We start from the raw sequence: 110,981 nt of genomic DNA, 5'->3' as shown, positions 1-110,981 counted from the left end.
AAATTCACACTATCACAGCTATGTATTTCGATTTGAATAAGACTTTGACAATTTGGTGGTAAAATTGGCATTTCAAACTACATTTTGACGTCTAGCGCTACGTCTGCTACATTTAACTACGTTAACTACATTAAACTACGTTAACTACCTCATTTATGTAGTAGACGTAACAAATGTAGGAAATCAAAAAAAATCCCATTTTTGCCATCTCTGCTCACAAGTCACAATAACCTCATAACTCGAGTTGAACTCGATTTTGTGACTTTTTCGTATTCTAACGAAAACCTCACAGTCACAAGAACCTCATAAGGTCTGGTGAGTTTGATTTTGTGAGGTTTTTCGAATTCTGGGGTACCCTCACAACTTGTGAGCCTCATAAAAATTGTTAAAATTGTGATCTCCTTCAGAGCAGGTCACTACTCACAAATTACTAGAGTTTTGATATTTTTTGTTTCCATAAATATTTTGGGAACAATTTTAAGTTTTGTTTTTATTTTTGATTTAACAAAAATTGAATTAGATTTTGTTTTGTTGCATCTTATTGCAGAAAAAAATCAAAATCAATAACCAATTCCAAGAAGACACCCTAAGCACCTTCAAAGATTTTTGTGGAGTTTCTACATAGGCATCCATCAACAGCAAAAATGACTTCCACATGACCGTAAACTTGCGGTAATAGTTTGTTTTTTTTGGCGTCTTCGTTGGCAATGATATTGTGAGCGACACTCTCGAGGACCAAAACTCTGTTGAAGGTCTACAACTCTAGCATTTGTGTCCAGCGAATAGAGCATATTGAATACATGTCGTGCCTTTCGGGAATTGATTATATTTCCTTGGAAGAATGTATATATCGAAAATATATGAAAAAATAGTAGATTTTTATTTATATTCAAAATGTGTTGTTTTTTCTTATCTGAATTGTTCTGACAAATCAGCTGGCTGTCAAAATAAAAACTCACCTCTTCTTTGGTGAATTTGCTGTGAGGTTTCTTATGAGGTTTTTCGCAGAATACCAAATTGTGACAGCCTCATAAGAAACCTCACAAAAATAACCTCACAAAAAATTGTGACTTGTGAGCATCACAACTCCAGAATAGCCCTGTAGATCCACAAAAATTTTACTCAAAAATTTAGACCAGCAGAAGCTAAAAACTCACACATTCGTTACCAATGGCCATATACAGAATGTACAGAGAAAAAGTCGAACTCACAATTCAAAGATAATTGCTTAACAAAGTACCTATGGTTGCTGTGGCTATAAGGTTTCACTAGAAAATATAAAATGCAGCAAAAGTCAAAACATGTTGCACATAACAAAAGAGACCAAACTTTGTGCATTGCATACATCGCGCTCTTTTCCTCCCATTTACCAAAGAAGAGTTTATTTTTTCAGTAGAAATTAAACTACTATTTGTTAAGGGGTATTCACGATTCGATGCAAATGATCTTGTATAGTTGCAAAAGTGTAACATTTTCTTAAATTTAAACAGCCAAATATACAGACTACAATTTTTTTTTATACTTTTGCACTTTTGCTATACCCTAACCCTATTGCAAAAATAAAATACAATGGTGTAAAATTTGTCTTTTGTAGTTGTTGTAGTAGAAAAATAAAATTTAGCAATTTAACACCTTTTCGTTGCACCGGATCGTGAATAGTCCTATAGATCAGTGCTGCTAAAAACATTCCGGATTTTTTGTCATTTTCATCAAATAAAATTTTATAACACAAAACTGGAACAAAATATTAGGGGTATTCACGATCCGATGCAACTGGTCTTGTATCATTGCAAAAGTGCAAAAGTGTAAAATCTTACAACACTACAACAACAAAATATATCGATTGAAATTTTACAATGGTCTTGCACTTTTGCTATACCCTAACCCTATTGCAAAATAAAAATACAATGGTGTAAATTTTTTTTTGACAGATGGCAGCGCGCCGTCGCGTGTCACCCATGATGAACAGTTCATCTTTTTTATTCTTATTCTTTTTTATTTTGTTTCTTTTGATGTAATTTGTGAAAATAAATTAACCCGAACACAACAAAGATTGAAATTATAAAAAAATTGAAAAAAAAGAAGAAGCGTCGGTGGAAAGACAACTCCGTAAAAAAAAAGAGTGAAGCTTATATAAATCATATCATGGATTCCATTTAATATTTACTATAGATAAGAAGAGGTGCGTTCGCGATCTATTGTAAAAAAATAAAATTTTACACTTTTACTAGGCCTGTTGCACCAGATCGTGAATACCCCTATTGTTTTATGGTGGATTTACATACGTCTGCATTTCCAGATCTGCATTGAAAGGAGACACAGTATTTAAGAACCACAGATGTTGGATAGAGAGAGCAGATGAAAATGCTGAGATCTTCATAAATGCAGATTATGTTCGTCTTCATCAATGCCTCTCCTTCATACGTTCGGAATTCAGGTATATAATCTATCCCCCTTTACTTTTCTGCATGCAGACGTATGTAAATCCAGCATTATTATTTTTCCTAGTACGTTCATATCAGTTAAGCAATTTCAACAGAAAATACTGGGGTCGAACTACGGCATTCGTTGCCGTAGTTCGACCCTGATCACATACAAACATTGAAAAATGAAGTAAAGCCAGAATTTCGGCTGTGAAAAACTAACCGGATTTTTTAATGTTAATGTTCAAAGTTAAGGTATAACTACAATGGCCACTTTTTGAAAAAAAGTCAAAAAGTGAAAATTTTAAAACTCATTTTGTGACAGTTTTTCCGACCACAAAATTAAAAATAATGATGCAGAAAGCTTATTTTTTGGTTTAAAAAACAATTTTTATAGTTTTTTCCAAAAACAAATAGTGCTAGAAAGAAATAAAAAAATTTTACTTTTGTAATTTCCCAATTTTTCACTTTTTAAGTCATATTAGGTGTGTTTTTTTGTTTATCTATATAGATTTTGTGCAAAAAAACGACATCGAGATTTTTGGAATCCGTGTTAAAGTTTGGCAGCACTGAACATTAACTTTGACAACTGTCTGTCAAAAAGTTTGCTTTTGCTTTTTTATTTAAAAAATTAAAATTTATAATAAAACAAAGCTCTAAACAAAATGAGAGAAAAAAAAAAACAAACAAAAAAAATTGTAGAATTGTTCCTGTTTTACCTATGCTTACTTATGATGCCCAAGGAGATGACGAACAGAGATCGCTGCCACACATCGACAATGGTTTCCATTCCAAACTACCACCAGAAATTCTACCACATGGTTTGCCCACTATGAAGGAAGTTGCATCAGCCATAACACCACTTGAACACAAAAAAGAACCTGAAGAGAAAAATAAAGTAAGTGAATTTTTTCTCTCCTCTCTTTACATTAATTTAACATTTGTGCTTTCAGTTAAGGAACTATCGGAAGAACAAAAACAGATGATCATCTTGTCGGGGGACTTTCAAAGGTTTGTTTTACCCGCTGGACGTGTCATCGAAAGGGCTCTATCTGAGAATGTCGACATCTACACCGAATACATTGGAGGTGGTGATAGGAGTCAAACGATGAGAGGACACATGCTAGGTTCTCATTGAATCGAGATTTCCACGAAGACCGATGGTCTAAGAATCGATGCGTCACTTCAATGGATTGGTCAACACATTTTCCTGAACTGGTTGTTGTTTCATATCACAATAATGAGGTTTGCATTTGTATTTTTTTTCTACGATTCTATCTAAAACCCACTAACTTTTTTAAGGAGAGTCACAATGAACCAGATGGTGTTGTAATGGTCTGGAACACAAAATATAAAAAACAAACACCCGAAGATGTATTCCATTGTCAAAGTGCCGTTATGTCAACATGCTTTGCTAAATTCAATCAAAACCTTATACTCGGTGGAACGTATTCCGGTCATATTGTATTATGGAATAATCGAGTGGAAAAGCGCACACCCATCCAGAGGACCAGAGGACACCTCTAAGTGCAACTGCACATACGCATCCAGTGTATTGTTTGCAAATGGTTGGCACACAGAATGCAGACAATGTGTTATCGATCTCATCCGATGGCAAGCTTTGCTCATGGAGTTTGGATATGTTGTCAATGCCGCAAGATACACTGGAATTGCAGCCACGGCAATCGAACCCAATTGCTATCAGTTGCATGTCCTTTCCATCGAATGAGATTAACAATCTGGTTATGGGTAGTGAAGATGGCAATGTTTATTATGGTAAAAGTTTGTTGTGATTTTCCATTTGCTTATAAATAAATTGTTGTTTCTACTCAAGCTTATCGACATGGAATACGTTCGGGTGTGTCTGAAGTCTGTGAGAAACATTTGGGTCCAGTGACGGGAATATCAACTCATCCAAATCAATCTACAACAGATTTTGGTGATTTGTTTCTTACATCGTCCATTGATTGGACAATTAAGTTATGGAGTCTTAAGGTGAAATTTAATATCTACTATAACGACCAATATGTATTACATTTTTTGTATTTACTTGTAGGACACTAAACCATTATATTCATTTGAAGAAAATTCAAATTATGTTATGGTCTTCAATTCATCCCGCCTTGTTGGCTTCTGTCGACGGCAGTGGTCGCCTTGATTTATGGAATACCGAAGTGCCCTCGGCATCGGTGATTGTTTTTTTTTTTTTTGTGTATGTATGATAATGAAAATTAGTAAAAGAGTATTTACTGAGTAGGTACCTACTTATGAAAAAAAAAAAAAAAACATGAAACAAAAATGTTAAATGTTAAATAAATATATAGGTAAATTTTGTCAAAAGCTGAGTAATTCTTTCTTTGAGTATGTTATTTATTTCTAAAAACTAATACAAAGTTATGTGTTGAATTTTTTATGGAAACATTTTGTAAGTCTGATGTAAAAGTGCAGTTCCGAGATTATGCAGTGAGGCGCGCACAAATTTGTTCATTTAATTTTCATATCGGATTGGAAACTTGTCAGATAAATCTTAATGAGAAAAAGCAAAACGGATTACGTTTTAATTTTGCAATTTGCAATTTAATAATAAAATAACTTATTTCTAAGATACATTTAAAATTTTGATGGCACAAAGGGGGTCTAACGTTTAATAATAATGACAAAGTTATAAAATATAAACAAATATAATACATGGATAAACTTAGTTTAAAAAGTCTGCTGTACTCGAGTTGTTCAGACCCGGATGTCCAGTTGTAGGGTTGGTTAAGTTGGGTTGGGAATCCATGTGTTTTGCCTTAATTCCTCCCTCTGCATAACTGTTTAGGAGGGGAAAGCAATTGCGAAGAAGATTCATGCAGATTTTCTCGGGATCTCGATGGGGGCTTTAGACCCATTTGTAGAAGACATGTCCTACAGAAACAAAACGACATCAATGCAGGCAGAGTACATAAGGAATATATTGAACCAAAAAAGGAGAATCAATAAAAATATTACCTGCAACCAATTGGGGAGCTAAATGATGCTCTGAAACAATTACCACTTTCAACATGCCATTTGTTTCCACACTTCACTTATCATGCACATGTCGTCCAAGTTTGAACGCAGTGAAGCGATCTCTTATAAAATGGTTTTTCATCAACGGGAGCTGAAGGATTTTTGGGTGTTGAATGAGCTGCATAATGCAATGTTAGGATTGTCTTGCTTGTTGCTGTCTGCTGTTTGGGATGAAAAGTGTTTCCTGGGGGAATATTTTTCGGGAGGTATGTTTGTATTTGCTTTTCTTCGCAGCGCACATACATGACGTGTATCATTTTAAAAATGTAAGAGACTGTTTCTGTGGTGGGCATTCTAATGAGGCAATTTATTAACAACAAGAGCTTTGTTATCATTTATTCATGTTGATCGTCTAAGAATAGACGTTTTCGCAAACGAGCGGGCTTTTCAAGAGAATTTTACATTACATTTTGGCTGTGAGGGTTGAAGGTACCGACACGATTAAGACCCAAGCGGACAGTACACAGAATTCTTCTTTTGTGAAATAATTCCTAGAAAAAAAGTTAAATACGCTAGCTCATTGTAAGAATAAATTGATTTACTTTCCATCTCCTTTTCAGGTTTTTCTCTTTAATTTTGGGAAAGATATCGCACTCTTGCAAACACGTGAATCCTACAATTATTAAATTTAAAAAAAAAACCAAAGTTTATCGTACAATTTTCATCTTTTTCCAAAAAATATGCTTATACTTACATTGATTTGTGTTGTTTGTTATTCCTAATTGAATTCAATTTTAAATATTAAATTTTTTTTGTCATATATCTGTCAACTGCAGCTGTCGTTTATTGGAATCTGACATTTAATAAGTGTAATGTACCTTGGCAGTACTGTTTTCTATCGAGAGAAAGTAAAATCTGGATAATTATCTGGATTTTTCAAAAATCTATACAGATAAAGTTTTTGTTGTAATTAACACGTAAATTGTTTTCATTTCAAAAATCTCGATGTCGTTTTTTTGCACAAAATCTATATAGATAAACAAAAAAACACACCTATTGTAGTTATGGCTTTAGTTTGGCCAAACGACTTTATCGTTTTACAAAATAACTCTTTGTCGTGACTATCGTTTACTTCAGTATCATTGACTTGCCGCTCGTTTCGTATTACGTAATAGACCTCCAGCTAAATATAAAGACTACAATTTTTTTACACTTTTGCACTTTTACTATACCCTAACCCTATTGCAAAAATAAAATACAATGGTGCAAAATTTGTCTGCACAGTTGTAGTAGTACAAAAATAAAATTTAGCAATTTTACACCTTTTCGTTGCACCGGATCGTGAATACCCCTAATGTTTTGATTTTTTTTTCGACACGAAACCAATAACTGTCCTATAGAGGAAGTAAAAAATTGCAGTTTAAAAGACGACTTCTACACGAAGACGTACACGCACAAGATGCACATAAGAACAAGGGAGAGAGAAAGATCGATTTCTCCTTTCCTCTTATGTGCATCTCGTGCGTCTTCATGTAGAAGCAGACAAAGTAGTCAAATCATAAAGTCAAGTGTGAACGGTTCCCAAGTATACTAGTCAAATATAACTGAATGCATTCATTTTCTTATCACGAAAGTAAAAACACAAAACAAACCGTCAAATTGATAAGAAAAAAAAAATAGCAACTAAATTTTGCATAGAAAAAATTCTGAAAAAAACACTTGACAAAAAAAAAATACTTGAAATAAAAACAAATGAGTACATGAACAAAAAAAAAAACACCTTTGAACTTGGACTTTACAAAGAAAAGCTATACACAAAATAAATCTAAAAATTCTAATTTTAAACAAAATTAAATTTTAAAAGTATTCGACTAGCCGACGACCGACGACGTCACTTAACTTAATAAAGTTATACATACCTACTTACATTTTCTTTCCAACTAATCTATACATACAATTTATAGGTATTAATATACGATAAGGTAAAACAAAAACTACGAAACAAACCTTTGTTGCGAATACAAAAACAACACACAAAAAAAAAGCTTAATCACACTTTACACTTTTGTTAAACTGTTTTTAAATATAATATATAAAAACATTTTATAAACCAAATCTAATTGGGAGACGGGAGACGACGACGACGAACACTTTTTCCCACCGCGCATTCAGTTAGTGTTTTCGTGTCGATTTGGACGGTTCGCTGCACAATTATAAATAATTTTTTATTTGAGAGCTTTATTTAATAATTTATTAAAAACCAACAACAATATGGCAGAGAAAATTTCCGTTTGCATTGTGGGCTCTGGAAACTGGTAAGACACACATTTTCCATTCCAAAATCTGTATTAAATTTACAGAAAAAATGATAACTTGCAATATGCGAATGTCGTCGTCCCCTCTAATCTCGCCATTATATAACACACATGGTTCGCTTCTTTGCAGGGGTTCAGCAATTGCTAAAATTGTTGGAGCTAATGCAGCTAAATTGCCACAATACGATGAAAGAGTTACAATGTTTGTTTATGAGGAAATGATCGATGGCAAAAAATTGACCGAAATCATAAACACTACTCATGAAAATGTTAAATATCTACCTGGACATAAATTGCCACCAAATGTCGTAAGTCTAATTTGTCATTAAATAATAATATTGAATAAGTTTTATTAATATAAACGTGGGAAGCAAAGATGCATTTCTTTCTATATTATTATGCAAAGAAGCTAAGTTGTTGTTGTTGTTTGTGTTTGTGAAGATGCACATCTTTGAAGGGAAAATGAATGGCATTGGCCATCTCATGGTCATTAGAGCATTTTTATTTTATTTTTTTTTTTCTTACGTAAAGGTTATCTAATTCAAGAATAAGTAAAAAAAAGAATCTTTGTTTCTTATATTTGTTTTAATTACATATAAAAAAAAGATACACATTGGTGTATAGCTTCTGTAAGCTGACAGGAAAGTGCAAGGTCAATTGACGATAACAGTGAACTAGGTACATATTGATGATGAGGGGGAAAAAGTTGTGAATAAGGATTCACAATAAAAAAAAAACTTTTCCTTTTGTTTCTATTCTTGTCACTTTTATCAGTAAAAGTAAATGAAATAAAAGCTCTTTTTTATTTTATTTGTACTTTCATATGCAAACTGATAATAAGTTTTTTTTATTGAATTTGTTCTTTGGCCCTTAGTAAAAAAAGATAAGATAAAATTTTGCAATAATTATTTTTCCTCTCAAATGAATTGTTTTTTGTGGCAACTTTTTTTTATTGATTATTTCAGTATTTTTTTGTATGGAAATTGTTTTTTGTTAACAGTGCCAGTTGACATTGACATTGATTTAATTCATATGAACTCCATTTACTGTGCCTCCCCCCTCCCCCTCCATGAAAAAGTGAACAAATTCTGAGAGATGAATATAATACGTACATTAGTAGTTAATATGTATGATTTTTTGGCAACATATTTTTTTCAGGTTAAATAACAATTTCCTTGCAAAAAACATTGCTAACAAATATTTTTTGAAATTATTTTTTTTTTGTTGCTGAAATTACAATTTTTTTTTCTCTCATTTTGGCGATGCTCCAAGTAGACAACAATCATCTCTATACTCTATACAGCGTTATCATACTTAATACTCGTGTTTGTCTACTTGGCCATGAGTTTATTAAGTTTTGTCAATTTTGGTTATCTCTCTTTATTTACTATAAAAAATTGTGTAAATATTTGAAGAATGAAGTATTATTAGGAATTTAAAAATGTTTTGATTAATAAACACAATTAAGATAATAATTCTCTACTATTCATAAATGTTTACACTTTTTTTGAAGTTGGTTATAATGGTTTGAGATGCAACATGTGTAGGTAAATAGATAGTCGATAATTGTATTAACATGTTTGTTAAAAAATGTAGTGTGACAGTAATAATGAGATTAAGTACCTTAACTTTATTGTTAAATCACAACTTTAAAACATAGGTATACAGTAAAAAAAAAAAAAAAAAAAACATCTTAATAATAGGAATTGTGTCTCTAATTTGGTTAACTGACTTCCCGCAAAGAATTTTCATAATTTTTGATTTATTTGAAAGATACAGAAAGTTTACGTAGGTACCTATTAGGATTTTATTTTATTTTTAAGAAATTGCAAAAAATATAGCATTTAAAATTCCGGTTTTTCTCTGATAGAGAATCTTCATAGACTTAACACTTCAAGTTTTTTTGTTGTATGATTAAAAGAAAAGAATAAGAAGAGGTTATTAATTTCATTTTTTTTTTTTATTAAAATAAGAGGAAGTTACGGTAAGATTTTATCTTTTAAAGTACTTATGTAGTACTATAAACTGTTTAGCTAAATTTATTGTACTAATTTATTGTACTAAAGCTAAGAAATTAAAAAAGTAAGAGTATTCTTTGTAGACCGAGAAGTGGAGAAAGATAGTGGATTTGAAATTATTTGGGTTACCAATTAGTTTGATAGAGAGTGGGAGAGATTTCCAAATTTTGACAGCATATATAATAAAATGGGACTAGTTCAAAAAATTGTGGGGAAATTGTACGATATTGATGCTTCTAGCGGATCGATTAGATGATAGCCTGTTTCTTTACTATGATGGGGACATACAATTTAGTAATTATTTATTTATTTAAGAAGAAAAATTTTCTTGTATTAATGTACATCTGCTTAGTACTTCCAAATAAATTTCTGGACAACCTAGACACGTGATCATGTCTGCGTAACCCATGGACTTAAACTGCATCATTTTTAATTTGCGCTTAGAGAGAGAATTATGATCACCTGATCACTATACACGATTGCAGTATAAGATATTATTGGTACAATTAGCGTTATCAGTTTGCGCTGTTGAGGAACATACAAAAAAAATTGTTTCAAGAATTGATCCCTGTGGGATTTCTTGCACAACAAGTGAGTTCTCACCAAAAGAAACAACACTTTGCATTCTGTCGGACAGATAATTAGTTTAATCACTTTTAAGCTGGGTCACCAAATTCATTTTTTTCAATTTCCACTTGAATACATAAATTCTGATTCACTTTATCAAATACCTTTCAGAAAAAGTAGATTGACATGACCCTTTTTATATTCAACTGTTATGTCTTCAAGAAGTTTTACAATATAGCAGTGGAACAACTATAATTTATTTTGAAGCCAGATTACATATAAAAGATTATTTTTAATGAACAAATAATCGGCATTATCACGAATTCCATTCCTATAGAAAATTCGCAACCATTTGACCATTCTTATGCAGTTTTAAATAATGCATACATTTTCCATTGATGCAATGGTACCATTTCATTTGTGCTCTTTCTTGTAAAAAAAAAAACACTCTTTAACTAAATAAATACATAATATAGTATTCCAATACGCAATTGACTTGACGGCGTATTTTTTTAAATTTGAGGTGTTTGAAACTCTTGTATCTACATTTCCGGTTTGTATCAATCAAATTTTAATTGTTTACTTGGCAAGTCTTCAAATAATTCTAAAAATCGGTAATTAAAGGGAAAATTGCCAAGAAAATAATACAAAATTGATTGATAAAAATTTAAGACAAATCCTTTGAACTTGGTACACTTTTATTACACAGTGCTTTAATGCCAGCCTAATTTCAACATAAGATAACTAAGCTCTTTTTTGAATCTAGTTGTGTTTTTTTTTTGTGATAATAATTTTCTGAAGTTCTACAACGCTGTTGCATGTTATCAGATATAAATGCAGTAATGCAGTGTGATGTGTACTGGCTGTAAATATTCATATGTATATTGTTGAGAAGATTGTTTCTTACACAAATGTTTATTTTTGTAACTCAAAAATTACACTGGAAATCGAAAAGACCCCAGAAATTAATGTTTTTTTTTTTTTGTTGATTTTGTTAAGTAGAACAGTCGTTGACCTGCGTAAGCCATAGAAATTTTTGTATTCTAAAGCCAAGCAAAACTTTATTTATCTCTAACGAAAACGATATAAACAGTCTTCTATGAAGTCCGAAGTTTTGATTGAAGATTGTTATAATCTGAATCCAACTGCAAATTATCTATGAGAAGATAACAACAAAAAATATCAAATTCTCTTTACTCGAATACCTACAACTGTACAGAATCACAATGCAAATTACCATCTCTCCCATCACAGGAAGTTATAAATGATCAAAAGTTGAAAAACTTTTTTGTTCAGGAAGAATATTAATATAAAATAACACATGACCTGATTGTTGTTTTGCACATCTGGCTGTATGATATAACATCTCGTTACTAAACCTTTTTTGTCGAAGTCATTTGAAATAAAACAAGGTTAACTCCATCCAAGTATACGATACAAAAAAAAAACTTAAATGTTACAAAAAAACGATGTACCTACTCAAATTAAAAAGAAATATAAAATATATATGACGCTCGCAAAAAAGACAACAAATAAAAACACTAACTCATTCATAATTAAGGCTATTGAACTATTAGACATAAATTGTTGCAAATACTTATTGAAAAGGCTAATTATTATTTAGTTTTACGAACGCAAGTAGTAAAACGTATAATAAAACAAAAATAACTTACCAGCAAACGTCACCATAAAAATTCAATTTATCTGTATTTTTTTTGTCATAATGAAAATATATTTATGTATGTGCAAATTTCTCTCTTCCAGGTAGCCGTTCCTGATATTGTTGAAGCAGCTAAGGTTGCCGATATTCTTATCTTCGTTGTACCACATCAATTTATTCGTAATTTCTGTGCCAGTCTCTTGGGCAAAATTAAGCCAACTGCCGTTGCCATTTCACTCATTAAAGGTTTCGACAAAGCCGAAGGTGGCGGTATTGATTTAATTTCTCATATTATTACCCGACATCTCAAAGTAAGTTTCTATAGAGGCATTTAAATATTATATTTTTTTTTAATCCATTTTTTAAATTAAAGATTCCATGCTCTGTTTTGATGGGAGCCAATTTGGCCAATGAAGTAGCTGAAGAAAACTTCTGTGAAACCACTATTGGCTGCAAGGACATCAAATACGGCAAAATTCTCCGAGATATTTTCCAAGCCGATCATTTTAGGGTTGTTGTTGTTGATGATGTTGACGCTGTTGAAGTTTGCGGAGCACTTAAGGTTTGGAAAATTGATTTTTTACCCAAACAATTTATTTATAATTTTGGCTCGTAGAACATTGTTGCTTGTGGTGCAGGTTTCGTCGATGGATTAGGTCTTGGTGATAACACAAAAGCCGCTGTCATTCGCTTGGGATTAATGGAAATGATTCGATTCGTTGATATTTTCTATCCTGGCAGCAAATTGGCCACCTTCTTTGAAAGTTGTGGTGTAGCTGATTTAATTACTACTTGCTATGGTATACTCTTATATTTCTTCCTATTGAAATGAACTGTGACACATATTTTTGTCTTCTTGGAAACTTAGGAGGACGTAACCGTAAAGTATCAGAGGCTTTTGTAAAGACTGGCAAATCAATCAAAGAACTTGAAGTAGAGATGTTAAATGGACAGAAGTTGCAAGGACCATTTACTGCTGAAGAAGTCAACTACATGTTAAAAGCAAAGAAAATGGAAGAGAAGTATGTTTAAATAATTTCTTTTTAACAGATTTTCCAAAACTAAATAATTTTTTCTTTTTTGCAGATTCCCCCTATTTACTGCTATCCATAGAATTTGCATAGGTGAACTTAAGGCAACACAACTTATCGATTGCATACGTTCCCATCCCGAACACATGTAAGTATGATGCCTAGTAGATCCAGATTAATTTTTGTAGTCCACTCAAATATTTATTGGAATATTCCTTGCCGCCTTTTTTTGTTATAAGTTTCTATACTATTTCAAACAATTTATGTATAATGTATGTATGTATGTTGAAACTGTATGAATATTTCTTTATAATTCAATCTTTTGCATGATTTTACTTTTTATGTAAAGTCTTTTTTTCAAACTTATGTATTACTTTTTACGTAATGTACTGTTTTTATTTGTTATTTTGTTATTTTTTTTCCTCAAAATGCAACTATATCTCAACTAGTTAAAAAAAATGGTAACTATTAGAACAAAAATGTACAATTTTATTAATAATAATAAAACAAAAAACAAACCAAACAAAATCCTTCATGTTATTGAAAGTAATGAAAATATGTTTTTTTTTGCATCTGCTTCATTTTTGTTTCTTTTTTCGTTTGTAAATATGTTATTTCATTTTTGTATTCTTCCTGTTTCAATGCATTGTCTTATACTTTTTCTGTTTCTATTCTTATTTATGCCAACAAATGTTTTTTTTTTTAAAGAAAATTGGTAAAATATAGCGAAAGGTAACAGATTTTGAAAAAACTATACCCCCCAGTTTCAAAGTGAAGTTTAAACTAATCTTGTGGTTCAAAATTCAGTTTAACAATTAATTGAACTGAGTTCAATTTCTAGTGTAAATTAAACGACTGTAGGTATTTTCCGTTTAAACCTTTGGACACACTTCTAGTCTATTTACTAGCCCGCAATATTTTTTTTTATCAGAAAAAAGTATTTATTAAAAAACAAAAGCTTTTGTCTATTCATTTTTTATATTTTTCTTTTACTTCCTAATCAGAATCAAAGAATTTGTATACTTTCAAAAAAAAAAAATAATAACTCCACGTATTGTCAACAACACTTAATATTTCTTTTTGTTTCACCTCGGAAAGAGAAGAGAAAGATAGTTGAAAAACCATATAAAAATTAAATAAGGAAATATAACTAGTTAAACGAAGTTCAACTGATATGAAATTCCTATTTCACTGTGAAACCGGACCAATTAAACCAAACATTTGAACTCAGTTTAAGGTTCAGCTGAATTCCTGTTTAAAACTTTAGTGGGAAAGTGGGGGTGATTATAATCAAAAATATAGGTACATGTGTGCATAGGGGGTAAAGCTACATTAATTATGATACCTAGCAGAATTCTAGCTCATTTGATGAAATTTATAGTTTCTTCATCGCGTTTTTCTATTTCTTTTACAAATCGTATGGGAACGGTTTCAGTTTTACTCTTCAATTTATTATTTAAACTTTATAATCATACTGAAATGGTATATATACATATAAGTAAAGTTGACTGAACTTTTATGTCAAATTCCTTGCCGCCGGGGTACGGTAAGAATAAATTCTCTATCTCTTTCATTTGGAGCAACTCTCTTCTTTAGAGGAAGTTCATCAAAAAGTCCTCTTTAGGTATATAGGACGTATACTTGAAATCTATTATGACCTGGTTTTGTTTAATTAAAGTGTAAAATTTGCAGTTTTATAGGTGAATACAAACAAATTTAAACATAACCAACTTTTTTTTATTAAAAAGAATTTAATGATTCTTATTTCAAATAACAAATATTTAAAAAAATGTTTGTCTAGCAGACGTGAATTGGGCTCACATTCACTACAAGGTGATGTAATTTTTGTATTTGAATCTTTCTAAATTGTATACTATTCAAAAAAGTTTTAACAGAATATCCAAGAAATTGTATTTAACATAAATTTCAAAGTATATATTTGAACTAGACCAATCAAGCTTCAGAAGCTAATACACTACATACTACGCTACCTCACAACAAATAATATACAAATAAATATTTAACCAAGTAACCTACCTCACATTTTTTTGGCTTGCCTATTTGCCATCTTCATTTCTCATTTGAAAAAATTACTTATTAATAGATATAACATATCATGAGTTAATGTATCACATTGTTCGATCGTGATTAATTTTCATATCGTAGGTAGAAGTGATCATGTATTAATCACGATCCAACAATGTGATACATTTTAACTCATGATATATAAAGATATGATGAGTTTCCCTGTGATGATTGGCCTTGCCGCCAATCTTTTAGTTTAAGAACTTTCTTGGTAAGATTATTTCAAGCGACACGTTACAAGTACGTAGTTTAGAAATATATTTACTTAGAAAGGTTGCACTTATTTCCTTAATGAAAAAAAAAAACACAATTACCTTTCATAAATCGATCGTTTTTGTTTTCAGTTGAAGAACTTGGCGCTTAGTATTTGTTTTCTTAGTTTGTATTTCCTTAGTGCAAACCCTTAAGTAAAGAAAACTAATTAAAAGAATGATAAACTTTATTTATAGTATTAAAATGCTTGATAGGCACGTTATCATATTTTATCAATTAAGTAAACATTCATTCTGAATTACGACATAAGTGGTCCTAAGTTTTATTTATTGTTTTATAGTTCAGATATCATTTTATTAGAGTAATTTTAATATTGGATTCATTAAAATTATCTATATTGTTTCTAAAAATCGTTAAAAAAAATTTGTTTATCTAGCCATTAGATCGAAACGTGAAAAGGTGATATTCAAATTACAGCATAAATTATTTCGGATTTATAGAAATAGTTAGTGCACTATGTTATTATTTTTTTTGTTTTTTTTTTTAGATGCGATATCACACCTTTAAAAACAATTGCGTCTAATGCTTTGCAACGAGAAAAGCTTTTAATCATTTTCTAGTGAGAAGCGATTCTTTAGTTTTTCAGGAAAACACGTTTTGATTTTATTGTATCATTAGCAAACTCCTACCCACTCCCACAAACCAGCCATTTCTCTGAATAATAAAGAGAAACCTACAGTGCTGCTAAAAACATTCCGGATTTTTTTTTCACTTTCATCCATTTAAATTTTATTAAGCAAAACTATAAAAAAATATTCTTTAAATATTTCTTTTAAGTCGTTTATATTTCAGTTAAACAATGTCAACACAAAATAATGTAGTTAAAAGTTCGTCTGTGGAAAACTAAACGGTTTTTTTTAATGTTAATGTTTAAAGCAATTTGTCCAGAAATTTTTGTTTAAGAATAAGCTTCCAGTAATTTCTCAAAACTGCACTCATTGAGTAGATTTTTTCCACTCCACCCGTGACAAAAAGATGGCTCCCAAGTTTTCTAAAGGGTTCAAGTCGGATGATTGTGACGGCTATTCTAAACTATTTTTGTGCGAGATTTTAAGAACTTTTTGGCATCATAACCAACTTAAATGCATGTCTTTCTTAATGTTTAACTGAAATAAAAACGACATAGAAAAAATATTAAAAGAATAATTTTGTCCAGTTTTGTGCAATAAAATTTCAATATTGACGAAAATGGCAACAAAATCCGTTATGTTTTTAACAGCACTGTAACTAAAGAATCAGACTCAGCTCAAAGCAAGAGTTTTTCTTTCTTTTCTGGTGAACTTTTTTTAAGGTATGTACATAATCTTAATCGCAATTTTCTAACAAATTGTGGACTTTCGAATAAGTTAAGTATACCCATTCTGATATATGCGTTTAAAAAGCTGGTCTTATTTGTTTTAAAATGCTTAACGCTTAAAAAATATAAGATTATCACATTAAAATTTCTAACTTGGATAAGAGTGCCTCTAAAATTACACCTGACCTATTAAACACTCAAGAATTTTAATGAATTTGATTAACTCCAGTTCAAACTATTTATTACACATCAAAGATTTTGCCGACCTAATAAAAAAATAATCTCAATGACAATTGCACATTTAATAAACAAGAAAATGTAGTTATACAGTATTGTTAGAACTAACTTTAAGATTCTTTATATGCATAACAATTTTTAGCGTAATTACTTTTGCTTAATAATTTTAATTATTTGTTGTCTATTTAATTTTACTTCTCATTTTTATTATGTTTGATCTTAATTTCTTTAATTTTTCAGATATCATCCTATCCAAACTCTTCCTCTGTAACCATATTCCTACCGTCATATATCATCCCTTCCATTCTTTAAATATAAATATCATTTCTTTCTTTCTTATTTGTTATGTAGTGAAATGAAAAAAAAAATCTTAATTTTGTAGGGATCGTTTAAACCCCGCCAAGCTTTAAAAGCAGCTCTTAAACAATATTCATTGAAGCAATAACAACCAGAAGACACGTTTGGAATGTTCAATCAATCAATTAAAAAAAAAACTGCTTAAGAATTTGTGTGCATCTATCTGTGTGCATTCCATATCATTATTTTGTAAATAATGATGTTTCTGTTATAGACTGCCTATTGAAATTTATAAAATTTAATTGTATATAATTTTTTTTTATTATTATAATAATTAATAAAATTTAATATTCATACATTTTTTAAACTAACATGTTGTGTTTTTTCAATCAATCAAATCAATCGAAAAACCATTTCAAATTTTCATTATTCTATAATTTTGTGTGTTTCATGCAAAACTTCTGCTACCTTTCGTTAGGGATTGAGGTATTCAGTTGTTTTTTTTTTAATCCACATACAAAAATTTATACTTGTGTTATTCATTCCTTTTTTCAAAATTTAGACAACTATTAACTTCCAATTGGCCTTAAATCATATAAAACTGAATTTGGAAAACAAAACAAAAATACAAAAAATAAATACATTTATACATTTATGTGACCCCAATTATATGATAAAGCGGATAAACTCAGACGAAATAGGTATGATATTGGTTTTGAATCAAAATTGATTGCCTTGTTTATTTTTTTTTTAAATATGTTTATGTTTTGCTATATAAAATGCACAAAACGACATTGTTAGATTTTTTTTCTCAGTAAATTTATTCACATGCTCATGATATTTAATTTTATTTCGTTTTCCAACAGGCAACAATTGTAATAACAACGTTTTGATTTACAACTTTCAAAAATAGTGTACAGTGAAAAATAAATAAAAAAAAAAAAAAAGATACATAATATTTTCATTAACTTGAGAGTATATAAATATGTAGCAAAATGCGGTGACACAATGATATAAATCTATAGAATCTTACATATCTACGTCTTCGCAGAAAAATGTATAGTGAATCCACCCAACACAAAAAAAAAATAAATAAATGTATTTGTAAATTTTTATTTAAAATGATATTACTCCAACAACAATTTATTGCCAATCATTATATCTTATTTACACTGGAACTGTGATGTATGTTCTTAATTAAAAAAATCCAAATGAATATTTTACCTTCTACCAAGAGTTGTTAATCCCACCACAAAAAAAATTAAAAAAAACAATTGTTAGAATTATTTTATTAGTAAGTAGTAAATTATGTTTTGTTTTTATTTAAACGGAGAACAAAAATTATGAATATACATTTTATAGAAATGCATGTGTGTTTAAGTGTACATAAAATAGTTACAAAAAAGTTCTATATTTAGAACAAATTTCATTGTTCAAAAAGAAGATGTTGATTATTACAAAACAAAGTACAATTTAAAGTGCACATTATGCTTTTGAGAAGAAGTGGGAGTGTTATTGTTGAATAAATAAAATTACACACACTAAATTATTTCTTTTTATTTTCAAGGATTTTGGAGAAATAAGATTTGATTCAAATTCTTTAAGGTTTGTTAGTTTATTCTTATTACAGGTTTAGTTTTATTTTTTAGCGGATTTTTTTGCTGCTCGAAAGCATTTTCATGACAAGTAAGATTTTTTTATTTACGATGAAAGACACCAATTGGCTTTTCTTAAGTATTTATTACGTACGTTTTAAATATTACCTGGATTTATGTATATATATATTAAAACTATATTTTTATTTGTGATACATGTATGTTCAAACAGTAAGTGGTGCCAAAAACTATAGCAAATCTCAAATCTCACAATATTATGGGCTTGACAGTAGCCCATGTAAATAAAGGATTGAGGCATTTACCTTTCGGACTTCATACCGTACAAAGTCAGTCCGATCATTTTAAATTAAATTACGATTCATAAGAAAATAGAACCCCCTTCCATTTTCCTGCAAACTCCAGTCTTCAACGTCGGATGTGAGCGTGGAAAAAACTATAAGAACTAAACTTTGCAAAGAATACTTTAAATTGAACAACTACTCTTTGTACACAATCGCAATTCCACGAATCCGCGTTTTTACAAAAGATAATCGTTGTACGCAATAGAGGCCCCTGATTTGAATCATCAGAAAATTACAAAAATAAATAATTGTACAACTCGATTTTTTTTAAACCCTATTCTTAAATGATTTTGTATCGATTAGTGCGGAATGTGTGATTGATATTACACCAATTATCAATTGTAATCATTTTCCTGATCTGTTTTCTTGATCGCTTTAACCGATCCCTAAACAGCTTTTGTAATACAATGGGCCTTACCAATAATCAAATTTCACAATACCAATATACAATTTAATAGTCACGTTAAAGGCTAGTCTTCGATTAAATTTTATAGTTGACTTTCTCAACCATAAAATTTAACCCAGCGTTAGCCTTTAACCTGACTATTAACTTGTTTCATTGGTTTGATGAAATATATATAATTCAGTTAAATATTAAAGTGAAGGTTTAATTTTGATTATTAGTATTTGATACTTCTGTTGTTAGCAGTACCGATTTCCGCGAAAAATTTTATATGGAAGCGCTTATGTAGCCGTAATATTAAATTGCGTTTTCTATTTGCTTTTGAGATTTTTGTGTAAAAAACTCAGATTTTCCACTACAAATAGAATATGAAATCTAGTTTTGTAATTGTGCACGAAATCTGTGCGTATAAAAAAATAAAACAACAACAAATGTTCAGACAAATGTCAAACAGATCATGAAATCCGAGATTTTTCCACTTTTTCTTGTCTTCACACCCCTTTCAGCTGTCAGATTCACAAATCTGATTCTGAATCTCGTCAATAGAAAACGACATAAAATTTCTAAAACCACATTTTTGGGTCGATTAATTTTTAAGAAATTTTGTTGTTATCTCGTCGGCGTAAAGCAAAATTGTTCTAAGTCCTTAAGAAATCCTATCAAATCAATGGACAGGTTGCATAAACCTAAATTTTCTACATTGATCAACCGTTTTTTTCTCTAATCTTGCATTTACATATGTGGTCTTAAAAAAAGCAATAAAAAAAGAACACGTATACACCAGAGTGCATGGGGACAACGTGCAAATAAAGTGAATTACCTACAACGTTGACCTCTTGCACTCAATAATTGAAAAAAATGTGTATCTTCTTCTAGTCAGCGTTAATAAAACAAATGTTCATACTATGGGCCTTATTTCGCAGATCGCAGAGTAATAAAAAAAAAATTTGAAAAATTGTACCTATCCTACCTACCTACCAGTTTCGGCCCTACAAGTTTTTTTACAGACCGTAGTGTTAAAAGAGATATAAGTGGTAAAAACTTTTATATTTATATTTATATTTCAATAGAAATTTAATTTTTCTTTTAAATTTATTTGTTTGTTTTAGAACATAATTTTAGAATTTATGTAATTAAATAATATTATTTGCATGAATTTACCATTGTGTATGATCCAAAAGTTTATGTTTTAAGATGACCACAAAATACCTCTGTCAAGAATGTTCAAATGAAGAAACACTTGTGAAAAGCTTGTAGATTCCATCAATGAGATCTCCCACTGTTCTAGATTTTGATGTTTTAAATATATTTCCTTGATATTTTGTTTAACGCTCAAGAGTAATAGGCACAATTCTTGTACACATTTCCATATTATTTCCAGCTCTTGGTTTCGTGAGTCCAGTTTAACATCATTGTTGTCTTGTGAACAAATCGGATTATGTTTTATTTGTATTTTCGTTCTTAAGTTACAAGCTATGATCTGGTTAGTAAGTTTAAATATTTGATTTCTTAGTTCATCTTGAAGAACCTTTAAAATAAACAAAAAACAACGAAACTTATTTACTGTGATCATGTTGAAGGTAATCTATAATTCAAATGTCGACAAAATAATTAATATTAATTAAGCCCTGGGGTCGAATTACGGCATACGTTCGTTATCGTATGGTTGCTATGTGTCCCTATCTTTTTCTACTAAATAAATAGAGACACAAATAGTAAAAACGTTAACGAGTGATCGTAATCGTATGCTGTAATTCGACCCCTGATTTTTCAATCGTCAGTTAGACTATCAGAGGAATAAATGTCAATACTAAAAAAACTTTTATTTCTAGGAATAAGCTCTATCTGAGGTTCATCTAACTATTGAAAAATTGGCCCTTAAGTAAATAAAAAAAAATTAAATAAAATACCTCATTCAGTTCTTCTGTTGATATCGGGTTTTGGTCAAACAATTTTTCGCCAGGCGAACCATTCAATGATAACCTCTCAACGGGGCAATTTTTCACATGGTCCACAATTAAATCACGCATCATACTTAAACTTTTTTTCAATTTGCTTTCTCTCTCACCAAATGGATTCAGACTTTGAATTACAGCATCAATATGTTCTTCTTTGTAGAAATAAGCCCACCTTTGTCTGTCTGAATTATTAACATCATGAACAAGACAGTTCGTTGAGCTACCAGTGCACATCATTAGTTCATACTGAGATGGTAGCTTAGTATTTGTTTCATCTTCAGTGATTTTAAATTCTTCTTCAATTTTTTGGGTATCATTCAGGGTTTGATTATTCAAATTTTTATATTCAAGATTGTTATTGTTCTGAGATTTACTGGAATGTTTTGTTTGATTTCTTCGAACCTTGTTGTACAATTTAGTCAAATATCTTTCATTTAAATTTTTTTGCTTTGGATGATCAACAAAACTGGGAACATTTGTCGGAGGATTTTGCAAACATTCATTAAGAGTGTCTAATGGATGCTCCACAAATATTCCTGGTATTGATCTCAGCACATAATATCTTCTATAAGCGCGATCCATTCCCAGAAAAGGCTTGAATCCAAATATGTTGTTGCTCAATTTTCTAGTCTTGTTAATCTCTTTGGAATCTACTCTTGTTTGTATTGTTTTATTAAGGTGCTTTTTCAATAAGCGATTTGCTTCAATTTCTATTTTCAGCTGTGTTATTCGATTCATTTGTTTATCGATCATGTTGATCGCTGGAGAATAACTAAGTATTTGAGCAGTTAATGTATTAATAATTTGACAGATATGCGGCGTGGGCAATTGAAATATACTTAAACTTTTAAGTGAATCAAGAATATGTGGCTGCTCTATACAAAACAACAATCCAGGATCTTCTTTAGATGAATATCCACTGCGATACATTTGACGAAACATTTCAGTTGCATCTTTAACCGGAGCTCCCGAAGACAATAAATGCAAGCGCAATACTTCGCTTAAAGTAAACGTATTTAGTGGTAAATCATAAAGTTTCATGGAAAAATGTGAGCTAATGTAAAAATGAGTTTTATATGCTTCGTTCATAGCTTTTAATGGTTTTATTTCAAATTTATTTTCATCAATGCTTGTGTACCAAACTGGATATTCAGATTCTTCCTCTTTTTGGAAATTAAAAATTGTTTGCAATAGATTTATTAATATTTCACTTAACGGTCCATCAATCTCGATAGTAGTTAATACTCGTGTAAGTTCTGATAAATCAATACTTTTCTTGTGGCAAAGTATTTTAGAAAATGTATGTAAAAACTCATTTAACATTATTGCATCACCAAAGTATTCAATAGGTATATTAGTACTGACTTGTTCATATTTTGGAAGTAATTTTTGATCAAAGCGTTCAAGATCATCTGTTTGTTTGCATAGAATCATACTTTTTTCTTTAACAAATTTGTCTCTTTCATAATTATAGAAACTTGGTATCTTTCCAATGAATACTTTATCAAATGATAAATTTTTATCAGTCACGTACTTCTTGTATGATTCTGGCTCCGGTAATAAAATATTATCAACGTTTATTACATTTTGTTCAATAAACTCTTTTAAAAATGTAAAAGTTAATGCATTTCTATAACGTTTGATTTGTTCAAATTCAACCGTTAACTCTATGCAACTATTAACATTTTCATTTTTTACTGTATATTCAACCTGATCAGGTTTATACTCGTAAGAAATATTATCAGATGAGGATAATATTATTGATTTTGCTTTAACATTAGTGATTATAAATGCTGTTTTTTTATAAGATTCCTTAAGAACTTTTACACGTTCGTTAACGAAAAACCTGTTTCGTATAAACTCATAACATAGACTACGTACATTTTTTAAAGATGATTGTTTAACTGTTTTAATGAAAATCAAAACAACGGAGCAAAGATTTTCATTCAATGTATGTTTACTTTTTAAAGCAAGTTGTTCACTCTTTAGTGCTTCTTCATAGGTAAGATTTTCGCAACCTGTTACCCGGCATTTCCAAATGGTAGAACTATTAGCCAGAACTTGAAAAGCATATTGTCTAAAAAGTAAAGACAAAATAAGATAGTTAATAAAAATTTTAGCTTAACAAAAAACTGTGTTTGTTTTAGGAAATATTTTTCAAAGTAAAAATAAATCTCAGATTATTTGGAAAATTCTTTGGTATTCCAAGACTAACGGCCAATTTAATATTTTATTTCAAATCTAGTTTCATATCAAAACTACTTCAATTAACATGTAAAGTTGCAATTTTTGACCAATTTGATAGCAAACTTTCGAAACACATGAATGTAGAGCTTATTCTCATTATGTTCAGCCAAAAACACGAATGTGATACATCCATAATTCTGGCTTCATATGCAGGGAATATGAAAAAAGTTGTTAAGTCAGTAAAGTTTGAATGCAATTGAAGAGGGGTTTATTTTGCAATTGAAGAGGGGTTTATTTTGAGTTTGCGTAATATTTGGTCTTGTGGGTTGATTCGGGTCTTGAAGTTCCACCATATTGAAAAACGCTTAAGTCTCAATTAGGGATGTTGCGAATATTCGCACACGCATCCGCAAATGCGGGACTTCCGCATGAATTGGGGCATTCGCATTCGCCTCCGCAATAATCAATGCGGATTTTCATGCGGATGCAAAGTTGCGACAAGAAAGAAGTTGGGAGGAGCCGGTGAATGGCGCGTACCAATGGCAGTCACACCGAGTAATGGTCTGTGACTGATACTATTCGGCAAAACACAGAAAAAATGCAAAAAGTCTTAATTTTTAATTTGGAATTCGAAGTGACCTAATTTGCGAACTATCAAATTTGGCCTGTAGTGAAAACAAGTTATTAATGGAGATCTTTCTTTTCGGACAAAAAAAAAGTGGAGAAAAACCCTCTTCATAAAGAAGACTAGACAATTTATATCCACTCTACAATGCAGTGTTCTTAGGGAACAATTATTTAATAGCGTGGGCTTAATTTACCGACTTGATGCACAGAAGCTGGCGGTATTACTTTTTACTAAGTCGAATGCACCTATTTTCAATTTCTCTTATTAAATACAAATAATAAAAATGTTATTAAAATGATATTGGCTCATAATGCAAAAAGACTCAACTTAAGCTCTATCTCACTTTTCAAGGGAAAAGAGATTAAGCTCTTTTTTTTACATACGACCCATTGAGTCGTTTGTTTAGTCGTTCTCGAGATAATTAAGACCTACGCGTTTTTTCAAAATGTTGGACAAGACCAAATAATACCTATGCAAATTGAGACCTAAACTCAGAATAAACCCCTCTTTAATGCTGCTATTTTTTTTTTTTTTTCAGATTCCCTGCATTCGACTCCTCATTGGCTAAACTAAAAGGTATAGGTAATGGTGGTACAAAATATCGACCCCTTCCTGCAAAATAATCGTAATTGCCATATTAAATTTTGAATTATGGACATTGTATTTTTCCAATACTAAGCGCCATGTCCCTTACGATAGTTCAGCGGGAAGGGCTGGATATGTTGGCTGATTTTCATTTACAGATGTTTTGGTTAATCTAGTTTGTTGAAAATGCGTTCCATTGATAATCGCTAGTAAAATACTAGTAGTACTTTGCAACCTCCCAAAGGAACAGGGCTAACATGTTATGATTTATGAATGTGTCTAGGTGTCTACCTACCTTACTAAGTTTTTGTTTTTACATAATTTGCAATTAAAATATTTATTTCATAATCGCTACATAGGTACTTACTCATAATTCCGAAAAATCCGTTTGGTTGTGCCACAATAAAATACTTTTTCATTCTCATCTCTAAATTTTTGTCGTTTTCCTAGCCGTAGCAACTGTTTGAACTCCTCGTGGTTGCAGAGCGGCATTTTTGTATAAGAAAAAGCTTAAATTTTTTCAATGCTTTGATGCTTCTTATACAAATACAATATGTACTTTAAAAAATATATTTTTTCGGTAAATTTCTTCAAAAATATAACTTTAACGTAAACAATCGGATAAACTGTAAACGGTGCACTTTTTGTTTTTGTATTTGTTGTGTTAGCATGCGAGAGAGAGGAAAAGGAGAGCCGTTTTTGAATGAATGAAAAAGTATTGAAACAGTGATGAAAATTAAAATAAATTCTGAGTGGTGCTTCAATAGTACTTAGTACTATGAAATTTCTTCGAAGTAATAAGCCTAGTACGCAGATCGCGCTAAAATTTATCTTTCATACAAATTTCCTCCAAAGATAAATTTTAGCGAGGATATTTAGCCAGGTAGTACGCAGTTCACGCGCTAAATTCGAATTCTCATCTACTACTTTTGCAAAAAGTCTCCACTCAAATTAGCTGGCGAAAAAATGCTCAGCGCATTTTTTCACAGATAAAGCCCAGTACGCAGATCGCGCTAAACTAAATTTTATCTCGACAATATTTATCTCTACACGCGTTCGCTAAAAGCCAAGATAAATTTAAATTTAAAATAACGGCTGAATCACAGTTTCATTTACTTATACCTGCTTACATTCAATATTACATACATATTTTTTTTTACCTGCAGAATACCTTTTTTACCCTCTCATTTTGTTTTGTTCCTCTTCTTTTATATATTCCAAGGTTTTTTTTGCCTCTTATTCCTTGCAGCAACAACAACGACCACAAAAATGTCAAAATTTATCTGTGAAAAAATGCGCTGAGCATTATTTCGCGAGCTAAATTGAGTGGAGACTTTTTGCAAAAGTAGTAGATGACAATTCGAATTTAGCGCGTGAACTGCGTACTACCTGGCTAAAAATCCTCGCTAAAATTTATCTTTGGAGGAAATTTGTATGAAAGATAAATTTTAGCGTGATCTGCGTACTAGGCTTAAATGTTGACATTTTTGTGGTTGTTGTTGTTGCTGCAAGGAATAAGAGGCAAAAAAAACCTTGGAATATATAAAAGAAGAGGAATAAAACAAAATGAGAGCGTAAAAAAGGTATTCTGCAGGTAAAAAAAATAGGGGTATTCACGATCTGGTGCAACAGGCCTAGTAAAAATGTAAAATTTTATTTTTTTACAATAGATCGTGAACGCCCCTTTTCTTATCTATAGTAAATATTGAAGCATGAATGAAATCCATGATGTTTTTTTTTTTAACAGGGTTGTTCCTCCACTGTTGCTTCTTCTTTTTTTCCATTTTTTATAATTTGATTCTTTGTTTTGTTCGGGTTAACTAATTTTCACAAATTATTTTACATCAAAAGAAACTAAATTACGGGACATGAGTACCGACAAGCTGACAACCATACTAAACAGAATAAAAAAGACAAATTGTTTATCATGGGCGACGCGACGGTGAGCTGCCATCTGTCAAAAATAATTTTACTCTATTGTATTTTTATTTTGCAATAAGTCTAGGGTATAGCAAAAGTGCAAGACTGTTGTAAAATTTTAATCCGTATATTTTGTTGTTGTAGTGTTGTAAAATTTTACACTTTTGCACTTTTGCAATGATAAAAGACCAGTTGCATCGGATCGTGAATACCCCTAATATGTAATGTAATATTGAATGTAAGCTGGTATAACCCTGCAAACCAAACCTCAGTAGTTTAGGGGAAATTACAACCACCAACAAAGTCTTTACTTTGTAGATGTATGTGTTTCCTTATTTACCAAAACCTCTCCCCTCAAAATATTGTAGTTTTGTTTCTCCTGAAAAAAATAAACTCATTGGTAAATGGGAGGAAAAGAGTGCGATGTATGCAATGCTCAAGGTTTTCTCTCTTTTGTAATGGCGGCTCGCCATTTTCCTGCATTTCTAGTGAAACCTTGATAGCCACAGCAACATTAGCTGAGCAAAAAAAAAAAATTTCTGTGCTCCAAAATAAAACAATTTAATTTGAAAAAATAAATATCGTCTTAATCAGTGTTATTTGTGAAAATTATTTTCAATACACAATGTGTAGTAGCACAAATTCTTCGGCACGCCATAAAAATTCCACCACCATTTCTTTCCATCATCAAAATGCACAACCTTAGCCTTGTGCATTTAGAAAAATTAAAATAGAAAAAATGATACAAAACCACCACCAATGGATTTGGAAAATATAGGTATGCTTATTTTAAAATTAATAAATTATATAATTGTTGATTTTTCTGTCTTCTAGTGGAGATCAATTCCAGACATCAATGACTGAGTTTACAGTTCGAAATTTTCCTCCACGCCATCCAGAACGAGTGAAACGAATCTAATGTTTAGTATAGACTACAATACTTGAGTGTGATCCACATTTCACAGACTTGTAGTGTAAGTTAAAGAGATTCCCTTCTGCTCTTTGTGAAGCTGATGGTACTATTTTTTTTTCTCAGGTCTGCACCCTCCGACCACTTGTTGATGTGTTCGCTCTAATCCTAGACAAAACCAACATTCAACAATTCTATGTCGAGTATAAAAATGACGTCAGAGACTCCTTGCTCGCCACAGTATTGCATGCAGTCCGTTCGAGTGGCAATCAAGATGTGCAAGTTCGTATTACAAATACATTGCTAGGAAAGCATTTTGTTCCCCTCAACAGTTGTGTGCATGAAGCGACTCTCCTTCGTTTAGTGAAAAAGAATTTCCAAAATTCCTGACGTAGATGTAAGATTTAAGAGAAATTCAACGCCAACATTCCTCATAGAAGTCTGAAGTAAAGTGTCTCACAAGACGTTCATGTTTTGATATATAATTCGACTGAATAAATCTAAATCTCTAACCAAAGTTTTAACTTCAGAGTTTATTTGTAATTTCATGTGTAGTTTCAAAAGGTTTAGATTTACTAGGAACAAACTACTTCTCTTACGTACATATTTCACCACTTAATTACGTACTTCTAGATTCAAGGAGCCATATGGAGTTTCAGTAGTTTTTCTGTAGCTAAAAAAGTACTGGAAAATGTACATCAGAAGCACTTCCAGATGTGCTTCGCTGATGTAGTTTTGAAGTACACTTGTCTGTACTTTTATAGGAGGGGAAATTCATTTCATCTTGCATGCAAGAAAGAGATAGATGCTTCACGTATTCTTATATACAGAAAGTATATAACTGAGTTTTTTCCCGAGCTCCTATCTTTTTTCAGTGGAAAAGAAGTACTTCTTTGACGTACATATTTCGTCGGTTTTTTCTGTAGTTCTACGTTTGCTGGGCAGTTTCAAAAGGTTTAGATTTACTAGGAACAAACTACTTCTCTTACGTACATATTTCACCACTTAATTACGTACTTCTAGATTCAAGGAGCCATATGGAGTTTCAGTAGTTTTTCTGTAGCTAAAAAAGTACTGGAAAATGTACATCAGAAGCACTTCCAGATGTGCTTCGCTGATGTAGTTTTGAAGTACACTTGTCTGTACTTTTATAGGAGGGGAAATTCATTTCATCTTGCATGCAAGAAAGAGATAGATGCTTCACGTATTCTTATATACAGAAAGTATATAACTGAGTTTTTTCCCGAGCTCCTATCTTTTTTCAGTGGAAAAGAAGTACTTCTTTGACGTACATATTTCGTCGGTTTTTTCTGTAGTTCTACGTTTGCTGGGAAGTAAATGAAACTGTGATTCAGCCGTTATTTTTAAATTTAAATTTATCTTGGCTTTTAGCAAACACGTGTAGAGATAAAAATTGTCGAGATAAAATTTAGTTTAGCGCGATCTGAGTACTGGGCTATAAGTATTAGAAATCGATAACACAAATCTCAGAAAGACATGCGATGCAAAAGAACAAAAAAAAACAATTCTGTCTCCGGGAATTATTTGTGAAAGCAGTAGTGGAGGCTTCTTCAGATAAACTCTTACGGCTCGCGTACACCAAATCCGTCATCGGCCGAATTATAGTCGGGCGTTGTCGGCCGAACTCGGCCGATAGAACCAAGCACATAGAAAGAAAAGAAAGTGCGTACACCACTGAAAGTGACATCGTCCGTTGACGTACGTTGACGCCCGATAATAACCGATCAACCGGCATAATCCGAACTTGTTTGGATTTTTCGTCCGTTGTCGGGTTGATTTATACATAGATATTGCTAAAAGCCTTTTCTTTGCAAAAATTGGCTATATGAATTTTCAAAAATATAAATTTCTTCAAAATATTCCATTGAAAACAATTATTCAAGTTTCACAAAGTCAGAATACAGACCGGCAGCGACGTCCTAGACCGGAAGCAGTGTATGCAGACGATCGTCCGAGAAAGTCGTCCGAGTAGTTCCGACCCGATGTCGGCCGATAATTCGGTTTTAGTGTACGCGAACGGTTAGAGGATATAATAGGTCTGTTTGGGTTCTTTTTGCACAAAAATATGAAACCTGTCAAATTTTAAGGAGTGGGGATGAAATTCTCTCAGAGAAAGAAAAATTGTGTAAAAGTACCCAAACGCTTTTGGCACAAATTTTCTGCTACTTTTTCTACAACAACAAAAATGTAAACAACAACACCAATTGAAAAAAAAATAAAGAAAGGAAAAATATCAAAACATTTTGTTTTGTTTTACAAACACTTTTTTTTATTCATTTTTTCATAAATCATTTATAAAATAAAGCACTTCAAAAACACAAAAAATAAAAATAAAAACACAAAACATAGCCACATCGCCATGTTTGTACTTTGTTTTGTTCATTAAAAAATGTAAACACAAATTAAAAAAAAAAAGAAATGAATAATATTAAAAAAAACTTTGTTTTATTTTTGAAACACTTTTTTTATTATTTTGTTCAAAAAATATTAATTTGTTTTGAGCATTATATCACTAAAACGAAATAAATAAAAAAAAACAAAAAAAAATCCACGCCACCATGTTTGTAGTTTGTTTTCTTTGTTGTGCGACAAGAACAAATAAAAAAAACAAAGAAAGCACTACCTTTTGACAGATATCAGATTTTTGTTCGATGAAATTTTTTGGGCAGAAATTCGCAAGAAGGGGAAATTTTTTTCTCTCTCGCGGCCATCTTTTTTGTGAAAAAATGTACAATTTCAGAGTACCCAAACAGGAATTGGGTTAAAAAAGTTGAAAAAAGTTGAAATATTTCTGTTTTAGGCAGTACCCAAACAGACCTAATATATGGAGTGCTTGTGCTGTTAGTTCCGTGAAGCTTTTATAGAGGGCTCTAGTTTCTTTAAGTTTTCGATGAGTGCATGCCTCCATTTTATTTTCATTTGATGGCTGTCATCAACAAGCGTGTTTATTTACAGCTGCGGAACCGGACTCACACTGAAAAACGAAAGCAGCGACCCCTATCCATGCCTATGGCCTTACAATGTATTAGGTATAGGAACAAGCACTCCATATATTATATCCTCTAAGGATAAACTGCAGAACAAAAAGCAGAACCAAATTATTCGTTTCCGATTTCGTTGTGTCATATTTTTATGAGATTTTTCTTTTGCATAGCAGCATCAGCGTTATAGAACATTAATCGCAAGTGAAAGTTTCCTTAGCGAAACGATAGCCTCGTTAAAATGTTTCGTTAATTTTTAAAAAGGCCTCCATAAGGTCGTTTTACACTGTTCGTCAAAAGCTATAGCTTATTGTTGATTGCCTGTGAAGGAAATTGAAGAATTTCAATAATATGCGACGAAATGATTTGCATAAGACCTGTCCTTCAGGTACGCCAAAGCATATCTGTAGTCGTAGTCGCGTTAATCAACGAAGACTGACGAACAAAAAAACTTCCCATAATAACAAAAATTTAACACTTCTGAGGCCCTCTCTGCAAGTATATAGCTGGTGATAAGCATTTTTTAATCAGTCCTATTCTGAATGAAAATGACCTGGGAATTGTGTTCGGGAGAAATATAAAGGCTTGACCACACTGAAGGGTGCACACGCAGTAGCAGTACTGGGTAATTGTATGAAAAAAATTCCAAACTGGAGCAACAACGTTTAAAGGCTTGGCCACACCGAAGGATGCATGCGGTAGCGGTACGGGTAATTTTATGAAAAAAAATCCACATCTGAACGTTAATGGTGTCAGTTTGGAATTCTTTTTCATACAAGTACCCGTACCGCTATCGCATGTATACTTCGGTGTGGTCAAGCCTTAAAGGCTTGGCCACACCGGAGGGTATGCGGTAGCGGTACGGGTAGAGGTAACGGTACTTGTATGAAAAAAATTCCAAACTGACATATCAACGTTCAGATGTGGAATTTTTTTCATATAAATATCGTTACCGCTACCCGTACCTCTACCGCATACCCTCCGGTGTGGCCAAGCCTTAAGCCTAGTACCTACGCAGCTAACACGAAACGAAATTTTCCATACAAAATTTCGTTAACGAAATCTTGAACGAAATTAAATTTATTTTTGCTTTAAAACTTATTTTCGGGTGTTTTTTCTTGAATTTTTTGTTTTGTACTTTTATTATTTTTACTTTGCTATAATACTCGATGGTATTTTTTCGTTAAAATGTTCGCTGTTGACTTTGGAAACTTTAAAATTTTTCGTTTCTCTTCAGCTGCGTACTAGGCTTTAACTTCAGTGTGTACCTACACTCACTCTTTTTTATAATTTTTCGGGCTGGAAAACTAATAAAATAATGCAGAAAGCTTAGGATTTGGTTTCAAATATAATTTAAATACTCTTTTTCACTAGTGAGAAAAACATTTTTCACTTTTTGCAAAAAGTGGAAAATGTAGTTAAGGCCTTAAGCCTTGGACCGAGAAAAACTGCAGCTTCTTTGTGGAAAAATCTGTGTGATTGTTTTCTGTTTTTCTTGCTCTAGCTTTCTTGTAAGAAAGAAAGAGAAGCAACAAAGAAAGATGCAGTAAAAGCCCAAAGAAAAAACTATGACGTCACACGTTTATCATCTTTCGCATGAAGTATTTTTTTACATTTGTACTTAACGGCACATCAACAATTGAATAATTTCTAGTTAAAATAATGGCTTTTAAAGTAAGTATTTATTATTTATTTCAAAACGAATGAAAATAAATAACCCTATTCAATTAAAAGCCTATTGAACCTAAACGAGATGAATTTCGTCGCTATCTTGAAAGTTGCGGAACGATCGAAGCACTTACAAAGGTGTTCTCTAAATTGCTTGACGAAGAAATTGAACCCGAAGAACCGTTGGAATTTATAAAACAAAATCTCGGTGGCTCGCTTCTTCAAGCCCACAAAATTGAATACCTTAATTCTGAATTGAAAGATGCCAGGAAAGAAGTTGGTGAATTAAAAAATATTTTGGACATGAAAAAAGCTCAGTTTAAAAAGAATAAATTAAAATAAAAAAAAAAAACACATCTCCCAATTTATATTATGTCCAGACTTCACCATACCTGGTATGTATTTTTGAGTTGTCCATTAACCAAAGTACTTGTAAAAAAAAACAACAGTCGCATTTATTTTATCTTTTAGCTAGACTAAAAGTTTGATATATTCTCATAAAAATAAATAAAATAATAAACCATATTTATATAGGTCGTTTCAAATCAAAAGTCCCATGGAAAATTGAGCAAAAATAAAAAAAACTCATTCGCTTACTGGAAGGAAGCATTTATGAGGCAGCTGAACTTTTTCTAAAATTACCATAAAATAATGAAGAACAGGGGCCGAACTACGACATACGTTCGTTAACGAATGGTTGCTATGTGTCCCTATCTTTTTCTACTAATTAAATAGAGAGAGCAATAGTCAAAACGATAATGTATGATCGTAATCGTGTGCGGTGATTCGACCCCAGTTCTTGTTATCCCCATTTTAATTAATTCATCCGTCTGTGAGATTCACTGGGTTAGCCTCAGAAAGCGGAGGCAAGTCTCCCGGGCTTGCATCACTCCATATCCGTGGACAATACAAAAAAACATACAATTATTTAATAATTTATCATTTGAAGGCAGTTGGGATAACTTTGCCGAAAATATTGTTATAGGACTAGGTGAAGATGGACCACAAATGTCCAGTTTATATGATAGCAATTCATAACTTAAAATTCTATTCACATCTTTTCATTTGTATAATTGGGCAGTAAATATCTTATTTTTATTTTTCAATTATTTTGGAGTCGTCACCATAGAAATCATTAATAAACCAATTCAGATTTTTCGTTTGCTTATTTTTTTCTCTAGCATTTCTTTCATTCAAACAAGCATGATTTGTTGTTATTTTTGAGTTGATTTGTCGCAATGAGCCAATAAAATTGAGTTTTTTGTTTATTTGTTCTCAATTTTATTGGAAGGGAGAAAATAAACTCTGAGTCAGGACTTTTGATTTGAAACGACCTATACGACGTTATATCGCACCCTCAGTGCAAAAGAGCGAGAACTCAAAAAAGTTCATTTCGAGAAAACGCTTCTGCAAAATACTGACTCTAAACTTTCTCCTATAACTTTCCATGCGACAGCAATTTCCATAATGTCAAAGCTGTGTTACAAGAACCATTATGTTTACTTTGTATTTTCAATAAATTTATTTTTCAAATTTGTTTTAGAGCCAATTTTTCAATCTTCTAATAAACAGTCTGTTAACTGTTCGACGAATAAAGTTATTAGACTCATAAACAATCAGATAAAAACATTGAATTTTTCAATCAAGAATAATTTATTCTACAGAATAACAAAAAAAAAAAATATCAAATTCAAAAATATTTAAAATTAAACGTCATTTTTATTCATGATTGTTTTTGTTTTCTTGTGTTCCACTGGGCACGGCACGTTCAGGAAATATTAGGGACTAGAAATTTAGGCAACGTCATTTTCCGAACGGAAATTTGAGCAAATTGACTAAATTAGTTTGGATTCGCCATTATTGTAAAATTTCGAAATTTACGCGAAAATTTTACAGAGCGCATGGGGCAGACACCAAATTTTAATTCACTTTAATATTAGTTACAACCGATAATGCACTTTTCACTCGTTTTTCACACAAATAGATTTAATTCTGTAAACTTAATTCTATAATTAAAAATAATCAGCTGTCATGTTGACAAAAAAAACTTTCCTAAATATTTAGGTAAAATTTTCTTGCCTAACTTTCCAGTCAGCTTTCCAATAAAATTACCTAAATTGGAAGGATTTTTTTTGACAGCTGACCAATCAGAGACCGAGAAATTACCTAAATATTTAGTCCCTAACGTTTCTGAACCTGCCCATTACCTAAATATTTAGTCCCTAACGTTTCTGAACCTGCCCACTGTATTTTTTTTCAAAATTCTTTCAAAACAGCTTTGACAACTGACACAATATTTTTGTTGAGATTATTCCTTAGAATAATTTTTATTCTTCTCTGAAAGGAGCAGATAGTTTTATTCTTAGGAATAAGCTATATCTGCCTGTTGAAAAATTGATTTTTTCTCTATCCTTAGGAATAAGTACTAACTGACTGTTTAACTGATTATTGAAAAATTGGCCCTAATAATATAAATTATTAGAAAAGAAAAATCTTTTTTGTATTGTCGCTCTTTTGCATGGAAACATTCAGATAGAAAAGGAGTACTATTTTGGTTTATCGCTCTTAAGCACTAAGAAAAATGAAATATTTTTGTTTTGTATTTGTTTTGCATTGGAACCAAGAATTGTTTGAAGGGGATTATTTTGGAATGTCTCTGTTTTGCATAGATTTTTTTTCAAAATGAGAAAATCTGTGTGATTTATGCGACTATTTTAGATTATCTCTTTCTTGCATTGAAATTACTAAAGAAAAAAGGTGAGCATTTTGTGTTAGCTCTGTTTTGCACTGGAAATTAGGAAAGAATTAGACTTTTAATATAGTAGGAATTGGATAAAAACAGTCATAATTTCGAATTTTTCGTTCATGTAAACAACAAGCCCCTCAAAAGTAAGATAATTTAAAATGCAACAATTCCTCATCATTATCTCAAAAATTTCATTTTTTGACTTATCGCTCTTTTGCACTGAGGGTGCGATATATTGAACACTTTCTATTCTTTTTTTGCTTTTAAATCTTTATGTTACTTCAATGTTCGGAAATACTTGCGGTTTTAGAATCCTCACTGTGTTGATGTCAGACTTTAATCTCCTCACATTTTGTATCTTCCTAATGTGCATCTTTGTCATCCTTGTATAGAAAGTAAACAGAACGAGAACCCCGATTTCAGACCAAATGAATAGAATAGTGAAAGTAATGTGTGATCTTATTCCCATACACAGAACCAGAATCAAGTTCCATTTTAGAAAGTATGATCCAAATTAACTTTTGAATAGATTGTAAGAAAAAATAAAAATAAAAGTAAGGAAGTGGCCACAAACAATTTTAGTCTTAAGCCTGGTACGCTGCTCGCGCTAAAATTTAGCTGAGATAAAATTCCCATACAAGTTATCGATAACTTGTATGGGATCCATTTTATCTCGGCTAAAAATTTTCGATAATTTGTATGGGAGCTAAAATTTAGCGCGAGCAGCGTACCAGGCTTTAAGCCTGGTACGCTGCTCGCGCTAAATTTTAGCTCCCATACAAATTATCGAAAATTTTTAGCCGAGATAAAATGGATCCCATACAAGTTATCGATAACTTGTATGGGAATTTTATCTCAGCTAAAATTTAGCGCGAGCAGCGTACCAGGCTTTAAGCCTGGTACGCAGCTCGCGCTAAATTTTAGCTCCCATACAAATTATCGAAAAATTTTATCTGAGCTAAAATGGATCCCATACAAATTATCGATAACTTGTATGGGAATTTTATCTCGGCTAAAATTTAGCGCGAACAGCGTACCAGGCTTTAACTTATAAACAAAAACATACAAAAAACAGTTTTGTAATAGTTGCAAAAGACGAGAAGCACTTATATTTTTTTTATATTCAAATTGTAGGTATTACTTGCGTATTGTAAAAACGAAATCGAAACAAACACATTCTGATTTGAAATCATAACCGTCAGTTTTTTAAATATTTGTTTGTGATTCAAATACTGGACTCATGGCCCAGTCAAATAAGTATTAAACCTGAGAATGAATGCTAATAGGCTTAAAAATTTGTAAATATCATTGTCTAGATATTCTATTACGTGCCTCAAATTTAGAAAAATCTAGTTTGTTTATAGTAGTCATAGTTTTAAGATCTTACAGAGTTTCACACTTAGTGGCCTAAAAAGTGAGAAATTTACAAAAGTAGATTTTTTTTTTTATTTCTTTCTAGCGCTATTTGTTTTTGGAAAAAACTGCTAAAACTGTTTTTTAAACAAAAAAATAAGCTTTCTGCATAATTATTTTTAATTTTGTGGTCGTAAAAACTGTCTCAAAATGAGTTTGAAAATTTTCACTTTTTGCAAAAAGTGGCCCTTGTAGTTATACCTTTACCCAAAAAATTGAAAAAACAAACTTTTGAAGTGATTTTCGATAGGCTGTTAAAAATGAGGATAACAATGATAAAATAAAAAGCATGTGAAAGCTAGATTAACGATTTAAGTAGGAAATATTTTTAAATGGCGTATTTGCACTATCATTAGATCCAAATTTTCAAATATTTTGTACCTATCAGCCCTGTTGTGAGTTTCACGTGAACAAGATCCCACCCGGAAAAATTGAATTCCACTTTTCCCCTATTGTGAATTCCGGGCGAAAAATTGTTCTCGTTCGTTCGTTTGTTCATATTCCGGGCGGAAAATAGGGTTGTATGTATTATTTTTTTCTGATGAAATGATTATTTTTAAAGAGGCTTTTTATTTATATCTGGTTTCCGATTGAATGTCAAGAAGCATCCGGACACATCCCGAAGTCTTTTGAAAGTGTTTCATTTGGACGAAATTGACAAATAGAACACTTCTCAGAAGAAAAATTATTCTCTTCTCTATTTCAAATCAGAATCGACTCAAAATTACATACATATCTATGTCGTTTTCGATTCTTCTTGATTTCAAAACAATTGGGCACGTTCAGGAAATATTAGGGACTAGATATTTAGGCAACGTCATTTTCTGAACGGAAATTTGAGTAAATTGCCTAAATTAGTTTGGATTTTTCATTATTATCAAATTTCAAAAATTATTTGAGAATTTTACAGATCGCATGGGGCAGACACAAAATTTCACTTAAATTTAATAAATAAATAATATTAATTACAACCGATAATGCACTTTTTACTCGTTTTTCAAACAAATTGATTTAATTTTGCTTAAATAATTCTGTATTTGAAAACAATCTGCTGTCATGTTGACAAAAAAAACTTTCCTAAATTTTTATGTAGTTTTCGATTGGTTTCAGTCCAGAATTCACTCATTCTAAAATCGAATGGAAAAGGTCAAGTCGTTTCCACTCAATTCTGTTTTTTTTTTATTTGTGTTTGTGAAATTTCAAATGTCAAATTTTGATATTATTTTTTTTTCAAACGAAAAAATTATAAAAAGTATAAATTTGAAGACGACGGGAGAATAAAATGGTAAAAAAATCATTCCACTGCATTAAGGTACCCATTTTAATCTTATTATTAATTTTAATGTAATTTAAATTTTTGAATGACAACAAAAAAAGAATGATTGAGTATTTTTCTGTTGACATTTAAGTGTTCATGTATTAGTGCTTCTAATTTTAAATCGAGAAGATAATTTCTCTTCTGAGAAGCGTTCTGTCTGTCAGTTTGGTGAGAATAAAACACTTTCAGAAGGCTTCTGAATGATTCTGGATGCTTCCGGAGAGCCAATCGAAAACGCCATTAGGAAAAATTTTCTTGCCTAACTTTCCAGTCAGCTTTCCAATAAAATTTACTAAATTGGAAAGATTTTTTTTGACAGTTGACCAATCAGAGAACGTGAAATTACCTAAATATTTAGTCCCTAACGTTTCTGAACCTGCCCATTCACTCAAAATCACTTATATTTAATGGCGTTTTCGATTGGCAGTCCGGAAGCGTCCGGAATCATTCTGAAAAAATTTTATTCACACAAAACTGTCAGTTTTGTACGAATAAAACGCTTTCAGAATGATTCCGGACGCTTCCGGACTGCCAATCGAAAACGCCATAAATAAATAAAAGTCAATCCAAATTTGATTATTCACCAATAGAGACATACAATTACAGAATTGATTGGAAGTGATTCGTTATGTCGTTTTCGGTTGATTTCACTCAAGGATTCACTCATTCTGAAATCCAACAAAGCCGTTTGAATCGCTTCCACTTCAGACTGATTGTATTGGTGTTAGTGAATAATCAAATAAATTTTTTTTAATTTTGAACGAGAAAATTTTGTTTGAGCGATTCGAGGGGAAGCGAAAAGGAGATATCCAATATTAAACTTCGTATTACATAATCAGGCCATAGTGTAATTAGTCATTAGCTGTGTTTTTTGGAATTGCTATCCGTATCCGCAGTTGACGTTTGCATGGTTTGCATGCATTACAAAAACAACACTCTGCTGCCGATAAAGCCTGGTACGCTGCTCGCGCTAAATTTTAGCTGAGATAAAATTCCCATACAAGTTATCGATAACTTGTATGGGATCCATTTTATCTCGGCTAAAAATTTTCGATAATTTGTATGGGAGCTAAAATTTAGCGCGAGCAGCGTACCAGGCTTAAGAATAGAAGCTAAACCAAGCTGCGAATAGAATTTTGATGAAGTGTACCTATAAGTTTACGTTTTCCTTTCTCTTGGTATGTGCACATAAAATAATTGTGCAGTGTTGATATTTGCGAATTACTGCGGACAGCTATTATTAAGTAACAACATAAAATGAGGAAGTTGATGGGAATTTGCAGTCGATGTGTGCAGGTAGGTGCAAAATATAGACATAAATTGGGCCTTTTGGATGATTGGTTTACAAACAAATTGCTATTTTTTTGTCGGGTAGGTAAGTATGTGAAGGAAATTACAAATTTGTTTAAAATATTAAGATCGTGCTGATAGTGTCTGGTAATGTGAATTTTTAAAATTAAAACAAAAATGTCGAACATTAACATTTAGGAACATTTATATTTTGGATACTTTTTTAATTAAACAGCAAATCCATTTTTGTGTTAAAGCCTGGTACGCTGTTCGCGCTAAATTTTAGCCGAGATCAAATTCCCATACATGTTATCGATAGTTTGTATGGGATCCATTTTAGCTCGGCTAAAAATGTTCGATAATTTGTATGGGAGATAAAATTTAGCGCGAGCTGCATACCAGGCTTAAGCCTGGTACGCTGTTCGAGCTAAATTTTAGCCGAGATAAAATTCCCATACAAGTTATCGATAATTTGTATGGGATCCATTTTAGCTCGGCTAAAAATTTTCGATAATTTGTATGGGAGCTAAAATTTAGCGCGAGCAGCGTACCAGGCTTTAAAAAAAGTATGATCGTAATTATAATGTCGTATCGTAATTCGAATCGCGAGAATCCAACCACAAACCAACTCGATCCTCCGACCCTCAGTGAAAACATATCAAATGTCATTCAATTTTTTTGTTCAACTCGGGAACGCAACCCATCCGTCAGTTATAAACAAAAACGGGTGAAGTGAAGCTAGAGTTATCTTCTTTTTTTTTTTCTACCAGACAAACTTGCGAAATATTTTTTTGGAGTATTTTCTTTTGTTAATTTTCGAAACAATGCACATTTTACTTTAATTTGTTCATTCATTAAAAACTATGGGCAGTCATATTAACACAGATTACAACATGGTCTCACAATTAGCTTTACGAGTGGCTCTACAAACAATGAAAGAACGTTGTTTGTCCTTGCAACAGAGACTTTCTGTTGTCGAAGAAGAAAATGAATCGTTACGTGGTCGTCTAGAATCCGATCATCAAAATCATGATGATTGTTCATCACTTCAACGAAATAAATCCACCACCACACCACATAATAGCATTGAGCTAGACACTTTACGCTCCCAAGTGTCTGAGCTAAATCGACAAAAAGTCCAACTAAGTGATCATATTAATATGGTTGCCAATGAAAACAGAAAACTATGGTCCCGTTTATCACAGATAGCCAAAGAACAACAACAACAACAAGTCAGCAATGAAGCTAATGAAGCCAATAATGAGAATTCAACTACTCCACATTCCACTAGCGATGAGCTGGACAGTCCAACAAAAACTAATCAAAACTTGATTCGTTCACGAACATTCACACAACATTCTCCCAATCCTAATTTGAGATTGAAAGTTATAGACTACGAAAACACCGAGAAAGACAACGATGAGGTGCATAGTCTGGAGGAAGTTGTACTTGTTGCTTCGGCATCGGCTTCCGATGATGATGAAGGTAGCAATAGAGAACTAAAGTCAGATGATATGATGGGAGTGTGCGAAACAGAACTTGGATTCACATATTTAAATGTTCATGCTGCTCCTGATGATGATTTTAACATTGAAGCTAAAAAGTGCCTAGAAGGTTTGCACAAAATAAGGCTAGAGGTAATGTCACAGCAATTCGATATGACTTCAGCAATGGATGCGTTGGAAAAAAGATTTGGTAAGTATTTTGTATAAATCAAGAGCCCACGACGGGCTCTTTGTTATTTTTATAAAAGCTGAAGGTTTATCTATGCATGTCCCTTATTGAGGTAAGAACTACCAGGGACTATTTAGTTTTGTGTTGTGGTTACTTTTGTAGGTAACCGGTAGTAAAGGTGTATATAATAGAACCTTAGATTCCTTAACCGTAGACGTAGTTTTCGACCCAAAAAAATTTCAAAATAAAATATTTTAAAAAGTTTTACGTTTATTAGGGGCCTATTTCACGGCTTACTACATTGTTTACTTCAGCTACATCAATGACTTATAACATTAGTTGCGGCGGCCTGTTTTGCTTCCCGAAGCACTTTTTTGAATATTTGCACTATTTACATTTACACCATAACAAGTAGTTCATTCGGTCTGAGGTTGCTGAATGCTGATGTAGTTGTTGTTGTAAGCACTGAAACAGACCCCACACCGATCGGTTTTTCACGACATTCGGCCTTATCACGAATTCCATTCGTATCGGAAATTTTCTACGATTCCCGAAAAAACAATCACAAAATCCGATAGTAGTGACGATTTGTATGAAATTTTCCATTACGAACGGATTTCGTGATTGTTTTTTTTTCGGGAATCGTAACAAATTTCCGATACGAATGGAATTCGTGAGAAGGCCGATTGTTATTTGGAATATAGTTTACCGATACCAATCAAATATTTGTTTTTATTAACATGGGAACTTCATTTTTAGGTAGAATGGGTCGTTTTCTAACCGTGGTATTTTCTGTTTTTTTTTTTTTTTATGTGATATGTTCTCTATGTCGGACAAGAAATTAAAATTATTTTGACTAAAAGTGCAATAAAAATGAAATAATGAAAACTTTTCTTCGGCTACAAGCAGTGAATTTGTGACAGGGCGATGACGAAAAGTGCGTCATCCGATCCGATTGTTAGTATGAGAAAACACATGTACTGGATCTTTTTGGTTAGGCCATTTGCAATTTACATTCTGGTTTCATTAGCCCTGTTCTATTGGAGATAGACTTCTCTTGTGTAGAAATCTAGCACAACAACTACACCTTCCTTTATCCTCAGAAGATCATGTGTTGATTGACGTACTGTATCTACTCAGCTACCATCTCCAATCTCCAATGGAACTATTGGACTATTATGTCCCAAGTTTGTTATTTCACTCGCTATTCCTGACTTACAATGTTTAGTTGATTAACATATTTCTAACACATTTTTCATTTCAAATAGAGAAAAATAATATTCAATAAAACTCTAGTCTTCGCGACAAATTTACAAAAGTATGATGGTGCCTTGATTCTTCTGGGTCTTTACACGAAAAGAGTTGTTTCAAAGGAATTTTTATTCTTATGCCAGTAGAAGTGGTTTCTCAAAGATAAAAACTTTTTCAGTCACACTTGAGCATTGAACCGTAAAATAGTGCTGTAACTCTAGCCATTAATTAAATTCCATTATGATTCTTGTGCGAAAAAATTTGTTTGCTAGAAAATGCACAACCTAAATGCGCATATAAAATGTTTTTAAAATACATATGTAAAAAGTATAAAAATATTCGGGAAACCGACGAAGTTACGAATACCAGAGTTACGGGCGACAGAGTTACGAGCGTCAAAGTTACGCGAAACCGAAGTTACGAAAAACTAGAGTTACGAATTCTTAAGTTATGTTAAGCTATGACATGTGATTTTTGGGTTGGCAACAATCGCGAGGAACGATATGGAATTATGGAAATACAAACAAAAGATTAACATTTTTCTCATTGGTCAGAACTAAATGAGTTAAGCGAAAATGGGTGTTATTTAATCTTTTAAAATTTTGATTGGATAGGTATAGATATACATATGTATATGGTTTTGTTTTTGTGAGAAGATCGCAAAAACGTTGAAATAGAAAAAAAACATAAGTATACTTATGTAAGTTTGGGGGACATAATTGAAATTAACTTCTTATTTGTCCAACTAATATTGCACCTACGTATTTTTTTTTTTTTTCTATTAATTAATATAATTATTCATAGCGTATTTTGTAATACCCACTTTGTATATCTATACCTATCCAATCAAAATTTTACAAGATTAAATAACACCCATTTTCGCTTAACTCATTTAGTTCTGACCAATGAGAAAAATGTTAATCTCTTGTTTGTATTTCCATAATTTGATATCGTTCCTCGCAATTGTTGCCAACCCAAAAATCACATGTCATAGCTTAACATAACTTTAGAATTCGTAGCTCTAGTTTTTCGTAACTTCGGTTTCGCGTAACTTTGACGGCCGTAACTCTGTCGCGCGTAACTCTGTTATTCGTAACTCCGTTACCATTTCAAAATATTCATTTGTTTTTTATTTGGATTGATGCATTTTACCATAGAATACAACTTTTTCTCAAGAAATCTTTTTTTTTCTAATATTGTTCTAATTTTTTTTATCATTTACTTATTTGTTTGTAATCTATAAAAGGCATTAACTGGTTGATGAAAAAAATAAACAAAATCTAAAGTTTAGCACATGTTTTCATACAAAATATATGAGGATCGAAAACGACCCGCCAACGTAAAATTAGTCGTTTTTTTATGTAGGTCTTAATTTCTTAAAGTTAACTTTAGAAATCTCGTCATCTATTGCCAGAGATTTCTAAAGTTATCCTTAAAAAAATGAAAAAAATTGAGCTTTGTACTATTACGAATTAATAACCCACAACTAAATAGTCCCTGTTGTTCTTACCTGAATAAGGGACATGCACAGATAAATTTTCAGCTTTTTTAAAATAACAAAGGTCTGGCCCTCTGGGCTCTTGGTCTATTAGTTTATTTGCATATTCAGTTATTAATAAACAATATTGAAATAGTTTTGCAGGATTGTTCGGTTTGTGCTCAAAAACCTGAAATGATTGATAAAAATTTAGACACAGCTGATATCATTCCTCCTGAAATTCCTCAATACCTTCATCATCATCATCATGAAACTGAATTTGATGATGACGACGATGAGGATGATGATGAGGAAGATGATGAAAATGCCCAGGCGCTGCCACATCATGTTGATTTCATTCAACGCAAGTTGGAAGCAGATAAAAAAATCAAAGTGTGCCCAATGTGTGGACTTATATTCGGTACTAATGTGACTTTTGATCAGTTCTGCAGTCACGTTGAAAGTCACTTTGTACAGGAGTCATCCTCGGATTCCGAACAGAATTATGAATTTATTGCGCACACTGTTGGGGATTTCTGACGACGACGACGAAATAATAAAATTTACTTTTCGAGCGAACTGTGATCGATTTGAAAAAAAGTCATCGAAGCCTTCAGTTTGCTGTTATGTTGAATTCTTCTTATTACTTTATGTTATCACTATTTTATCATTACAAAAAAAAATTAATAAATATTCATCAAACATAAGCAATCAACATCTTATTTTATTGAACTACGAAGTAAAGTAAGAGTTTATATATACAAGGACAAGATCAAGTTCGTGCGACCCAGTCGTGCATTTTATTTAAAAAAGTGAACGCATATTTCCTGCGTTGAGTTTTGATTAAAGAAGTTTTGAGTGATTTTTCATGAAACCGGACATAAATCCTTTCCAACAAGTAAACAATTTAAACAAGATTACCAACATTTTTATTTTTCAACGGTACGCGCGCCGCACATTGGTTCCCTTCTGTGGAGGAAGTGGAAAAAACATATAAAAAAATTAAGGGAACAAAATGACAAAGTGATTTTTTTAGTGATTTTCGATAGATAGTATAAAAAGGATCGTATCATGACAAAACAAAAAGCATGTGAAAGCTAAATTCCACTTGTTTTTAGATTTAAAACTAAATATTTTATTTCTAATGTTAAAATAGCTTAATCTTTGGAATTATTTAAATACCAAAATTTTCCAAATTTTTTTTGTTAATTTTCTCTAAAAAAAGTGGGAAATTTTTTGCGAAAATATGATTATTATTTTTAGAAATATTTGGCTTTAAGATTCTTTTTGTTTCAACTTCTACGATTTTTTTTAGACTGCAATATCAGTCATCAAAACAAAAACCATACTTTTGACTATCAATATCTCAACAACGGATCACTTTACAGAGAATTTAAATATACATTTGAAAATTTCATTTAATTCTCTACAAATAAATTAAGTTTACTTTTAAAAAAAATATTTTATTACATTTGAGATCTTTTAGAAAAGCTATCAAAATAGGCCTTTTTACGTTTTTTTTTTTTTTAGAAAATGTGCCGCTATTTTATAACTATGGGTGATTATGAGCAAAATCAAATTCCTTTGAGTTTATTTGTTATTAAATACCGTTTAAATTTTAGATGAACCAAAGAAAATTAAAAGTTTTCAAAAAAAGTTAAATTTTGAAAAAAAAAAAATTCATACCGTTTTTGGACATTTTTCTTTTTTATTTTTAATTTTTGATTTTTCTTTATTTTTTGGTTTATCAGTGATGACTACATAGACCTCTTATAATGTAAAGAACTTTATTTTATCAAAAAAGCCGTAAAATTAGAAACGTTAATACCAGAAGCCGATTTCGAGTGCTGTTTGAGTGTCACGCATCACGCTTTGCTACACTCAAGAAGCTCTTACGGGAGAATGGGTCAAAATGGGTCATATCATATTAAGCTTTAAATTGTTACTAAAATGAACGTGGACATTGTGGAGCTTTTTTTTTATAGGCCGAGGTTTCTTTAAAAATAAGCAAATTCGACAAACGGTAAATGTACACTTAAGGACAAATAAACTGTGAACAACACTATTCTTAAAAAAAACACATCAAAAGTTGCAAAAAAAAAGTACAAAATTTCGATAATTTTAATCAATCTAGCTTGAGCTAAGTATACTCGGGACCCAGGCTATGCAAAAAACTAAAATTGATTGCATTCTGTATTTAAACATATTTTTAATCGAAAAACCAAATCAAAAAAATTTAGAAAATTGTTTCACGTTTTTGGGTTTTTTTTTCATCTGGGAACCACTGTGCGCCGGTATACCGCAAGCGGTATTGCTATACCGCCATGGTTTACCTACCGCTCCTGTGATCGAATTGATAAACAAAAATGCGTACTAGGCATTAAACTGAATACTGACGTTTTTTCACTGACAGCGAAGAAGCTGTCAAGCATTACAAAAAAAATCAATTTAATTTAGCATAATAAAAAAATGTTATCAAAAATTACCGGAGAAACTAATTTTTATAAATATAAAAGAAAGATTTATGAATGTTTTCGTCTAGTTCGAACTTTTTCCTCTAGTCCAAATAAGCTCAAAGTACTTTTTTTTGGAACTGACAACTTTTCACTTCCAAGCATTGAGGTGCTACATAAATCAAGGTAATGGGTACCTTTTAAACTATGTAATAAAACAGCATGCTAACAGATTTTTAAAAAGTTTGAACAATTTAAAGGTGTCCACCGTTGGTGTTGTCACATCCTTTAAGAGTCCTTCAAATTGTATAAAATGCTATGCAGAGGCGAACAATTTACAAACTTACAAGTGGCCAATTGAGCCGGACACCTGCAAGCAATATGATCTGGGAATAGTTGTTTCATTTGGACATTTGATACCAAGTAACCTCATTAAAGCTTTCCCTTTGTAAGTATTTTAAGACCAACATTTCGATGAATTTTAGTAAGATTTTCAATCAATTTTAGAGGAATGATAAATGTTCATGCTAGTCTCTTGCCTCGATGGCGAGGAGCTGCTCCAATAATCTATTCAATTATGAAAGGTGACACTAAAACTGGTGTCTCAATAATGAGAATCGAACCAAAACGGTTTGATATTGGTGATGTAAGTATATTATCTTATTAGTCAGCCCTATTCTGAATCAAAACTCCCGGGGAATTGTGTTAGGGAGATGGGCTTCCAATCGAAAAATTTCCACAATATCGTCCCTTTTACGTTTAAATTAAGTTCCCCTTTTGTTAATAATGATAAAAAAGCGAAGAGGGAGCAACATTTCCTAAGCTTTTGAGGCACGATCACATTTCCCAGGGAGTCTTCATTCAGAATAAGGGCGATTATTTTTTTTTTAACTAGATACCTACGTTTTTTTTTAGATATACGCCCAAAAAGAAATACCTATTGCCCCGGATGTTCTAATGCCTGAATTACATACAATATTAGCAAAAGAAGGAGCAAAACTTCTAAACTCAACTCTGGAAGGATATCCAGAAAGTTTTAAAAACTCGATACCACAAAATGATAAAGAGGCAACTTATGGTTTGATTACTCTCAATTGTTTTTTTTTTTTTCTGTTTGCATATTAAACCTAATTTTCTATAGCACCAAAAGTTCTTCACACTTTAACTGAAGTTGATTGGAATCTAATGACAGCAAATGAAGTCTATAACCTCTACAGAGCTCTTTATGGTTATAAACCATTGTCAACTAGATTTAAAGATTTGAACATAAAGTTGATTGATATTAGACTTGGACCAAAGCTGAACGACTGCCATGGAAGTTCTGGATCTATTGAAATTATTCGAAGTGAAAAATGCTTCAGAGTACGATGCAAAGATTGCAATTCCATTGATGTTTTTAGGGTCAAAGTTGAAGGTAAACGTACTATGACCGCCGAAGAGTTCAGTAATGGATTTTTAAGAAAATGTGAGAAAAGTTCGTTAGTTTTTAATAAAAATTAATTATTGGAAAAAAATTTTAAGTTTATGTAGTTAATTCGCGGGGGAATTCAGTCAAAGTACAAAAGTTGTTCTACTGAATATTTTTTAATAGAAATTAAATGTTTCTTCGGATTTGTTTGTTCGAGAAGAACGTCCTCGAGTTCATAAAAGTAAATTTACAACAGTACTGCAAAATAAAACTTTTATTTAATCAGCCAGTACCTTCTAATGAAATTTTGTCCGACCTTTTAGCTGTAATCCACATTATTTTCCCGTTTTCCACATACACTGTGGCGTATACGTCCTCCTTTTTTATTTTATTTTTTTTTTTAACTGCTTGAAAATTTTTATTGTTTTTTTGAAACTATTTTATAATGCTGAATATAATGAGACCCGAAATTCTATAAAAGTTTTTAATCCTTTTTATGAAAAGATGAACATTTTTTTAATAAGAGTGAGTGGGATTAGAAAACAAAGGTAAGAAATAACAGCTAAAAAATAGAGTTCCTCTACATTAAGAATTGCGTTTGTATTTTCAATAAGTATTGGTAAGAATAAGAAGTGATAATTAAGGATGTTGCCAAAAGGAAGCACTTTATGTATTTACATTTCCGAGGTACATTTCTGAGTGTCTTTTTTTGCCATGCATTTCTGGTTTGACTACAATTGTATTCATGTGAAAAAAGTATGAATTTGGTTTTTAGTATTTTTTTTTTGTGTAAAATTTCATGCCGTGGTAGATTGAAACATTTTTCCGGGGTAAGTTGTAACTAAGTTAAAACTAATTCGTTTAGTTTTTTTTCTAACTGATATATGCGAAGAAGAACTGTAGAAATACGGCTTTTTTCTTATTTGTATTTCATTTGGTTTCTATTTTGTCCATTCAAAGCAGGCTCACTTATATTTTTTTTGTGGTTTGTTAAGTCCTAAATGCAGCTGATTGTCCACTTATTGAGAAAAAATTGAACAAAAACGTCCAAAGCTCAAACTAAGGCGAACAAAGTTTTAACCTTTCCATTCGGAAAACAAGATGAGCCATATTTATTCCTTATTTGCTGTGATCTGTGAAATCTTTTTTTTAATGTAAAGTTCACTCAAAGGATTCCAGTTGATAGGGTAACTAAGAACCTAAAGAGTTGACACAAATGTTCAAGGTAAAAGGTTGTTTTTTTCGACTGATATGAAAAGTTAGATTTTGTAGTTTAAAATTTATTTGGAGTATGCATGATTAAGAAGAATTTTTTCGTGCTGAGATACTATATAAAAACAACTTGTTTTGTTTTTTACAATCAAGTTTTTTTAGATTATGGTTGTAAGACACGCTTAAATTATGTAATATGTTATGATGGATCAAAAATTTTAATTTTTAACTATTTTAAAATTTCCCCCCAAGGGAATTACAAAAACTTACAAAGTTTGAACTAAATCGCCTATCTGGTTTGGGCTGTTACCTGATTTAATAGCTGCGTTCCTTTGGGAATATTTATCTGCTGCTAAAGTAATTAAATCTGATTTGAACTACTTTTCCAATAGAGCAAAAGTAGTTCAAAGTAGTTTTGAGTACTAAGCAGTAGTTTAATGTTCCCAAAGGAACGCAGCTAATATTGCGCGCGGACGAAAAGAGGACGTTGAGTTTTTCTAAACGTTTTTTCTTTTTTTTTTGTATTTTAAATTTATCAGGCTATTAATAATAATGCAATAAATATATAAAAAAATAGGTAACTTTCATGCCATATAACGTGAAAGATATAGCATAACAATATTCGATTTTTCAAATTTTCTCGTTGTCCAACGTTGCGATGTGTGTGTAAATGCTGGGCAACCAACTGCTTAGGAGGTTGATTTACAAACCTAAACTGGTCATCAGATCAGTATTATTTTTCGCAGACGGGCATCCAATATTCGCTTAACGATCTTCGTGATGTTCAATATCAACTTAATCGAGGAGTAGTTATGGTTATCCCTCTTGTAGGTTGGGAGAAGGGTTTTTTCCCTGTACTGGCTATGCATTTAACCGCTGATAATCTTTGGGATAAGAATCGTGAGCTATTTAGGCCCGATGTCTACCATCTATTCGAAAAAATGGGAAATTTTTTAGTCCTTCACATTTCTGTCGACATCTGTGAAAAATTTCTTCATCTTCTAAAAGAAGCAATTTATTTTTCATATTTAAATTCCAAGTTTAAGTCTACTTTTGAAATCTTTAAAAAACTCTAGAAAGTAGATAAGTTTTTTTTTTTCAAACATAAAACCAAGTTGGTACCTAGCTCGACCTTAATTTCTAATTTGTTTTTATTGGTTTTGTTCAGAAAAAATTGACAAAAGTAATAACATTTTTCTTTAAATATTTTATTTAACAATAAAACATTCGAGCTTCTTATCCTAAATCAGAAGGTTTGGCTTCTTTGGTTGTAGCTTCTTTTTGGGTTGTTTTTTGTATTAAATTTTTACTGAACCAATTAGGACGGGGTTTTTCCATTTCAACAATGCGCTTACCATCTAGAAACTCGGAAGGCTGCAAGGAAATAAGTTAAAGCTTATATTTGAGAACATTTACAATTTTGAAAATATTTAACTTGTTCGTGTTTCTCGCCTTCATAGAGCACAACAACTTCTTGCTCAATTGGGTTCAATCCTAATTTTTCTTGGATTTTATCTTGCATGAGTTGAGTTTCGGTGCGAACTTTTGCATAACAGTTTGCTAGTAAATAAAAAATTTAATAAATATACACTGTACTTTAAAAAGCTATATATATCTTACGACACAAAACTCCAATCTCATGGTCATGTCCACAATTATTACAGGAACGCAAATGGGTTTTCAATTTCAAAGGCTTCCATGTATACTCGGGATAACCAAACTTACGACTTAATCTTCGTTCGACAGATCTTCGATGTTTGGGAACAGCCCAAAGGATACCATCTCCTATTAGATCCTTAAGACCATACATGGAACTTTTTGGTGCTGTTCCATTGTGTGAACCTACGCTTGTTCCCAAAACCGCAAGACATTCTAGAAATGATGTTGGTTATAGAGTGGTCCAATTTGTGAATTGTGAGCTTACCTGGTTGTGGAAAAGGACCACGAAATATTTGGGCAAATGCATATTCTAATTTATTTAAGAAATTAGAAACTCGGACAATAATAAAACGAGACATCCCGGAAAATTAAAAAAATAACCTTTTATAAATTTTAGCGTAATTTTCGGAAAACAGAATTTTTTTTTTGACAGATCTTGAAAAAAATTTGACTTTGGATGTCATGTTGTGTAATAAATAAATTTATACCATTCAGATTAAAGGTGCATACAACATGAGTTGTATTTGAAGTCGAATTTATTTAAAAAATATTTGCTGCTGATGCAAAACGATATTTTTTGTCGGTTTCCACGAAGACACCGAAATACTTGCGAAATCTAAATGAAAAAATAGATGCGTGTTTTTATATCAACCGGTCTTAACTGGACAAAAAAAAAAAAAAAATGACCTAAAAAGTGAAAAAGTGGGAAATTTACAAAATTAAAAATTTTGTATTTCTTTAAAGCTCCATTTGTTTTTGGAAAAAACTACAAAAATTGTTTTTGAAACCAGAAAGAAAGAAATAGAAAAGAAAAGAAATAGAAAGAAATAAAAAATGTTTACTTTTGTAAATTTCCCACTTTTTCACTTTTTAGGTCATTGTAGTTATGGCTTAAGTCCGGAGATTTCTCTGGGCTTAACTTTTTGAACAGTTTTAAATCTGTGCTACCAAAATAATTTTTTCATAATTTGTTTGGAATGACAATTTATTTAACTAGTTTTGCTAGCTTACATTTTTGTTGTTACTACGTTTCTACCTAGCCTAAATTCGAGATTTAGCTAAGTACATTTAGAATAAATCTGGAGTTTTATTCTAAATCTCGGATTGAAAGTAGGTGAAAATCTTAGATTTAGGGTAGCTGAACCCGAATCTGAGATTAAGGCCCATTTGCTCATACGGATCATAAATTTAAATCATAGCTAGGTCGAACATAGCTCTTAAAGAATACTTAGTTTATTCCAAGTTGCTAAAAAATATTTATGTTCAACCTATCAATGATTTACTTTCATGCGAGAAATCCCTGAGATTTTCAATTCAAATGTCAAATAATGTCAAATTAATTTTAAATTAAATTATTTTTCATGTGTTTTGAATTTTTCTTTTATTAAATATAATAAATTTGGTTAAATGTTGAAGTGCGTGGTAAAGGTTCTTCAAGTTTTTTTTGGAAAAAAGATCAATAAAACAAAATAATAAAAATTTGTGTTTGACGCAAGACAAAAAATAAATCTGTCACATAAAGCTTAAGGAATGAAATAGGTTGGAAGAAATGTCAAAACTATGAGCTCCAAAAACAACCTGAAAAAGGTTTGCATTATATGGAAATTTAATATGGAAAATATGTTTGGATGTTAATTTTAAATAATCTATATAGCGCTATTTTAGACCCAATGGCATTTTCAACACATGTTCCCTATTAATTTCTTAATAAAATTTGCTTAGGTAGAACATAAACTGCTTATGTTCTACTATTTCTTCCCCCTAAGTTATGTTTAACTTAGAGGAATTTATGACACAGTTCGAAGTTCGTGCAAACCGCTATGCAGAACTTAGAGCTTTGTGTTTCACTTAAATATTTAAGTTTCGTTTCAGCAAATGGGCCTAAGCGAAGTAGAATAAATCACGAGATTTATTCTAAATCTACTTAGCTAAATCTCGGATTTAGCGTAGGTGGAAACATAGTATAAGTCCCGAAGCGTTTTTTTTTTATCCAGTTTAGCCCGGTGGTAATATAAAACACACCTAGTATTAGTTCAGTACAGCCCAAATTAGATAATTTCGCAAATTAGGTCGGCTCAAAATTTAAATTAAATTTTTTTTCCTATACGATTTTAAATTCGAAATAGCATTTGTTTTCACTAGAGCCAAAATGAGATAATTTCGCAAATGTGGTCAGTTCAGATTTCAAATAAATTTTTTTTTTTTAGAATTTGACATTTGAAAATGAGATAATTTGCGTTATTCTCTCATTTGGGCTCTAGACATTTGAACTAACCTAATTTGCGAAATAAGCCGTTTTTTATTATCACTTGATCCATATAGATTACACTGGTCTACAAAATTGAACTTTTTTTTTGTTGCCAGAACAAAAATATACTTTTCTGAAGGTTTTCGGTGTGCTGAACTTGAATCCGAAGTCAAAAAAATTCTAGCAGCTCGCGTTTTTGAGATATTACAGTTAGAAAATGCAGCACTTCGGACCTTATTCTTTTATATTAGGAAAATTGTTTGAGCATATTTAGTAATGGTTTTTATAAGAACTATTTCCCACCTTTTTAAATCTGTTTAAATCTTTCCGATATCTTTTTTACTGCCCGAGATATCCTCAGTTGTTTGGTATTTTTATAAATTTTATAACGTCATTATCTCCATTATGATATATGAAGCCAAACCCACTTACTTCATTTTAAGATATCTCGGGCAATACAAAAGATATTGAAAAGATTTAAACAGGTATCGAAAGATGGAAAAGAGTTCTTATAGAAACCGTTACTAAATATGCTCAAACAATTTTCCTTATACAAAAGAATAAGGTCCAAAAAACTCAAAAAAGGGTTTTTTTGAATTTTCTAACGGTTATATCTCAAAAACGGGAGCTGCTAGAATTTTTTTGACTTCGGATTCGAGTTCAGCACACCGAAAACCTTCAGAAAAGTATATTTTTGTTCCGGCAACAGAACCCTTGTTAACCAGTGTTATTAATTAAAATGAATTACAACTACTACATGAGATCTTGCTTTTCATCAGGATCACAAATCGTGATCTTGCTTTTCATCAGGATCATGAATCGTGATCTTGCAAGATCTCACGTAGTTGTTGTAATACATTTTAATTAATGATCTATATGGATCAAGTGATAATAAAAAACGGCTATTATCTCATTTGGGCTGTAGAGAAAACTGGCTATAAGATTTTTTAGGTCAGAAGACAGATTCATGTGAACAATAGCCACAGGTGACTAAAGTGACAATTCTCATAGTAGAGTCCCAGACGAATTTAGAATTAAATGAGATGATTTCGAAAATTATCTCATTTCAAATGTCAAATCGCATATAAAAAAAAAAAACAGGGTATACAATCGACCCGTGAAAAGTCGATATAAACTACATTCACCACTTTTTGCAAAAGTACAAAAATAAAAATATTTTTTTCTTACTAGCGCAAATTTTTTGGTGAAAAAGAGTACCTATGCAAATTTTTTTTACAACAAAAACTAAGCTTTCTGCATCATTTTTTAAGTTTTCCACCTTTAAAAACTATAAAAAATGCGTTTGAAAATCTTCAATTTTGTATTTTTCCATTTTTAAAGCTAAAAGCCTGGTACACTGTTCGCGCTAAATTTTAGCTGAGATAAAATTCCTATACAAATTATCGATAACTTGTATGGGATCCATTTTATCTTGGCTAAAAATTTTCGATAATTTGTATGGGAGCTAAAATTTAGCGCGAGCAGCGTACCAGGCTAAAGAAGTTAATTCTTTAAAAAAAATTAAATGATTCCAACCCTGCGAACACATCCCATCTTTATACCAATCACCATGCTCTTATCAGAACACTTCTTTCTTGAGAAAACAGCTGACTCCGAAATTCTGACATTTCATATATTTATTTTGATTCATCCAACACTACTACATGCAAAAATTTTCCTTTTCGGTCCAAGATTGTTATAAAATTATTACATCAAAATTGGAAATACCAAAAACCAAAAAATTAAATAAATAAACCATTAACTTATTGATATGATATAAATAAAATGAAGACAAGTGAAAAGTTACAAATTAAAAGCTTTATCTAGAAGATATTCTTATTAAACTAGTGTGATGAAGTGAAGCACATTTTGCACATTCGCTGCCTATGTCTGCTGACTGTGGCCCAAAGATAAAGCTAACTATTAAAAATATATTGTTTAAAGCTTGTGTGTGGGGATCAAGCACAGCTCGAGCTCATCATACAAACTCGAATTGACTCTGGTGTTGTGACGAAAGCAAAACCTCGTCTTGGACTTGAGCTCTGCGGCAACTGCAGAGAGAAATCAAATCACTTAACACTGTGGTGTTAGCTGTGGTCCGGAGATTCGGTCATAAGCACTTGGTCGGTACTACCGAAAGCATTCACTTCGTCGATTAAATCTTTTTTTTTAAAGTCCGGTAAAAGGTTTCCAAGTTAAACCAAAAAAAGATTTAATAAATATATAAGTCGTGGTTTTAAACTTGAGAGAGTTTGGTGGATTGTCCGTTCGAGTGATCTTTTATATATATTTTGAACTGACTGACTGACAGTGTGGTTGTCTTACGGGGTTCCACTATATATCGCCGCAAGTGTCTTGTGCATTACTTTCTTTTTTTATTTTTCGTCTTTTCTTCTTGAATTTTGTTTGATATTGTCATTTCTTTGGGGGTTTCTCTTCTCTTTTATAAACGGTTACAACCTTTTTTAAGACAAACTTTATACTTTTTTAAGAAGAGGATAATAATATGGCTTGTTTCGGGAGTTCTAGTCTCAGGTGCATTCGCCGTTCGCAGGCAGATACATTTTTGTGTCATTTATTTTTAAATCGAAGCGTTGTCGTGAATAAAACTACTTCTTCGAGATATTTGTTAGCATCAGCAAGGGATCTATCATTTACTAGATCCTTTCATAGTTCACGGGAGTCAAGGAGTTCATTTGAGGATTCTACATCTAATAATTTTCACTCAAAGGTAAAAAAATTAAAAATTATTGTCGATTACATAATTAAAGTTTTTTTTTTTTTTATTTGTTTAATATATCTGGAAGCAAGTTAGTGATTTATTGGCAAATATAATATAAATCTTAACCTGCTTTAAGCAAAATTGATTTTGCAAACTAAATAAACGCATGAGTTGTTGTCCAAAGTAATGCAGTCTGCAACCGCCACCTTGTACGAATTCCTTACAAAATACAAAAACAAAAAAAAAAAAAAGACAGAAACTTTCGAATTTTGTTTTGAGCGCGTAACTAGTTCATGGGGGATTGCGAAAGTGTCGCAGTTGAATGTAATGCAATGGCAACAGGATATTTTATAGTTAAGAAATCTTAAATCCTGTTCGTTGTGCAATTGGGTTTTTTTCTTTTTTTTGTATCATAATGAATTTTTGAGGAATATTAATTAAGGGCAGGAGATTCGTTTTTAATTTTTTAATTATTTAAAAAAAAAAGTTATGCAAGTAAAATTTTTGTTTTGGTTTTTAGCTGACAGGTGCTTAAACACATGTTTTTTTGCTTTTGTATAAGTTTGCTTTTGGTGATTCTGCGCAAGCTACTTTTCGGAGTTCCATTAATAAAACGTGCAGATTTGTAAACAGTTTTTTTTTTTTGTAATATTGAAGATAAATATAAATTTGAATTTACGTATTTGTACCTTAACTCATAGGAAAAATATATAAAGGTTACAGATGATTTACTTAATGAACTGACCAAAGAAATTTTTCCTTGTTGATTAGAAGATTATTAAATAATGTTAAATAATTTATTATTCATTAAACGGGTTTAAAATAAAATCCCAATTGTCTTCAATTCGACTGAAAAATAAATTTGTTTGTAAAAAAAAAACCGATAAGACCACAGCAAGTGTTCAATATTAAATTAAGCTAAGTTTAAATATGGGTCGTTAGTTGTTGAAGTACTAATTTGAGATTTAAACAATTTCAAGTAGTTTTTTGTTAAAAGAAAAAATGATTCGAATTTAATTATAAACCTCAGCGGTTGCTTAATAGCTTAATGTGACTCAATATTGGCTTGAGTTATTCAGGATATGAAACATTTTTTTTTTATTTTTTATTTTTTATTTTTTTAATTGTGAAATGAGGTTTTAATTAATAATTTCCTGATATTCCACTGTCTGTACGTCCATCTTTGCACATTTTTACCGTCTAGACTAGATTTTCTTCAAATTTGGTTCAGGTGATTTTAATGCAATTCTGAAAGTTTTTTTTTTTGTTATTTAATATTTTGGCAAGCCCGTTTAACTGCCATACAATTTTTTTTTAAGTTGCTACAATTTTCTAGAAAACGGCTCTAACTATTTCGATTAAGATTTTCTCAAGAATTGTAAAGAAACTTTTGGTCATACACTTGCATAGGCTGTATCTCCTTTTATTTTTGAATATTTTGATTTTACTTTGGTTTTCTAAAATTTTTATTATGTTTGTTAATGAAAAGTTTAAATCAAAGTGTATACAAAAAAAAAACAGTTTTATGAAAAATACATAGTTTACAAAATCTAAACTAAAACATTTGAGATATTTTTAAGCAAATATGAATATTAAAAACGCGTATGATAATTTGACAATTTTGTATGCATGCATTAGTTATTTATATAAGCAAAATTTTAGCAAAAAATAGAAGTCCAACTAAAAATTTTCTTTTCAAAAAGATTCTGTGAGTTATTTATGATCCATTAGTATAGCATTTTTGTTTCAAACCGAAAACATACAAATATCATGTATGAAATGAAAATAAACACTAAGGTTTAGGTTGTGTCTGTTTTTACATTTAAACTAACCATGCAAGACTTTTTTCACTAGGGTTCCAGGATACAAATATTAAGTTTAGTACAATTGTTCTAAAATTTAAATTTATTAATTTAAAAGATTAACTTACTCGTATAAGCTTTCAGACATGAAAAAACAAATGCTTTTAAATTCAAATTAGGCCTGTTATTTGAAACATTTACAATTAATGAAGAAAACAAATTATATTTATTTTTGAATTATGTGTACATATTTAAAAAAAATTATGTTAAAAATCAGTTTTCTAATTTCTTGAAATTTCTTTAGAAAAGAATATCTTGTAGATAATACCATCATTTTTTCTAAGACCAAGTTCTAAAAAGACATTTTCATTTACACTATTATTAATGTAAGAACACTCAATTTTAAAAGACTGTTGGGTTTTTCTAGACACACAAATAGTACGCATACACCATAGTGACCAAATCAGTTATTTACTTCAGTTTATTAATTGAGCGCACTACTTGAATGATCTAGTTTTACATACAATTTCGAAGAATTTCAAAATACTCCAGTCAACGAATTTTAATAACTATAAATCGCACTAAATGTGTTTAAAAAAAATTAAATTTCACTTTCAATATAAACATTTGCACTATCTTACCGAAAGTATGATATTGGAGCTAAACGAAAGTATGAAATTGGTGCCTGGTTTCCAACATTAAGTGGCACTTCTTGATAGTATTACATAAAACAAATATTTTCGATAAAAGCAAATAGGTACTGTTTCTGTTTAGTTAAGGAAATTATTGGTTCATTATCCATTTGACAGGACGCTTCCCTCATTTTCTGACACCAACATCTGTTTCATTCGATAATAGGATTTAGCCTTGTTAATATGATCAGATCATCCAACTTGTAAATTTTTATAATTTTGCTAAATTTCTATCTTGTCATTATCAAATTTATAGATAAATAATGATTCAAATGCCGCAAATAGTAACAATTTAGTTTGTTAGGAAATCTCAACAAAACACTAAATCTTAAAGTTGTGTTTACTTTAAGCATGACCTGAGATCAGTGGAGCATCATACAATTTACTAAGCAATAACTTGGTTGTTAAAATGAGTATAACCACCACAATGCGTGTTATGACTGGAAAATTAAATTAAGTACAACGAAGTTTTCTTTTAAGTTTTAGTTGAAGATAGATTTGGAATTTTGGACAAGCATAGGATCTAACCTTAAAGTTCAACATTTACCACATTTTAAAATGCAGTGTGAAATAGCATACATATATCCATATACTGTACACACGCCTTAAGATATAATGTTCATGCCAAACCTACCTAAAGAGACTAACATACATAATCCAGGGGTACATAGGTCAGATTTGAGATTGTGATTTTTTTTTTTTTTTTGTAAATAAAACACAGATTATCTCTTTAGTCTGATTCATTTTTATCTTTGAGTTAAATAATCAACGAAAGTGGATTATTCAAGGTTTGAAGACTAAGACTTTTGAAGGCCGTAGAAATCGATGACACTCGAAGGTGAAATTTTTGTTCATAAAAAAAAAAGAAATCAAACTAAGTGTGAGATGTTATGTGTTTTTAAAATCACACCTTAGAATTGTTTTAAGTGTTTATTTTTTTTTATATTAATAGTTTGAAAATATGATTTTTTAAAAATTAAATTGTACTGCTGAATCTTATTTTTAAAGGATATCAAATATATCTTCTATAAGGTATTTTAAACAACAACGCAAAAAGGTTAAAAAAAAATTTTTTTATCAAATTTGTAGGACAGGTAAAACTTAACGTTTGTACAATTCCATTTCGTAACGATATAGAAAAGGCCGCGAACACTTAAATCTAAAACCGGGCAGCTATTTTTTTATTTCTGATATGCGATTTTTCAAACCCCTTTTTGGGGGTTTTAAACATAAGAAAATATTCCCTGGCAGTTTCCTTAAGTTTCGCAAGGTCTCAATCTTAAAGATTAGATCTATAAAACTCAATCGCTTCGGCAAGCCAAAAATTAAGAATAAAGCCTGGTACGCTGCTCGCGCTAAATTTTAGCCAAGATAAAATTTCCATACAAGTTATCGATAATTTGTATGGGACTCATTTTAGCCCAGCTAAAATTTTTCGATAATTTGTATGGGAGCTAAAATTTAGCGCGAGCAGCGTACCAGGCGTAAGCGGGAAAACATAACATTTTAGTTGAGATCCAAAATTCATGGTGTCCATTCGCTAACTATGGTTTCTATCAAGGTATAAAAAGACAAGGTATGATCATTAGAGCCGCCATCTTACAAAATGGGGTAATAAGGTTTTGACGTTTAATATTTGGCAAAGTCAAAAGAAACAACAATTTCCAAGACAAATTTGTTTACAACAACAATTTCAATGGCCAGCTGTCAAAACCTTAAGTATCCATTTTTAAGTTTTGACAGTTCTCGATACAGAGTTTTTCTAATGATCATACCTTCTCTTTTTATACCATGGGTTTGTATTACATATCTGAGGAACTTAAAGATAGGTCTGTTTGGGTTCTTTTTGCACAAAAATATGAAACCTGTCAAATTTTAAGGAGTGGGGATGAAATTCTCTCAGAGAAAGAAAAATTGTGTAAAAGTACCCAAACGCTTTTGGCACAAAATTTTCTGCTACTTTTTCTACAACAACAAAAATGTAAACAACAACACCAATTGAAAAAAAAATAAAGAAAGGAAAAATATCAAAACATTTGTTTTGTTTTACAAACACTTTTTTTATTCATTTTTTCATATAAATCATTTATAAAATAAAGCACTTCTTAACCATTAAAACACAAAAAATAAAAATAAAAACACAAAACATAGCCACATCGCCATATTTGTACTTCGTTTTGTTCATTAAAAAATGTAAACACAAATTAAAAAAAAAAAGAAATGAATAATATTAAAAACACTTTGTTTTATTTTTGAAACACTTTTTTTTGGTATTTTGTTCATAAAATATTAATTTGTTTTGAGCATCACTAAAACGAAATAAATAAAAAAAAACAAGAAAAAAAATCCACGCCACCATGTTTGTAGTTTGTTTTCTTTATGTTGTGCGACAAGAACAAATAAAGAAAAACAGAGAAAGCACTACCTTTTGACAGATTTCAGATTTTTGTTCGATGAAATTTTTTGGGCAGAAATTCGCAAGAAGGGGAAATTTTTTTCTCTCTCGCGGCCATCTTTTTTGTGAAAAAATGTACAATTTCAGAGTACCCAAACAGGAATTGGGTTAAAAAAGTTGAAAAAAGTTGAAATATTTCTGTTTTAGGCAGTACCCAAACAGACCTGATGAGTTCGGGGAGATTTCATAAAAACGAATTTGATTTTTTTGACAAGAGCAGATAAAATACTACCAAAACCCATGTAAAAAACATGATGCACTGAAAAGAATCCGTCAAGTCCTGAAAAATTTTTTTGGTCGAAGGGTGTTTTTTTTAGGGGTTGAGTTACATATATGTGAGAAAGGCTCAATTACAGCTGACATATGTACATTTTGTTTATTTTTTTTTTTTATTGGTGAAAAAGTTTCGTTTGTTATAAGAATTGTTATGAGAATATTAAAATTTACAATTAAAATGTATGTAGTTTAGAAAGTTATTTGAGTTAAAAGGTGATAGATAAAGTTCAGAATTAGTCCCATAAAAGCTTTGACAAAAATGGTACCCCAATGAAAATTGGTAAAAATGTTTCATTTACAACAGGCACCCAAAAACGAAGCAGACTATTTGAATATAAAAAATGAAAGGGTGTTTTTTAGGGAAATAAGGAAAATCCGCAATAGAAAGCAAGAATTAAGAGACTTAATAAAATAATAATGTTTTTTTTCGAGGAGAGAGTAAATGATAAATAAATTCAAAAAAGGCAATTTATAGATTTTTTGATCCTTCATCCTTATTGATAAAAAAAATTGTTTGCCAAGTTTCATGAGGTACCTAACAATTTTTTTATTTATTAATTTTGTGGACTATTTTACCTGTACTATACAATAGAATTTCATACTTCTGCCGTTAGTTGTAAGTTTTAGGTTCTAGCTATTAAATAAGGTCAAAAATATTGTCCCAAGGATATTGTTTAAATTTAATTTTATACGCCCTTTAAATGCTTCTTATTTTAACTTCCGCGTGAATCTGCTAGCAGATTAGGGCTGACAGATACTTCAAGGTCAAACTCAAACCTTAAAGCAAATACAAAATTTGTTGATACTCTAAGATTAATAATATTCAATTCAACAATAACAGCAAACATGTATGTAAATCTTCATACATATGTAAATATTTCAAACAAATTTATCAGACGAAAAAACTTTCTCAGGTCATAATGTGCGCACATTGTCAATTTTGTATAGTAAACCCAATCTTGTACACAAATTGTTCAAGCACTCACATTCCATTACCTCAATCTTTATTAACCACTACTATACTTTCATCTTCATCACTTTCGTTTTATTTCCAATCCATTGCTTGCACCTGTTTAGGTTTTGTGACCTAATTTCCAAAAGGAAACAGGTTTCAACTTGTTTATAAAAATGTTTTACTATCATATGAGGGAGCCAAGAAGAAGAGATACTGAGATACTATTAAACAAAAAAATCCAATAGCAGAGTTACATAAAAATCTTCGGGCAATTATTGTAAGGTACTAATTTAAATTTAAACTTGTAAATTTAACATATAGTCGCGATAAAACAACGGATTGTATTATTATAGTTTCGCTATCTTTTGATTTCCATCATATGCTCTGGTGGTGAAATCTTTCAAAAAAATAAAACAAAATAAATAAAAAAAGAAAAACAACGAAAATTTAATAAATTATGCGTATAAAATAGCCATTTATTTGTAAATAAGAAGATTCGAAAGCTGTACCTACAGATTGATTTTGTAATATTGCATAGTCATAAAAATCAATGAATAAATTCTCTATTGCATAATCGATCGAACGAAACTGTATTAATAACTAAAACTAAAAAATAAAAAAAAAACTTGAATGAATGATATCAATGAAAAATTACATAATAATTTTCTAATGATGTGTATATTTTTTAAGGTTAATAGCCTGTGATGGACTTCCTATAAGTTTATTCACTTTGAAAATATATATGGCGATCGTGTAGGAATTCAAAAAGTTATTTCAATGGGCTATTATATATACGAATCATAAAGTCATCCGGGGGAAACCCGGTTTTTGTGCGAGAGATGAGTAAAGTGTGTGACGAAAATTGGATTAATATCTTTACGTTTGAAGTTGAAGAACGAAGGTTTAGACTCGTACCCATCTTTTATCATTTTTTTTAGATTTTAAAGAAATAATAATAAATTGAACGATTTTTGGGTCACTGTGGTGTATGCGTACTTTTTTCTCTAGGAAATTAGTTTTTTTTTTAACCAATTGGTTTTTAACTATCTGATTTTTCGTTTCGATTGTTTAAATTTTAATCAGAAGATCTTTATTGGCACACAATGCACTTTACCATGCCGATTATTGTATGATACATACTTATAATTCATTTTTAACTTTCAATTTGAAATTTTCTTTAGCTCGATGAGTAAAACGTTACTGCAGTACGTCTTATGACCTACCAGATAGGGCTGTAAAAGTAACGACAAGATGAGTACCCGCATGTATACGTTACTTTTGATACTAGTACCCGCATCAATAATATCGTTACTCGTTACTTTCGTATGCTCCGTATTTTTCGTATATTTCGTATGTTTCGTGTGCTTCGTATGTTTCGCATGTTTCGTATGTTTCGTTACTTTCGTTACTTTCGCATGCTTCGTACGTTTTGTACATTTCGTACATTTCGTATATTTCATGTATTTGATACGTTTCGTATGTTTGGTATTGTAAGTATGTTTCGTACGTTGGTATAAGGGTGAAAAAAAACAAAAACAATTTGTATAATCTAAGCTACATTTTAAAGTCATAAACATTAATTTAAGTTGCGGCGTTCTCATGTTATAAGAGTTTGAAGGTAGCTATACCGATTTTTTTTCGATTTTTTTTAATCAAACGTGGAAACTTTTTTTATTTTGTTCCTAATTTTTCGACAGAATTTTATCAATTTTTTGTTTATATTCGTTCAGTAATCTTATTACAATTCTTTAGAGACCTTCTTTTCAAAAGTACATCGCATAGGTCTCGAAATATTAACACTTCAATACAACCATGTCGAACAATTTTTCATTTTTTTTTCTGTTGAGAGTGATTTTCAAACCTCGTTTTCTCTGCTTTTTTTTTAGTTGAAAATTTTGCACTGAAAATTAACAAATTTTTTCAAAAACCAAAACACTTTTGTACATTCTTAAGCTACATTTCAAGCCCATTAACAAAAAGGTCATAAACACATTGGTTGCGGCATGGGTATATTTCGGCCACATAGAGAAAATACTAAAACGTCTCTTTTGATATTTTTGTATAAATTATTATAGATAGATATCACAACTATACCTTGGCACTACTGTTTTTATCGAGACAAAAGTAAACTCCAGATAATTATCTGGAGTTAGCATTCCGACTACGGTAACGATATAGATACGACATGCTAAATGCGACAAATTGAGTGTATCACTTCGTTTCGTATCTCATATATCGGATGATTTACCATTGAAATTGGAATGGGGTCGGTACTCGTATGTTTCGTATCTCGTATTTTTCGTTACTTCAGTACCCAGTAACGAAACATGCTAGTAACGATACTGTTTAGAAAGTAACGTTTCGTTACTCGTTACTGAAGCAAATACCCGCATTTTAGTAACGAATACATACGATTTGCTACAGCTCTACTGCCAGATAACAGTATTTTTTAAATATTTAGAACAGTTTTTTATTTTATTGTTTTTAACTTCGATTCAAAATATTGTTTAAAAAAAAACTACTCTTATCTTACTTCATATTCGGAATGATGTGTACCATAAACGAATTTATTTAGACATACAACAGAGAACTAACTCGTTTCTCATAGTGACACATCAATTCGCTTTTACTCCGTCCTGTTCTTGGTAAAAATTCACAACATGATTTCTGCACGTCATCGCGTTGATTTCTTGCTGCTTTACTTTGACGATGTGTTTGTTCACACCGCGTCACACTGTGTTCTGTTTTGCCAGGACAGAAATATATTCCAGACATAGCGCCAGGTCAGGTTCTGGTCCTTTAGCGACCTTCATAATAACATTAATCGGATATTCATGTGTATTGTGTAGGTTAAGTAATGTGAATAAATATTTTAAATTAAATAGTTTTATTAATTTATTTTAATGGTTTGCTGACATGTTGATAATTTAATGCACCATGCATTTTACATAGTAACAAATCACAAAATGAAATATCAATTCGAAATATAATACTTTATTCCATGATTGCAATCTGGTACTAAAATAAAACAAAACAAAAATGGCAACAAAACTGGCAAAGAATAAACGTGCCCTCATGTCAAGTGTAGAAACCCTAACTCAAGCATGTATGTAGTTTAATTGGCAAACAACATAATTTATTGAATATAACGTAGTCATCATGATTTATATGTACTTACGTTAAATATATTTTTTTTTATAAATGAACTAAAAAGTTGTTGCATCTTAATATCGCTAATCAGAGATTCAGATTTCTGAAACAATAATATTTTATGTTGAATTTAATCTATATTAAGGGCTGTGGTAGGAAAGCATAAATTCAACTATAAGAAAGTTTATACACAGAGCTGATAGTATACCTCATAAATTTTGTTTGTAGTATAAATTTAAAGATTCGACTAAAGCTTAGGTGTGAACCAATATTTTTAAGCTAGTTGGCTAAGATTCCTTCCACTTACATTGGTCTTACAGTTTAACGACTGTCTTAAAATGTATATTTAAATAGTCTAGGTGTTGCCGTTGTGTTCAAATATTTTTTGTGTGTTTGAAGTCAACTTGTGAGAAAATTGCATCCATCGCTGGAACAAAATTTTCTTGTTCACAAAAATCTTGATCTAAATTAAAAAAAAAAACAATACGGCAAGAGCAGCAATTTTCCACCTTTAGAGGTTAAAGTATTTTTAGCTCTCGACGTTTGAAAAAAAAGATCATCGCAATAAGTAAATGTCCGAAACGGAAGACTTGAGATCCGGAGGCTATGAAAAGAGCCATTGAAATGGTTAGGTCCAAATGTTGTGGCTTTTAAAAAGAAAAAAACTATGCTCATAAGATTTTGCAAAATTAAAAACCCTGATACTGGAAGTTTAGTTAACTTAAAGTAAGTTTTTTCACCTTGCATGAAAAAAAAATACCTAGGCCTAGGTGGTCCAAATTACCCCCTACTTTTTATTTTTAACGTTTTTGAGTTTCTTCAATATTCATTTTTTGTAATTTTTTCTATTAAGTGATTTGTATTAGCGCTGTTAATTTATTCATAAGAATGAATTATTGTTTTGCTTTAAATAAATATCAATGGTAAAAATTTTAAATTTTATTACAAAAAATATGATTGGAGGTCCATATACACCGACTTTACTCTATATATGGGGCGCCCTTTACCACCGCCGCCGATGGGTTCTCTTTTAGCTGGAATGGCTTTTAGGCAATAAAATCACAATTTTTTTAGTGAAAAACAAACAATAAACAACAATGTGCATCTCAAAGGTAAATCAATGGCAAGGAAAGACAAAAACAAAAAAATAGAATAGAAATGTTGTCTAGGAAATAATAATTCTCTTGAAACCTTTAAAAATACGATTTAAACAGTCCTTTTGATATTAGCCGTGTTTTATTATCATCGTGATCCAGATCAGATCATTGTATTTATTTGCTTTACAACAAAAGCAGGATTTCACTTTGTTATTGTTAAGCTTTTAAATGCAATTATTATCTGATCTGGATCACAACCAAATTAAACACGGCTATTATGCATGCTTATATAGGTATTTTTTTTTTGTATTTTTCGTTAAAAAAAATTAACTAGAAAACACGTTATTTTAGGTGTAACCGTTTTTTCTCAAATTAAGTAGAAAATTACCCCTTTTGCATAACCGAATAGAATCCCTCCCACACGATTTATGATTTAATTTGTCTCTCGAAATTTATACGGTCTAGTATTTTTTGCCCAATCCTGGAAAAAACCATGAGTACTATTTTTATTTAGATGCAAAAAGTCGAGAAATTTTTCATAAAACAATCTTCAAAAACACTGCGTTTTCAACTGGCAATAAATTAAACAGAAAACAATGTGCTCAGTGCCTATTTAAATAAGAAGGTAATAATTCAAACCAAAACACTTGAGCCTCATAACAGAGGTATAAAATAAATTTGATTTTGTATTTAAACGGAAATTAAATTTTCCACCTCTGGAATTTTGGCCAATCCGTATAAAAGAGTTCATTAAAATATTCAATTGAATCATGCATTTTTTACTTACTAATTATAGCTTTATCAAGAAATAAATTTGAGTACAGAATTGAGTTCTTAACTAAAAAACAATCAAAATATTTATCGTCAACCGCATGCCAAAAACGAAAAAATCTTATGAAGTAAGTTTTGGTTATGCAACGTAATTTTTTCTAATTTATTCATTTATGTACAACAACAAAATTGTCAATAAACCATCGAACATTGTGAAAGTCATCAAATAAAGCAGTCAATGAGGCAAAATGTATGAGAGACGCACAACTTCATAATGACTCCAGACAACCTTAAACTTAGTTATCTTCTTTTTTTTTATTATTATCTTGGCTTGCGCTTGGTTAATAGAAAACGAAAAAAAAAAAAAATAAAAAAAAATCTCTCTGGAAAATAAATACTCGTACAGTAGAAAAAAAACTGGAAACGGATTTTACTTTCGCATGCAAAGCAAATTTAGCGACAGCCATTATTGCAGACTTACGAACGAACGGTTAACGAAAAAGAGAGTAATGAAGAATACCATCTCCATTTACCACAAATACCGCTGTATAACACACCTACCAACCAGCTACCACGGCCAAGTAGCAAGCAGTTGTTGGTAGTTTGAAAGCAAAAGTTAAAACGTTGAACCAAAACTCAACCGACTGTAAACGTATTTTCTCCTTTTCCTCAGTTTTTTTTTTGCTGTTGAACTGTGCTGTTAACGAAAGGCCTTGTGCTGGGGGAAAAGGGGAGGTATATGGACTTTGCACAGAGATGCACGATGCGTTGATTATACAAAATGCAAAAGAGAATCAAAATTGGTATGAGTTTATTTTCAGAATATTAAAATTGAAAGTCTTTTACAAGCCAGTTAACTTTTAACTTGTAGTCTTAACTTGAGTATAGTCTTGACTTATCATTTTGCCATCATATTCGCATTTGGACTTTGATAGTTTGCAAAAGAAAATAATAATAATATTTTCAAATAACTATAACATTCCTGCGAATATGGTATAGCGAATTGGTAAATTGGTTAAAGAAGACGTGACGTGATATCTTAACCGTGGAATGTGTATATTATGTTGACCATAAACATTCATATGTTTGAAGTGGGGTAAATCTTTTGGTTTAAGTAGCTTATTGTGGTGTCTGTTTTGTTTTTTTTTTTTTAAAGGAATTTCTGTACAAAATGTTTTAGCGAATAGAATATGTGAGGTAGGGCAATATGAGTGACGTTACCTCAAGTAATTGGTTAATTTAATGAGAAATTAATTTATATCGAAATACTTTTGAAGACTTTTTAGAAAAAAAATTGGAAACAGGATCTTCAATGTCGTTTAATTAATTGGGAAAACCAGAAATCAAAAAGCTCAAAATAAATTTTAACTCTACATTTGGAGTAATCAACAAAAAACTTTGCACAATACAATACCCCTTTTGTTCATTTATTGTTGATATGTTGGAATAAACATAGTAGATATGTAGGTATTAAAGGGCAAACTTAGGTTAGGTTAGGTTCAAAAAGGTCGTTTTTCTGAAAAACGTTTCTAACGATTTTGATTAAAAAAATACAAAAATACATGTATTGTGACAAAAATAAACTTTCAAAAAAATATTTTTTGGATTTTGAGAGAAAATTTATTTTCAATTTTAAAACATATGTACATATAATACAGTAAAATAAGGAGAAAAAAGGGGTAAATCTCGGAATGAATGTTAGTAGAATTTTTTTTTGCTCAATATCTTCCTTTTGCCATTCTATAACAATATAACATATCTCAAAAGTCTAGAAAAATCTCATGTCCGATTGTCGCGATTTCAAGGTCAAATCGCGAAATGGAGATTTTCAAAATTAGCAAAAATAGGCTATGGTATTATATAGACATATGATACATGATTTCAAGGTATTTTTTAATGCTGATTCTCTGGAAAAAGTTATACCTGTTTTCATCTGTCAACTCATATTATTATAACAGTTGCAAACTTACTGCAACGTCCAGAGACGTCAGATTGCCTTGATTTTAGATTTTTTGGAATCAGCATTAAAAAATACCTTCAAATCATGTATCATATGTGTATATAATACCATAGACTATTTTTGCTAATTTTGAAAATCTCCATTTCGCGATTTGACCTTGAAATCGCGACAAGCGGACATGAGATTTTTCTAGACTTTTGAGATATGTTATAGAATGGCAAAAGGAAGATATTGAGCAAAAAAAATTTCACATTCATTCCGAGGTTAAACCCTTATTTGACTGGATTAATATTGTATCATGAATTTCGAAATGCCATGAATTTAATTTAAAAGAAATTATTTGATTTCTTTCTGTTGTTGTGAAAAAGAAAAGGTTTTTCAAGTCCAAATAGATTTTAGTTTACACATTAATTAACTAAATGACCGAAAATGACCTTTGTAGGTATTTATCTTAAACAATTGACTTTTTATGTATTTTATTTTAACACTGAAACCAAAGTTTTTTTCTAGGTAAAATTCAAAAGAAGAATGTTTTTCATGTTATCTATTTTTTCATAATGTCAAGGGTAAGCCATTCTACTTTAATGAAATGGTAAATTAAATTTAATTACTCTTAAGTTAAAATCGCAAATAATTTCTTGAACTGCATTTTCACACACATAGTAATCAACAAGTCAAACCAAATTTATGATTTTATACTTCCGGTATTAACTTATCTTAATAAGGTAGTTAAATCAGTGCTGGACATTATGTACCTTTTCAAATTTTCAATACACTGAGGGAAAAAATAAATTGAAGTTGAAACGTCATTGTTTCAAAGTTGAACTACTTTGATTTATGTGAAACCATCAAAAATTAACCTATTTTCCACGTTGATTTTAAAATGTTCATCTTCAACGCAAAATCATTCCGAATAATAGTTAAATCAATGTGGTTTTCATTGATTTCACGTTGTTTTATGGTGGCTTTTCCCTCAGTGTAGGTATACAAAAGATATTTTTGTTTCTTTAAAAAAGAAAAACTAAAAATTAAGGAGCTATAAAATATTAACAAATTTATTGTGTTTGTTTTTAAACATTTAAATATAAAGTGAAGTATGTATGTTGTTATTATGGTTTCCCTTAATTTGGATCTATGTATATGTTTTTTTTATGCCTCCCCAGAATTCTGCTAGTTATAGAAATGTTTCTTACTTGTCATTTTGCAAGGGATTCCCTTCTTTCATTTAAATTATTGAATTAAATGAACACATTAACTTCATGGCTGTGTTAACCATTTGAATTTGTTCAGCTTTTATTTTGTACAGTTTTTATTTGAGAAAAAAAAACATTTTTATTTCTTTCTTAGATTATAAAAATAATTATAATTTTTAAAATGAAAATAATCATTTAAAATACTCCCTAGAGCCTACACCAATATTCAGATCTTTTAAACAAGATAAACAAATTTGCTTTCTGAATTATATAATGATTGCTGGAAGCTGCGCTCTTTTATACTTAATCTTCGTCAAAAGTCTTATAATCCATTCATCCACTGATTCACAGTTACATTAGCTTTTGTTTTCTTTTTATAATACTTTTAATCTTATTATCTTTTTAAATAGTTATTAACTGGCTTACATTTGTGCATTGAAAACACAAGCAGGGGTGTTGATGTTGATTCCGTCTTTAAATCTTCAAATAATATAGCTCTTTGGTGCCCTATCGGCTTAGGGAAATACGTATTGCCAAATTGAAAATTATAAATTAGTCACAAACAGTTAGAGGCATTTAAATGCAAATTTTAAATTTTGCAAAAAAATCATAATTCTAGATAAATTATGCAAACCCATCTATTTGTTTAAGTATACCTTAAACAAAAAAAAAAAATGACAAAAAACTAGTTTATTCGTTTATATGTTTATCTATGGAAATTTTTGGTGTTTCTATGAATTCCCATAGAAATTGAAAGTAAAAAGTAAAACAAACTATTTCCTTATTTAATTTTTATAAACTACTTTTTAAATTTAAATATAATTCAAATTTAAAAACTAATCTCATAGTTTTGGTTCAATTTTTTTTGTCAGAAAATTTATTATTAGATTTAATTTGTTTTTAGTTTTCGATCAAGATCAATAAAATTTTTATTAAGATGCTGGTTATGGCGATCAGGGAAGCGAATTATTAAATATTTTTAAATTGATGGTTCAAAGTGATTCATTCGATTTAAAACACAAATGCGATACTAAATGAGTAACTAACTGAATAAACTAAGTTTCACAGTTTAAAGAATTTTGTTCATGTAACAATTTTACTATTTGCCGTTAAATATCTATTTCTATATTTCCTGGTGACTTTGGATCAGGAAGATAAAGGAATACATTTGATCAAAAACAAAAAATTGTAAAAATGCCCAATGTGATTTGTATGTTTAATGAACCTGGAAACTGTTAATAAATGATATAAAAGTAAAACTTAAAAAAACAGTATGAACATGCCTCAAAATAAAAAAATTAAATATTTCAAAAACTAGAACTGTTAGATAAAATCAATATGATTTTTGGGCTTAATTAACCTAAACCCATAGAATTTGATAGAAATTTACCTGTTCCGTCAACTTAGGCATTAAGTCTGTTATTGTAGAATAACACCCAACTGCTGATAACATAACTTATTATACATATAAGTTTTTTTTTACATAATCTTGGTGCTTAGAAAAAGCTTTGCTCAGTGCTGAATTTAAGAAAAATCATACTAAGCTTAGCCAAAAGCACACCTTAAGTAATTGTAGGTTTGAAAAATTATGGTTTGATGGCTGATATTTTGATAATTTATAATTGGGCTTGATGATCGATATGAAAAAATGCAATCAATTAAAAAACTAATTCATTCTTTTTCCCAACGTTTCTCCGGTTTTTTCCGGCTTCATCAGGGGGTTTGGATTTATTAGTTCTTAAAGAAACAATTAACAATGAAATGTTTGATGAATGAAAAACTAATAATAATTTGTACATTTAAATAATTTAAACAATTTGATTACTATTGCACTTACTTTTGTTGTTAATAAATTACATTGAAGAACAATTTATATAAAATAAAATTAAAAATAAACTTTTAAAACTTTACAGAAAATAAAACACTTCTTATTGGCTGATATTTTTTTTCGAAATCAAACAAAAAGATATACGAGGGTAGGTCAAAAAATTCGCAGGAGTCAAGAGGTTGCAGAAGCTATGGAGACATTTTTTTCATCTCATATTGTTTGGACATTAGAGAACATTGCACGAAGTTTAGTTAAATCGGATCATTGTTGAGCATTATTGCGTTCAAAAGTTTTCAAAATCATTTAAGCTATAGTTTAAGACGTCTTTACAAATTGTACGCTAATTTCTCCGAAAGTAATTTTCGGATCTATGTGAAATTTTAGGATAAATGTACATGTACATTCAAAATTAAAAGTGTCTAGTCTTGACTAGACAAGAACAAAACCTTCCCAGATCTGAAAAAGAACTTAGAAGAAAAAAATTTAACGGTCAAGTTGGAAATTTCGGCCTATTTTGAATAAAAAAAGTTAAAAAAAGAAAAATAAATTTTGACCCATCCTCGTAAAACATCGTAATTTTTTTTCCGTCCAATTATAAAGTTGAAAATAATGACGAGTCTAAGTACATTTTTTAAATTTTAATCTAATATATACTTAGATATGAAAATTTATTTAAAATTTTTACACATTAATTTTTTTTACTAACTCAGATAATTTTGTTTTCAGACACAAAACACAAGAACGCTATCACCACATTCTTCCGTCAATTCAAATACGTGCCACAGAAAATATAGCTCAGTTCATACACAACTACCAGTTGGATCCGTCCCCGAAGCACAAGTTGATCCTTATATTCTTTTGGATGATCAATTGAAATATTTTTACGATGATGTGAGACAGGTAAAGATAAATTTATTGAATAACATTTTTAAATACAAAAAAACAATTTAGTACAATTAAAAAAGACTTAAAATGGGATGTATCTGAGAACGAAGGACCTAAGATATTTAATTGCATTTTTTATAATTTCAAAACAATTTTTATTTGTGTTTAATCCCTGAATTCTCGTTTATGATCCTCAATTTTAATTCTTATTTTATTATTTTTTAAATTACTACGTGCCTAGTTGTTTATCGATTGTAATTGCTCTATCCGTCAAAATTTCAGATATTGCGGCAGAGTACGAGTCAAATTGAATTGGAAACAATTGCAACATATTACTTTGATGGACAAGGTAAAGCACTACGGCCAATGGTATCACTGTTAATGGCAAGAGCAATAAACTACCATTTAAACAAAGAATCAAGGTAAGATGAGGGTAGTGTTTACGAATGAATGAATGAATGAATGTATGTTTTTGTGTTATTTTTGACATTAATTTTAGTATAATGTGTAAATAGAAGGTGCAAAATGTGTTGTTCTACTTTTATTGCAATAGGTGTCGGAATTAAGTATACTCGAATGAAATTGAAAGTTTAAAAGTGCAATTAACTTTTGCAGTGCACTCAACGAACCGTAAAGGCAAACTAGAAAATTTCGAAACTCTCTTACACATTTAGTTCACAGCTAGGTGAATGTTAGTTTGTTTTTCTTTTAACAAAAGGCGGGTTATGAAGTAATATATTCTGTACCTATTATATTAATACTTAACTAGACTTACTCGTATTTGTTAGAATTGATAAATTACTTAATTTTCAGTGCACAATTTAATGCAGCATAACACTGCCTACAACCATACTGAAAATTAATTACCTTTAAATTTTTGTGTACATATAAAATCATTAAACAGCTCAGCTTATTGTCAAACTATCAACAAAAATAAATTAATATCTTTGTTCACAGTCAAGACAAGTTTGATTTTATACAAACTATGCGATATTAGATAAATTTAATAAGTAAGATTTTCCCGCTTAGAAGCTTTGTACACAGAGAAAAAACCCCAAGGAAAAAAAAAACCAGAAGGAAACATTGATGCTTTTTAAAATAATGATTCTCAAACCTTAAATATTTTTTTCAATTCGATTTGTACTAGTTTCGTTTTAAAATGGCATGAATTATACTTTTTTGATCTGAACAATGTAAGAAGATGTTTTAGTTTTTATTATTTTTGAATTGAAAATCATCTCTACTTCGGCAAAAAAAAAACTGAGAATAAAAGCAAAATTTAAACAATTCGCAAAACATTTTTGTCGTTTTTATATGGCAACCAAACAATTAAAAAAAGTTTTTTCTACACCTAGGTATACGGAAAATATATGTTTTCAAAATGAAAACAAATTATGTGGCGTTTTATGCGGACAAAATTTAAAATACAAACGAACAAACCCAAATTCAATTTTCCAAAAAATAAGACAATAATATTTTCAACATATTTTTTTTTCCACTGAAAGCTTATTTTAGGCTATGACCTATGAGAACAATAGTGGCAAAAGAGCTTTTAATACAAAAATAGATTTTTGCTGACTCAAAAATAGATGGCACTCAAAAAATCGTTGTTTTAAAAAACCCTGATCTAAAATCTCTTGTGGCTCAAAACTGAATTTTATGGCTTACGCCACTATCGTTCTAATAGCCTCACTTATTTATAATAAAAACAACAAATTCTCTTCCATTATCTGCATTCTTCAATGGTTGGCAGTTGGCACCCCCAAACATTTTTTCACTTTGAATTGCGAATTGCTCTCGTATTTGATGATTGACAATGATTGCTCTCGTATTTTATGATTGACAAATAAAATTCATTAAATAACTTAAAACAATTGATTTTCAAAAAAAAATTAACTTATTTTAAAAATCCAAAAATAAAAGATTTCTTAATTTTAAAATCAGTATAAAACGTTTTCATTGAAATCGGTTGAGTAGTTTACATTAAGAAATCGGTTCTATGGCTAGTAGGTTAAAAAGGGTCCAAAAAAATATTTTTCTTATTCAAAAAGTGCGTCCTTATCTGCAGCACTACAAGTTTTTTTTTTGAGAAAATTGCATTATCTCGAAAACTTTATATTGGAGATACCCGTTAAAAAGGAGACATTAAAATAAAAAACAGTGCTCTTGGAAATCACGTACAAATCGTCTGTAGGTATCGGGTTTTAAGCAAATCTATCAATCCGTTTGATCTTTTTTTTTTCAATTTTTCAAACTGAAACTTATAACGGATACGGGGTATAATTGTTGGAAGTATAAAGAGTACAATTATTGGCAGTGACATATGTAGATTGATGTCCCAAACCCAATGTACGTATTATTGGCACCCCCTGCCACTAGGTACATACTTTATATGGAACGATATATTGGCACCGGTTTTTAACTAGCCATTGCCTTTTAGTCAACTTATAAATTTTCAAAATACTCATTCGAAATAAAAATAAAAACAAATCTATGTATTTATTTTTGAAGTACATTGGTACCTGTTATGAAACTGTTTCGGTTTTCTGATTTCTTATTTCAATAAAGATTATTTTACAGACGCATTGTTCCAAAAAAACATTTTTTTTGTTAATTTTTGGAAAACGAGTGTATGAAATTTCGTATTTATGTGTCGATTAACAATTTTTTCATAGCTGCATATCGTATACCTTTTTTTGAAAAAAATGTTGGAACAAATTAAAATGTTTAAACGAATTGAAATTCGCGGAATGAGAAGCCTTGGAGGAAATTTTTTTAACTCGTATTGTTTAGACTTTCAGTAACCGTTTGACAAAGAAAGAAAGCGAACTGGAAGGGTCCCAATGATTCCTTTGAAACTTTAATTGGTTACTATGATTCCTCGTTAATGACGTAGACTCAGCGTAGATATGATCAAAAATTTGAAACCGAAAGTGAATGCATGGGTTCATTCGAGGTGAAATGACAATATTATGGTTAATGAGGTAAGCTTCCGTTGTTAGAAGGCCAACCATACTGAGGAAAACCGGAAAATGTTATTGTTTAGACAAGCTAAAGAGGTCAGAAACGTCCATATTCGACGAACCAAATGAAATGAAATAAATAAATCTTGACCATCTTTGAACGATTCCAACGATTGTCTTCAATGACACTCCTTTCTTTAGGTCTCTTGATAAAACTACATATTCTTCTTTCGAGGCAATTCGCTTCCAACCAGGGCAGGGTTGTAAAAATATCAATAAAAAAAAAAAATGCATTTGAAATTAAAAAAAAATATATTTGCAAACAAAAAAAATTTGCATAAAAAAAAATTATTGCAACTGAAAAATATTTGCACAAAACAAATTTATTGCAGCTGAAAAATATTTGCAGTGAAAAAAAAATGTTTATTGCAACTAAAAATATTTTGCATTAAAAAAAAATTTACTGCAAACGAAAAAAATTTGCATTGAAAATAATTTTTTTATTGAAAATAAAAACATTTTGCATTAAAAAATTTTATTGCAAATAAAAAAAATTTCTGCATTGAAAAAAAATCAATGCAAAATGTGTGCATTAAATTTTTTTTAAGATTCGTCGAATTTCTTATAATTTTGACTATTTGACAATATATTATCTATTACAACAATAACATTGAACCTAATGTATGGTCAAATATTCAAAATTGTAGGAAATTCGGCGAAAAATTAATGCAAGGACACAAGTGCATTGAATTTTTGTTTTCAATACAGAAAACTAAAATTTTTTTTTCAATACAAAAAATATTTATTTGCAATAAAAATTTTATTTTCAATGAAAATTTTTTTTCAATTGCAATAAAAATTTTTTTTAGTGCAAAATATTTTTAGTTGCAATAAAAAAAAATTTTTAATGCAAATATTTTTCAGTTGCAATAAATATTTTTTTTTTCAATTGACATTTTTTTTTGTTTGCAAGAAATATTTTTTTTTAAATTTGTAATGGAGAGCAAATGCACTCACGTCCACTGGTGGGTGATCTGATGGTATATTTTACCAAACAGTAGAACAAGTCTTTAACATCGTTTTAATATAAGTAAGATTATGGCGCAATGGCATATGAAAACCTAAAAATTCTGATCTCGTATGCATTGTCCAATGGAGAATAAGAAATCACGTAGAATCTAATGCTTCAAAAACACAGTGCTTCTTTCAATCATTAAAAATGAACCTTCCCTCTATGCCCCTATCAATTCAGTTTTTTGGGGATAGCTCGTGGGTTACCCTGACGCCAGGAAAGACCAGTTTTTCAGTGAGAAATTATCCTGATGTCAATGTTAACCCCATCAAGTTCTTCCCAGAAACATGTTTTTGAGACAATTTTGTTAAATTTTTAAAGACAGTTGCGTCTTTTTTTTGTAATTCGTTAAAACTCCTACTGCAAATTTTTTTCAAAATCAAATTCATTTGTATTTTTTATCATCTTAAAAGCTAGACAAAAATTCATTAAAACTAGCCTATTTATCAATAACTCACAACTTATTTAGTGCCCCTATAAGTTAAAAACTTTTTTAATACTTTTATTTCAATGGTTTATTATATCCTACTGCACCTTCGGTTAACTATGCCAAAAAAAGACGTAGTTTGTCGGTTAAGCTATTAATAAATTATGTTATGATAACTCTAATTCGTCACACACGTCACATGTGACAACTTAATTGACAGATTTTTCTTTAATTAATGCCGTTTATTTAGTTATTTGAAAATAATTATAATAATGGTTGTTATGCATAAAAATTAGTAAATACTTGAATGCTAGAGACAAGTGTAAACAATTTTGATGAACAAAAATGTGGAAAGATAATTTCCAAACTTTTTGATTTTATAGTAAAAGCGTTTACTACTTTTTATGTAAATGTACCAGTACCACATAAAATGTAGATATGAACTGCACTTAAAACAGAATCCTAGAAAAATTCGAATTCGTCTTTTTTACTACCAAAAAAATACTACTTTAAAGATTTATTTTTATTTAGTTTTACACTGTATCAATTTTTTTCTTTAATTTCAGACAAATTCTATCAATGCAAAGACAAATAGCGCTATTTTCAGAAATGGTCCATTCAGCGAGTTTAGTTCATGATGATGTAATAGATCAATCAGACTTCCGACGAGGAAAACCCAGCGTAAATGCCTTATGGAATCACAAAAAGGTGTGTATTAGTTAATGGATATAAGAAACTAAATTGTTATTTATAATAACTTCAAACTAATATATAGTTGTTAATTAATAGAAAGAACCGAAAGTGTATTTACTTTTGTAATTTTCTGAAAAAAAAACCATTCTTCAATCAAAATCTAAGCAAACAAAAAATATCCGTAAACTTAAACCATATCTACAATTTTTACTAAGTATAGGGTGTGCTTAAAATGTTGAAGTTAAATATTTATTTATAAGTAGTTTTATTATGAATATTTACAGTTACTCAAGGGTACGTTAAAGATTCGTAATTACAGTAATTATTACTAGCCCGTATTAATAGAGGCTTCATATTTGTGTTTTAGAAAATCTAAGGGCAGTATTTTTTTAGTTTTTTTATTTTAATTTATCTAAGCAAAAAAAGCTATGGCAAAAAACGCAAAAAACATAAAAAAAAATAATTTAAAAAACTTTGGAGTTTCGTCACCACTGTAAAAATGTTTTTTTTTTTACAAAAATGTTGTATCAAAATCTAGGGGCGATATTTTTTTTAGTTTTTTTTATTTGTCTTAACAAAAAAGTTATAACAAAAAACACAAAAAAGATAACTTTAAAAACTTTGGACTTTAATGACCACTGTAATAATGAACGGATTTTCATAAAACAAACTGCAATCGCTTCGTTTTAACAAAATTTTGGGGCGATAATTTATTTTTATTTGTCTTAAGAAAAAAGTTATGGCAAAGAAACGCAAAAAAACACAAAAAAAAAATAATTAAAAAAATTTTTGCCGTTTATTGTATGAAAATCGATGCATTATTACAGTGGTGACGAAAATCCAAAGTTTTTTGAATTTATTTGTTTTGTAATTTTGGCGTTTTTTAACCATAACTTTTTTGTTAAGACAAATAAAAAAAAAAAATAGTGTGTGTACACCAGTACACGCGACTGAAGTTATACTTCTCACTCAGTAATTAAATGAATTTCATTTGATATTTTTTATTATTTTTGTTTTATATTATTATTAAAATAATCAAAGAGCGTATTTTTTTAACAATCTCAGCTTATGGTATTCTTAGGAAATTTTTTGATGTTATCTCTGTGCCTTAACCCAAGACAATCTGACGTCCCTGAATATAGTTATGCATGAAAAAATCTTTATAATTGGAAATTAAGAATCTTCATACCAATTTCCGGGGCTAAATTTTTGAGAAAAAAAAATTAATTTTATCTACGATTGATAGCCTTTATATCAATACAAGTTTAGTTTTAGTTTATGTTGTTTTTTTTTTTCCTTTTATTTATGAGTATTTACGTTTTTGTTTTTTTTGTGGCAACTTGCCACATGCATTTTGCCACATGCCACATACTGAATGCCACATGCCTCGTGCTACTTTCCACATGCACCATCATTCATGCCACATGGTAATTGCCACATGCCACATGCAACTTGCTATATGAGACATGCAATTTGCCACGTGCTGTGTGTTTATTTTTTTTACCGTACTGCGTCGTACTGCATTTGTTATTATACTAAAGTACTAACAACGGTAAAGGTGAAATGACAACCCTGCTGCCCAATTGTCTTGGAGATGGCGATCGCGTCATAATCCCTTTGACATTCTTGTCAAAAAAAAAATTTTCATACCCACCGTCCCATAAGAAGTATAACTTCAAAAATTGCCGTTTAATTTTTCTGGTGGCTGCCCAAACTCCAGAACACAAATTGTCTGCAAAGTTCAGGATCATAAAAAAACGCCTGAATATTTAAGAATCAAAAATTGATGGGTGAATTTATTTCAAAATTGACACACTAAATCCTTAATCCTCGCTGAAAAACTTTGTGAAGTGAAGTTTAAGGTTCCCTTAACTGAATATTTTGATTGTTGGTTTAATATAAGAACCGTTTGTAGCGCCATCTGCTGTGTTGACAAAATTACCTTATTTGGTACATTTTACCTGTAGTATTAATAATAGTGTAAAAAAAAGAATACAAACTTTAATTGAATATTAAATTTTCTTCACGAACTATGTACTTAGTTACTACATGAACATTGAACACCCTGTTCTAATGACAAAGAATGGAATTATATTTTGAAACCAAAATAACTTTAACTTTTGCACATGGAAGTTAAGTGTAGTTTCACCATGCCTCTGATCAATCAACGGCAATTAGCGTTATTTATGGTGAGGCTTTGATATATTTTTCTTTCAACTATCTCAACGATCTACATTCCAAGCGTCACTTGCAGACTGCCCGATCTCTCGTGATAGTAACAATTTGGCAATTAGTCCATGTTTTGCTAATGCTTGCGAAATTTTTCAACATGAAGAAATAATAATAAATATTATATGGACCAACTTAAAATTCTTTCTTTATAAACAAGAAATGGTATCTTTGACATTCAAAAAAAACATTAACTAATTAAAATAACAATACTTTGTATTAAATCAGTTAATTTCAAGACGGAATGCTCTTCCTTGTGCGTAACAAAAAAAAAAACAATAGAAAAAAAAAACAAAAATACAAAAAGTTATGTATGAATGAATAAAGCCAAACATTAATCAATTTTAAATGCATACTAAATGGAAAACATATGGCGGGAGAAAGTTTTTTGTTTTTTAACTGATTACTGATTAGTATAGGAGAAACGTTTGCTCTATTACATAAATCATCAACATCATCATAATGTTCGTTCGCATATTGTTTTAATGCCATTGCGTTTTCGTTGTTATTTGATATATCAGGCGTGACGAACTTTTTAATTACTAAGTGGATAAATTAATGAGTAAACTAAACATATTAAGATTGTACATCAGCCAAAGAGTTGAATTTGTTTCGATTTAAATATTTTTTGCACAATAGGTAATGTCTTAATTTGCAAAGTATTCAAATAAAATTGTATGTTTTTTGTTTAATTTTTCTTCATGTATCGTGATTAAAACAAAGGGAAATATTTTTCGTTTATATGTTATGTTATCAGTCACGTGGAATGTAGTAAAAAGCTAGAATCGAATCGTATGCGAGGGGGTGGGTCTAATCCTAGCTCCCATATGATTCCATAAAAATATACGAAATTTGGTTGATATACAGAAAGAGGACAAATTTTCGTTCAATGAAAAAAATTTGTTTTTTTTATTTGATTTTTTGTAGAAAAACTAAAAATGCAGTTTTATTGAAATTGCTTTCAATATAACGTAACCAAAGTTTAATCAAAATCGTTAGAAACATTTTTACAAATTTGCTTTAAATTGAAAATTTTTTATCGCAGGTAAACGTTCTGAGCGAGATATAAAAAAAAAAATAACTTTCAAAATTCCATAAAAATCGTCTGTACCAAATTTGAAGAAAATCCTTTATGCTGTGGGCATGTACAGATGGGCGCACAGAGGCACGAATGCAGAGTTTTTTGTTGACATGAAACCAAGGAAAAATAAAAAAAAAATCTAACCAATTTAAAAAAAAATTAGGTTTTAATAGAAAAAGTAATAACTAAGTTTTCAAAATTCAATGCTCTTATTTGTTTTTAATCAAAAATGGAAAACCGGATGCAAAGTCTTGCCGTTTTCGAGAAAAAAACTCTCCTTTTTTCTAAGAACCCTCTTTATTTTTTGTTTCTTGCTGGTAAATTAATTTATGAAACATTAACCTTCTTTTATTTTTATTAACATTCAGGGTTGTATGAGGATAAAATAAAATGACACAGTATTGGATTAACCTAATCTTATACTAACGCCTGAAAATTGGCCTGTGAATTTTTGTTTTTACTATTTTATTGTAATAATAAAAAATAACAAGTTATTGAACCGTTCATTAAAAAAAAAATCATCGATTTGAAAAAAATCGAAAAACAATTTAATTAAGTTTTTATTTTATCCAACCCCACAAGTGATGCACTATGAAACCTCTTGCTGCAATTCTAATTTTACAATCAAGCCAAGCGTAGTTTTTTGTTTTTCAGTTCTTTCAAAGTTGCCAATTTTTTTTGATTTTATACTCACAAAATAAAAATTTGAAGATCCTCCGCTTCGTAGTTTTCCATTTTTATATCAATATCATATTAAAAAAAAATCATTTCTAATCAATCGACTTTATCGCTAATTTCTTTCTTGTAGGAAATTAAACGCTCTACAAAAAAAAGCTTAGATATATACTTTTATTTTTACTTAACCGTTTAAAATTTAATAGAGGTTTCGGTAAATTATTAAAAATTCGTTTTTGCTGTCTTAATTTTGCAACAAATTGAACAATTTGAATAAAAAAAGGAAACAGATTGTTCTACAAAAAAGGTCTGGTATACCTACTTTTTTGTATTAATCTAACCATTGGAAAGATATTCGAGGTCAAAGTTAAAAAAAAATTATAAAAGCATTTTTTACTTTTTCAAGTAAATATTAGTAGTTCAAATAATTGGTCAGATTTTATCATTAATTCAAAATTTTCTAATTCACTGAAAAGTCATTGTTATCAAATTAGTAGGAATTCTTATAGGGACTTAAACGTTCTACAAAAAAGTCCTTGGTGTTAAATCGATTGCTTTAACCGTTTAGAAAATATTCGTATCTAAATCCCAATGCACAGTGCACTGGTCATAAAAAACTATTGAAATCAGTGGAAATAAAATGAATTCTAAAATGTCAAGGATTAAATTTTGTAAAAAATTATTTGCAAAATATTAATTTAAATTTGAAAAACAACTGAAAAATTTTTAAATAAAAATGATGTATTAATGATGTGTTATATTTTAAAGAAAAGCTGCTATTTTACTTTTGCGCTCGTATTAAATTAAAAAAAATATCGTTAAAAAAAAGCTTTATTACATTAAAAAAAATTATTTTACTTAAACAATTTTTTGATATGATGATTTTACAAGGCATTTGATAAGGTTAGCCATTCTATTCTTTAAAAACAATACATAATGTTGGCTTTCGAGGATTCATCTACATTTGGTTAGAATCCTTACTAAGTAGTAGGTCTAAGATCGTCAAAGTAAGTGATGTTTTAAGTGATTTTTTGAGTATTAATTTGGTAGGACCATAACAGTCAGTTCTTGGGCCCGTTCTTTTCTTCATTTATATAAAATCTCTTTTATCTCCAATTTTTAGGAAAATTTCACGTTTTTGCCGATGTTATAACAATTGAATACGATTCATTTAGTCCATTAAATTTTGTTGAGGATATAAACCATAATGTTCATTTATTAGGGCTATGATTGTGGACCATAAACTTGTTATCAGTAACAAAACAAAACGAATGCTTTTCAGCACTGAACTTAATGAAACTGAAACTTACAATCAGCGATTTTTCGAAACGTTAACATAAAACAATTTAAAGTTTTTAGAGGTTTTATTAAAAAAAAAGTAAAATATCAAAGGATTTATGAGTCACTGGGGCGTATGCGTATTTTTTGTTTTAGTTTTGCAAATACCTATGTAATGTACAAAACTAAAACATACATGTTTTCTTTAAAAAAAAACTTTCAACACATTTTTCTGAGAAGTTATGAGATAGTTTAATTTATTTTATTTATCATGAGAAAGAGATTTTTTTTTTTGTATTAAGTATTTATGGTAAAAATGTATACCAAAAATGTATGTAAAATGAAGGTGATTCCACTTGGTTTTAAATTTACGAAAATAAACCCACACACTCATTACCTTTTAATAAATATTCGAAAATTTAACCCATTGAAATTATCCCGGTATTTAAACATACAAACTAGAAGTACGTTGTTAGAATTAATAAACCAATCTAAGCAATCTTTCAAATTATTGAATTGTATTAGATTTTTTGTTAACTAAAGATACATACGTGATGTGGTTATTACTTTAAACACTTACTTCAAATGTCTAAGTACTTTACAAAAAAAAACATTACAAAGGTCTCCTCTTTCAACGGACCACTTAAGTGTGAATTTATTTCAGGCAAATTATTTTGGCTTCACTTTAAGAGTTTCCTCGACATTCCATTTTCAAGAAGATTTATTACTCAAAATTAGTATGTGCCTTATTTATATCTTTTTTTTTTTGTTGTTGTTATTTTTTGCAGGTTACAATGGCTGGTGATTATATTCTTTCAGTGGCATCCATAATGATAGCACGTTTGGGAAATAACGATGTGACGATTATACTCAGTCAGGTAATTTATTGTTTTTATAATTTTATTTTTCAAATTAGATAAAGTTCGTTAAATTTTGTTTTTGGGGTAGGTACCAACAACAAAGAAAAGCTGCTCAAGTGCATTAAGTTAAAATTGCAATCTATAGCCCCAGCCTATAAGCTCTAGCTTTTGACACATCTTATGCAAATGATTTAATTAATTGTTCTATTAAATTTCGATGTGTGAACGAATAAAAAATAAGCTGCCAAAAGTTAAACAACCAAAACTCTCCCAAAAAAAATCCACATTCCATCGCTTATATGATTTCCGCCAACACGTGTTAACTTGGTTATTATTGAATGAGAAATGTTATTTTTACAACCGAACCGGCAAATTTCTCTTCCGCTATCACCCAAATTTCATTTAGGTGTAATGACATACAAAACTTGACTCACTGCTCGGAGTGATATTACATAATAAAAGACTTCCGCTTCAGACTCTTAGTCCGGAATCCATTCATGTAGAAATACCTTCCAATCTAATTTATTGTCAAAATGTAAAAAAAATGCCCCAACGCGAAAATGCAAATCAATTTGTTCGATCAATGATTTTATTTCTGTATCTCTGATTAAACTCAGATTAAACTTGAATTTAAGCAAACACTGTACAAAATTATGAAAAAAAAAATTATAAAACGAACATAGTCAACTCCATCATATTTGTGTAAAGTGGAACATGTTTGTTTGAAAAAATATTTCATAAAGTACTTGAATTTGAATTTCGACATAAATTTTTTTAATAAAACTTGACTAAATATTTGCTTTCGTGTTAGCCCAACCCTCTGATGTGTGTAGGACTATTGTTTGCTTTGTCATTGTCGCTGTCAAATAATTTGTTATGCATTGGGTTTAATGGTGGACAGCAAACTTGTGCCATCTTAGCTATATTGGATAAAGCATAAAAGCGTATAGATTATTGTTAAGTTGTAAGTAAATTGAAGAAAGAAAATAATCTTTACAATGTTTGCCCTCACAAGTAGTAGTATCTACTTAATGTGTCTGTTCACTGAAGTGGCAAACTATATACAAGCTTACAGCGCCAACAATTTTATAATACAGTTAGTATGCATGCTAGTATATCGTATAAATATTTGCACGCTTGAATGTCAGTCGGTTAGGTCTTAAAAACATTACCTACTTGCGCATAATGCGCAAGTTTTCTTCTTCTTCGCCACATACCTATACAATTTATTTAGCTTGCGGACTCTAAAACGTATACGGAAGTTCGATGCGTTTCAGCAAACCTATATTTCGAATTGATATTCAGTTTGGATTTGTTGAGATGCCAATGTGAATGCGTGATGCAAAGATAAATTTTCGGCTTTAGTGGAAAAAAAATCAAAATCTTACTTGTAGGTTCGAATTAATATCAGTCAAATGGCTTGTTTTGTTAACTAAAAAATAATTTAACTTGGGTTTTTAAAAATTTACTTGCATTATATTTTTTTTTTTAATTCCGCTAACGTAATTAAAATAATACAACGCCAAATACTAAAAGCACAAACCAAGAGGATGAATTTGAAATTATTACTTTTTGACAAATGCGTCTAAGTTCAGTGATAAAAACAAATCTTATTTGTGAAATGTAGTGCCGTTGGAAAAATGTTGGTCACCTCTTTTTTTATTTTGTCAAAAATGAGTTTAGCCTGTACCTGCCTCATTTTTAAAGATTAAAGAAAAATGCTTTATTGGTGGAGTTTTCATTTTGTTATTTTTTTATTGCTTCTCAAAAACATTTTTTATTGGATTTGTACTTTTTTAGACTTCCTCTTAATTACAGCTGCATATCGGCGACACTTTAAATCAGATAGGTTTTTTCATGTGGATCGTGTTCTAGGTCTTCGTGCTTTATCTCGGCGCAGGGACATTACTAAATCCCGAATTTTTTTTTCGGGACTAATGTTCCACTTTACTAGATCATAGGTTCCGAATAAAATTCGGGAATTATTTCCAACCCTACTGAGACAGAGGTCCTGAATTTTTTAGTCGGAAATGGGACATAAGTCCATATAATAAAATAAGAATTGTTTTATGCACATATTTTAACTTTAAATATTCATAAAAGTACAAAAAAGTAATGCATAAGATTATTTTTGGTGCAATGAAATAAGCCCAAATAAAATAAGACAAACTTTCAAAAAGTTACCTTATTTTAATTTTCAAATAAAGTCTATTTTCTCAACAATTGGCTTTGTAGGCTTTCTTGCTCTTTCACGAAAAAAAAAATAAAGTCAATTTACATATTTTGGATTTATTTCTCTTTCATAATAAAAAAAAATAAAGCCAACTGTTCCTCATTACGCTTAACTAAAGCGAAATCAGACCAAGATGATGTTAATATCATTCCAATTTTCCAAAGGTTTGCTTGTGTTTTAACTTATAAATTGGTAAACGCGAAGCGAAAAAAAAATTCAAATGGATATCTCTCTAATAATAAAAATTCGAGCGAATTTTTATTTCCACACCTAAAAATTGAATCTCCCTTGGGCAAATTTGTTTCCGCTTCGCGTTTGGGTCGTGCAAATTTAAGAGATTCCTATTTGAAATTTTTTTCAGCTTCACCCTGGTATGAACTGATATGGGTTATCACAATTTTTAATTAAACTTTCATTTTATATGTTTGTATTTTGCACCGATGTAATTTTGACTAACCAATAAACTTGCGAAGTTGGCTTTTGTTTTCCAACATCTTGTAAGATCTTTGAGTTGGTGATACGAAAACAAAAAATCAAGGGAGCAATACCGGTCACCTGTGGTCTGTCTCTATACTCGTAGATATATTTATATAAAAAAAAATCCTGGGACATATGTAAGTCCGGAAATTTTTTTCGGAACTAATGCTTCAGTAGGGTGAAAAATAATTCCCGAATTCGGTTTGGGACTTATGACCCAGTAAAGTGGGACATAAGTCCCGAAACAAAAATTCGGGACTTATGTCCCTGCGCCCTTCATTTCAACCTATATTTTCATAATTATTGTCCAAAGATTTTCTCAATTCTATTGAAATCTGGACTGAAGGGAGTCCAACTAAGTATGTACTCGTACACTTGACTGATTCTAAAAAAATTATTATTTTTTTTGTTCATAGTACTGTACTTTTCTATTTCTATATTTTTGAGTTTGGAATTTTATAACTTTCTAATGGTTCATCAAAAAGGCTAGATTTAATCATTTTCTTGTATAAAATCGAACGCTCTACAAAATTGAATTTATAAAATTAAAAAAAAAAAAACGACGCGAAAAATTGATAAAAATAATTTTTAGTTGAAAAAATTTAAAATTAGAATTTATTGAAAAATTCTAATATGATAGTATTAAGAGTTTGACAGTTAAAAAACAACATGGAATTCAAAAAATTCGAAAAGTTTGCCAAATTTTTTTGAAAAACTTAATAATATCGTCAACAAGTTGGAAAAAAATTTTGGCTGTTTGGCAAGGAGCACTGTCCTATTGAAAAATGAATGTGAAAGTGTCCCCAAAAAGCCCTAGCGCAGAGGGCTTGATTCCATTATGCAGGACTCGTAAAATTCTGCAGTGAGTTTCGATTCTAGAAAGCCTATTCTACCTTTTTCATCACCATAATACCTTCATTTTTGGAGCCATCCGTAAAATGCATTCAGAGCCCAGTCATTCCTTTGGATTTTTTCGCACAAGAATTGTCCCATCTTAAACATGCAGCTTGAGCTAGGTATTCGTAGATTAAGATGATATTGTTCTACGATCCCAGAGCTTTTTTCTTACTAACTTAATGAAATTACTTCTCTTAAAGTTCGATACAGATGGTTTTTAAGATCCATCAAAGTTCTGAACCGATACCAATGACTGTAGTGTACAACACCAAAAAATGATCTTCCAATGGGGTCGTCTTTTTTGGCTTCCCTGAGCCTTTCTTTCTGCTGATATTTAAAAAAATATTTTTCTTTTAATTCCCTGCTACGGTTTATTGAGCAAAATTCAATCTCTTTAGCTGCACAGAGAAAAAAGATCACCTTAAAACAAGCGAGTTCTGTAAATTAAGCGGATTTTGCATAATTTTTTGCCAAGAGAACTCCCCGCTATCACACTTCAAATACTAAAATAAGAACTGTTTTTCTATTTAATGTTAAGTGTATGAACATAATGCTTTAAGTAGCGAACAAGTGTACAATACATTTTAATTTGTTTACCTTTTTATATATTTCCTGATCAAGTATCAAACTTCATCGAAGATACAATGTTAACAAAAACATTATTTTACCAAAAATACTTCAAGGAGGTTGCCGGAAGTTAATATAATTCATTATCATTGCCGTGCGGCAAACAAATAAGGGATTGTTGTCTTACAAATGGAACTCGTTAATTTTTTGATTTTTTTTTTTTGGCGAATTTATTTTTGTACTTACCTACTATTTTTCGTTTCTTTTGCTTACATTCTGTTTTTTGAATAGCATTATAGTAGTTTTGTATTTACCTCACGAAATGAGGTAATTACTATGAGGGTTAATCCAGAACAAATAATAAAAAATAAAATCGAGAGTGATAAATTTTGTTTGGATGTTCAATTTGGTTTGAGAACATGACTTCATACACTTTTTAGTTCTATTTGTTTTGCTATGTTAATTTTGCAGTTTTTTTTATTATTCTGTATAATGGTTGATTTTTTAAAGAACTACATATGTACATGATTTTTTTTGTGTGTTAAAATTTTAAAATCTATTTTTTTTTTATATTTTCAGATTTTGGCAGATCTAGTCCAGGGTGAATTTATGCAGCTTGGTTCAAAGGAAACGGAAAACGAACGGTTTGCACACTATCTTACAAAAACATACAGAAAGACAGCTTCCTTGATAGCAAACACACTTAAATCGGTAAATAAATTATTGACAAAGAAACAAAAAATTACCAAAATTCAAGAAAATTATTCAAATGAGTACTCAGCATGGACGTTAGTCCACGTGTCGGTCGTTTAGTGTTAAAAATCGTGTACAGAAAAGCGAAGAACTGTAATTCTTTTCTACTTGCTGCTGTAAGACTTCCCTGAAATGCTGAAATGATTGCAGTCAACAGTTCTGCTCGAAATCAGTTGTAGTGTGTTTGGTGTAGCCAAATAGTTGATAAAAGCGCCTTCCATCAGAACTAGTGTTCACAAGATTGAAAAAATACACCCAACGCATCTTAAAAAATTGTTTTCAAATTATTTGGATCAACTACTTCGTACTTACAATATTGCACTGCAGAGTCCGGTTCAGTTTTTTAGATGCCGAGTTGTTAATTGAGGTACAATAAACACTGTTTTTTCATTTGTGGCAGCGGCACGTGAACCTGGAAAGTTCAAGTACACTAAGTCGTCAGCCTTTAATTTGTTTCTTCATTTCGATGCACTTTCGGTTGAACAATCGACCTCCGACCGAAACGTTCATGATGTGGAATCTCCGTTTCAAATCGAAGTTCCCAATTTTTATATTGCGCTCGAGACTAGTTCCGAAAACTAGCTCAAACGATGCCATGCAATAATGCCGAGTGACAAAACGCTGAATTTTAAAATTATTTTTTCATGTTTTAGAAACCCCTTGACTTGACTTGTTTGACTTTGTAAAAGCATTGCCCCCAAATCTTAATACACTAGTAGAAAAAATTAAGAGAAATAGAAAAGTTTCAATTTTGTTGACGTTTTTCAAGTGACAGTATTTCCCAAAAAAGAAAGGATTTTGAGGCTCGAGCTTTTAAGTCTTGAGATCTTATGATGAACAAAATTTTCAAGCAACGTGTAATAAATACAAAATTAATATAGTTATGTCGTTTTCGATTGGCCGTCCGGAAGCGTCCGGAAGCATTCAGAAGCCTTCTGAAAGCGTTTTATTCACAAAAACATGACAGCTTAAACGCTTCCCAGAAGTAAAATTGAGGCGCTCAGCGCCAAAACGGCCTAACCCACAAAATTTCGTTTTGAGAAAAACGAGTTTAAAGAAAATCATATTTTCAGGGTTTCTTTTTTGTTGGCTTGTAAAAGTTATAAAAAAAATATTATTCAATACTTAGTTTGTAATTGTTTTTAGTTAGGAGTGTTGGCTATACTTTTGGGCTAAGGTCTGATATTTTTTTTATTCCGAAACTACATTTGCTATAAATGATTTAGGCAATTTTGTCGCCGAAGCCAAAATGGCGTCCACTAGAGTGACAAAAGTTTTTGGCTCTAATTTTAACTCTATTTAATGTAATTTATTGGGGATGTATTTTTATATTATAAATTGTTTTATTGCCGTTCGATCTGTGTACTCAGTTTGATTTTTTTGAAAATGTGGGTTAGGCCGTTTTAGTTCTGAGCTCCTCAATTCTCTTCTTGATTTCAAATCAGAATCGACTCAAAATTACTTATACATAGAAAATAAATGTCAAACAAAATTTTCTCGTACAATATTAAATTTTTTTATTTGATTATTCACTAACACCGATACAAACTTTCAGAATTGAGTGGAAACGATTCAAACTGTTTTATTGGATTTCAGAATGAGTGAATCCTTGAGTGAAACCAATCGAAAACGACATTAGTCATTGAAAAAAAATTTATAAAATTAAAAAAAATGAATTTTTTTGAGTCAATTTTTTTTTTCAAAAAACAATTTTTGTGGGAAATTTATCCTAGATTTCATAACCCTTCTTAATTTTCTTGTGCAATCAGCGGTTGCTGAGATATTGGTTTAATGTTCGATTTCTCAGCAAAATTATATTTTTGTTCCCAGTTGCACAATGTTTATATGTCACAATGAAACGAATGGGAAAAAGTGAAGAAAAGCGAAAAAAAATAAATAAAATGTCAGCTAAAATTTAGAACGACTTACGGCTTTAAAATGGAATTTTATTCCAAGTTCGTATACAAAAAAAAGAACCGGAAAAATTTCGACAAAATTTTAAAAATGTAGGATTGAGTAGAAAACGTTGCTTGATTATTTCTTTCATTGTAAGATCTCGAAAAAAAAGTTTGATCCTTAAATTCCTTTTTTTTTTTAATTTCAGTGCGATCGGTTTTAAGGGAAATACAGTAACTAAAAAAAACCTCACACATTAAAAATTTTTTTTTAACACTTACTTTTTTGCACTAAATTATAACATATTCAATGAATGCGATTACACCTCTAAGTGCAGGATCAAAGATATCAGATTTGTAATTTTTTAACTTTAAAGGTAGAAACCGCATTCTAAATCAAACTTTTTGTACAATATAATTGCATTGATTATTTTTAAAACATCATAAGGCCATTTGATCAAAAAAAGTGTCGGACAATTTATTTTTTTGTATTTAACAAGTTTGACCTTTATTTTGAACGCAAATATTATTTTTATATATCAAGTTATCTAATCATTAAGATTTGAATTCATAAAATTAAATAATAAAAAAATCAATTTTGTGGGTTTAACAAAAATTATTCAAAATGGTTTTATCATGTTTTGAAAATAAACGATTCAATTGACCGGTCACTTCAAAAATTGCTTTGTGAATGAAACAAGTTTAAGTGACTCCTGCAAAATTTTAATTGTGGTACTTAAGTGGTTTATAAAATGACCAATTCAATTATTTTAAATCCAAGTTTAGAAAAGAAAAAAATGTTGAAATTTATCCACAGTCTATCGACTTAACTCATGGGTCAGTATCCCTATTTTCTTTGCAAATTTGTCATCGTTCAAAAACTGCCCAACATTTTAAGTGCGTTTCTGAATGTTTTTGATTTGAACTCTATTTTTAATTTCAACTGCATCGATGTTTTTCAGAATTATTATAGTAGTTAAAAGAATATATACGCATATTCTAAGCGTTAATAAAAACTCTAATTTTAAATGTATTAATTTGAAACAACGTTTAACTCAAAATAAAAAAAAAGCTTATACTGCGATGACAAGAACTCATACTACTTTAAAAATACTTGACTTCGCTTAACTAAAAGTTATTGTTTATGATATGAACAATGAACATTCCTTTATTGCTCATTTCACATGACAAAATGACAGAAAAAAAAACTACACATTGAAGTGTCTGTCAAACAAATAACAATAAACACCAATAAACTATTAGATAAATTTAACAAAAAAAAAAACTATAAACATAATTATATGCAAATGATTATTATTATTATTACTATTTTATTTTTTGTTATTTTTCTAGACAGCAGTAATTGCGGGAGCGGACGATCACATAGCTGAAATCGCATTCCAATACGGAAGAAATATTGGTTTAGCATTTCAATTGGTTGACGATATGTTAGACTTTGTCTCATCAACAGAAACAATGGGAAAACCAACTGCTGCTGACTTAAAACTAGGATTGGCAACGGCGCCGGTATTGTTTGCATGTGAAAAGGTATAGATATCTTAACAATTTTTTTTCCAGATAGTACAAACTTTCTATAAATGGGTTTACAAGGAATTCATTTCATTTCTCTAAGATTTTTTGTTAAATTAAGGCTGCTTTAATTTTAGGAGTGCTCCGAAATCATAACTAAAATGTTGTATCTGAGTGCCTTTATACGCACTTTTGAGCGCCGGATTCGAATTCTTGACTCTTTTTAAGTCAACATCGTTGTAAGGATTAAAAAAACGAAGACATTTTTTGACAATGCGTTCTTGTGATTTAGACCTTAATTGCTTCCTTAGACAAATTACCCTTCGTTCTCTTTCAAAGAGCGTCAAGTAGTTAATGAGTTTCATTAACCGTTATAATTCAATTTGATTGTGAATCTTCATTAAAACTTAATAATGATGCTGTCTTATTACCATTTACGCAGTAAAATAATAACCTACTTCCTAGATAAGTCACAAAAGAGTTACAAACAAAAAAAAAAAAATAAAAAAAAAACTTTATTTCCATAATGCATTATGGAGTACGTTTTATATGCAAATCAAAACTGACACAGTCATCACGTCAATCAAATATTTTCCGATTTTCATTTTGTATATTACACAATGAACAAATCAATTGATCAGTATTCATTAGGCAATTTTTAAGCGCATACCTTTGTGGAGAAGTAGTAGCAGGTGCCACACTACTACGAGTATATTATCTACGTGATATTGTTACTCTCTGTCTATTATACTGGTATACGAGTCGAAAGTAAAAGAAAACCTGGACCTGGATTTGTATGCAATACAAGTGGCGGGCTTTTTTTTTTTTCAAACCCAAAATCAATTCTAAATCAACACTAAAAAAAAAAAATAAAAAAAAAAAAACAAACCATTGCTATCGCAATATACAATAGACCCGATTTGATATCGTATAAGCATCGGAAGCAATGAGGTAACACTGTTTAATGTTTAGTTTTAATTTAATTATTCTTCACAATTGATTTGAATCTGTTATATTTTCACCTGTAGTATAGTTGGACTGGAGAATATAAAAAATTCAATACACGTATGCCAAAGCGAAAGCTTATTTTGAATGCGTTTTATAAATGAAAATTTTTTTTTTACTACATAGTTGAACAACGGTCAAGAGATAAGTAAAAAAAAATAAATAGACAGAACTTGGTAGGTTTTTTTGGACACCAGTTTAAAATAACATTTTTAAGTTTATAACTTATTACTTCCTCCGGATGCGAATTGATTGCATTTTGACACTGATTTTTTTGTCTACTTCTTAATGCTATATAAACAAGGGGATACGATAACATCTATGTATGACTTAATCAATTATTAATTTTAACAATATTGTTACTTTTTTCAAAGACGACTTGCCCTTTATATTTATGTATATATGATTATCTCAACTTTAAGAGCTTTTAATTATATTTTTTCAAAGGTCTCGATCTTTCATATTTATTTTTACTTCGAAACAATTTAATTTGTTATAGATAAGATACTCCTTATTATCTAAATAAAAAAATTGTCAAAACTCAAAATCGACTACCTACTCTTATTGTATGTATAACGTTGAAAAAGTATGAAACATGAAAATACTGTCATATTGTGTAGTTACATATTTTACATTTTAAAATTATTTAAAAAATAAATGACTTTGATGTCATAATTTCGTGATTAAGTTTAAAAAACTCATAGAAATAAGAGAAAAGCAGAAGCCATATTGGTAGAACTCAGGGCTAAAATCGCTAAGGAAAGCTTGTAAAAAATGTGGATATTAGCTCCGTAATAGGTTTCCTAACTGGATACTTAGTCCAGTGCATTTATAATTTGACCCAGCAGTTTGTACCACCCCCAATTTTGTTTGCTTCTTCGATAGAACATTGGTTGAATATCATTACCCTAATTTTTTGAACTAGCGAAATTCACCTTACCGCCGCCATCTTGGATTTTAGTTTTTGTTGAATATCTCGATTTCTATTTATCTTACATAAAAGTTGTGTATACAAGAAACGTAGGCAATTAAATTTCGCGTCTTTTATGTTCAGAACACTTTTTCAATATTCTGAATATTAAAAAAGTTACAAGCCAAAAAAGTAAAAAAAAACGAAAAAAATGACAATTTTAAAGATTTGAGCACTTTTTATCAAAATTATGAAAAATCCTTCCGACATAAGATTATTCATCTTAAAATTCTCTACAACTCTGCCATACAACTTTTTTTTCTATCGCTATAAATACAAAAGTTATTAATACTTTTTATGTTAAAAATGCTCTTTTTTGTTTGTGTTTTTTATCTTTACTTTTTTCTTATTTTTTTTTACCAAATCTTGAATTTTAAATGATAAGTGAGTATTTTATAGCTTTATGTTATAAGAGAAAATTCAGGACCTGCAATTTTTTTATATTTAAGTCTCTTCATTTCGTAAAATAGGGGTATTTTTTAACAAAAAAGTATTAATAACTTTATTAATAATAGCGATACAAAAAAAAGTTGTATAGCAGAGTTGTAGAGAACTTTATAGTCTAAGAGCCAGGAGCAGATTTCTTGCGTGAGAGGTAACCGATTCATATGAATGTCAGAGGTAGCGTGGGTCATGGTGATGACGAATACCTTAGTCTGCCTGCATTTATTTGGGCCGTTGTCGAGAAAAAGCGCATCAAAAGTACCATTTTTCTGAAAATCGATTAAGTGAGGGTAACCACTTAAAATTTATTGATAACCAACGCCACATACTCACTGATAACAAATATACCAATGGCAGACATTTTAAGTGTGGCCAAAGCCCCGGCAGACTGTCCCGAAAATGCGTTTTTTTTTGGCGTTTTTAGACTTTGGGGTAACCACCTAAAATTAATCGCATCCTGTAGCGGTGGACTCCCTGATAACAAAAATACCCATGGCAGACATTTTGAGTGTGGCCAAACCCTCGGCAGACGGTTTTGAAAATGCAGTTTTTCTGAAAATTGATTTATTTAGGGTAACCACTTAAAACTAGTCGCATCCTGTAGCGGTGGACTCCCTGATAACAAAAATACCCATGGCAGACATTTTGAGTGTGGCCAAACCCTCGGCAGACGGTTTTGAAAATGCAGTTTTTCTGAAAATTGATTTATTTAGGGTAACCACTTGAAATTAGTCGCATCCTGTAGCGGTGGACTCCCTGATAACAAAAATACCCATGGCAGACATTTTGAGTGTGGCCAAACCCTCGGCAGACGGTTTTGAAAATGCAGTTTTTCTGAAAATTGATTTATTTAGGGTAACCACTTAAAACTAGTCGCATCCTGTAGCGGTGGACTCCCTGATAACAAAAATACCCATGGCAGACATTTTGAGTGTGGCCAAACCCTCGGCAGACGGTTTTGAAAATGCAGTTTTTCTGAAAATTGATTTATTTAGGGTAACCACTTGAAATTAGTCGCATCCTGTAGCGGTGGACTCCCTGATAACAAAAATACCCATGGCAGACATTTTGAGTGTGGCCAAACCCTCGGCAGACGGTTTTGAAAATGCAGTTTTTCTGAAAATTTATTTATTTTACTTTTTCACATAACTCGCGTATTATTGGACCTAGCAGAAACAATTGTATAGCAATCTTAAAGATAATTGAATTTCCTACAGAACATGTTAAATAAGTTTTTTCGATTAAACCTTCGGTTTAAGAGTTAGGGTGGTTTTTTTGAAGCAAGTCAAAGGGTGATTTTCTTATTTTTGTCATATCTCTTTTATTTGAGCTTTTTTAAAAATTAATTTGAAGTAAAAGTTGTAGATCTTTTTATTACCTTCATTTATTAAATTAACGGTTTTTCGATTTGACAGACCGTTTTCGATCTGTAGGAAAAAAACTTCAAAAAGTTTTTATATAGGAAAAAGGTTCTACATAGTAGGTACATGTAACAAAAAACCTAGGCGTGTAGGTTGCACTCAGGCAAGAAAAAAATTGTATAGTTTTAGGCGGGGAGGGGTAAAAAGATTGCAATTTTTTATATAGGAAAAAGCTATATAAAAAATTGCAAACTTTTTGAAGTTTTTTTCCTACAGATCGAAAACGGTCTGTCAAATCGAAAAACCGTTAATGTAATAAATGAAGGTAGTAAAAAGATCTACAACTTTTACTTCAAATTAATTTTTAAAAAAGCTCAAATAAAAGAGATATGACAAAAATAAGAAAATCACCCTTTGACTTGCTTCAAAAAAACCACCCTAACTCTTAAACCGAAGGTTTAATCGAAAAAACTTATTTAACATGTTCTGTAGGAAATTCAATTATCTTTAAGATTGCTATACAATTGTTTCTGCTAGGTCCAATAATACGCGAGTTATGTGAAAAAGTAAAATAAATAAATTTTCAGAAAAACTGCATTTTCGGGAGCGTCTGCCGGGGGTTTGGCCGCACTAAAAATGTCTGCCATGGGTATTTTTGTCATCAGGGAGTCCACCGCTACAGGATGCGACTAGTTTTAAGTGGTTACCCTAAATAAATCAATTTTCAGAAAAACTGCATTTTCAAAACCGTCTGCCGAGGGTTTGGCCACACTCAAAATGTCTGCCATGGGTATTTTTGTTATCAGGGAGTCCACCGCTACAGGATGCGACTAATTTCAAGTGGTTACCCTAAATAAATCAATTTTCAGAAAAACTGCATTTTCAAAACCGTCTGCCGACGGTTTGGCCACACTCAAAATGTCTGCCATGGGTATTTTTGTTATCAGGGAGTCCACCGCTACAGGATGCGAATAATTTCAAGTGGTTACCCTAAATAAATCAATTTTCAGAAAAACTGCATTTTCAAAACCGTCTGCCGAGGGTTTGGCCACACTCAAAATGTCTGCCATGGGTATTTTTGTTATCAGGGAGTCCACCGCTACAGGATGCGACTAGTTTTAAGTGGTTACCCTAAATAAATCAATTTTCAGAAAAACTGCATTTTCAAAACCGTCTGCCGAGGGTTTGGCCACACTCAAAATGTCTGCCATGGGTATTTTTGTTATCAGGGAGTCCACCGCTACAGGATGCGATTAATTTTAGGTGGTTACCCCAAAGTCTAAAAACGCCAAAAAAAAACGCATTTTCGGGACAGTCTGCCGGGGCTTTGGCCACACTTAAAATGTCTGCCATTGGTATATTTGTTATCAGTGAGTATGTGGCGTTGGTTATCAATAAATTTTAAGTGGTTACCCTCACTAAATCGATTTTCAGAAAAATGGTACTTTTGATGCGCTTTTTCTCGACAACGGCCCAAATAAATGCAGGCAGACTAAGGTATTCGTCATCACCATGACCCACGCTACCTCTGACATTCATATGAATCGGTTACCTCTCACGCAAGAAATCTGCTCCCGGCTCTCGGTCTATTAAGGCAAATAATCTTTTATAGATACGTTTTATCATAATTTTTATAAAAAGTGCTCAAATCTTTAAAATTGTCATTTTTTCGGTTTTTTTTTTAATTTTTTGGCTTGTAACTTTTTTAATATTCAGAATATCGAAAAAGTGTTTTTAATATAAAAGACGCGAAATTTAATTGCCTACGTTTCTTGTATACACAACTTTTATGTAGCATAAATAGAAATCGAGATATTCAACAAAAAACTAAAATCCAAGATGGCGTCCGAAAGGTGAATTTTGCGAGTGCGAAAAATCAGGGTAATGATATTCAGCCAATGCTCTATGGAATGAGACCATATATGAACATCATAAATGCACTGGACTAACTGTCTCATAAGTATGACTAGGCGCAGTCTCAAATGACTTCTGTAGAAGTTGTTTCGATGAAGAAGAAGAAACACTCCAACACTTTCTAGGCTCATGTCCTGCTCTTTCCAGTTTCTTTCTGGCCCTGCAGAAATTATCTTGGGAAGTATTCCAGCGCAGAGAATTTTCTGCATTAAACTTTCAATATTCGATACATTATTCTAATTTGTATTTAGCTGTATTTTAAACGTAATTGAGGGCAATTTTCTGTACAATTTGATCAAAGCACTTGTCCAGCCAGATCCTTAAAAAAAAGGGAATATTCTTCACCAAACGAATATAAGCACATGCACTCACGTCACGTCTTTCCTTTCAAAAGCCAAAGAAGCATCACTGCTAAGTTTTATAAGCTAAAGAAATTTCTCTAGAAAAAAAAGTTTAGACCTTAGAATTGGTAATTTTATTTATCTCACAAGGTATTCGAAAAATTCTTTGCATTATTTTTGAAGAAGTACAGTTCTTGACATGGTTTCTTATAAAAAAATGATTCCGTTCAAATCATTCTTCGTTTAGATTAGAAATTGCCTTTTGGACACACCAAAAGTTTTTGTTTAAAATTAGAAATCTACTTACCTAATAAATTCTAGTGTACCCAAGAATCTTTCACTCGTGTTTAGTTAGTTAAATTAATGAGACTTTTAATCCACGTAGATGCAAAAATGTATCTACTTATCTGATCAGTGTATGCAGAAAAACTTATCTTCATCCAAAGATCCAGTATCATTCTCTTTTCTAGACAGAGGCTTCTACAACCCATTTTTTGAGTTTTATTTTCATGGAATTTCCTTTCTTTTTCTACTGATTAAATATCATAAGGCAATAGTCAAAACTTTAACGTATGGTCGTAATGGTGTGCCGCGATTCGACCCCTGACTTTATTTTTTTTTTAAGTTGTAATTCATAAATTTGGATTTTGTCGTGAATTTAGTTGGTTTAATTTTTCTTAAGGTTTGAAGGTTTTTAATATGAACCTAGGATTTCAAACTGAGTTGCGAAATTGCCTGAGTTTTAATTTTAAAAACATACAAGTTAATTTTCTTTCAGCAAAAAACTCATTACTTAAACATATTTTTTTAACTTTTTTTTTTCTTCTTATATTTTTAGTATCCTGAACTTAATCCAATGATAATGAGACGTTTTAATGAACCTGGCGATGTTGAACGAGCATTCGATTTAGTTCACAAATCTCATGGCCTCGAACAAACAAGATTTTTAGCTAAAAAACATTGTATTGAAGCGATGCGACTGGCTCAAGAATTGACTGATTCACCATACCAAAAGGGTCTTCAAGTTGTCGGAGATTTAGTTATAAATCGTATGAAATGAAAATAAAAAATATGTCATTGTCAATTAAATATTCTTCTTCTGTTAAGTTGTGGATTATGTAAATAATTTAAATTTATAATATAAATATATATTTATAAACAAAAACAAACACAAAACATGAAAACACAAAAAATTACGAAACTTAAAAAAAAAAACAAAAAAATGCAATGTTATAGGTGTTAATTATTTTTTTGTTATTCAAAATGGATAATGTAAAAATTATATAATATATTTAACAGGGAACCCAGTCTATGTAAAGAATAGTTTTTATTGAACATTAATTTATATAAATCAAAATATTTTTTTTTTTTTTTTGTGGTTTTCAAGGATTTTTTGTTCTACAAACCTCTGTAAAATTCCTTAAAACAGAAAAAAATAGTTAATAATAATAAAAAAAAAAATGTAAATTGTTGCTAATATTACACGAATATAATGTATTATATATATTTCTTTTTATATGATTCAGCTTTCTGAATAGTGAGAAAAGAAAAACTAAACTGTTTTTGGAATAATTGTTATTAGCCTAAATACATAAATACATACATCATTTGTTATTATTGTTTGCAAAACAAGTTTATTTAAGTTTTAACTATTGATCATAAAATAAAAAAAAAAATAAAAAAATCCAATTGAATAAAAATGTACATTTGCCTATATTTTTGTCTCAATCGCCAGAATAGATTTAAGAAAACATGATTATAACTTTTAAGTTCAAGCTTAGTATACACAATTGCAAGATCTTCCAATATTGGCCGATTTTTCCCAGCAAATTTTAACCATGTAAACATCCAATTTTATCTGTCAACAATAAGTGACAGAAAAAAAAAATTCGCAGCCAATCTTTTGCCAATTTTCTATCAAAACATTGGCTGATTTCTTGCTATCGTCTAAATACACAATTTTTCTTATTTTCTAATAATTGGACAATTGTTGACTAATTGGACATGATGTTCTTTTTAAAAACATTGTCCAATTTTAAATTGGGAGATAATTTTGTATTCGTTATTCAGAAAAAAATTTAAAAAGGAGTTTTTTTTTTAATTTTTTTGAAAACGACAAAACATTTTCGCATTATGGTGTTTTGTTTTTGAATAAAAACTAAAAACTGCGTTAATACTCAATTACATAAAATTAATTTTTTTTTTTTAATTTTGATTTCAAAATTTTGAAATTGAAAATAAATTTTTCAAACTATATTCTTTAAAACAACTTAATTTCAAAATAATATAAAGGAAAAATTTATTGGCTTTGCTAAAAGGTATAGCACGTCATTGTAAATGAAATTTTTAATAATTTTTTTTTTCAAGCTTAACGGAGTAGAATAGACCATCTCCCATACGATTTTTTTTCTGTCTCAATTCAAATTCTAAATAAAGTTTCATATTTTCCGTCATCTGTCAAGAAAATTGTCTTCTAATGAGTCTACCAATTTTTTTGTGTTTAAAGTCTTCCAACCATGTAAACAGACAATTTTTAATTGGATGACAAAAAATTGTCGGCAGATCTCAATCTCTCCAATGATTTGTCTAATATTTGAATAAAAGATCCTACCGTATAAACTATAAACAGACAATTTTCACTTGGTAGAAAATTGACAATTGGCAGCTCATTAGTTGCTATTGGAAGACTTTTGACAGTTCGCCAATATTGAAAGATCTTCTAATCATGTATACTTAGCTTCAATTAACATTAATTTGTTGTTGTTATATGCTTATTTTTTTTGGTAGTGTTATTAAAGTTCTGAGGAAAGGGCAAGCATTGGAAAAATTTGTTTGAGAAATTCATGTTTAAAAAACATCATATCTAGTCTAAAAGGGAAATGGAAAATATTGCCAAATTATAACAATAAGTGACAAATTTAAAACTTTTCTAAGAATAACAGTTTAAAAAACGGAGTTCTTTTTCGGTGTGATTATGCCTAATACAAAATAAGAAAAAACTTTCTCTCTTACCAATCAAATGGAATCGTTATGGTCAAAAAGGTTCACACAAACACTGCCTCTATTAGGAAGCTAAATAATGACAAATTTTTAACCAATTTTTCTCAATCGTTTAGAATTGTATACAATCCCATTATGTATTTTGTTTAATATTGTATGAATCTTTTTTAAAAACTACGTAGAGTATTAAAAAAATGAACAAGTCATGGCTTAAAATATAAAAAAAACATTAAATTTGTTTATAAAAAATTGGTTACTCATACGCCACAGTGACCCCCGAAGGAGGTTTTGAGGAGATAGCACAGCCAGAACCAGAAATTCCAAATTTTGAGTATGCAGACAATTGATACTCATTTGAGAATGAGAGTAAGAGCATTATATTCTAGACTGGAATTAGCTGTATAACGGAAAAAAAGTCTTGATAATTCACAGGTTGTCAAAATAAATGAAATATTAAATATATGAGCATATTTTTCATTTCTCTCGAATAAACACTGTTTTACTTTGGATATTGGTTATCGTACTAAGTGTTTTAGTACTAGTTACAAGATCTCACTTTTCCCTAAAAGAACTTAAGAAGAGTGAAAAATTAAATTAGTCTTGCTCAGTGGCGTAGATAGGGGGGGATCAGGGGGATATATCCCCCCCCATTGATTGGGATCGATAATTGTACAACATAACCAGTCATGAACAAATAAGTTAAAGAAACACACTCTGAAAAAAAAACGCTATGGATTTCGAGTTTTTGATTAGCTTAAAGGTTATAAATATGGTTTACCAACTCTCGTTGCCATTAAGTCGGAGTTTCAAAGAGTGAATTTAGACTTGGTCCAAGCTTTGGATCTCGCCAAAGATTTAAGGGATCAACTAAAAATTAAACGGGCAGAAGACGACTCATTTTCAAAAAAAATAACTGAAGTCCTTGACATAGGCTTCAAACATAAGAGAATAGTGAAGCGACAAAAGAATCGTTCGAACCCTTCGGTTCAAAGTACAGAAAAGAATATTTTCGTGTTACTGTTTTCAACCTTTTTCTCGATTTCTAAATAATGGGCCTTGAAGAAAAATTTAGAAACCATGAAAACATACTAGAAAGGGTTTTGGTTCTTTCCAAGAATTCTTCGTCTGAAATAGACAAAGCAGCTAAAGAATTTAATGAAACTGTTGAGTTTTGCCAAACATTTGGCTGCAGGACAATCTTCTATTCTTCCACCGAGAAAACAAGACCACGTAAAATAGAACAAAAACAATAAGATTTCCTTATGGTTTTCATCCAAGAAGGAAATATTATTTTAACAATCGGATTTTCCTTATTGTTTTAAAATATGCACTTGTAGGGTCTTACCAAGAAAAAAAATACGATCATGGTCGGGGATCGAACTGAAGACCTTAACTCTCTAGTCGCACATCTGCCACCTATACCAACTCACTATAGAAATATTGGTCACAATTTGTATTCTAGTGCCAAGTTGAAAAATTTGAAATTATGAAATTTTTACTAAATTTCAAAAAGATTTTCTCCATGAAAATAATATTTAATAATTAATTGCTGATTTTAATAAGGTTTCTTCATAAAACAGTTCAATAAGAAAATCTGTTAGTTTTTAGGTGGTCCTGGTCATATTTTTCTCTGTGTGAAGAATTAAAAACTCAGAAAAGATATTTTATCAGAAGGAATAATACTTCCTCTATGAACTCATTGAAAGCCCTCGATAGCTGCCCTAAAGAAAGTTTTCCTAGTACCCTTATATATTTTATTAAAGATATAAGTTACACTGCTGGTTTCAACGTCAACCACCGAAAGAACTTTCTCCAATTTAAAGAGAATAAAAACAATATGAAGAAACATTATTAAAACTTTAAAAAAATTTGCGAACTAAATCCATCCCCCCCCTTAGCGAAAAGCTATCTACGCCACTGGTCTTGCTTGATATACAGTGGTGGCAAAATAATTAGAAACGTTCTCCTTTGTTTACAAAATGTTATTTTTTTCATACTATAAATACAAAATATTTAACAAATTTTTAGCAAACATGAGTGATGATACAATCCTTGTAACAGTTTAGGAAAAAAATTTTAGAATTTATCCAACAAAAGAAAAATATTGCAAAAAATCTAAAATATAGTCCAATTTTGTGTGGAAATATAATTAGAAACACTGAGGAAAAATTATTAAGAATTATCCAAATCGCAATGCATACTGGTCATAAGAAAACTATTGAAATCAGTGGGCATTGGATGCCAAGGATTCCTTTGTAGAACGTTTAAGCCCCTATAAGAATACATCTAGCTAACTTGATAATAATGAATTTTCAGTAAATTAGAAAATTTTGAAAAGTAAAAAATGTTTTTATAATTTCTTTTAACTTTGACCTCAAATATCTTTAGAATGGTTAGATAAATGAAAAAAGTTAACAAGACCTTTTTTGTGGAGCAGTGAATTTCCTACAAGAATAGGTCATGCGCGTTTGATTATTATAATTTTTCAATTTGTTACAAAATTAAGAACAAAAAATGAATTTTTAAAGATTTTCTCGATTTTTGGACCTCAAATATCTATTAAACGGTTAGATAAACGAAAAAAGTGTATAAGGCCTTTTTTGTAGAGCGTTCAATTTCCTACATTCTTGTATGAAAAGAAATTTGCTAAAAAGTCAATTATTAAAAAAATGATTTTTTTTAGTAGAAGCTTGATGTAAAAATGGAAAATTGAAAAGCGGAGCACCTTCCCATTAATATAAAGAGCTCATACTTGGTGTGTATATTCTAGAGGTGTCTAGCAATCGTTTTTTCGGAGTACCAAATCAAAAAAAAAGATTTTCGATTTTTTTGACCCACCCTAATACATATGTTAATAAAGTGTTAAAATATTTTTAACATTTTGTAATATGGGTGTTAAAAAAATAAATATTTTCTTAATTTGCAGAAGTTGAATTCATAGTACATTTGAGAAAGGTCAGAAATTTTTTTTAAAAACTTAACCCTCTGGCGGCACACGGGTGCGAATTTGGCTTTTCAAAAATAAAAGATTTTCACGAAAAAGTGTCTTTATAAATGTGAAAATACCATTTTTTGAAATTGTGAATACAATATTCGAATTCCTCGGAAAATTCTACATCAATTTCATATAAGATTCTCCATAAAATAGTGTTGCGAGGTAAAAAGTGAAGATCCCAATAGTTTGAAATAAAGAAAGGAGAATGCAGAAGTCTTTACAGTATGAGAGTTTATTAGCAAGTGACAAAGCAAAAAGTAATACATATTATAAAGTTAAATAGTTGAATATTTATGTTGAACTTAACGAAGGAACTTTATGTGTTAGTTTAACTTTTTCAACAGTCCCTCTCAACAAAAATATTCTTTAAAACAAAAGAAGGATTACATTTAAAAAATAGTTAATAAAATAATTGTTCTCGACAAAAAATATTCTTTAAAACAAAAGAAGAATTACATTTAAAAAATAATTAATCAAATACATAAGCCCATGGCTTCAGTGAATTTCACATGTTTAATTTTTGGCAAATTTTTAGTTTGAATGTCGGCTACCATGTCGCTCGTAGGAATATACCTCAGCTCGATCTCATCGTTTTTAATGGCTTCTCGTACATGATGATATTTAATATCGATGTGCTTGCTGCGTGCATGGTGCACTGGATTTTTGGCAAGATGTTGTGCACTGATGTTATCGCCATTCAAAACAATAGGTAGATTGTCTTCGTAGAGTCCAGTTTCATTAAGCAACCTCCGTAGATATATTGCTTCTTTAGCTGCGGCTGAAAGGGCGATATATTCAGCCTCGGTACTGCTGAGCGCCACGCAAGACTGTTTCTTGGACTCCCAAGAGAAAACGCTGCCAGCCAAAAAGAAAGTGTATCCAGTATAAGACTTGCGGTCAAGGGAATTACCACCCCAGTCGGCATCGACAAAACCTTGAATACGACTTCCCTGTGAACGATAATATAATTTTAAATTAATTGTTTTTGACAAGTACCGTAAAATGTGTTTGGCTGCAGCTTCATGTTCAGAGTGTGGATTTGTGTTTCTCTGAGCTAATTTGCATACTGAATGCATTATATCGGGACGCGTTGAAAGTGCTAGGTACATCAATGATCCTATGAGGGATTGATATGCAGTAGGGTCAACCTTTCTACAGTTGTCGTCATCACATTTTACTTGGAAACCAGCATCAAGTGGAGTTGCAACGGGGCGACAGTTTTCCATATTGTACTGCCTCAATAGATCTTTCACATATTGCTTATGTCCAACAGAAATCGCACCAGTTTCTCCTTCTCGTTCAAACTCCATTCCAAGAAAATGTTGAAGTGGACCCTTATCCACTAAATCGAAGTTATCAGCTAGACTAACTTTGATGTCATCGAGTTCTTCTTGATTTGTACTGGCTAGAATCAAATCGTCGACGTATACCGCAATTAAATTAAAATTACCTTCGCTATTTCTCCTGTACAAACATGGCTCACTTTCACATGGTGTAAATCCAATTTGTCGCAAAACATTGTCAAGCTTGGTATTCCAGGCCCGACCAGACTGCTTCAGCCCGTAAATCGCTTTGTTGAGTTTGAGCACACGTTCAGGAAATTTCGAATCCACAAAGCATTCGGGTTGCTTCATGAACACCTCATCGTCCAGTTCACTGTTGAGGTAAGCGGTGGACACATCCATCTGATGCAGTATCATTCGATGCTCAGCTGCCAACGCAATTAACATCCGAATGGTTGCATACCGAACGACCGGCGAAAAAGTTTCATCGAAGTTTACTCCGAACTGCTGGCTGCAGCCTTTGGCCACGAGCCTCGATTTAAAACGTTCGACACTTCCATCGACTGTCCTCTTTATATTGAAAACCCATCGACATCCGATGGCTTTTTTTCCAGTTGGCAAATCAATTTGAGTCCACGTTTTATTTGACATCAGGGCTGCATACTCCTTCTCCATCGCTTCCCTCCATTCGTTAGAATGAGTGCCTGATAAGGCTTCTTGTGGATTTTCTGGAATTTTAATAAAATCTTTCATTACATTTAATGTGTTATACTGTTTTTGTGGCCGTCCAGGTTTTCCATTTCGAATTAACTTTGGCCGTCCTGGTCCAATTTTAATTTCGCTGTCGTCTTTCAGTTCTTCAAGCTTCTTATTTGATGTGGTGGTGGCGGTGGCTTTGGAATCGTTGTTACTGTTGACGGCGGCGGCGGTGGTGACGGTTTGTGTCTCGGCATTAGTGGTGGTGACTTTCGTATCGATGTTGGTGGTGACGGCGGCGGTGGTGTTGCTTTCAGGTTTGATTGTGGCTTCTTCAATTCTTTCTTCTGGTGACAAAACATCAGTATCTAAAAAGACAAAATCATTTAATTCGCTGCTTTTAAGTTTGGCTAGGCTAATTTCATCAAAAATAACATCTCTCCTTTCAAGGACTTTACGCGAAACTGGATCGAACAAACGATACGCTTTAGAGGTTAAAGAATATCCAACCATGATATACTCTTTACCTTTGGGACGAAATTTACCATGATGATTTTTATTTAAAGCCACAGCTGGACACCCAAATATTTTTAAATGGTGTACATTTGGTTTTCTGCCAGTCCATATTTCGTGTGGCGTCATGTCAACTAGAGTTTTTGTTGGAGACTTATTTCTCAAGTAGGCTGCTGTTGCTACTGCTTCAGCCCATAGCGATTCATCGAGGCTTGCATGAAGTAGCATGCTCCTTGCCATTTCCACCAGCGTACGGTTTGCGCGTTCAGCGACGCCATTTTGTTGAGGAGTGTGCACCACTGCAAGCTGCCTTTGAATTCCATGCTCATCTAAAAAATTATTAAAATTGTTATTTATATATTCCGTTCCATTGTCGCTTCTTAAGGTTTTAATTTTCATGCTGGTTTGGCACTCCACCATAGCTTTAAACAACTTGAATTTCTCAAAAACCTCACCTTTAGACTTCATAAAATAAATGAATACATATCTCGACATGTCGTCGATAAATGTAACAAAGTATCGGGAACCTCCAATCGACACTTTGTTAATTGGGCCACATACATCCGTATGGATTATATCCAATAATTTTTTCGAGCGCGTCTGGCTAGCTTGAGGGAACGGGCGAGCACAAATTTTGCTTTTCATGCAAACTTTACAATTTATTTCTTTTGGCACATTCGCGAACATCATTCCACAAACTAATTTTTTTTCCGATAATTCTTGAAGAGAAGAAAAATTAAGGTGGCCGTACCTGTTGTGCCATTTCACGAAATTATCAAAACTTGAACTTGATGAATAAAAGCACGAATCGATTGAATTTTTAAAAACGAACAAATTGCAGTATTTTTCAGCTTTAAGAACAACTGTACCACGACTATCTTTAATAACTGCTTCTGCTTTGTCGAAAACCACCGTAAGTCCGTTATCCACCGCTTTGCTAACTGACATAAAATTTCCATACAAACCGGGAACATAGAGAACATCTCTCAAAGTTATGTTGCACATAGCTGTTTTGATGATGACGTCACCTCTACCCGTTGCTTCGATGTAGTTATCACCCGCTAACTGAATTCTCTCAATGCACTTGTCATCCATTTCGCTAAATAAATTTCGATCACTGCACATATGTGAAGTGGCTCCGCTGTCGATACACCAGCTGGAAGGGGAAAGTACATGCGAGTCTGTAGCAGAAAGAAGAGAATATGAAAATGATTGATTTTGTTGTTTTTTCGGTGCTTTGCATTTTGAAGCTAAATGACCTCTATTGCCACAGTTATAGCACTTGCCAAAATTTTTTCTATTTCTCTTCGCGTTGTTATTCTTACTTTCGTTGAACTCTTTGGTATTTGCTCGCGCTATAAATGCTTGCTGACTACCTGATGCAGCCTCGTTCAAATGATTATCCCGCTGACCCCTCCGGTTGGCCTCTTCTACAATTTTTATTTTAAGACTACTCATGGAAGGCAATGTGTCTCGAGTCTCCATCGCAACCACAAAACTTTCAAATGATTTTGGCAAACTAGATAAAAGAATAATTACCAACAGTTCCTCATTTATACAAACGGTTATCTCCGACAACTTTTCCACGATGCTGGAAAAAGAATTTATGTGTTGTGGTGCATTGTCACTGTCAGACATACTGAGCTGCAACAATTGTTTGAAGAGTGATACCTTTCTTGCAGGTCCAGATGGTTGATAGACTTGTCGTAAGTTTGTCCAGGCGTCTTTGGCTGTCTTTGAATGCTTTATATGAATTATTTGAGATGGCTTTACACACAGCATTATTGAAGCCAATGCTTTCTCATTTTGCGTGTCCCATTTCAGTCCATCCTCCGCCGACATTGCCTCAGTCTTTATAATTTTTCCGCTCACTATTGGCCATTGTTCCGAATGTATAAGAACGCTCTGCATTTGGACACACCAGGAATCGTAATTGCTGTCGTCCAGCTTTTCTATTTGATATAGAGACGAACTCATTTTAAATAGATTTATAAATTATACCTTCTGATTTCAAAATGGGTTCTGGGCCCATAACCTGTTGCGAGGTAAAAAGTGAAGATCCCAATAGTTTGAAATAAAGAAAGGAGAATGCAGAAGTCTTTACAGTATGAGAGTTTATTAGCAAGTGACAAAGCAAAAAGTAATACATATTATAAAGTTAAATAGTTGAATATTTATGTTGAACTTAACGAAGGAACTTTATGTGTTAGTTTAACTTTTTCAACAAATAGTGACACAGAAAAAAGTTCCAGCGACATGAAAAAGTATACACCAAATTAGCAAAAATGAGGTGTGCCTACAGAGGGTTAATCAACGTTGACTACATTACGTTTAATATTGTTTTTTTTCCTCCGTGTACTTATTATTTGCTCATAACTTAAAAATCTTCCAAATTATAGAGTTTTGCCATATTTCATCTACATTGACCATTTTATTCTTAGTTAGAATCGATGAAAAAAAAAAAATAAAATAAAATTAATTTATTTCAAAAGCCAGTAGGTAAGGTATTTTATATGAAAATCAGTTGAAAATTGATTGAAAATTAAATGAAAAAAAAAAAAAATATATTAAATGACTTCAATCCATATTTGCAATGTTTGATTTTAGGGGTATATTGAAAAAAAAAAAAAATGTAATTTTGCTAGGTTTGAACATTGCCCAACAAAATGTACGCAATATAGGCCCCAAGGAGATTATATTTTATTCTTGCCACACAGCTTCAAGCAAAAATCCACTGAGGTTTGGAGTTTCTTTTCCTATAACAACTAGCCTAACGCAATATAATGTAGTCTGTGTCTTCAGTTGTATTCTGTTAAAGATGTTGTTTCGATGGCAAATTTAATAAAAGTATCTTATTAAAAGAAACTGCTCATTCTTGTTAGAGGTTGTTGTTAAGTTAAGGTACGGGAAAGTCAAATGTCGTTTGAATTGTGATAATGGATACTTACAATATTTGAATTATAGTGTTTTATTCTATAAGTACAACCTTTCCTTCTTTTTGTCTCTAGTCATTTTTTTTTTCTGGTGACATACGAACTTAGTTAAATCATAAATAAAATGCCCGACTTGGTCGCACGTACTTGCTTATTTAGAAAAAAAATTGTAGAATAAATAGAAATGTTCAAACATTAAAAAAATAATTTCGAAAGCCATTTTTAGAAAATATAAATCAACACTCAAGAAAGAAATTTGAAACAAACTCAAGTTTCCAAAAAAAAAAGAATCGATTTTTCAAAAAAAAGTTTTTTTTTTAAGTCCAAAAATTTAGTTTCTGAAAATTTTCTAAGATTTTGATAATACTCTTACCCAAAGACTGTTGTATAAAAATTTTCATCAAAATTGACTTTGACGAGAAATTTAGAAAAATAATGGTAGTATGCCTGTCATTCATTATATTGCTTATATCCCAGGTACCGTTAGTTTTGGTCCGTAATAAATTATGATTTACTGGATTGTTGTGGATCTTGAGACATTGACAGACGACAGACAAATAGGCAGACACATAGGCAGAATTGCGGGACGCACTTTTTTCGCTTTCTCTATCATCGTAAATTTTTTTTCGAATCCTTAACTTGCCGTTAGAACCTTTATCGCAAGTAAAAACTTGTGCACATTATGTACCTATGTCTATATAATGTCAGTGCCGGATTAACCATGTCATGGGCCTCTAGGCAAACAATTCTTGGGCCCTTTTCCGATGCTTTTTCAATATCATAAGCTATTTTTAAGTTAGGTTAGAAATTTGTGCAGGTAACTTACTAGAGACTAATCGGATATAATCTGGTGTCCTATCATGTCATTTTATAAATGTAAACTAAAAGTTTTGAAATAACTATAATAAGAATTGTAGTGATATCTCAACAAAAAAATTTAAGCAACTTGATGGTTCACAGATAATTTTTATTAACGATAAGTTATTAGAAAATATATTAGATTCAAAAGGTATAAGTAGGTATACCTATCCCGACTTTTCACGAGTCGATTTTAACCACATGATATGTCTCACGGCTTAAGTCGACTAGGACTCTAGTATGGGGATTGTCACTTTACGCCAAAAAGCTTCGCCGCACGGCGAAGATCGACTCGTTATAAGTCGGCATTACGGTTTCATTATAAAACTCGAAAGAGAAATCATACGAAAAAGTTTCAATTTTGATTTTATTATTATTATAGACAAGGCAAATTACTCAAAACAGAGATCCGCAAAACAGTTCCAAAGCCGGAACGAACATGGAACGGTTCTTTTTTCGGTCGGAACAAGTTCCTGGAACTAGTTCCGCGGAACTATCTAGAATTTTAGTTTTTTTTTTTCAGGAAAATGCATCAAAAAAAGAAATAGTATGATATTGAATATTTTTTAAGTTATGTCAGTTGAAACAAACTTAATCTACCTTTTAAAGCGGCCAGAAAAACGTATGTCGGTTGACACAAACTCAATCTACCTACTAGTTCCTGGAACTAGTTCCGCGGAACTATCTAGAA

The 110,981-nt window shown here is 30.8% G+C and overlaps 7 protein-coding genes, 2 long non-coding RNA genes and 1 pseudogene across 11 annotated transcripts; 7 read left to right on the top strand and 3 right to left on the bottom strand.

Annotated features, from left to right (window-relative positions):
- Positions 1–2,928: 2,928 nt before the first annotated feature.
- Positions 2,929–4,660, top strand: LOC129915729 (cytoplasmic dynein 1 intermediate chain-like; annotated as a pseudogene).
- A 112-nt stretch (positions 4,661–4,772) lies between these two features.
- On the bottom strand, positions 4,773–6,435 carry LOC129915745 (uncharacterized). The gene is made up of 4 exons (XR_008772363.1): positions 6,169–6,435; positions 6,017–6,087; positions 5,415–5,965; positions 4,773–5,330 (listed from the first exon to the last, which is right to left on the bottom strand). It is a non-coding gene; the product is annotated as an uncharacterized LOC129915745 (long non-coding RNA).
- A 1,086-nt stretch (positions 6,436–7,521) lies between these two features.
- LOC129915731 (glycerol-3-phosphate dehydrogenase [NAD(+)], cytoplasmic) lies at positions 7,522–18,740 on the top strand. 3 transcript variants are annotated; one of them, XR_008772360.1, is made up of 9 exons: positions 7,522–7,729; positions 7,860–8,037; positions 12,079–12,285; positions 12,348–12,536; positions 12,591–12,774; positions 12,843–12,996; positions 13,061–13,153; positions 17,280–17,680; positions 17,757–18,085. XR_008772360.1 is itself a non-coding variant. In XM_055995392.1 (8 exons), exons 1-8 carry the CDS (start codon positions 7,686–7,688, stop codon positions 17,305–17,307), a joined length of 1,077 nt encoding a protein of 358 aa, XP_055851367.1. In that variant the 5' UTR covers positions 7,522–7,685; the 3' UTR covers positions 17,308–18,085. The 3 variants fall into 3 exon arrangements, 2 of the variants coding, with proteins under 2 accessions (XP_055851367.1, XP_055851368.1); XM_055995392.1 differs by having other exon boundaries at positions 17,280–18,085; XM_055995393.1 differs by lacking the exon at positions 17,280–17,680 and having other exon boundaries at positions 7,523–7,729; positions 18,061–18,740.
- Positions 18,741–20,633: 1,893 nt separating this feature from the next.
- On the bottom strand, positions 20,634–25,629 carry LOC129915725 (bromodomain adjacent to zinc finger domain protein 1A-like). The gene is made up of 3 exons (XM_055995385.1): positions 25,280–25,629; positions 21,465–23,589; positions 20,634–21,082 (listed from the first exon to the last, which is right to left on the bottom strand). The coding sequence occupies exons 1-3, from the start codon at positions 25,402–25,404 to the stop codon at positions 20,744–20,746; spliced, it is 2,589 nt and encodes an 862-aa protein (XP_055851360.1). The 5' UTR covers positions 25,405–25,629; the 3' UTR covers positions 20,634–20,743.
- Positions 25,630–27,098: 1,469 nt separating this feature from the next.
- On the top strand, positions 27,099–28,259 carry LOC129915746 (uncharacterized). The gene is made up of 3 exons (XR_008772364.1): positions 27,099–27,610; positions 27,667–27,806; positions 27,869–28,259. It is a non-coding gene; the product is annotated as an uncharacterized LOC129915746 (long non-coding RNA).
- Positions 28,260–32,296: 4,037 nt separating this feature from the next.
- LOC129915742 (c-Myc-binding protein homolog) lies at positions 32,297–32,937 on the top strand. The gene is made up of 2 exons (XM_055995408.1): positions 32,297–32,418; positions 32,479–32,937. The coding sequence occupies exons 1-2, from the start codon at positions 32,407–32,409 to the stop codon at positions 32,752–32,754; spliced, it is 288 nt and encodes a 95-aa protein (XP_055851383.1). The 5' UTR covers positions 32,297–32,406; the 3' UTR covers positions 32,755–32,937.
- Positions 32,938–39,879: 6,942 nt separating this feature from the next.
- Positions 39,880–44,288, top strand: LOC129915730 (protein spindle-F). Its single transcript, XM_055995391.1, has 2 exons — positions 39,880–40,874; positions 43,739–44,288. Exons 1-2 carry the CDS (start codon positions 40,043–40,045, stop codon positions 44,119–44,121), a joined length of 1,215 nt encoding a protein of 404 aa, XP_055851366.1. The 5' UTR covers positions 39,880–40,042; the 3' UTR covers positions 44,122–44,288.
- Positions 44,289–45,325: 1,037 nt separating this feature from the next.
- Positions 45,326–47,718, top strand: LOC129915732 (methionyl-tRNA formyltransferase, mitochondrial). The gene is made up of 5 exons (XM_055995394.1): positions 45,326–46,220; positions 46,279–46,482; positions 46,542–46,680; positions 46,950–47,112; positions 47,176–47,718. Exons 1-5 carry the CDS (start codon positions 46,051–46,053, stop codon positions 47,532–47,534), a joined length of 1,035 nt encoding a protein of 344 aa, XP_055851369.1. The 5' UTR covers positions 45,326–46,050; the 3' UTR covers positions 47,535–47,718.
- Positions 47,719–49,787: 2,069 nt separating this feature from the next.
- LOC129914645 (39S ribosomal protein L32, mitochondrial) lies at positions 49,788–50,756 on the bottom strand. Its single transcript, XM_055993985.1, has 4 exons — positions 50,579–50,756; positions 50,275–50,526; positions 50,090–50,214; positions 49,788–50,028 (listed from the first exon to the last, which is right to left on the bottom strand). Exons 1-4 carry the CDS (start codon positions 50,670–50,672, stop codon positions 49,891–49,893), a joined length of 609 nt encoding a protein of 202 aa, XP_055849960.1. The 5' UTR covers positions 50,673–50,756; the 3' UTR covers positions 49,788–49,890.
- A 3,456-nt stretch (positions 50,757–54,212) lies between these two features.
- LOC129913550 (all trans-polyprenyl-diphosphate synthase PDSS1) lies at positions 54,213–99,343 on the top strand. The gene is made up of 8 exons (XM_055992285.1): positions 54,213–55,292; positions 72,189–72,362; positions 72,630–72,769; positions 77,376–77,517; positions 83,554–83,643; positions 88,379–88,510; positions 91,801–91,995; positions 98,851–99,343. Exons 1-8 carry the CDS (start codon positions 55,068–55,070, stop codon positions 99,070–99,072), a joined length of 1,320 nt encoding a protein of 439 aa, XP_055848260.1. The 5' UTR covers positions 54,213–55,067; the 3' UTR covers positions 99,073–99,343.
- Positions 99,344–110,981: the final 11,638 nt, after the last annotated feature.

The sequence above is a fragment of the Episyrphus balteatus genome, chromosome 3 (genome assembly GCF_945859705.1).
Source record: "Episyrphus balteatus chromosome 3, idEpiBalt1.1, whole genome shotgun sequence".
Classification (NCBI taxonomy): domain Eukaryota; kingdom Metazoa; phylum Arthropoda; class Insecta; order Diptera; family Syrphidae; genus Episyrphus; species Episyrphus balteatus.
Note: the sequence above shows the minus strand (reverse complement) of the source record. Positions and strands in the feature narration are given on the sequence as shown.

Excerpts from the sequence above, each read along its gene's own strand:
- LOC129914645 (XM_055993985.1), bottom strand. The coding sequence starts at position 50,672 with ATGTCTCGTTTTATTATTGTCCGAGTTTCTAATTTCTTAAATAAATTA. Across the intron at positions 50,215-50,274 it reads TGAGATTGGAGTTTTGTGTC|CAAACTGTTATGCAAAAGTT; the intron begins GTAAGATATATA and ends TTTATTTACTAG. Across the intron at positions 50,029-50,089 it reads AAGGCGAGAAACACGAACAA|CCTTCCGAGTTTCTAGATGG; the intron begins GTTAAATATTTT and ends ATTTCCTTGCAG.
- LOC129915725 (XM_055995385.1), bottom strand. The coding sequence starts at position 25,404 with ATGCCGCTCTGCAACCACGAGGAGTTCAAACAGTTGCTACGGCTAGGA. Across the intron at positions 23,590-25,279 it reads CGGATTTTTCGGAATTATGA|ACAATATGCTTTTCAAGTTC; the intron begins GTAAGTACCTAT and ends TTTACTTTTTAG. Across the intron at positions 21,083-21,464 it reads CAACAGAAGAACTGAATGAG|GTTCTTCAAGATGAACTAAG; the intron begins GTATTTTATTTA and ends TTTATTTTAAAG.
- LOC129915732 (XM_055995394.1), top strand. The coding sequence starts at position 46,051 with ATGTTATCAAAAATTACCGGAGAAACTAATTTTTATAAATATAAAAGA. Across the intron at positions 46,681-46,949 it reads AACGGTTTGATATTGGTGAT|ATATACGCCCAAAAAGAAAT; the intron begins GTAAGTATATTA and ends GTTTTTTTTTAG. Across the intron at positions 47,113-47,175 it reads TGATAAAGAGGCAACTTATG|CACCAAAAGTTCTTCACACT; the intron begins GTTTGATTACTC and ends AATTTTCTATAG.
- LOC129915731 (XM_055995392.1), top strand. The coding sequence starts at position 7,686 with ATGGCAGAGAAAATTTCCGTTTGCATTGTGGGCTCTGGAAACTG. Across the intron at positions 8,038-12,078 it reads ATAAATTGCCACCAAATGTC|GTAGCCGTTCCTGATATTGT; the intron begins GTAAGTCTAATT and ends TCTCTCTTCCAG. Across the intron at positions 12,286-12,347 it reads TTATTACCCGACATCTCAAA|ATTCCATGCTCTGTTTTGAT; the intron begins GTAAGTTTCTAT and ends TTTAAATTAAAG.
- LOC129913550 (XM_055992285.1), top strand. The coding sequence starts at position 55,068 with ATGGCTTGTTTCGGGAGTTCTAGTCTCAGGTGCATTCGCCGTTCGCAG. Across the intron at positions 55,293-72,188 it reads CTAATAATTTTCACTCAAAG|ACACAAAACACAAGAACGCT; the intron begins GTAAAAAAATTA and ends TTTTGTTTTCAG. Across the intron at positions 72,363-72,629 it reads TTTACGATGATGTGAGACAG|ATATTGCGGCAGAGTACGAG; the intron begins GTAAAGATAAAT and ends TCAAAATTTCAG.
- LOC129915730 (XM_055995391.1), top strand. The coding sequence starts at position 40,043 with ATGGGCAGTCATATTAACACAGATTACAACATGGTCTCACAATTAGCT. Across the intron at positions 40,875-43,738 it reads TGCGTTGGAAAAAAGATTTG|TTTTGCAGGATTGTTCGGTT; the intron begins GTAAGTATTTTG and ends ATATTGAAATAG.